General features: G+C 47.9%; 1 protein-coding gene and 1 non-coding gene across 7 annotated transcripts; both read right to left on the bottom strand.

Annotated features, from left to right (window-relative positions):
• Positions 1 to 24,731: 24,731 nt before the first annotated feature.
• NRP2 (neuropilin 2) lies at positions 24,732 to 140,418 on the bottom strand. Of its 6 annotated transcripts, none has more exons than XM_045868152.3 (17): positions 139,459 to 140,416; positions 125,332 to 125,509; positions 106,162 to 106,343; positions 99,520 to 99,750; positions 97,933 to 98,088; positions 96,089 to 96,258; positions 94,067 to 94,222; positions 81,343 to 81,487; positions 79,982 to 80,331; positions 77,823 to 77,967; positions 73,543 to 73,659; positions 70,509 to 70,649; positions 58,014 to 58,276; positions 56,385 to 56,481; positions 55,193 to 55,228; positions 30,225 to 30,275; positions 24,732 to 28,054 (listed from the first exon to the last, which is right to left on the bottom strand). In XM_045868152.3, exons 1-17 carry the CDS (start codon positions 139,529 to 139,531, stop codon positions 27,750 to 27,752), a joined length of 2,796 nt encoding a protein of 931 aa, XP_045724108.1. In that variant the 5' UTR covers positions 139,532 to 140,416; the 3' UTR covers positions 24,732 to 27,749. The 6 variants fall into 6 exon arrangements, with proteins under 6 accessions (XP_045724108.1, XP_045724110.1, XP_064443032.1 ...); XM_045868154.3 differs by having other exon boundaries at positions 55,208 to 55,228; positions 139,459 to 140,415; XM_064586962.1 differs by lacking the exons at positions 24,732 to 28,054; positions 30,225 to 30,275 and adding an exon at positions 35,869 to 36,193 and having other exon boundaries at positions 55,208 to 55,228; positions 139,459 to 140,414.
• Positions 92,452 to 92,599, bottom strand: LOC123839961 (U4 spliceosomal RNA). The gene has a single exon (XR_006789807.1). It is a non-coding gene; the product is annotated as a U4 spliceosomal RNA (small nuclear RNA).
• Positions 140,419 to 143,580: the final 3,162 nt, after the last annotated feature.

The following is a 143,580-nucleotide window of genomic DNA, read 5'->3' as shown; positions in this document are numbered from 1 at the left end:
TTTCACCGGTACTGAAGATACTGGAGTGTGCTTCCCTGCCCTTTGTCCTCGAGCTCAGCTGTGTGACTTGCTTTGGCCAATGAGATGTTAATAGGCATTATGCGGACCAAGGCTTTAGATACATTGGAGTATATTGGGTCTGCCCTCCTGTGCTTCTGCCATCACTATGGGAAGAAGATGCTCTGCCTAGCTTACCAGTGTGAGGGGGATGAGAGACACGGGAGCAGACTTGGCTCCAGCCTGTATCCCAGAACAAAGCTCAAACTAGCTCACACTAGGTCACCTTACCCATAGGTAACCTACAGATGAATGACTGAGTATAAATGATTTTTTGAATAGAGATTTTATTTTTTCTTTAAGTAGTCCTTACACATACCATGGGACTCAAACTTACAACCCCAAGATTAAGAGTTGCACACTCTACTGACTGAGCCAGCCAGGTGCCCCAGAAAGGTTCTGATTTCTTTACATCCTCACAAACACTTATCTTCTTTCTTTCTTTCTTCCTTCCCCCACCTCTTTTTCTTTTTTTAAAAAAGAATTTTTTATAAATAGTCACCCTAGTGGGTATAAAGTAGTATCTCATTTTGGTTTTGATTTGCATTTCCCTAATGACAATGATGTTGAACATCTTTTCATGTGCTTTTTGGTCATTTGTATATCTTCTGAGAAATGTCTATTTAAGTCCTCTGCCTATTTTAAAATTGAGTTGGTTGTTTTGTTTGTTGTTGAATTTTAAGTGTTCTTTGTATATTCTGGGTACTAGACCCCTATTAGATATGTGATTAGCAAATACTTTCATTCTGTGGGTTGCTTTTTCACTTTCTTGATAGTGTCCTTTGTTGCACAAAAGTTTTTAATTTTGATGAAGTCCAATTTATCCATTTTTTCTTCTGTCACTTGTACTTTTGGGGTGTCATACCTAAGAATCCATTGCCAAATCCAAGGTCATGAAGATTGACTCCTATGTTTTCTCTAAAAGCTTTATAGTTTTTGTTCATATAGGTGTGTCTTTGATCCATTTTGATTAATTTTTGTATATGGTATGAGGTAAGGGTCCAAATATTATTTTTCCATGCTGATATCCAGTTGTCTGAGAAAAAGCCATTAAGTCTTGGAGTTATTTGTACACAGCTTTGTTGTAGCAATAGCTAACTGATACAAAGTTTGTCTTTTCTACTTCACATTTTACACATCCTTACTCCTGCATATACCACATTCTGAGGTACTATGCTGAGTTCACATTTTGGGGGCTCCTTTCAGATGAGGAAGTGAGGTGTAGTTGTCTTGAGAATTCTCCCACATCCCTCCTCATACATGTTATTAATGGTGTTGGAGAAGAGCTGACTTGCAAATGTTTTTCACTGTGATTCTCAATTGGATGTGGGTGAGGTTTGAGAATGCTAAGATAAGTAAGCCCTATTAAAATTCCTTATATAATGATAATTATTAGGATGCAAAAGCAGCTCTGTTAACCTTTGGGCCAGTTTGCAATATATCTGTGGCCACTTGTATTCTCTTCCTTCCCCACATGCAGCCCAGAGCCCAGAACAGAACTGAAGATGGTGGTGCCAGCCCTTTGTAAAGCTGGTGACTAACTGAAACATCTTTGGGCATCCTTATGCACAGCTGAATAACATGGGGCGAATTTCTTAATGATTTTGCACTTTAATCTCTTCACCTGTAGAATGGAGAGCACAATAGAACCTACCTCAGGGGGACATTGTGAGGCTTTGAAGAGTTGGTATTTGAAGCATTTAGACCAGTGCCTGGCACAGAGCAAGACCCATGCAAATGTTTGTTAGCTGAGTTTTAAAAAACCTTGTGATAGGAGTCATCTGCATTGAAGTGGCTGGCTTGGCTTGAGCTTCATTTCCTGACTTCTTCCTTAAACTTCTTCCATAGCCTTTCTGGTTCTTCCTGACTCCAGGAGGCATTGGGGTAGTTCTTTTCCTTATGGCCTTTTGTGGTGTGGAATGAATTCTGTATTATTCTGTCCCTGAGCCTTCCCTTTCTCCTCCAACCGAGCTTGAAGCCAAGATGGCAGGTTCTTCTTTGTAGGTCTTTCACTGGAGTCGGGATGAGCCCATGCAGGTGCCTGAATCACATCAGAGGGTTGTCCTATGGCATTGTTGGAACCCATAAAGTGAGTCAGATACATCCTTTACCTGAGGGAAAAACAAAAGAAAGGTTTTCTTTAGAAATAGAATTAAGACACTGGTTTCTCCCCAGCTCATTCATTATGCAGTTTGTTTAGAGAACTACATGGAAAGAAAACAAATGGTTCATCCCCACTTTTTCCATTCCTTTTTTTTTTTAATTGTCAAAGTTTAATACAGCTGCTTTGCTTTCCTATTCCAGGGCTGGCATCTGATTATGGAAGAACTGATTTATGGTGGGAAAACCTGGAGGTGAATTATTTATTCTCCTCATGTAAAGGATTAGCTATTTCTACTTTTAATGGATTTTTGTTGTGGTGCGTTTATATATTTTTAGATGGATTAAGAAGTCCTCTGACCTCTCTTATCATATCATACAAAGCTATTTGCAAATCACATTAGAAGTCTGGATTTAAACTGATGAAAGCAAAGAAATAAAGAGTTATAATATTGAGTCCCTGACCCAAGAGATTTTTCTTAGTTTATCCTCCTGTGTCCCAGAAGGAATACATAGATATGAGAATAGACCATAGCCCAGCAGACTGTGTTAAGCTAGCTGATACAAGTGTCCAGCTTTCCAGGCACAGTGGCTCATCTCAAAGTCTGCATCATCCCCCAGTGGGTGAGGGAAGAGCCTGGAGGATAGGGTACCGACTGGGCAAAATGTTGAACTTTCAGGGCATCGACTTCCAGTATAGAGCACTGGCAGATGAACACGCTCTTTAGATTGTCAAAGACTAGGTTTTCTTTTTACTTGAAAGCAAGGTGGGTTTATCGATCTATCTTGAATAGATAATTTAAAGTTTCACAGTAAAAAGTTTTCCCTTCAGTCCTTACCTTCCCCCGAAGGTAAGAATTCTCCATTCCCTGCCATGGTAATTGTTCTTCTTAGTTTCCGTCATTTCCTTCCAGAGTTTCTTAATGTAGAACAGTTGCAACTACCTATTCTTATCCCCTCCCCATCACCACTTTTATACAAAATCTGGCATGTTTTATACACTGTTATTCTGTGCCTTTAAACAAACCCTTAGCAATACATCTTGGAGATCTTCACATAAAAGTACACAGAAAATGTCCTCATTGAAAATGTCTTCATTCCTGTATAGTATTCAAATGCTATGCTTCTACCAAGGTTTATTTAATGAGTTCCCCACTGATGGATGCTTAGCTTGTTTCCATTTTGCCATTTCAAGCAAATCTGCAATGAACAACCTTGTACTTATCCTATGCCACATGGTTGTGAGTTAATCTGTAGGAGAAATTCTCCAGTGTGACCTGCTGGGTTGAAAAGTATTTGTAATTTTGATAGATGTGTTCAAATTGCCCTCTGTAGGAGCTGTGCTGCTTACGCTCCCACCAGCGATTCTTGAGAGACCATACTGTGTGTGTGTGTGTGTGTGGGTGGGTGGGTGGGTGGGTGGGTGGTGGGGAGAGGTGTGGTTTAAATTTCTTTGAAAGTTGTGATAGTATTTAAATAAAGGGGTGGAGTGAGAGAAGGAAGTGGGAGAGGTTCTTCTGGGTTCCCAGAATGTGAACAAAGGGCAACTGGGACTCCAGATAATAATACTAATTGTTAATATTTATATGATGCTTGCTATGACACTCAGTGCCTTACTGCGTTCACTCATTAGATTAGGATGGCTCATTTTCATTTGATTTTCTTCTGATTTTTTTTTAAAACAAGTATTGAGTATTTACCATGTGTGAGACATTCTGCTAGGTGTTGGTTGATGTAATGTTTGTTGACAGAAGTCCTGCCTAATGTCAACAGAAAGGGAATTTGGGGGCAAGCTCTTACCATCGCTAACCAAGATTGTATGGAAAATACTAACAGCGATCTGGTTTTGGGTGCTGTGTAATGTCTCCCAAAGATGTTTGCCTTGGAAGCTGCAACACAGTGAGCTGTGTGGTTGACTCACCTGGTGTAGGCTGAGGCAGAGCAAATTCCAACAGCTGCTTTACCTCAACGTGCACTGATGGTCTGCTTTGTTTCATGCCTCTGTTTAATAATTAGGGTTTGGGGTTGGATGAGTAGGAAGGGGGAGGAAGAATTTGATTTTGTGTGAGTGAGTGAGTGAGTATTTGTGTGTGTTGTAATACTAAACTAAGAAATAAATCCAGTTCAACCACATATCAGATTTAGTCAATAGCTGGCAGTTATAATTAGTACACGCAATGTATTACTTCAGAGGAATACTGAGAATGAAAAAACAAAACAAAACAAAACAAAACAAAACTGAATGCATATAAATGGAAAATATCTTCCAGACCTGCAGGCAAATATACTGGTACTGATTGGCAAGAAAAAAAAATTGGAGACCAGATTTGATTAACATTGAGACCTAGTGCCTCTCATTATTTTCTAGTTTCTCTCACTTTCTTTTCTCAGCCCTAGGCCATCCTCAGGATTACTCCAGAACTCTGTTGTCTTCACTCCTGCCGCTGGCTCCCAGAGATTGTCCCTTCACCTCAGCTGGCCTAGCTTCCTGGTTCTTAACCCAAATTATTTTATAGTGCCAGGAGATGGTTTAGCCTCTGTTGGCGCACTGTGGGGCTTGAATGCCAGTGTTTCCCTTGTCTTCAGGGTGGATTCGAATAATAGAGGGGGTTTTAGGGTGGGCCAACTGTGGTTAGAGTGTTAGAGATTGGAAAATAGTTTTAGTGATAGTATTTATTTATTTATTTATTTATTTATTTATTTATTTATTTATGTTTAAAGATTTTATTTATTTGAGAGAGGGAGAGAACAAGTGGTGGGGAGGGGCAGAGGGAGAGGGAGAGAGAGAAGCAGACTCCCCACCAAGCAGGAAGCCCAAGGTGGGGCTCCATCCCAGGACCTGGAGACCATGACCCAAGCCGAAGGGAGATGCCCAACTGACTGAGCCACCCAAGCACCCCAGGGATAGTATTTATAGCTAGGGAAAGTGTTTGGGGTAGAAGAGTAGTCTTTTGGAGGTATTTGGAAATAGAAAAACAGGGGATTTAGTAGGAAAATGATTTACAGTAGTTGAAGATCGTTTCCAAGTCAGAAGCGGAGAATTGGGTTCTGACTCTAGAAATCTGGGTTAAATACCGTTTCAGTCAAGGTCCATTCAGGTTAATGTAAACCACAGTAGTTATTTCAAACAGTGGGAGACTTAATAGAGAGACATGGATACAAGTATCATATCTGGGAATAACTTGCCTGAGCTTGGAACCAACTACACCCTTTATTTTTTAATTTTTATTTATTTTTTAAAAGTAGGTTCTATGCCCAGCATGTAGCCCAACGTGGGGCGTGAACTCATGACCCTGAGATCAAGGCCTGAACTGAGATCAAGAGTCGGATGCTCAATTGACTGAGCCACCTAGGAGCCCCCACTACACCCTTTAGAGAGGACATGTACTTTGCTTCATACCATAGTCCCTGTTTCGCCCATTAACTGAGTATAGGCTGGCTAGACCCCTGAGTGTGTGATCCTGACCGTAGAGGAGTTTGTAGCAACAGAATCAAGATCTGTTTCTTGGATTAAAGCATTTTGCCTTGTTGATGTTTTACAGACAGACTATCATTACCTTTTGGTAGCTGTTGAGAGGTGGCTCCCTGATTTTTAGACCTATGCTTTACATGCCTTAAGAATAAGCCCAAGGCCTTCTTTTTCTTCTGAGGCTGTTTGTCCCTAAGAAATCCCATTCATATGATGGCTTCAGCTGTACAAGAACTAGTTTGTGCCTCTGGCATAGTCTTCTCTTCTGAGCTCCAGTCCTCATGGATGCTTCAAAGGCCACTCATTTAGCACATGTGAGACTGAGCTTACCATGTCCCTACAAAACTTGATTTTCTCCTGGTGTTTTCCCAGGGACAGGCATCACCATCTACCCAGTGCCTTAAGTCAGAAACCTGGGAGTCATCTATGACCTTACCTCATTTCCCTACACCTAATTCATCGTGAAGTCCTCTTGATTTTTTCTCCTAAATGTCTCCTGAGTCGGTCCTTTTCTCTCTATCTGCCCCTCCCTCCCTAGTCTAAGCTACCATCAACTCCCTCCTGAATAACTCAAATGGCCTCCTCGCTGGTCTGTCTCCATCTATTTTGATTTTCCTCCAGTTAATTTTCCAACTGACTCTCGTGTGCTCTTTTCAAAGGCATATCTCATGCTAACATATTTTTCCCTCAGGGATGCTTTCTCTGCCCTTCACATCACTAATCACAGTGGCAATTTTACAGTTCTGAGTGTGATTCCTCAATTACTGTCTGCCTTTCCCTGTGGATTGTCAGCTCTCGGAGGGTGGTGGCCATGTCTGTTTTTCCTCACGTTTCGGAGGCCCCAGCCCTCAGTGTGATACATAGCACATAGCTGGAACCCAGCACATATTTTCCATAATGCTTAGCCCGGAGTTTTGGACTTAGTGCTCAGTAGATACTAGATATTTATAAATACCAAATAAAAATTGAGCAAATTGACTTTCAGGTTCCAAAATGGATTGATATGCAGTTATCAGCCTATCTAAGACTATAAAAGTGAGTCTGTGAAGCTCTATTTTCCATGGGATGTAAAGGAATACTTGTCAGGAATTTTAGCTGCAAGTGACCGAAGCTGTGTCTGGCTGACTGGGCAGAGAAGGGTTTGTTCAAAGGGGACAGAGGAGTTCGTAAGGTCATTGAGAGAGCTGAAGAACCAGGCTAGAGGCTAAACCTATAGAAAGATGCCTACAACTATGCTGGTCTGATGGGGAAAGATGCCTACAACTATGCAAACTGGTCTGATGGGGAAGCCATTGCAGCCACCGCCATGGACTTAGCACTAGAATTTGCTCTGTTGCAGCCTCTGCACCAGGAACTAGACTTGCTGCTCCCTCGGTTGCATCTGATTGGAGGAGCCCGGGCCACATGTCTGCACTGCAGCTGCAAGGGAGATAGGGAAGTGAGATCCTCCCCAAACATAAGAAGCATATGTGGAGCACCTGGGTGGCTCAGTTGGTTAAGCATCTGCCTTCGGCTCAGGTCATGATCTCAGGGTCCTGGGATCCAGCCCCACCTGGGGCTCCCTGTGGGGAGTCTGCTTCTCCCTCTCCCTCTCTCTGCCCTTCCCCCAATTTGTGTGCTCGCTTTCTCTCTCTGAAATAAATAAATAAAATCTTAAAAAGAAGAAGTATATGTAAAAGATGTCAGGCAGCCACCAACATGACGAAGGTCCTCTACAAATGGACAGTCATAAAATAAATTCTTCACCTGCTCCTAGCTCATAATTGTGCATCTGGGTGTTGGCATGTACCAATAAACATAGTTACGTAGATAAGCGGTCAGAGCTTGACCCAGCGTATTCTAAACTCTTTTCCTACCTTTGCAACTGATTTTGCATTTTGCCATTAAATGCTTTAGCTTAACCATCTAGAAAACTAATGTAACACTAGCTACCAAATGCTAAGAATCAGCAGTAATAGTAATGCATTTTGAGGACCTTGGATAAAAAGCACTCCAAGGATTTGCTGTATCATTATTCAAAATAGATGATTTCTGATGAAAATGGTAAGTTCAAAGGGCTTGATAGCTTCTCAGGATGCAAAAGAGGCAATGCCTGGCACATACGCTTAATAAAACCAGTCCCGGAGATGTTTGCCTAACTCTCCTTCCTGCTCCTCCGTGGGCTTTCCAAGGCAGGAATATGCAGGAATTGTAATGGGCGTAATCAGTCACAACATGCGAGCTTATTATATTGGCTGCTTTCACAGATGGAGCCTTCCGAAACTAGTCACAGCTTTTTTGCAAAGTTCATTGGGTTGTACTTTCTAGCACATCCTCATCCCAGGTAGGCTAAGAGGCAGAGAAACTCCACATGAGGCCCCTGAGAGCACCATTTACTTATGTATGATGCAGCTTGCGAGAATCACACGTGATAAACACACATCTCTTTTCTTTCAGTTGTGGAATCCAAAATCTCTTCCAACAGGGTAGTGTCAGCAATTGATTTCCTTTTAAGGCTCTCCTTCCTTTTCTTTTCTAGTTCTTTTATTTTTTAAAGTCTGGTAGTCTTAGTTCTCTTCTTCCCTGGGGCTGCCAGCCAGTTCTTTGTCACTAACTCCTCTGCAAAAAATGGCTACTCTAGCTTCTTCATCCTTCTCAAACTCTTGCAGCCTATGCTGGTCTGGTGCATTGCTCTCCACCCCAGAAATGCCTTTATGGATGCTCACCCTTCCCCCTTAACACTCTTGCCTCCTTTTCCCATTTATTGGCGGAGTCTTCACGGATCTCCAAGATAAGGTCATGGTGCGCCTATGTATTTCTTCTCTGCCTGGTCTGTGGTGAGCCCTGGTCTTTTCCCCTTTACCCTTTTCTCTCATCAGCTGGAACACATACCCTATTCTTCCTGTAATGACCATGGCCTCCATGTTACGAGGTTCTTCATGCAGCAGGTTCTCTTTGCCTGTCAATAACATGGGGCACATAGCAGGATGGATGCATTAGGTTCCTGCATCCCAGTTACCAGATGAGCTGATCTCAGCCTAGGAATAATCTAGAGAGACTATCAACCCCAGGACACCCACGCTTACTTGGTAGCAAGCTTATTTGGAGGGAGAACAGCATTAAGAATTCCTTTTTTTGGAGCAATCACTAGATGCACGCACTCAAGAAAGGTTTTTTGAGCTGAATCTGGCCTCTGATCAGTTAGTGATTGACTATGACAAGAGAGGGAAAGGCACAAAGCTTTCCCAAATGGCATACAAATTATAGTGGGGTGGTCATAGACTGAGAGGATGTTGGAGAAAAATTGAGTATTTATTAAAATATCTTTTGTCAGCCAGATTTCTTTTCGTCTTTCTTCATAGGATGTGATAGTTTTGCGTCAGCGCATCTAAATGAAATAATTTGCTAAAGGTCAAATGCAATCCCCTCCAGCCAGCTTTCATTTACCTTCTAATTAATAACTAAATGTTCACACATACATTAGCCTGAGGCTCATGCATGAAATAATAACTACCATTTATTGAACACCTATTATATCCCAGGCATTTTGAATACATTATCTCACATTCTCACAAACCCAGAAGGTAGGAATAGCCCTTTGATAGAGGAGGAAAATGATGCCTGGAGAGGCTAAGTAATTTGTCGTTGGTCATGCAAATTAGTGTATGATGCCAAATGCTCGGTGCTTTTTCCTACCACACTGTAGGCCAGTGGCCTCCTGCACAGATTTGATGTCTCGTCCAAGCTGCTGTTACTGATGAAAGGGAAGATGAGAGATTGGTATGGAAGACTGTGACTTTGCGAGTCAAACACTTCCCACTGGAGGACGTCGCGTTGCCCAAACCTTGTAGTCCTTGATGGTTGTCATGGTGCTAATAACTGGGTAACTGAGGTAGGGACCTTGAGGAAAGGGCTGGAAGAGCCTCTGAAATGATGAAAGCTTTAGGAAATGTGCTCTCTGACAAATCTTTGGCTCTCCTGAGCCAGTATGGGCTGAACTTCTCTAAGAGAGGATGTGTCTTAGTATGTCTCAGCTCATATTTCTTCTCTGAGTGAATGAGTGCCACGATGGGTCGGTGAAAAACAGATCTTCCTCTGTAGGATCCAGGTAAGAAGTCATTCCTCTTACTTTTCTATTGACCTATGGTGGCCACAGGCTTTCCACAAAGGGAAATTACAAAAGTTCCTGGTATTAGGGCCACATTGCTCCATGGAACTCTCATAGTGATGGAAGGAGAGAGAGAAGGAGGTATGTGAATATTTGGGAGGGATCAAAATGCTGTTCTGGGCAGAGTTCTTTAACATTCAGTTCAGTTCACCCCCCCTCCCCCAATGCCCTCTCAGTTGAAGGAAAGGTTGCAATTAAATCAGAAGAACATGCTTTGTACTGGGAAGGCAGTTTTGGACATGCCTCACCTGGAGAGGTGGGTGAATAGGTCAAAATAGAGATTGGCCACCAAATGGTGACTTCATAATGCAGGTGTTAACAGTTTAGCTTGAAGTGTATTATCAGGTCATTACTTCCAGAGAGAGGCAGGTGGAACTGAAAAGTAGATAGAATTTATTTCTGTAGCTCTCCAACCATTCTCCCGACTCCTGTTTCCATGTGTCCTGGACTCCGAAACTCTACAATATATTAGCCATTTACAAATCTAGTACTTGCATTTCTTGCACATTACTTTTGGTAATGAACTTGTAAAAATCATCCGAACCTCTTATCATTCTCTTAATATTTGAAATTTGAACAAACCAAGTAAGCTTTGAAACATTTATTGAGTAGTTATTTGACTACATCACATTTAAATGACAAAATCACCACCTTCTGACCTCTCAGAGCTCTCCTTTCCATTATGCCTGTAATTGTGATAAATTTCCACCTGGTGGTGATTCTCTGCTCTAGCTGCATAGATCCAGGACATTACCTGGTACATAAATCATAAGAATAGCTTCTCAATAGTGAGATGTAAATCCTTGCATCAAATTACCTAGGACTTATTTCCTGTCCCTTGTTAAAACACAGATTCCTGTGCTCCAATGCTTCATGTACCCTAATTAGACTTTTTGGGGCCTTCGGTTCAGGAAATCATCATTTTTCAAGAGCTTCCTTGGTGACTCGGATGTAGATAAGTTTTGAGAGTCACTCGTTTTGAGAAAAATAAGAAAATCTCATTATAATTTTTTAAAATAGTAAGAATAGTATAAAAAGTGATACTCAAAAAGGCATATCAAGAATTAGTGTACAAGAATCTATGTGCAGCATACGTTCTTTGTCTCACTAGACTTTGATTATCAAACAGGGTTTATTTGTGACTCTACTTTTCCCTTCTTCCCTTTAAGTAAAACTGCCCAATTTTCAATTATTCGTAGAGTGTTAGACCAATTCCTTGATCTCTCCTCACAAGCTGCTGGGGGGTCTTCCTCATCCTACAGCTGTTACTGGATACCTTTAATACTTTGGCCTCATCACCTGGCTGAGAAGTTCAACTAGTATCCTTCCTGAGAAAGCCTGGCTTTGTTAGTCTTATAAAAGTCCCCAAACCACCTTCCTGCTTTCTGTGTTTCATTGCTCTGAATCTGAAAAAAAAAAAAAAAAGACTGCATGGCAATTTGCATAAAATTAAGATTTCTTTTTTTTTAATAAGGAAAATGTTCTGGCAACCAAGCCACACCTTCCCATCCATAACTGGTTCCTCCAGATGTGGCAGAGAGATTTTTTTTTTTTTTTTGCTTAGATGGATGATTATTCTTCAACTAAATTAGCAACTACACAAATTTCAGCTGTTTTTATTTCCTTCCACACTACCTTGGGTATTGAATTTGTAAAACTCAGCCAAACCTCTTTTCTCTCTTAATATTTTACATTTAAACAAGCCAGACAAGCTTTAAAGCATTTATCGAGTCGTTATTTGACAATATCGCACAAATACATTTAGGCACACTCAAGGGCAATATATTAAGCTGATCTGCAAAATGTTCCTCTTTTACTACATTCAAGACATTTTGTTCTCACTTTCCAGCTCTTGATGAAGAAATTTGACATTGGTTCTGTTTCATCTCCAGCTTCTGCCTACTGGGAATAGAATTTCTAGCAATTATCACCAAGTGTCAATGGAATAAAAATCATTTGAATATTTCATTGGTTGGCTGCAGAGAGGGGTTGGATTGTTATCATGAGATACTTCTTGTCTAACCCATTGTAGGGTGATGATAGTGTGTCAATTGACTGATGAGTCATTCATTCATTACCATTTCCACAAACATATCAAGAACCTATCTTCTGCCTTGTCGTGTTTCCGGTGCTGAAACGCTATCCGAAATTGGCTTTTCCATTCCAGTAGTCATGACAATTTAGTGGAGGAGAAATGCATGGCAATGTAGATGGCACCGATGTATGTACGATTTTCTCACATAGATACTTGTTCCTGGTGTCCCAGGCAGTTCAGAAGGGGTAACGTTCCCAAAGGAATGTTGTGGTTTGGTCCAACCTGTATAATATTTTTACAGCCTGTTTGAATTGAGTCCTAGAGTCTTCTTTTCCTCAGCTAAGGGATGCTAACATCTGCCTCTGATCTCCACCTTCTGTGACTCTTGATTATTTTACTGATTTATCTATACTCTTGGAAGTAATTCTTCCTCACTCTTTTTAACTGCCTTACTGCTTACGTCACCTGGAGAGCTTATGGGTAAGTCTTGAGAGAGTTGCTCCCAAGAGGTGTCAGGTTGTTAAAATTTAAGAACTGTTTCCCAAAAAAAGGGAATCCAGAGCCATACTAACAGTCAACGTGGGCCTCAAACAATGAATGGTGAGCCGTGTGTTCATTTGACTTGATGGCGCAAAAGAATTCATAGCCAAATCTACCCAAATGAAAGTTGGCAGCCCTTACTTCCAAATTAGCCCTATTGTGTCTGGATGGAAGAGCCTGTTAAGTGGAACAGTTGAGAAGTATTATTATATTTTAGTTCGACATCATATAGATCATTTACATTAACATGTGGTTCATGGTGAACAATGTGGGCTTTGGAGCCTGGGTGTCTTTGTTCCACCCTGGCTCTATCCTTCACTCATAGGGTAATATCAGGCAAGTTACTTTTCCTCTTCAGACTTCTGTTTCCTTATCCACAAAATGAGAAAAATAGTGGAATGTGCCTTGTGGGGAATCATGAGGATGAAATCAATAATTCATTTAGCGTGTGGTAGGACCTCGATATGTGTAAACTATGATGAGTATTTGTAGTTCAGGAGCATCTCAGGTTCTGCTTCCATTTCTTTGGGTTGTACCCTTCTGGAGACACATGGATGTGTCTTTTTAGTTAAACTTGAAACATCTTGTTATTAGGGATTATTACTGTTGTTACTGATACATTCATCCAACCCATGCATTTAATGAGATTTGGAGTCCCTCTGCTCACTTATTAGCCTGGAGGATGGCCTCGAAAGTAGACACTGGCCCCTGTGCCCAAGTTCAGGAGGCCAAGGAGATCCTCACAGAGATCACAGAGAGAGAGAGAAAGAGAGAGAGAACATTTTCTATTTTATCTGGCTTCTGGAAGTCCGAGTCCAATGGCAAGTGAGTGAGTGTTAAGAGAGGACAGTTGCGGCTTTTGTCATTTCGGTTAGATGCCGCTCTCTCTGAGCTTCTTCCCATTCCTAGGACTTCCATGGAGCAACATGGAATCACTGAGAAAAGTGAATGGAAACCTATGTATTGTTTATAGTCTCCGTGGACTTTTTTAGAGTCCTGAAAACTTTTTCTTAACTATTTTAATTTTTGACTAGGTAATTCATCCACATGGCTCAAACATTAAAAAATTGAAATAGGTGTATAGTGGACCTTCTTCTCCTTTCACCTAGTTCTCACCCACCCCTCTGTAGGTACAGCTTATTACTTATTACTTATTTAGTATTTCAGGTTCACTGCATGGTAGCCGACCAGCAGGACTGGCTCTGTGGGTGTGGAGAATGCATGTGCAGTCACACAGGGCCCTGCGTTCAGGAGGGCCCTGCCTTTGATTGAATGTTCTGCTATTGCTGTCTTGCAATTCTTAGTAATTGTTGACCCCCCTGCCCCTCTATTTCATTTTTGCACAGGGCCCTGCAATTTATATGGTCTGGTCTTCATGCTTTTTTTTTTTTTTAAGATTTAAAAAAAATTTTTTTATTAATTTATTTGAGAGAGAGAATGAGAGAGAGAGAGAGCATGAGATGGGGGCAGGGTCAGAGGGAGAAGCAGACTCCCCACTGAACAGGGAGCCCGCTGCGGGACTCGATCCTGGACTCCGGGATCATGACCTGAGCCGAAGGCAGCCACTTAACCAACTGAGCCACCCAGGCGCCCCTGGGCTGCATGCTTGACGTGGTCCTTCAGTTTGCTTTTTGGCTTAACTGTATGCCTTAAAGATCTTTTCATATTTATATAAAAAGAACTGTCTTGCTATTATGATTTTTTACAACTGCCCAATAGTCTGTCCCTGAGGATTAAAAACAAAACAAAACAACTATAGTGCGCCTGGGTGGCTCAGTCGTTAAGCGTCTGCCTTCAGCTCAGGTCATGATCCCAGGATCCTGGGATCGAGTCCCACATCGGGCTCCCTGCTCGGCGGGAAGCCTGCTTCTCCCTCCCCCACTCTGCCTGCTTGTGTTCCCTCTCTCACTGTGTCTCTCTCTGTCAAATAAATAAATAAAATCTTTAAAAAAAAAAACAAAAAACCAAAACAACTATATACATGGCTGCTTTAGAATCCCTGTATTCCAGTCCTTCGATGCTTCCAAACTTGGGAGAGAGCAAAAGATTGATTGAGAGACGTACCAGAAAATCTTCCCTCTGGCTGGATCCCTCGTTCCGCCCGCATGATTTTAGAAGCCCTCAGAAGCAACTCTCATTTCCTTCTGAGCTTCCTGAGCAGCAGTGTCCCCACTCCCCAGGGCGACTTCCCTGTCACCCCCCAACCCCGCTTTACCTTTCAATGCACAGTTTCTGAAATGCTTGACAGGGAATCGTCTGGGTTCCATCAGTCGCAGCAAACTACTTCTGTCTCTGCCTGGATCTGGAGACAAATACTTTGGGCTGAAGGACATAGTGGTCACCAGAGACACACTTTTAAAACTCGCCTTCCATTCCTTCTTTATTCTTCCTGATCATTATTTCTGGGTAAATCTATGGTCATGGCTCCACAATGTGGCTGCTTTTCAGAAGACAGTCCAAGCCCTCCCTCCTAAGGAGTCTCCCAACTGTTACAAGGCACCAGAGTCATGTCCTGAAGCCCATCACTCATTCTGAAACAGCCAATAGCCCTGACTCCATTGCAGACCCGCGTCCTTGAAGTCCTCTCTCGGAGTCAGATAGGACCCGGCGCTCATTCAGGAACAATCGCGGGTCGGAGGAAGCGTACTGCGCCCTAGCTGTCAGAGCAGCCGTCCCTCCGGGGAGAGCAGAGCTCTATGCGAAGACCACGTTCCCTGGGAGGCCAGTGCCAGGGCTTTGTGCTTGAGCACGTGTCCTGCCCGTCACCCCTCCTCTGGCCGTAGCTTGGGTTTGAGGACGTGGATTTGGATCGTTGTGCCGGACTGAGCTGTTCAGGTGCGCAACGGGGGTGGCCGCCCTCCCGCAGAGCGGCGGCGGTGCGGGCCTCCAAGGCAGGCGGCGGCCACGAGGCCTTGGCTAGCACAACGGCCGGCACGCATTCGCGCCGTGTAGACACGCCGCAGAAGTGAGCGGTGGAACGGGCGGGTGCGACAAAGCCCGCAGCCTCGCTGTGTCACCGCCTCTGTTCCTTACCACAAACCACCCGGTGGTTTACTGCTCCGTGTTTCCATCAAGCCATACCCTCGGCACCTGAAAGGAAGATTAACTAGATGCTAAAAATGCACTTTTGGAGTCCAACCCGGCTGCCAGGGAAGGCTTCCAGGTACCCCGAGACTCCACCGGGAGAAAACAAGGCTACAATTCCAATTAAACACCGTATTGAGCACTTCGGTCTCGGCACACTCTATTTGTTTAGTTTATTTGAATATTTGATAAGAGGAGTGCTGGGGTGCCAAAAAATTAATCAAAATAAGAAAGAATGATCTTAAGAGAGAAAGGGGGAAAATTGCTAAGAAGCCGTAGATGGCTTCTCCCTGCACCTGCCAGCAATTAATTAATCGCTAATCCGTTCATTATTTCCAACGTAGGAATCTCTGTCCCCTGGACAAAAAAAAAAAAAAAAAAAGATTATTTTTTAAATGTCTAATTAAAACAGGTTGAAAGAATCTCTGAAATGGGTTTGGCCAATGCTAATCTCATCTGCAATAGGGCTGGAAGTTGCTGAAGTGCAGTCTTGGGGCTTTCTGGAATTGGAGAAATCTTTTCTCATCAAAACGCTGAGCCTTGGAGGCCTCTTTTCCTTACAGTTCACCATGTGCTGTTTCTCACTCCAGGTATCAGCGGGCAAGGACAGGCTTGCACACCAACAACGATCTCCTCCGTCTTCCTGCGGTGGGGAGGAGGGGAGGGGAGGAGGGAGGCTTTCCACCGCAGTCGTCCTGGGCAGCTGGTTGGAGGATATGTATTTATAACAGCGTGCTGGAGACATCATTTACATACTCTAAAGTTCACCCTAGGTTGTATTTAACCCTCTGCCATTGACTCAGGAAAGTGCCGTACCTCTGCTTGGGCAGAGGAGGGGTGGACAGAGTTCTGAGGTTTGTGCATCTCTAGCTAGGCCGGGCCAAGTGTCTTTATCCCAGAGCCCCGGGCCCACGCAGGTGCTTGTCTCCCTGTTTTTCTATTACCTGCTCGCCCTTCTTCACTCTAGCAGCTGGGAATCTTTACCCAAGGTGATTTACCACCGTGTGTGTCAGGATGGGTCTGACACTGATTGAGTCCTTGATCGCCCCGCGGTCCTCCCTGCTGACAGCTTCCCCCTCAGGTATCAATCAGGGCATCAGCTCCCTCCTTGTGGGTGAGCCAGGGGCGGTCAGGGAAGCATTCGAACTGTCATCTTCGTCTGAACTGCCACCTGCCCTTCACGGCTTAAAGTCTGTTTGAGGCGTACACTCTTCCCAACCAACCGGCCACGGCTCGGGATGATTCCACGTGTTTTGGACAAATTTGGGGAATATGGTTTCTAAGAGGCAGTGCAGGGGACATTTACTTGCATCTGCTGTTCAACCTCCGAATCCCTGTCAGGGTGTTGATGGGGGTGGCGACAGCTTCACCGGGCAAGCCCCTTCCCCGACTAAAAATCAGCATCATGTCCCCTTAGCTGGGGCTGCAGTCAACAAGAGCTTTGTGAGTTCTAAGGCTGATGCTCTACAAGAATGCATGTGAGGAGCGAGCAACAGAGGGACACAAAACGACGCCAAGTGAACAGAGGAATGAAGGGGGTGGAGGGGCAGCCCCCGAAGTTTCCACGGGAGATAAAAACATGGGGGGGGGGTAGAATGAAACCGAACATCTGTCTAAGCCTGGCTTTTGAATTGGCCCCAAATGCAGTGACATTTTCTTTCTTGGCTGCTTTGAAAAAGGAAGTGAGGAGAAAATGTAGACTCTGACATTAAAGATGAATGGGGCTTAGACAAATTGAATGGTTTTGAAGGTTTCCCCAGGGCGGGGAAAGCTGAGGGCACGTGTCCACGGCGCGCTCCTGGGAGAGGTGCACTCTTCCTGCTTCAGCCCGGAGAAAGCTGCGTGATGAAACGGCCGCTTTCAGCCCAGGCCCCTGCAAGGGAGGTGGAATGCGCGGCATCCTGTTGGCTGGCGAGCGTGCTGGGGGTTTGCTCGGCCACTGGAGGGTGACATTTGCCACAGGAGCTTGACCTGGCCTCTTGGTAGTGAGGAGCTTGGCGCAGGGGTGAGACCAGAGTACTGTGCTTTCCGGGCTTCTGCAGAAGGCACCTGTGGAGAGCCCCCTCCCAGGCAGAGTCTGTCCGTTCTGGGCCTGGCTGTGCATTTGACTTTAAAAGCAGGTTCAGCTGGCTGGCCCCTGGGCATGTGAATGGCATCTTTTTTTTAAAGATTTTATTTATTTATTTGAGAGAGAGAGAATGAGAGACAGAGAGCACGAGAGGGAAGAGGGCAGAGGGAGAAGCAGATTCCCTGCCGAGCAGGGAGCCCGATGCGGGACTCGATCCCGGGACTCCAGGATCATGACCTGAGCCGAAGGCAGTGGGCTTAACCAACTGAGCCACGCAGGCGCCCGTGAATGGCATCTTGAAGGAGCAGAAATCCCATTATTGAAGAACTATTGACCCATCGGTCTGCATGCTGTTGACTCTCCGCTAACCTTCCATTTGTGGCCTGTGATTCTTTCATGTGGGGAGTGCTAATTGGAGAAGAGAGATTAGAAAGAGGAATTAGACAGTGACTGCATGTGACACTGGACAGCAAGGACTTGAAGGCCACTTGATCTGTCACGTCCTCCTGGCCACCACAAAATGGAGACTCCCTGTTCCCGTTGCCCCAGAACTTGTTGGTCCAGAGCGACTCCAAACCCAGCGTGTCTTATGCATCTTGGCCACTCAGCTTTCTCCAGCACGGGCTCTGTGCTAGTACCTGCTAGTCCTCCATCTGTCTGTGTCTATGTCAGGGAAGGTTAGACATGCAAGGGAACCTGGGGGCCAACAGGGACGATGGTGAGGCACATCTACAGGCACGCAGGTGCACCCAGGATGAAAAGCAAGATATAGGACCAACCCCCACCCCCCAAAAAAATCCTCATCCTGTTTTAATGGCATAGATAGGCGCTAGACTACAGCGGTCATAGCTGGTGCAAGCTGGACATAAATAATTTCATGGAGCGTGCATGAATCTGCTTCAATTGGCTTTGGCTGCCACTGTGGCCCCCTTTTTGATGAGGATAGCTGAATTAACTTCCCCGCCTTGGGGCTCTGCTCCCACCATGCAACACAAATTGAAATAGTGGGGTGGCAGGCAGTGGCAGTGGGGGCTGTGGTGGGGAGGAGACGCGGAGGGACCTTCCATCTTGTTAATGTAACGCTTCCTTATGTGATGGGAGCTGAGAGCAGCCTGTAATGAATTTCTCCTCTGGTAATCATTCACCAGTGCATTGTGACCCGTGTGTTTTTGCTGTGCTACACATTTCCAGACTTGCACAGTGACTTGTCAGCACCTAGTAAAAATGAATTGGACACGACCCATCTCTTCGTGAAATGCCCTCCCCAGCTGCCTTTCGTCTCGGTTGAGAGAAGGAGTAGGTGGGACCACCTGGAAAGGCAGCCGTGGACTCCAGGGCTGTGGTCTGCTTCCAGGCCCGGCTCGCAGGCAGATTAATGCAGGCGTGCCAAGTCTGTGGGCGCTCTTGTTATACTGAGCCATGTTCTCTGGTCCAAATGGTTCCAAAGTGGCCTTTGCCTTTTGCACCTGTTGTTTCTTGCGGCATGATGAGCTATGCAGGCAATTTCTTTCGTCGAGAAGACATGGGTGCAAGCGGTGGTACAATTAGGCATCTGGGCACCCCATGGGTTCTTACCAACTCTGGTGTGAAGACGCATTGATGGCAGGGGACAAGGCCATCGTCTGAGTCATCTGCATGAGCGTCGCCATCTGCAACTGTAATTCTAGCCACGTGGTCAATCATAAGAAGGGGTTTACAACCAGCTTTTACTGCATTTGTGGATCATGATGATTAAACAACAGATGGGAAACCCAACCAAGATTTTTAATCTCTACCTCTTCACTGATGGAGCGAGTGAGGGTTGAGGGAGTCACTTTGTGGCCTCTGTCTAGGGCTGAGTCTATAATTAGGGCAGGCACCCTCCTGATTTCCTATGCCTATCTTGTACACTCATTCTTATCAGACCACAAGCACTGAGTTTGGTTTTGAAACAATGGTCTCTGGATCCTGGGAAGATTCTAGGAAGCTTATGGTGAAGACGAAGCCCCTCATTTAGGGTTGCCAGATAAAATACAGGATACCCACTTATATTGAAATTTCAGATAAACGATCAGTAACTTTTCAGTTTAAGTATGTCCCAAGTATTAGACATTAAAAAAAAAAAAATGGGACTTCAAAAAAAAGACAAGTTGCTTTTTTAAATTGTGGTAAAATATACAGAACAAAAAATTGATGGTTTTAAACATCTTTAGGTATATAATTCAGTGGCATTAAATATATTCACAATGTTGTGCAACCATCTCTGCTATCCATCTCCAGAACTTTTTCATCATCCCAAATTCTGTACCCGTTAAGCAGTAATTCCCTATTCTTCTTTCCTCCAGCCTTTGGTAACTTCCAATCTACTTTCTGTCTCTTTGAATTTGCCTGTTCTAGGTACCTCATATTAGTGGAATCATATGATGTGTCTTCCTGTGTCTGATTTAGCATAATATTTTCAAATTTCACCCATGTTGTAACATGTATCAGAATGTCATTCTTTCCTAAGGCTGAATAATATTCCACTGTATGGCTATACCCAATTTGTTTATTTACTTATCTGTTGGTAGACATTGGGATTGTTTCCACCTTTTGACTGTAGTGAATAATGCTGCTGTGAATGTTGGTGCACAGGTATCTGTTTGATCCCTTGCTTTCAATTCTTTTGGTATATGTACTTAAAAGTGGAGTTGCTGGATCACACGGTAATTCTATGTATGACATTTTGAGGAACTGCCATACTGTTTTCCACAGTGGCTGCATGGGATATTTTAATTTGTTAACTCTGGCAAGCCTCCAACTTTTTCAACAGCATTTTAATCTGAATATACTTAACCTAAATCATTATATTTAAACAGAAACAGTGCCCATCTCCATGTTGGAACTTGTGGGCATAATTTCCCAGTGTGGACTCTAGGAAACCTACTTTCACGGTTTCCTCTATCGTGAAGGATGGGTAGCAATGAGGAAGAATAAAAAAGCTTCTCTAGTCTGCACAAACTGGGGAGCTTGATGCCTGTCAGAAAGGAGAATTTATACAAGTCATTCATTCATTCAATGAACATTTCTTGTGTTTGGATGGTAAATGCCAAGTATTCGAGGTCCTGATTCACAAAGGTGAATGAGACGCTTCTCCTTACCCTCCACTTTTGCTTCAGCCAGGTTTCCTTTGGGCTCCGAATCTCTGTACATGCTGGCCCTCTGTCAGACATGCTCTCCCCCTGCCCTTCCCATTCATCTGACTCACCCTGGGATTTCAGCCTCCATTGGCTGTGGTGCTCAGGCTTCTCTGACCCCTCACACACTCACAGCTCTCCACACGTCACTTCATAGCTCCTGCCACGGTTGTTATGATGGATTTGTGTGGTTATTTGATTCACTTATGTCTCTCTAGATTGTAAGCTCCCTGAAGGCTGGGACCATGTCCCCTACCTAGCACCTAGCAAGGCACATAGTAGGCATTTACTATAAAATGTGTTGACTATATGAATGAAGCCATGCATAAATTCTTTTCTCAAGAGCTAATGGGAGACAAGTAAGCACATCCATGTCTACATAAATTGCTATGAGTGAGGGGCTCTGGCAAAGAGAGAGAGCACTTCTGCTGAGACGAGCTTGGATTGGGGCCAGCTCCGGTAGAATCAAGCCCGAGGATATGCTCCTGGGGCCTCTGCGGAAGGGAACCGGCGAGTCGGTAGGGACGGGAGGCTCTGCAGAGCTTTGCCCTCACTGAGCTGTACAACACACAGTCAGACAAGCAAATGGAGCCATTCCATGCCAAGGATGTCTGAGCTCGGGGCTCAGTGTGTGTTTAGCCCAATGTCCTCTTCCCAGGTGGGAAAGCCAAAATGTGTGTGACCTCCCCGGGGTCACAGAGCTTGAGGTGGAACTGAGAACCCTGGTCTCCCAAGCTCGGGGACCAAATCTCTCCCACCATCTGGGTGTGGCCACGTTCAGGGGGAGAAGGGCACTGCCAAGTTCAAAATCCTCTAAAGGTTTCTTTGAACTCCCACAGGATTGAAACATGGTTGGCTGGGAATAGAAATGTGAGCGCTCAGGAGCTGTGAGGTGAGGGCAGGGGGTGGGAAAGATTGAGAAGAAGGGCACATCCAGAAATGCTGCCTGCCTGCCGAGGCAAGGCCCTGGCAGGGAGGTTATGCGGTTATGTGAGAAGCTTGGCAGGCGGTGGGGCAGCCAGCGGGGCGCTCGGAAAGGCTGCGCTTCAGTTCCCAGCGGAGGCAGTCAAGGGCTTCAGGATGGAGATTTATTGGCGGAGCTGTGCTCCAGAGCACGGCAACCTGGCCCCGCAGACGGTGCTGAGTGGGGGCTGTGGAGGCTGCCGCCTGCACTTTGCAAGCAGAACTACACGGGGCTCCAGGGGACTGGGTTTGAATGGGGGTGGAGGAGGGTCCACGCCTGACCACAGCTGCCCAGGCCTGCTGGTTTGGTGAGGGGCCCAGAGGAGAGCGCCCCAAATCCTCACATCCCAGGTCCTTGGCCCGGGGCCTTACCTCCCTGCTGGTCGAGGGCTTTTCTGGGCCCCTCTGTGTGGGGCCTCTGGCCCTCAAGACCTCAGGCTCTTTGCACCCTGTGTGGGACCTGCTTGGGCCGGGTCCTCCATGGAGAAGTGGCGGGGGGGCTGCTAACCTGGTGCCACAGGGCCAGAGGGGGGGATGAGGGAAGGCTCACAGGTGTGGGATGGGGTTTTCTGGCAGGGAAGAGAGAGGAAACAGGTGTTATTCTCTGGATAACCGGCTGAAACAACTGCAGAACCTCCCTCACAGGTCTCTCACCTCAGTCTTCAGGGAGAACACAGAAGGCATGCTCTTCCTCCAGGAGCTCCTCTGAGGGTCCAACGAAGGAATGAGGAGGCCCAGCCTTGCAGGCTGCAAGGCCTGGGACATTCTGAGAGGTGGAAATTCAGAAGCAAGCAGTGCCTCTGCCTCTCAGTTCTTAGGCTTCTCAGGGAGCGAGAGTTACAGTTCCTGTGAAGCCCACGGTGGACGGGAGGAGTCTCCGAGGCCCCACGCAGGTAGCGTTTCCTAGCCTGACCATCACCTCATCTCACACCCAGTCTCCTGGTGGGCTGGGGCGGGGGCCGGGGGTGGGGGGAGAGAAACACTTCCCCAGGAATTTGTTTAGCTCAGCCTGGGATTAGAGACGGAAGCCTGTAAGAACTGGAATGGAGTCATCTTTCCATTTCTTCTTCAGGCTCCCCTCCCTCCCCCATCGCTACCACCAACGTTGCAGAGACAAGGGCACCTCAGCATCCAGATGGGTCCTGTTTCCCTCAAGGATGGGCCTGTTCCAACTTCATTTCACTCCCTCCCCTGAGGATTGTATAAACATTTCCAGAAGGATGCAGATATGGAAAAAAGAAAAAAAAAAGACCTTATGTAAACACTAGATGGCTAGGGATCAGGAGATACTATTAGTTTATTAGGGCTTTAAAAATCCCCAAAAGCTCAACTAAAGGAAAGTAAAAATTTGCTTTCATTTTAACCTTTGTTATTGCTGCTAAGGTCAGTAATATGATAGAAGCAGGCATCTCAGGAGACACATGATATCATAAAGATCACAGAGGGGCAGAGAGGGAAATTGCAGCAATTTGACTGTGGTGACCTGACTGGTCAGTGAGGAGTGGGAAGAAAGTGGGGGTGGGGGTGAGGGGCCTGGTGGGGGGGGAGCTGTCTTTTCTATAAACTAAGGAAAGCCGAAAAGTGATATGGACCAGACAGTGCTCCGCCCCCCCACCGCCCCGTGACTGAAAGGGTCTTACTCTGCTCCCCAGCTTCTTCTCCACACTTTTCCCACTGCTTTGAGTTCCTAGGGGTGCAGCAAACTCTTTCTCACAGTGGGGATCTCTCAATGCTGTTCCTTCAATTTGGAAAGCATCTCTCAGGCACTTGGCTGAGCCAGCTCCTCCTTATCTCTTCAGGTTTTAGCTTAAATATTACCTCCTCAGAGAGGCCTTCCCTGGTCAACCATTTAGTGGGAGTAACCCTAGTAATTCTTTTTAAAAGGAGTTTTAAAGAACTATATTGTAGTAGATTTCAGATTCATTAGGTTTCATTATGGCAAGTGTTGTTGACTATAAAAGACCATTGTATTTAATTACAGCAAATCCTGTAACATCAGTATCAAAGCGACGTGTTTTGCAAATACAAACTCACGTAACACAAATATTACACTTTTACTGTCTAGTAATTTTCCATCAGAGCTACCTGTTTACTGCCTTCACCACATTTATGTAACCAATCCTTATTTTATGTGTTTGGCTATTTGCTCTCAGTCCCCTTCACTGGAGTGTAAGCTCCAAGAGTTTACAGAATCAGGAAGTGCTCAAAAACATTTCCTGAGTAAATGATTGAGCCAAATTTTCTTTCCAGGGGGAACAGAACCCCAGATGGGGGCAAATTTGGTTGTTGACTCCTATTCATGTGTGTATGTGTGGGAAGTTCATAATAAAGCTTCTCCTTCCTCCTCCCTTGGGAACTTGTACTACCTAGAAGTGAACGGCCTCCTTTAGCTTTCCTGGGCCAAAGTCTAGTTTTTTTCGAATCCAAACCCCACAGGTGAAAAGATCCCTATTGGTTTTGGGAGGCCAGGCTACTTTTCCTTTCTCCTAGACCAGAGGTTCTTAAACTTGAAAGTATACCAGAAGCCCCTAGAAAGCTGGTTAAAACACAGAGCCCTAGGCCCTCCTCCCAGAGTTTTTGATTCAGTAGATCTGGAGCAGAGCCCAAGAATGTACACCTCTGACAAGTTCCCAAGTGATGCTAATCCACTGGTCCAGGGACCACACGTTGAGAAGCACGGCCACAGACCTTAGAATCACCACAGATATTGACAAGCAAATGTTTGCACAGGAAGGAAGCAGCGAAGAGTCAAAAGTTGCAGGGCATTGGCGATGTCTTAGGAGGAAGAGGTTTTACAGGGATGACAGTCTCAGAAATCTACCAGCCAAGCCTTTGAGTTAAAGCAGCCCACCTGGCCAGGTAGCCCAACCCCCATCCCCATCATATTTTCATTTTATAAAAAGCCAGCCAGCCAATCAACCTACTAACTCCATAAGAAGGGTTAAGAAACACTGTCCCAGGAGAACGACTAAACATCCTGGTTTGGCTGGGATTGAGGGGTTTCCAGGGATTTTCAGAGCTAACACTCCAGAAAGTCTTGGGCAAACTGGGATGACTTGGTTACCCTAAACCCAAGTCTCTTTGTCTCCAACAAAAAACATGCAGAAAATATCTCTGGTATAATGTTTATTTAAATAGCAATCTTAAAAAGGCTTTATACAAATCATATAAACACAGTTTGACCTTGTTGTTTATTTTTTACATTGAAGAATCACAGTAAAAGCTCTCAAGTTCCCGTGATCTGGCTCAGCCAGCAAATGGTCGAATATCTTTAACTGCAAACCCTGGAAAAGTTAACCTTCTGTGTGACCGTTTAACTTTTCTCCTTGTTTTCTTGCATTCATGCTCATTCCTCGGACCCTCATCCCTGTTGACTCCCCATCCCCACCGGAGAGAGAAAGCAAGCCTGTGGCCCTGTTGACTGCCTAGTCCGGGAGAGCGTGGAGGTAATGTGTCATTCAATACAAGGCAAAATAGATCAATACTGTAAGTTGGGTTTCCCAAAGGGAATGACTCAAGGAGACGGGTCAGCTAGCCTACCTGCAGATAGAGACAACAAATGCACCAGGGTGCCCCCTGGCCGAGTTAGAACCAGGCCCCACTGTCTTTCTGTCTTACAATAGACCAGTCTCCAGTATTGGTGAGGTATCTACACGTAGCCCTGGGTGGCCTGCTTTTCTGTAGCAGGGCCCACCCAGGGCTTCAAACCAGCCAATGGTGAGTATGGATGGAGGACTGTCATGGGGATGCAGGTTGGCTTGTGCGTAACTTAGAGGTGAACTGCAGGCTGAAGACAGGGCTGGTCTTGGGTGGGGGGCACTGTATAAGGACCCACAGAGCGTGAGAGGGCCCGGACCCCCAGGGTAAGCTTTTGAACTTCTCTTCTTCTGCAGGCAACTTCTGGAAATCCCTAAGACTTGCTAGCTTCCTGAACACTGAGCTACGTGGGAAGGCGAAGAGGAGGGTGGGCTAATTAAAAACTTGTTTTCGATAAAGCGTTAAGAACTTGCTTCTGCTGCATGCCCAGCTTGGGGGGGGTGGGTCCTAAAGCTAAGCCCTTGGGCTTGACAGCTTTACTTTTCACCTCTAACTACCCCTGTGCCGACGAGTGCCGAGATCAGCAGTTATACTCGGGGCCCTAGGTCAAAGTCACAACAACATCACGGAGTCCCACATGACCATTCACATACACAGTAGATACAGAGAACTCAAAGGCTTGCAAAGACACACACACATATGAATAAATAGCTGTTGGTCTGGACTTGCCCTCTCCGCATACGAAACACTGTGACATTACCGTTTGAACTAGCATTTCCATAAGTTAACATTGAAAGGAACCAGCCAGTCCCATTCACCCTTTTCCTTTCACCTGGGTAGGAGACAAATGAAATTGTGGGTGACCATAGCAGCAAAAATGGTCTGACAGTTTACCACTGATAAGCAATGGGCTGGGCGTACTGGTTGGGTTTCAAATGTATTTCCAGCACACAGGCAATCTTTAGGCATTACTACGATATCAAGATTTGGATCTTGACGTGGACAATCTTATCCTTCACACAGTTCGATGCCTCCCGTCCTGGAGTAGTTGAGAGTCATCTAGGGCCATGCCTACCTCTCCGGCAGCAGGGCTCAATCCGTTAATAGGATCAGCGGTGAGCTAGGGGAACTGGCAGTGGAGTCACGGGGGTTTGGGAAGAAGGAATGCCTTACTTTTATGATATTCACTGATTTCTACATAGAGGGAAAATACAGTTTTTCTTCATTGTTTCAAGGCACTTAATAAAAAACACATAAATTGTGTGTGTGTATGTGTGTGTGTGTGTGTGTGTGTGTAAGAACATAGATCTCTCTGGGGTTGAAGCGGTGTTGTTAGTGTTTTGGTCCATAGTACTTGCACACTTCGGGTTAAAATCAGCTCGCAAACATCCTACCTGACTCTCCTGAAATGCTGAGGTGGGGGCTCTTACCCCAAGGAAAACTCAATGTTTACTAGCCTATCGAAGAGACTACTTCATCAAAATGTCTCTGTAGAGTCTGCTTAGCCTTTGCCATGACACAATCACAGAAGTTGGACTTCTTTTTCCCTCTCCACTGTTCTCCTTTTCGTCCAGTGGTCACCAGTTACATCTCACTGGTGGAGAAAACATACTAACAGCCAGTCTTTGCACCCTCCCTCCATCTCTGAAGATATCCAACAATGCTACGTCTTGGGGAGTAGACACCTGATGAATGTGTGTGTGTGCATGTGTATGTGTATGTATATGTTTTAGAAGAACCAGGAGGAGGCAAAAGAAAAAGCAAATCCACCACCAGAGGCCCCACGCAGTGGCCTCACAGCCACAAATTCTGGGTCTAGATTTAATGAATGGCTCCTAGTCACGAAGCATGTTAAGGCTTGTCCGCTTCTAACATGGAGGTGCTTCTATGGATTTTGACGTGTGAAGTTTCCTTTCTGGTTTTAAATCACATATAAGAAAGAGCTATTCATCCTGACCCAAAAATGGCAATTTTCCCCTGGATAAAAAAAGTTAAAGGCAACAACATCCTACTTAAATGCTAGGACTGGAAACGGCAGCTTGTAGGATTGGCTGGAAGGACCTACACCACAGCAAATCCCGGGAGTCATAAGACGATCAGAGGACAGGATAAGTCGGACGGTTTTTTTGTTTGTTTGTTTTTTTCTAAAAGATGAAAAGTCTGAAAAGACCTTTTGCTTTTCAAGTGTTGATTAGAATGAGAGAGCAGAGTACCACTGACCACTACTCTGCTTCCATCCTGGAAAAGTCATTCTTCTCTTCTGCCTCTTGGAGTTGCTCACAGACCAAAGAAATAAAATATATAATAATAACAAACTCACAAACAAAACAGAACTGTGACCCCAAGAGATAAGCTCCCGTCTTAGTCCCAGCAATGACTCAGCTGCGCCACTCCCAGGTGGGTCCTAGCCCCCTGTGTGGCTGCAATCTCCCCGCCTCCCTCGACTCGTCTGTCCATTCTGTCCACACCTTCGGTATTCTGGATCGGTTTGATTGAGATTATGGCATTCAATTTCCAAAGGGAAAAAAAAAATGTAATCTCCACTAGCCCCTCTTGCTGGAATGAAACGTCAGATGTGATTTGGATGCAATCTGTCATGCTTCAGAGCAGCACTTCTGGTGGTTCATCTTGACCTTGTGCTTGAGGCCGTCGTAGAGCTCAAAGTTGTAGTTCTCCAGGGTGGTGCAGCTGCGGGAGCTCAGCCCCGAGTAGGAGCAGGTACAGTAGAGCAGAAGCCCCGCACACGTGGCCCCCAGGAGGACGCCCAGGGAGCTCATGGCGATAATGGTGATGAGGATGGGATCCAGTGTGTAGAGCCAGCTCTTTTCTTTGTCGGCCGAAGGGGCCCCAGACCCTGAGGTTGGGGAAGAAGAGTTGCTCCAGTCCACCTCGTACTCATCTGTGACATCAAGCACACGAGAGATTGCGGGCGCTGCCCCTTTCAAGGTGAAGTAACTGAACCTCCCCAGCCCGGTTGACAGGGTCTCCAGAGCACCGGGACGATCGGGGGGACTCTGGAACTATGCTGGCTGGCGTCAAAGCCCACCCTCATCACATCCTGGCTGTGTAACTTTGGGCATGTTATTTAACCCCTCTTTGCCTCAGTCCCCTCCCCTATAAACCGGGGGTACTCTTATGTATCCCTCACTGGGTTGCTAGGAGAATTAAACGAATTAATATTTGTAAAGTTCTTGGTGTCCAGCACATACCTAGTATGGTCTAAGTATTTGATATTTAAATAACTTAATTCCTACTAGGGAAGTTAGGATTTTGACCGAAGCTTCGGGGTGCCTTTGGAGCACTGGGGTGGTCCTGTGTTCTGGGCACGCTTCTTTCTTTGCCCCCTCACCCCCCACTTCCATTTGCTCCAAGTTAAACCAAAGGACAGGCTGAGACTATTTTTTACATGGCAAGTTTCCCAATGTAGCATCCCTGGCCGTCCGAGCTGCAGACTTTTTTCCGAGCCACCACACCTCACTTGACATGCATCTTACCTAACTGTTATGGGTTGAATTACGTCCCCCAAGGCTCATATGTTGCAGTTCTAACCCCTAGTACCTCAGAATGTGACCTTATTTGGAGATAGGTCTTTATAGAAATAATCAACTTAACATGAGCTCATTAGGGTGGACCCTAATCCAATATGGATGGTGTCCATATTAAAAGGGAAAATTTGGAGACAGACACAGATGGGAGATTGCCTTGAAAACACGGAGATAACCATCTATAAGCCTCATGGTCCTCAGAAGGAACCAACCCTGCTGACACCTTATCTGGGACTTCTAGCCTCCAGAAAGGTGAGAAAATACATTTCTATTGTTTATGACGCCCAGTTTGTGGTACTTTGTTATGGCAGCCCTAGCAGACTAATATACTCAGGTTTCCATAGTGTGGCCAACGCATGACCATATCCACAGCTCATTTTGTGGGATTTCCTAATAATCCCATGAAGAAGACAGGGTGCTATTATAATTTTTTTTTTTTTAATAGATGAAGAAACTCAGGTTTTTCTTAAAAGAAAGTAGGTGGCTAGGTAACTCCCTCAAGGTCCTGGAATTAGCAAGCAGTGAAACTAGGAATAGGACTCAGGCTTTCTGCATCCTCACGCCCTGTTCTCTCTATGCCTCATAGAGCTTCAGCTGCTTGACGTACAGCAGCCTCTCCCTGTAGGCCAGTTCCCCAGCTTTGTCCATAAAAGGAGTGCTGGATGGGGTTTTGCGGGAGAGTCTGCACTGAGTTAACAAGGTGCTGTTTGGGTTAGTCACTCTGTTTCTATAACTGCACTTGAAGTGTTTGATTAAGGTCAGGTTAAAAGCAGCTGTTCTATAAACTGCTCTTCTTAAATGCATCAATCTTGGTCTAAAGTTGTTCTTTGAGGGAAACCTTGGTGATCTGTCTTGGAGATCAGTTCTGGCACTCAGAGAAGCCCAGAGAGACCTGTGCTGCCCTGAGTCAAGGGGAGAAATTATATCGACATGTTTGCTCGGTGGCCCTCCCTGCTTCAGCCCCCTGAAGTATGTGTATTTGAAGTGGGAGAATAGAGCTTCTAATAAGTATGAAAATACAAGATGGGCATTGTAGAAAGGAAACCTAAATCTTGCAGTGGGCCCCAACTTGGAGTCTTGGATAGTGTGAGAAAGGCTCCTCTCAAGCCAGGGAACAGGAAACCACAGAAAGCCTAGGAGAATATTCACATTTATACTCATTTTCTCAAGTCCTTTTTGGGGAAGAGGTCAATGGGTTCAAGCAGCGACACGTATAGGGGAACCTGGCTTTTACTTCTAAAGGGTTTATCCAGATTTGAAGTCCATCAATGTCAAAAGTTGCCTTACGTAGGGGACCTGTTTCAGATTAGGCAGAGGGAACTCAATAAACTTTCTAAATTTCTAAATTTGACCTTGACAAAGCAATGGATGGTTTCGTCATTCCTCTCTGGATTCTTTTCACTTATATTTCTGACTGGTAGTTCTAAATCCTGGCCTTCCAATACCCCGGGCATTACTTTTGTTGACGTCTTTATAACCAAACTTGAATTTCATGATTATCTGCTAAATCATACCAATACTCACCATCAATTTCATCTTCATAGCCTTCTCTCCCATGTATTTCTGGAATGTCCACTATAATGAAAAAGAAAACAAACAAATCAAGTTATAACGAGTTCTATCGCCATGGCTAACAGGCAGAGATGCAACCTTCCTCAGAGTGACTCTCTGGTACAGTAGGCAGCTAAAGAATCACATCTGCTTCTAGATCATTTAGTACGTACATTACTGGATTCTTTCCCCTTCAAACGATTTGTCTTTATTTCTAACAGCAACCAGAAGAAAAGAAACAAAAAAGGTTTTTCGCGTCAAGAAAATCCTCACTTGTGTTGTTGTAATGACTGTAGTTCATTGCCAATATAGGTTTGCATTTATCCAAGGCAACCTGGATGGCATGCCCATCATCAGTTGCCATTACTGTGATGTTTATATAGTATAACTGACCCTCCTCATATGCATGCATCTAAGCAGACATATACTACGAGGGTCTTTCTCCTGGATTTCAAATAAATGTATGGCAATTTAACAAAGTCACACTTCATCATCTTATGTTTTAATGTAGAAGTAGAACTGCAAAGAATGTCATAATGCCTGACCACTTCCACATATCTGTGCTAATCTCTCTTGTCTTTCCTCCTCAGTCTACTTTTCCTACTGGCTTTCTTTATGGCTTAGAATAGGTCAAACACGGGCATCCAATCTGACTAGCCCAGGCTTGAATAGAGCTAAGTTAATTTACTGTGAATTTTCTCCAGTGTTATCGCTGTCTATCTTTTCTTTTTTTATGATAATTTTTGGGGGGAGGTGGGAAAGATAGTCTCTCTATTCACTATGCTGTCCATCTTATAGAAATCAGAGCCAATGAAAATTACCTGTCTAAAATGGTAAAACATCAAAGAAGAGAATCAAAACGTGGTGATTTATCATTTCTTTCTTTCTCACAAGTTAATTATGCCTGCCCTGGCCGTCAGCTCAGGATGGCACCAGCGAGCATATGGGCCCTTTAGGAGTTTTATTGAACCCCAAGTCAGGTGAACAACCTTGAGGTCAGCATTATAAATTGATACCTAAAAACCCAGGCTTAAGCCAAGCCCAAATTCCAGACAGCTAAAACTATCAAACAAGAGGAAAAAAAAAAAAAAAGAAAGAACTTCAGACCGGCCTGAACTTTTCCCTCATCAGCACATCTCAGAGAAGATCTACTTGACCATGACCCGAACTGAGGATTGATCTATCACTACCACGCTCGAAATTCAGTCTTTTCCTGGAGGCCGTGTTTTTAATCATGTTAGATAGAAGTCTTCCTCATTCCTGACCAAAGTGCTAAAGCACATTCTGATCCCCCTGGTCACCAGCAAGGGATGCAACAAAACAACTTGCCAAGACCCCCACTTGAAAGGATCAATGCCATGTGGCACTGATTTGCCATAAATCCAGCCTGTTTCTGGCATGTTTATAGCCCAGCAATTGGCACCTGCAGGTCACGCCAGCTTCCCCACCTCAATGCCCATCCCTGCATTATTCTCCAGACCCCTACGATGCAGGCTGTTTCCTTGAAATGAAGATGTGAATATGAATCAACAAGAGGCAGGTGGTGTCCGTCATAGGGATCAAACCGAGCTTGTGAAAGTCAACCTGGAGACTTTTTTTTTTTTTTTTTTTAGATTTTATTTATTTATTCATGAGAGACAGAGAGAGAGAGAGAGAGGCAGAGGGAGAAGCAGGCTCCCAAGGAGCAGGGAGCCCGATGCGGGACTCGATCCCAGGACCCCGGGATCATGACCTGAGCCGAAGGCAGACGCTTAACCATCTGAGCCACCCAGGCGCCCCTGGAGACTTTTTTTTAACCGTATGAAACAAACAAACATGGACGAAAACCATCACATTCCCAACAATTAATTGTTTTGACGGGATGCTCATAAGCCTTAACACCTTCACGGTTAAAAGATGCAGAACACTGGATAAGAATATGGGAATCTGCCTAGCACAAAAACTGTGGGGCTCTTGCCAGTGAATTTTGGGCCAAATCCTGTTCTTGCTTTTAGGGATTTGGTTTCTGCCAAGGATGTGACAGATTCTTGGAGGCTAGAATGCCATTTTGCTCCATCTCATACCCTCAGGGAAGAACTCTTAGGACACTATTGATCACGGCTAGAAAGGGGTGTATGTGGCATTGATCTTGAAGGATAAAGGGTAAAAGGATGGTAATGAGTATGAGAACATTTCGCCCCAGGAGATCACGGCCTCTTGTCTCTGGAGATAGAGGACTGGATGAGATGACCTCGCAAGAACCGGTCCATTTCTAAGGTTCTCTGAAATTGATTGCCCAGATGTGGCTGAGATTTCTGCACCTGGAGAATGAAAGGCTACTCAAGGTGAAGAAGAACACTGTAGAGGCTTGACTTGGCTTTTTGTATAATCACTGCTCCCAGGAGTTTAGGTGAGTGGGAAGGGGTCGACAAAAGGATAAGTTAATCAACATTTTCAAAAGCGCATCTGTTCACCAAGCCTTAAAGAAAGAATGGCACACTGGGGAAAACCCAAATAAAGGGAACATTTGTACAAAAAGCAATTTACTTTGATAGCAATTTTCTCTAGTCCCCTTGCTAATATTCTTGATATCTGTGTTTGATAAAGAGCTTTTTTTCTTAAAAGCCCCTTTGCCCTTCACGGGCCACTTTCCTTTTCTGTTAAACCCAATAGGTAAACCTGAGCCTGTTTCCTCAGGATGTTGGCAGGAAAGGAGTGTGGCTCTCCCGCCAGGTCCCTGTAGTTCTAGCTAGAAAAGGCAAGGGTAGAGAGGAGGGAGAAATGGTGAGCTCAAGACACAGAGGGGAGGCAGCACCGCCCTGATAGCAAAAGACAGCAAAAGCATGTAGGGACCAGGGACTCGGAATTGAATTGAATTGTTCTTTTTTGTAAAGGACAAACTTGGAGAGGACCTTTTAGGACTCCGGTTCAGTGGGTGGGTGTATCTGTGAGTGGGAGATGGATGAGGGAGAGTGGAATGGGCCACACCTATAGGATAACACAGATCAGGAACAGATCTTACCACCCACACAACTTCCACTTTCAACCTTTGTGCTCCTATGACCCGATTTCCTCTGGGACCCTGTGCAGATTCAATCTCAGGCCAGTTTGACTCCAAAGCCTGAATTCTGACTCTTAGTACTGTGTTAGGGCCAGAGGAGGCCTCCCACCCTCAAGCAGCGAGTTCTTTGGATATAGACAGGACACCGCAATTACCACCATATCATCACTAACCTCTTCTAACAGGCTAGTAATGGATCCTAGTTGACTGGATATACACTCTCTGGCTGTTTGCCTGCATCGTCAGCTCACCACTTTGATGGGAACTCAGGAGGATTTCTCACGAATGCGAAAATCTGATTTGAAATTTGAGGCTCATGTTTTCTGTGATAGGCGTTACTCAGAGGGGGGAAGCCTGATTTACCTTGTTCTTCCAAGGGCCGTCTTCATTAACCAACCAATCAACCAACCATCACTTACAAAGGGGATTTACAAGGTGCCCGGGAACCACACTGAGGACTTTGAAAAATGAAGATGTATGGGATCAGGTATCTACAATCAAGGCCCTTCACCATGGTTGGGAAGCAAAGACCCGTCCATGCCAAAACAGCAGAAAAGAAAGCGGGGCATTGTAGAGGGGACTCCAAGTGCTGCTGGTGTCCAGGGTGGGGATTGGACACATGAGGCCGGGCCCCTGCCAGGAAGGGAAACATGCGAGTGGGGAGGAGGATGCTTTGGAACCGAGGCTGCTGCGAGGTAGGGGTTGGGGAGTTCTAGCTCCTTTATCTATGGAAAGGAATGGTTCCAAACATAGCACCTGAGTCGTTTCACTCATATACTGATCCCTTGGTGTTGGCTTGAATTCACTTCTACCTGATCCATTAAGGAATTCAAAGAGATTGCCATGCCTGACTACAGATCTTCCACCTGGATTTCCCTTTGCGAGAGTCAGGTCTCTGCTCCTCCCCCCGACTAGCTGCTGTGAGCCAGCAGGGTGAAAGGCAGAAGTGAACTCATGCAGGACTGGAAAGGACTTTCATAGAGTTCAAGTCATCAAGTGAGCAGAGTGGCCACCACTTAAAAAACAAACAACACAATTCAACAAAATCTGGTCGTTTTCATATTGTGATAGAAGCCTTGGCTGCAAAGTCCCGTTTCTCCAGGAGCCCCTCCCCTTAGCACCATCAAGAGGTGGGTTAGGTACACAGTGAAGAGTGATTCAAGTTCTTACCCATCCCCTCTAGTCCTGATTTTTCAGGGCAAGGGGCCTGTAGGGGCTAGTTACGAAAACATTCACTCACTGTTCCAGAAACTCCCTCCACACTAGAAGAGTCACAGACTGTCAAGTGTCCTTATCAGTAAACTGCAACACTATGGTACGAAAGTTGAAAGGCCATACCCGTTTACAAACCAAACCTACTCTAAGGAGATGTGTTTTTCCCTGTGGGGTCTGGAACGCTGCCTGGTCAGACCACACATGCTATGCAGGGGAAACACCCCCAACACTCCAACCTGCAGCCGGGAAATTCCCCACTGAGCATGCTTTAGGCTGCTAACAGGAATGCTCTCTCTCGGTCTTTCCTTCCCATTCTCTCCTTCCCCACCTTGTGTACGCACGCGCACATGCACACACGCTTTATCTTCCGCTGTCCCTCATTTTCTTCCATTTCCCCCCCCCATCTTACATGAAGATTCTTTGGGGTTAGACTGCTTTTCTGCAAGTACTCTTAGAAAACTTTCCACCTTCACTTTCCCAACTTCTGCTAGGCTGTGGTCTCCTGTGAGTGTATTGGCATTGACGTTGTTCTGTTTACTTTCTGCATTGTAAAAGGAGCTCTGCAAGATTGCTCGGGGAGTGAGAAGCCTGCCCCAAACCACTGGCTATTTTTAGATAAATTATTTAGGACAGCCCATTCCTGGGTCACTTGAATGTGGATCATTGCAGGATAACTAACATACTTTTCTATGAAGAGCCCCTTCCATGCCAACTCGGAGCAGTGGATTAAGTGACCTGGTTGCTGTGTATCTGAGGGGAAGCAGCATGGGCTATGGAGGAGCACTACACTGGGAACAGGCTGCCTACTTCTTGTCTGAGTTTGGCGATCCACCCCAGGTGTGAGAGCCTGGGTGAGACCCCCTGAGTCTCAGTTTGCTCCTCTGCCAAGTAACCACTGGCGTTCTTCCCTGCTCTAGAATTCTGTGTCTTACAGGAAGAAAATGAGAAGGGTCAGAGGGCCTTTCAGATGAGGACTCCCTCAAGAAGCTGCTGGTTGAGGCAGACAAGGTGACTCCCACAGAAAAGGGCCCCACACTACTCATTGCCTCAGTCTTCCTCCCAGGTCTGTCTTCTCCTGGGTCATTGCTCCCTGAAGGCAGCCATCTTAAGGTGTGTGTGGAAAGAGAAGACCACGAAAAGGACAGGTAAAGGGGAAGCCACGAGGTCCCCTGTTTTCAATACTTGCTCATTTGCCTTAGAAACCAGCCCTGCTAACTGGCAATCAAGGAAGTACGAGGGTAAATTATGCCCCAAGTGTTAAGCCTCCACCTCAACTGATAAAACCAGTGATAACATGGCCACTTAACCCACCAAACTGCAACCGGCCTTTAAAGCAAGGATTGAAGAGTCTCTTACACACAGGGGATCATCGAAATCATTCATTTTCACAGGTACAGGTGTCAACACTTCTAAAGAGGAAGAAATTGAGGAAGGAGGGTCAAAAAATGCAGTAAGTCATTGAACAGATCAGTGGTGAAGTGCGTAAGCCACGTTCTCGACACCTTGTTTGGGGCGGTGATTTATGTGGGATAAGCTCTTTGGCTACTTAGAACCCTTGCTGAATTTGATTCCAAGTTCTTGAAACCCCTGAGCCAGCTAAATCACTGGACTGTTCCGACGGGAGTAGTCTTCAGAAAATTCTCTCAGCCATTTTGTTTTGATCCCAGCAGGAGATATAACACCGAGACTGAAACAAATGAGAAATAATGAAGGACCAGGAGATATTTCTTGGCCTTTCGAAGTGTTTAGTTCAGTTTAACATTTAGTATTGGCTGAAGCTCCCCCTGCCCGACCACACTTAATTTCCCTAAGTCAGTTTGTTCATCCCCAGTTGTTACAAGGAGCCAAGAGTTCAGATGTTGATGAAAACTTTGCCAAAGCTCCTCCATTAGGGAGTCAGGGTACTTGAGAGCCATTTATCCCTTGCTGGGTTTGGCTTCAGTTTAGAAACACCATCAGAAGATCCTTTATCATGGGTTTTTATCTCTTGGGCTGATAGCCAAATATATGCAAAGTCATGGAAAAAATATCTTTTGGAGTTTTCAAATGGTTTCAAGCTGGAAAACATGGGGGCCTTGGTTTGAGATATCTGGAGTCTGAACTTGAATTTAGCCATTATTTTTTATTATTTTTAGTTGAATAACTAGGAGAAAACACTAAAAAGACCTGGAAATACCAACTGCAAATGAGAAGGCTTTGAAATGACCTACTAATATTTTCAAGTGTGGAGGCGGATGAGCAGCTGAGGCCAGAATGGCTCCACTGAGCCCCAACAATGGTGTGAAAATAAGAAAAATGCAGCCAGAGAAATATTTTGCTGTAAAGATGGGATTCACAGTTGTGCAGGCTGGAAAAACCCCGCTATGGTGATGGAGGAAAATTCTGGAATCTGTCCTCCACCCTAAGTCTTGGAAAAATCAGAGACATTCTTCATGACTATAAGTAGATATGTCAATAAGAAATAGGCTGTTCTTTTGTTGGCTACCTTCTTAGAGTAGGAAGGTGAGGAAACTATAAAATTTCAGGGTAGAGGGGTCTCTCCCCAATCTTATTTTTTCCTGAGATAAAAGTCTTACATTTTCACATTTCAGAGAGCTCCCCCGGTGGGCTTTGACATTTCTCCTCTCCTCCAATCCTGATGCTCAGGAAAGGTGCATACCGGGAACAGCACTCAGGTGGCATAGTTCCCTATGACCTGGGTGAGCAAAAGGATGGAGCTGAAGAAACAAAACTGCGTTCACTCCCCATGTGACCTAAGATGCCTTCTTAAAGCTTCCCCTCATATTTCATAAGTCCCTGAAGAAAACACCCTATGCATCTCACCAAGGGAGTTTGTTATACTTAAAAGCTAGGCTCTTCTTCAGAACATAAGAATCGACAACTCTGTGAGATGTTAAGGGCTCCATAAAGGTGCCTCTCTCTACCCATTCAGGAGGTGATTTCCCCCAGAAGCCTGCTGGTGACCAAGGACTGTAATTATCACATAAGAGAATAATTTAGTCTCCAGTAAGAATGCAACTCCTTGGAGGAAAGTAACCAACTGAGCTTTGAGGGAATCTGCCCCACACTTTTCTGGGAAAGGGTTTGGTGATGGTGTGACAATGACAGAGGAGAGGAGGAGGGGGGGCCCCAGGAGAGGGGGATGATGCAGAAAGGGGAGTCTGGAGGTTGAAGACGAGCAACATCTGGCACAAAGGCAGACGGGCGGAGACAGGTCCTGCTCGGGGAAAGAGGAGGGGATGGTGGCCCTATGAGGAGTTGCAAAGCCAGACAGCCATGACAGTGTGGTGGGCCTGGACTTCCCATGAACACTATTCCTGAGCTTACCCGCTTGGTCTACAGTTGGCCGAGGCTGATGAGGTTCCCTGGTCGGGGGGCTGCTTTTACAACCCACGTCAGCCCCTGTCTAGGTCCTAATGCTGCTCTCCGCATCTCAGTGCTTGCTGTCAGAACTGCCCACGCGGAGCAATGGGGAGTCCACACGGGCCCCTGAGGTCCTCATACCCCCTCTCCCAGCCCCTGGGTGGCAGTTAGGAAACACAAAGGGACAAAATGGTTCTTTAACAGTCTGCTGAAATGCAGCCTCAATAACTGGCGGGCTGGCTGAGAATAGGACGTTGGTCAAGGCCCCCTCTGGCTCAAAGCTTTCTCTGCACTCCCATCATCACTGGAGCCGGCTGCTCTCTAGCAAGTCAGAGGACTCCAGTCCAGGCGTCGTGTTAATGAGTCCCGCTACCTGACAAAGAAAGCGTGATTGCTGACAGCCAAGACATGGTATACTATCATTCCAGTTCTGGCTCGGAGCCCTTGCTTAGGGGGTATGTTGGTTAATGATCTTTAAAGAGTTCAATTTTGCACAATTAGAAGACAAAACAAGGCGTGTGTGTGTGTGTGTGCGTGTTTGCAGTAACATATCTCTAGCTCATCCATACCTCACGCTCATGCTGCTCTCTCTCCTGAGCCACCCCGAGTTATCTACTTGAACCCCATGCCCAAGAGGCAGAAGTCCTGGATTTTTTGGCAGGTCAGAGAAAAAAGCCCATAAAACCCATATATGACAGTAGACACTGTCCATTATGCTCAGAGTCAAAGTCCTATTATTTAAACCCTTTGTCTTAGCGCATAGTAGAAATCAGGGTGGTGCTCTTGGAAGAAACTGTTTTGAACAAACAGGCCCCTTGGCTTCTCTTCTACTTGCCATTCCTTGCTGGAGCCATTTGGGGCCAGCAGCTTGGCCTGCACATATAAACCTCCCACTAGAAAGCCACCTCACCCCCCCTGATGACTTTCCTTGGGTCACATCAGCCCCGAACCTCCTCGGAAGAAAGCTGGACGCCACCTTTTGGCCCGGAGAGCCTGCTCCGCTCAGGCCCAGTGTGGGGGCCTCGGTCCTAAGGCCACAAGGATTGGAGACTTTCTGTCGGCTCGTGGGCCTGCTTGTGGCTGCTGGAATATTTTAGTCTGCAGCACAATACTGTGCACTGACCTTAAAGGATGTTTTTTACATGAATTTTTTAGTAGAAAACATAAATAAATAAGAGCAAGGCACAGCACAATCCCTCTTTGAAGAAACCAAGTGGAACTCATTAATCATGGAGAATAGGGCTCTGCCTACAGAAGCCAGGCATGGAGTTAACTCCTGTGCCACGGCGGCCACAGCTCCAGTGAGCTGCCACATACCGCCAGGCCCACATCCTCCACCAATGGACAGTTTTTGAAAAAGTCCCCACAACTACAATTCCCTGCAGTTAAAACTATCTAAAGTCTCCTCTGGCAAGCACTCCACCCACTTTAGGGAAGAGAGATAGTCACAGAGATTACATGGCCTGTGCAGACGGGGCAGGGGACAGAACCCAGGATGTCCACTAGAGATCCACTATCCTGCATATGGGACAGACGCACTGTAAAAGGTAAGCCTCAGCCATTTGCAGCATCCCTTAAAGTGAAACTAGGCACACCGTTTGACCCAGAAATTCTGTCGGAGAGAAACGTGCACAAAGAGGCAACCTCAAAGATGTTCATCATGGTATTGTTTATCATAGGGAAAAAAGGGAACTAGACACAACCCAAATGCCCACAAGTAGGGGAGCAGTTAATAAAATACGGTACGTCGACACAATATGGGATGCTATGCAAGAGCTAAGAAGGATGGGGTAAGTCTGGAGGTGTGGACTGAAGTATTGTCAAGATTTTGTTAAAGGAAAGGGAAGAAGGTTGTCCAACAAAGGAGGAAATGCTGTGAAATCATTTATGCAGAATAAAACCAAACCACGATCCAACCAAACCACACTAACTGGACACAAACATACATGTTTGTCATGGTATAAATCAAAGCCTGGAAAGAGATACCTCAAACTGTTTCTCGTGATTACTCTCTTTGGAGAAGAGAGTGAGACTGGTTAGCAATGAAATGGACTTCTGCTTCTTCTGTGTTACTTGCATGTTTCCAGGATGTAGTTGTGTATAACTTGTAAGTTAAAGAGAGAGTGAGAAATCCAGGCAGTTATTATCCTAAAATTTCCCCAGCAACTTCTTTCAGGATCAATAACCACTCTGGTCGTAAGCCTCCAAAACAAGATGTTTCCCTACTCGACACTCAGACTGCTACTAGAATGTCCATTGCTGATTTTTCAAACAGCCTCTCCTATTTCTTGGTCCAATGCCCACGGGCCTTTAGGTTTTTTTGGCTCTTGGAGGTCAGTGACAGCAAAGCCCAAGAACAATCACTTTACCCAGAAGAGAGTAGAATGATTCTGGGTCTTCTGCCCACTGGGCTAGGGGCAAGAATGGTTTCTGCTGGTTGCCTGGAAGCGCCTAGATTCTCCACGGTGCCATACTCTGCTAAAAGGGGTTTTGTTTTTTGGAAATTTCATATCTCTTCAGTGCTTAGGTCTGGGGCCAAACGGAACTCCCCCACATAGCACAAGCGTACTCTAGCTGAGGCATGTGGCCTGACACCTTTTAAGGGTGCGGGTTTCTGATTAGATCTCACCTCTAGACATACTTCAGTGCAACTGATCTATGTCAGGCTTAATTAAATCCTACACTATTCTTAGCTTTTAATTTATTTATGTAAGGCGATTCTTTTCCCTGCCGATTGTAAGACCATCAGCTGGCATCCCCCTCTCCCCTCCTTCTGCTCTGGCTGGATTTGTTTTGTGTTTTCTTTGGGCCATCATTGAAGTGGATGAAAGGCAAATTACAGCTGTGAGGACCCCAGCGATGTGCACAATTAAAGAGAGAAAATAAGCCGCACCTACAGATCCGCAGTTTGGCTCAGATGGGTAGCCCACGACGCAGACAAATCAAAACTTAAAAATGAAGCTCTTTTCATCAAAGATTACGGAAAGGCCACAGTGTTTGTGCAAAGCAATCGCAAAGTCAGTGAACAGGGTTGAGGAAAATGAACGCAATGCTGCCGCAGACTGGCCGGGCTTGGGTGATCTGGGCTGGGGGTGGGGCGGGAGTGTCTTGCTTCAACAGTGAGAACACACACTTAAGCCGTCGTAAAGGGCCAGGCAGGAGCCAGAAAAAGACATACTGGGCCTCGACATCTGGTACTTATGATCCATGGAAACACAATGTCTGTAACATTTATGCTTGAGCTCGGTCTGAAAGGCCACACTGGTAACAGGGCTGTGTTCGACGCCTAAGATTCGAGTCCTAACAGTCTTCTGCCCTTTTGGGGAAGACAGAATACTTCTAGAATAAGCCTTGGGACTAGACCCAAAGCAGGAAGAGCAACGATGAAATGCTCAAAGGTGATTCCAAAAATGGTAATGCTAATGAAGCGTAAGGGATGGCTAGTTTAATTTAGTCTGGCAAATTTGGTCCTGGAGCTCAGGAAAATGTTGACTGAGCCTGGGTCTTTGCCTGACATAAGTACTTTTGAGATGCTTTCCGTTTCTCCTTTACTAATGGGAAGAAATGGCTTTAAGGAAAGCCAAGGGTTATTTAGACAAAAAGGGTAATTATGCTTTGTCATTAGAGTAACAAACAACGCTTGGGCATTCTACTCTATTCTCCTGCAGAGGACAGATCGCAACATTTATACTGAGCCATCTGTACGAACAGAGTTTCCTGTAAGATCTGAAAACCAAAAGCCTGCTTCCTTTCAGCACCACTTGGACAGGTTTACAGATGTAAAAAAAAAAAAAAAATACTCCTTCCTGAATCTAGGTTTTGAGGGGAAAAAGCAGGACTCTGCCGGAAAGAGGGTCTTCTGGACATGTCCCTTTCCTTAGGACCTTTAAGGATGGTTCTTCGACCCCTGAGGAAGGCTCCTGGGTTGATGGAATGCTCTTAATACACCCCATGAGTCGGCGGCGGTGGAAAATCCTTCTACGACTTCTTCTTGACCACCATTTAGAAGCATTAAACAGCCAGGAGGTGGTATTTCCTACATTTTCCCCCCAGCCCCCCACTGATAGAAATATTTTATATAACTAATCACTAACTACTCAGAAAGGAGAAGCGAAGAAAAATACATGTCAACACAATCTGGCTTTCTGCATAAGTTTCCCCAAGCCCCTCTCGAAGTTTTTATAGAAAGTTCCTCTTACAAACTGTTCCAGCCTGATGGTTCCAGGTTCATAGTCATCATATAATTATCTTCATTACTTGCTCCAAAATGAAGTCTGGAATATCTTGGAGCCTTGAACATGCGGTAAGTTCCCATTTTGTCTGGAGATCTCCATAAACTGGAGATCAATGTCCCCACGGAAGAAATAATTTGGTAGGCGAGGGGTATGATGTCACTGCTACCTCTCCAGGGGAAGCTATCTGTCTCCATAGGGCCGAGAACATGATTCAGCTCCACTGGTCCCATTCCCCCTGGGGCCCCTTGACAGGAGAGTCCAATCTCCAGGGATTTGCCGTCAAGAGAAATTTTGTGGAATCACACTGAGCAATTTAGCACTTAGCAACTTTTGCAAAATCCCACACCAATCATAAAAGTTGGCTCAGCTGCTCAAATTGAATAAAACTCCTAACAAGCAGTAATAAAAATAAAAGAAGAAAAAGCTGGCATTCAGCCTCAAGGAGAAAAACCCACCTACCTCCCACAGCAAAGCCCTGCAGCTCAGAAGGCGATATGCAAACTTTGGAAACATCAATTTGTTCAAAGCCTACATTTCAACTTTGTTCTCAGAGGCAAAAGTGGAAAAAAAAGCCCAGATGTTTGTATAAAAATATCATCATTTTATTACATTCCACACAATACATTTTCAAATAGTTTCCAATGTCCACAAGTTATTTTGACACACAGGCAACTGAGCAATGCAAGAGATGTCACAGTTATAGGAAGAGGGAATAAGAATAGAAAGTAAAAATCTTTAAGTTTTCTTGTTTTGTTGTTGTTCTTTGGTAATTTTCGATTACTTAGGTGTTTGCTTGCCTGCTAGTTTCATTTGAAAGACAGGGTCTTTTTAAAGATGGGGTATCAATGTTGGAAATATTACTGGATTTCCTATCCTATTCTGGCTTTAATCCCAAAAATGTGGGATAAGGGAAAAGACAATTTCACTTTATTTTCAGTGTCCTGTTTTGTCAACGACAATGCTATGATTTTTTTTTTTCTTTTTTCTGCCTTCACCAGCAATTAGGGGGATAGCAGTTGTTAGCATAATATCAAGGAAGGGATTTTTTTTTTTTTACCCCAGAGATAAGGGTTTCCCTCCTGGAGCTGTTGAGATGGAACCTCTACTAAGGCAAAAACATTACCAGCCCAAGTTAGAACTTCAATTCATTCATTCATTCATTTATATTTTAATAGTTGCTATCACCTCTTTGTCTTCTGAGAAGCAACTCTAAACACATGCATGCATGCATTCACCTGTCCAGTCTATTTTTCTTAGAAGAGAGTGATCCTTCCCCGCCCTCTATGAAATACAGAATTTTGCTTTCTAAAGCTGCGAAGCATGATTTTATAGAAGAGCTGCCCTTTGAGCATAGTACCTGGATAATACTATGAAAGTTGCTGGGCCACAGAGAGAGAGAGAGGGAGAGAGAGAGAGGAGATGTGACATCCCCAGCTGAACTGCATCATGGGATTCACAAAGATTTGAGCAGTCCCATATTTTCAACTATGGCATGTACATAAAGATGATGCCACATGGGGCATCAGATAAAGACACAGCAAATGCACAAAGTTGTTGTCATCTTCTTTTAAAGAAGGGAAATCCTCAAGGGTATATAGTAACTCAGACAGTTGCTACACTGGCTGGATTTTCCAGGTGTAATTTCCTGACACCATGCCCCTCCACAGGGTGCCTACAGGGATGTCAATCATTTCGAGGGAACGCCTGGCCCCAAATGCACAACTGGATGTGGACACCTGAGATAAAAAGCCCTTAGTGACTGGCATGGAATTCATCACACGGTATGCTGGGCCCTTGCCCCTCCCCCTCTCCTGGCTTCTTTTTCCATCTTCGGCTGGGGTAGGACACTTGAAATCTCAAGGTAGCTCATGCTCTGGCCTTTCATCTTTTCTTTTCTTGGCAGCACTGCTGTGGTTGAGACAGAGTAGCTCTTTGAAATAGAATAAGAGTGGGAGAGCACCTTTCTTTCAGAAGGATGAAAAAAGCCAGATGTGAAAGTGAGTGTGTGCTGGAGGGATCTACCAGTATATTCTGAAAGAATGCTAAAAGTCTCTCTCTCCCAAGCAGTCAAAAAAAATTAATATTTTGTTCTCAGAAGGTACCTGGAGGCTCTCAGCCCAGGCAACCATCTTTGGAGAGAATCTTATCCTTCCCCGGTGGATTCCGAGCAGGAGGGTGAGAAATCAACACCCCCAAGGCTGAGCCCCAGTTCGCTGAGCATCTCATTAAAATACACATTTCCTATCAATGAAATTGACTTCATTATTGAATCTATCCTTTGTGCAATATCATTAGGCAATTTATCTCCAACATCCCTCTCCCTGCGTTGCTTAGAGAAGACACATGGGCAGCAACAGATTTATTTTCATTATATCCTCTCCTGATGCAGCAACATCTGGAAATGCCAGGCCAGCCTATGAGGGTGTATTTGCCAGATGCTACGAATGCTTTAAGGGGTAGCATACTGACGCGTGAAAAAAAAATGATTACTTTTTTATATTCTCATAATATTTAAATAAGTCAGGTGGACAGTCTTATGTTTTAGTGGCTATAGATTCAGGCACACATTAACACCACGAAAGGAAAGCAAATGATCCCTTTCCCCCATATTTTACAAATGCTATTACAGTGACCAATAGAATACCAAAGAATATGATTTTTAACCTTCTTCCTCAATGCCATCCCAAATCGGGCACAATAAGCCCCCCAACCCCCCCGAGTAAGGAGACTTTTAAAAGACCACACTTCAGTCCTTCCTTCTCCTCCCTTCTCTCCTCCACCTCCTGCTCCCAACTTAAAACAGGCTACTGCTTTTCCTACGCCAGTCTCAGATTTGTTATTCTTTATGACTTATTCCAAGATTGGACTTAACTGATAAAAGCTAAACATTCATTATGAGCTTCTCTTTTATAAGGCAACATGAGACAGATTTGCTTCAGGGCTGGAAGTCGAGATGGTTCTGCACACACCCGAAGGCCTGCCATCTTGCTACTTCAAAGACTCCAGGAGACATGACAACGGGTCATGTCTGAGTGCGTTGGGGGGACTTTCCTCTTGGGTCAGATGGGTTGGGAATGGGACAGGGAGGGGAGGGGCCACATTTCATCTCATGTGGCCTCTAGATTTTTAGGTACCTGGAGATGATAATGGTAGCCAACAGAAACCCAGCCAGGGCTAGATAAGGCAACAAAAAGCTTCAATCTCTTCTCCAAGTAAACAAAACTAGTACAGTATATTATTTTCTTGTAACATGTACCCCCGGAGAAGTAACACAAGAATTAAAGGGGGTCCTCTCTGAACACACCCACACACACTACTCCCCACAATGAGTCAGTCTCTCTCTCACACCCACACCCCCCCCCACACACACAGAGCTATTCACACACAAATGTATACTATGTACAAACACACAGAGTCAGGTTTCCTCTCGAGTCTCCTGGCAGACTGCCCACCGAGAGGAGGTAGGGGATAAGGCAAGGGGAAGAAACAGGGAACCAGTCTCTGAAAGAAAACCAGCTGAGCCTTCAGTTGCGAAGTGCTGAGGGGTGTATCTCTTCTCATAGTCCAAGATGCAGCATTAGAGTTGGGGGTGGTTGGTTTGGAATCAACAAAAGGGGGGGAAAAAAAGGACCCAAGGACAATGGTCAGGATGAATAAAAGCACACAGGGTTTGGGCCGAGAGAGAGAGAGAGAGAGAGAGAGAGAGATGTCTGAGAGTTCACACAGAGACTAGGCGAGGAGAAAAAAGTGCAAAATCGAGGCAACGTGTTTGCAGTCTTTCTCGTTTGTTTTGGGTGCTGTCCTTTGCTTCGGCCCTCAGCAGTGCGAGCCGCGGTCTTGCTCTAGTTTAATGGTTAGGGTGGGCTCCACCGCCAGAGGGGCCCCGTTGGTGTAGTGGGAGGTTTTGTAGGTGATGGAGTGATCGGTCTTCTTGGCCGCATAGCGGAACCGATGGTTGTGGAGCACCAGGGCCAGGGCGACGGAGACCAGCACCAGCACGGCGCCCCCGGCGGCCATTACGTAATACCAGTAGGCTGGGATGGGCTGCGCGGGCACCGTGTCCACTGTGGGCTCGGTCCCTGGTAGGAGGGTGCCCCCTGGTGGAGAGACACAGAAGAGTGTTGCTAGGCTGAGAGCATGCAGACTGATCAAAAAACGAATTAAACAAAAAAAGAGAAACACATACATGCTTTGGAGTGGATAGGGAAGGGGACAGGGGAACAAGATGGTACTGAGTATCTCACTCGTGCCAAGCACTTTTAAATGATTGATATTATTTCCCACTCACAACCGTATGAGATAGGTACTGTCGGGCCCATTTCACAGATGCAGTTCTAAACAGAGGCTCAGCGAGGTTAAATGAACAGTGGTTATACAGCAAGTAAGTAGGTAAGTATGGGAGTCAACCAAGAGCTGTGTGATTACAAGGCTCTTTTCTTCTTTCTGTTAAACCACAGTTACTCTATCATAGATAGAAGTGTTATTAAGTCACACACATACATACACACATGAATGCACACAAGTAAATGATGCTGAAATGAGTTCCGGGATTCCGTAAGGCTGATTCTCTGAATGGGTGGAAATTTTTGGTCTGGTTGGCCAGCATTCTTAGACAGTGTATTAATTAGGCTGGCTAGACTTAAAGGTGAATTCCACTTTGGTTTGCCAAAGCTTCCATGCCCATTGAAATCAGCCTGGTCTTGTCTAAACAGGTCAGTTATCACTGTCAAGCCATGCCTAACACATCTTCGTTTTTGTTTTTGTTTTTTTAAATTGGATAGAGGATCTTAAAACCTGATTGGGAAGACGCTGCAACAAAAAAAATGTGGGCACAAATGACAGTGGGTATGAGAGAGAGAGAGAGAGAGTGAGTGAGTGAGAGCCAAGGCAGGGAGATCATTCTTAATCACGGAAAAGACAGAGGAGGGAAGAGAAGCTAGCAGAGGATTTCGAAGGCAACCACGTTCACTGGCCAGCCTCTGGTTGCCATGGAGATGATATAGCAGATGTAAGCCCAGGGTAACTCTGGGGAAAGACTGGCTAGAGTCCCACTTGATGCAAAACAGTGCTACAACTTGATTCTCCCAAAGATTTACATCAGATAAGAATCTGGCCCAGAACGGGACTAGGAGCTTTGGAGCTTGCCAAAACCAGACATGATCTTTACTTCTGAAAAATGATGAATGCTTAACCTATGAAAGCTTACATCCCTAGTTGCTTACATCAACTGGTGGTGGCCAGAAAGATGCATCCTCTCTATCCCTGGGATCCCCCCAGGGAGAGCCACGGCTGGGAGGGGCCGATGCCTTCTTCATCCATCCTTGGTCCTACGCTGTGGGTGGATCTCTCTGCTCAAGAGGCAGCCAGGGCGGATTTATATTTCCATGCCTCCCCCACGAGACCTGGAGCCCCTCAAGCAGAAGAACTCGCTCTCCCGTTGATTTCTACCTCAGGGTATGCACAAAGAAGGTGCTCATGACTAAAAGACCTTCTGAGGTGAAGACTCGTATGTGGGGGTCAGTGTTGGCCAAGTCCTCAGCCTGAACACCAGAATGCCTCTCTTTGATTGGGGATTGGCTGAGGGGTGGGTCAGACCTTCGGATGTTTTCTCAGAAGTGGGAGAAACAGGAGAACCTTTTTCTTGGAATATCTTTTGGAGTCTCCCCACCCCCCCAGGCTTTACTCACTGGCTCCCCCAGTGTGAGGGATCCTCTTCCGCTAAGGTGCAGGATCTGTCGGTGCCTCTTGGGCCCTCAGGAGTGCCGCGGTATTGGAAGAGCTTTGACAGGGATGTGTCACACCGCAGACATAGCGGCGGCCACATCAACAGCCCCACTCTCCCCTTTCTACCTTGTCTTCTTCATGACCACCTACTCTGTTTTTCTTTATTCCCACATCATTTCTGTCATTTAATAATTTCATTACTGTAGCTGAGGAAGCTCTTTATCTCCCTCCCTCCCCCTCCCTCTTTCTGTCAATCTTTGTGACCATGTTGAAAATTATGCACAGAAACAGAGAAAGCAAGGCGCTGAAAATGGCTCCTTGAAATGGCCAGCTTGCGAGCCACAGTGAACTGGCGTCAACGCATTATTCAGGTCACCAAGAGTATCTGCTGCCTGGCAACTGTCCTACTGTTGGATTTGCACGTGGGCTCAGGAGAAGGCACGAGAAACAGCAAAGTGTGTGGGGACGGGCTGACGTTCCCCGGGGCCACCCCCCTCTCCCCAAAGGGCGTCCTTGGGTTTGCCTCTGATTTCTGATTTCAGTTTGGTTCCACAGTGAGAGAGAAGGGAAGGGGATTCGCCCCCAGGGATTAACTCCCCACCTGAACAAAGCGCCTGACCAGACCCCAGAGGTAGGAGCACACATTTTCGTCGAGTGGAAAAGTCGTAACTGCCCACCTTCCCTCCAAATCACATTGTCTCAGGCTCAAAGGCTTGCTTTCCTTCAGTCGAGATGCTGCTTTTCAACATTAAATACACCGCCTCCCCCCCAGGCTCAGAGTGCCAGGGCTGGGCCTTAATGCTACTCCTAGAGTGTTTCTTGTGATAGCGACAATGTTGGGGCATGGTGGGGAGGATCTGGGGGCCCACCAGAGGGAGGGGAAATCGTAATACGTGGGTTACGTGTTCAGAGTCAGAGCTAGACCTCTGGCCTCAGAGTTCTGCTCTGCTTTGCAAGACACACCCCACATCTGGTAGAAGACCCGCTTCCCCTTTCCTGCCAATGCTCCTCTCCCCCCACATTATCAACACGAAGAAAATTTTCATGACAAAAGCCATTTTGTAGACAGCGATGGACAGTATATTAGCTCCTTAAATGTCTTCCTTGGACAATTGTTTTGAGAAATGAGAAAACATGCTACATGAGTTTGTGTTTATAATGTTAAGGGAGTTAGAAAAGAGAGGATCCATTTCACAATTCTCCCCTCATCCCTCGCAGGCAATTTTGGGGGACCCGTAGTTGGGGCCAGAGTTTCTCAGAACATTCTCCAGCTAAAGAGACTCAACTCCCACAGGCAGGCGGGTCGCTGGTGTGGAATCTGGCTCTGCGGCAGCCTTCGAGGGCTGCATACTAAGGCTCTGCTTTGCCAGATAGAGGAAAGGTGACAGACCGGTAGGGGCTAAATGTCCTGCCAAAGCAGCAATCCAATGAATGTCAGACGGACGGACGGACGGACGGACGGATGGATGGGGGAATGTATTTGAAACAACATCCAGATTCCCTGGAAAACATTAATGACCCACTGGTACTTCACGTAGCAGTTATCCTCGGAAAGTGCTAGTGATTTGGCTGGCTCATATTGTGGCTCTAGGTGAAGTTGCAAGAAAGGGGCCCCCTTCAGACAAATGTCACCTGTACCAGGCCCCTAGGTTGGTGATTGGCTCTATTTTGGCCCCACTTGTCCCCTCAGTCACGTGGGGTGACTGGGCCCTTGCTTTGCAACAAAGGAGCCTGGGCTGGTCCCCCAACATGGGAGAAAGAGTGTGGGGAAGACTCTAGCCTTGTCCAAAGCTGGCCACATGCTAACCTGAACGTTCCTTTGGATTGCACTAACTCTTACCACTTACTCACATCCCCTCCCCCACCCCGCCCCAGTTGGAACATGCTTTCAACTCTTGAACTATTTTTCATTAATTACCATCCTCTAATTCTCCACAAAGTCTTCTCATTGTGTGAGATAATGAGAAACAGATATTTAAACAGTCAATAACGCCAAGTGTATTTGCAAGGTTGAGCAGGCTTCCATCTGTAACAGTTCTAAGCTCCCTGGAGGAAAGGGGGCAATGCAAAGGCAAAGAATTTGAATTGTGACAAACAATACATTGTAAGAAGCCATGCATAGGAGGAGACCAAGGGGGAACAAGGACACAGTGGGTAGTGCTCCTTCCATTCCTATTGTGCAACTAGGGTTACTAATTAATAACCACTGGGAAACGTGGCCAGAACAGCAGCTAGAGTGAGCGGTCATTTCCTGAGTGCTGGGTGTGGGGCTTTGGGCCTCCCATGAATCACCTTGTTTATTCCTCGTGATCCTCAGATGGGAAACCTGAGGATCTGAGAGGACAAGCGATTTTCTCCTGGTTTGATCTGGAGGAAAATTGAGTAAGAGGGCAGAGGAGCACAAAGTAAAATGCTCAGAGGGAGCAGAGTCCTCGGAGGAAGTTCACAGCGCTGATAAGTAGCAGGGTCAGGACCAGAAGCACATGCACCGAATCTGCGACCAGCGCGGGAACCCAGGGCTCAGATAACCTCTCTGGCCCACTGCCTATTTCTGTCCATTCTAGAACAAAGCCGCCCTTATTACCTCGTGCTTATGCCCACTCCGGTGCTACAAGGGCAGAGTTGAGGACCTGTGACACAGAGTCTCCTAAAACCCAACACATTGACGGTCTCTCCTTTTACAGAATTATGCAGAGCCCCGTCCTAACCAAGCTGGGAAGGGACAGAAGTAGTCCTCTCCCTCGACTGTCTCAGTCAAGTTCCCGCTGAATCATGGTAAAGAGAAAGCATCTCCCACAGCTAAGCCCATCAAATGTCCTCAGGACCTGGAGGAGTCCCCCAGGTCTCCAAAAGAAATGTTTTGAAGGACACCAACAGTGAGGCATCTCTCTCAGAAGAAAGAAAAAAGGCTCAGGGCAAATAAGAACTGTTTAGGCCTGGCCTGTCTGCAGAGTCCTTTCTGCACAGGTTGAAAATGAGGTGCTAGGGAAGGAGTATTTCAGATAAAAGGCTTGTTTAGTTTGTGAGATTAAACACACAACAACAAAAAAATGGGTTGCCTCCTCTAGAAGAGTTTACAGAAGATAGTAGAAGAATGTGGTCACGCCTACTGATCTGTTTGGAAGAAGAATGTTAAAATACAAAATCTCCCTGAGAAATGGCTCTTCGATTTGCCTATGAGCAGTGTTTGGGGCGGGGTGGGTCCTCGGGAGGCTTCCACGAGGCTAGCAGACGCTGCACTGAGCTCCCCTATCTCTCCAAAATGCCCTAAATTCAGATTGGTGGCTGCCAGTTTCGGACCCTTCTCTTCGGTGGCACTCACTTCTTGGAGAGAGGGAAAGTCGGTAAAAAAACCTGTTCTTCTCCCCTTAGAGAAAGTGATGCTGGCAGCTGTTTAGATGAAGGCACGCTTGCGGGGAGGGGCGCGTCAGCCCCCTTTGTGACAGGAGAGGCAGTCTGCGCGAGCAAACCTCACAAAGAATGCCTCGGTGTCCCCTTAGGCAAGCAATGGCAGCCAAGCAGTGACGAGGTTTACACACATCTCATCTCCATGCTCCCTTGCTCAGCAACACCTAGCCTTAATCTGGCAGCTGGAGACGTCAGGGGCGGGGGGGTTGGGGATGAGGAGAAAGAATTGCACACCACAGCTGCCTATCGGGAACCCTGGCAGGCTTCAGGAATACTTCTCTGCCTTTCGTACCGCACCCCCTCTTGGAAGTGCTTCTAGGAGAGAAGAGCGGGGAAGCCAAGGAGAGAGGGAATCTGAGGCCAACCCCAGGTCCTGCGCCCTGGGGTGAGGGACACTACGTTGGTAGGCGATGCCTCTGGGGGGTGACCCGTGGGGGAATGAGGATGGGGGGAAAAGAGGAGAGATGGGCAGAGATGGACCAGTTGGCACCAAAGAAACAGAACTTAAACCCCGAGGCAAACCCCAGCCAGCTCTGTCGCTACCCCCGGACGGTCTCTCTCATGACTGAGATGTTCACTTTCTCCTGGTTTTACCTGGAGGAAAATGGAGCAGGACTGTGGAGCGTGAAACCCAGAGATGGGCCCTATAGCTCTCAGAACTGGTCTGACACATAAAACCCAGGCTCACAGCCATTAGTAAGAGATACTGATGTTCCTTTTAGCATCCACCAGTGGTAGACACAGAGGTTCTGAATCCTCTACTGTAACAACCACCCCTCCTGAGTGCACCCGTGCCTGGGATTTCCATGGGTCTCTAGCGGGGAAGGTACCAGACCCAGTCTCTCTGCTCCTGCGTTGTTCAAAGTCCCCAGCCTCTAACATGAACAAAACCTCTTGCTTCTACTGTGAGCTGCTAAAAATAACCACCTGGTCAACAACTACAGAGCTCTGATCATGGGCTTTCCATATTTTTACTGGCTTCTTTATTATTCTTTTGTCTTTTACTGAAAAAAGAAAGTATTGGTTAAGAGGAAATAATCCATCATCTTAATTATACCACTTTTTGGTTCTTTCTTTTTTTCTTTTCCTTTATACAATTTTTCATTTGTTAAAACTCAAATTCTAGAAAAAGATACATGACGGCACTATGGTTATAGCCGCTGCTTAAAAAAAAAAAAAAGAAAGGAAGAAAAAAAATGCACACCCAGGCTACATTGTTTAAAATGTGACTCATAACAACAACAACAAAAGTCTTCTTACAAATCACATGACAACGCAGCTTATTCATTCTCTCTCCTCCTTGTTCCTTCTCTACACATTCTCTTTTTCTCTATGGCTTGTTTCTCCTCATTACGGACTCACACCCTGGTTTTCAATCAAAGTATACACACTAAGCAGAACACACAGGTGACTGGAATAAAAAGAAAATGTTTCATGGCAAGAAATGAGTAAGAGGCAGAGAATAAAAGACACTTTCAAATATAAAAGATCAAGAATACCTCATAAGACCCAGCCCAGAGGCCACTTTTATTGCATTTCCTTAAAGATTTACCTAGTACACATCGGTCTCTCCTAAAGAATGAGATTGCTTCTGTCTCATGCTTAATTTATAATGGAAAAGAAAAACAACCGGGATTCCAAAAAAAAAGCCATACTAACAATGTAACCGCCTATTGTTATTAGCGTTACACCATCAACTTTCCACATCCTGCCTGCCCAAACCTGATTTCTCTTTGTTTGCCTTTCTGAGTGAAAAGGCTGATTTAATCCCAGGACACCCACGCCCCCACTGGGGCTGCCACTGACCAGGAGAGGTACGCTATGCCGGTCACTCACTAGGTTAGACAGAGCAAATGGCCATCCCCTTTCCTCTCCCCAGTAGAAGGCTCTCCTTGAGTCAAAACCCAGATTTGCATGCTGAGGTCAAAGGGGCCTCGGCCCAAAAGAAGACCGGCCCTGAGTTCACCTTGCTACGGCCTCCGAGTTCCGCGTACAACTTGCCAACGTGATAGAAGTTGTCCACTTTCAATTCCAATCCTGCCCTTGACTCTACGTTCCTTGGCCAAGTCTCTGCCCCTCAAGACTTAGTTTCCTTCTTCCAAAACACTTGCTCTCTCCAGAGACAACAGTCAGGGGCCAATCCATGCCTCCCATGCGCTGCTTTTGCTTAACCCCCGAATCAGCCCATCAGGAGCGTGCCGGAGATGCTTACCTTCAAGTCACTAAGCCCTGTGTTTATTTTGGCTAAGTGAGCACTGCAGCTCTGATGATATTTTATTTATATATTTTGTACAAGGGAACATGACCAGACTGTGAAGCCTCACGGTAAACAGAGCCTCAAGAACAGCACATGTGCCCTGCATCATTGAATCTCTTAAGAAGCAAAGCACTTAGCCCCTGTACCTGTCAGTCATGGACTCAGACATGCGGGCTCACACACAACACTGCGTGCCCGTTGTCAGTCTTTAGCCAGCCTTCCTGGGAGCTTGGAGTCTTAACGAGCAGGTTTGACTTGCCCCACAGAAACATTACCTTGGGTCCTGGAATTCCAAGAACTTGAATTCAACTGTGATCCAAGTGAGTCAGTTCGGATCTCAGCTTCCCTCCCCACACTTGGACCCGCATTAACATAAATCTCACACACCGAAGAGCATCAACACAGGCCCAGGTATACACTCCATACTTCACATGTGCCGTGGGGAGCGGGGATGGCGTTCGGGAGGCACGGACGGGGGAGAAAGAAAGAAACTGTATTCTGTGTCGGTCTGTCATTCTCTTTCCTGCCACTTTCTTCCTCCCGCCACCCCTCCCCTTGTCTTAGAGGATGATGAGTGGAAAATTGGGCCAGATGATTTGGAGTCAAAAGCACATCTAGGTGGCAAACCGGGAATTCATCTCTTTCTAGCCAGGAGCTGGACAGATTAATGAGAGCGAAGATAACGAGTCTAGACTTCGGATATAAAAATGACTTCCTTATCTCTGGAATGCTGTCACCCCTGGGGTGAAGGCCAGCTGGTACAAAGAGGGCACAACAAGCCTCGCTGCTGTTCGTATGAAAACCCTCAGGGGTCAGGTGAGAGGGAGTGTCGGTGTGTGCTCTGCCACCCGGGCAACAGAATGGAAGCCCTTCGAGGGCCTTCTAGACACTCAGCATTGGACAGCTGGGTGGAAACTTCATCGGTGTCAAGCACTGGAGCTCAAGGAGGGCAGGAGGCGAACCCCGCCGCCCCCCGCAGCACAGACCGTCACCACCACCCTCGCTCCGACCACGAGGCAGCATCCCAGATTTGTCTCTCTCTGCTCTGCTCTTTGTTAGGGAGCAAATGTCCTGTTCTGGTTTTCAGTCCTGTATTTAAATGCTCTAAGTCCAGGAGACAAACATGCCTCCTCGTCCCCTTCACCGGACACCAGCTCCAGAATTCTGCAACTCTTTCTCCTCAGGACCGTCACTCCTTGTGTCTTTTCCCTAACTTTCTACGCTCGCAAAACCGCCTGCCACTGCACCTCACTGGGGGCTCATTGCGACCCCTGTCTTGGTGCCCTGCAGCTGGAAAGAAACCATCTTCAGGCGAAAATAAATCATTGCCACCTCGTTTCACTTTTAATTTACTACTGATTTTTGTTGTTCAGTCTCCCCCACAGCCTCTCCTTTCTCACCATTCATGCATTTTTAGCCTCATTGTTCCCTGTTGGACAATGCAAGGCTGAAAGGTTTATCTGTAACCTATTTGTCTCTATTATAGGTTTCTAAACTTTAATTAAACAAGAGACAGTGAAGATCTCAATCCTCTTTCTGGGAATCTACAGGTGTTGTTGGTGCCATCTAGTGGCGGGAAGGTGTGGTGTCTGTTTTCTCTCGAGAGATCTGTCAAGTTTGGAGGTTCCTTCCCCACACCAAATTCACATCACATGGGTGGAAGAAAAAGACATGCAAAAAAAAAATTTTTTTTTTTTACCTTTAAAATTCTCACCTGCAAAAGCCGAGATGGGTTCTGGGGAAAAGAGAAGAAAAAATATTGAGTTAGATAAGGGGAAGAAATAATGGGGCAGGTGTAAGGTATGATGAAGATGACTTTTTGTAATACCCCATGGAAAATGTCCCCATGTCCACCTCATGCTCTAGACTGTCTAACACATCATCATCACAGGATGGGAGGGGGGTGAGAAAGTCTCAAAGTTGCTTTGGAACAAAAAGTTCTTTATAGAGCAATGGGTCTCTAAAGCATTGTAATCAGTCATTTACCACTGATTACTTTCTCAGAGCCTGGAGTACGTTTAGATGCCTGGGGCCTAAAGGGACTGGGATGGTCCCAGGTGCTTCTGACATCATCAGGCACACACACATCCAGGACCCATGTGCCAAGAAAAGCTCTCGGTGAGTGATTACAGTCACTCTGCCTAGTAAAAGCAGGTCCCGTTCCTTCTCAGGATTCCCTCTTGCTTTTGGAAATGTCCATGTCTCCCATGGGAGACGGTCAGGATGCCCTTGGGGGTGACCTGGGTAAAATGTGTGCATCTTCTGTGGGCTGGCTGCTCAGCACTTCTGTCCAAAGGGACAGCCATGCTGTCCTTCCTGTGCTGGTCACCTGGCATGCAATGCTGAATCTTACAGCTCTGGGATCTTGGGCATTGAAGCTGTTAGCTTCGGAGCAAACTCTAAAATCTTACCTCACCTGCCATAGTTTGCCCTGCAGTTCATTCATGTAAAGGAACAACCTGGGTAGTTGTGTTATCAGTCAGATATAACATATGTACTATTTTTGCTCACCAGTGAAGGCTTCCATTAAAAACATCAAAGCTTTGCAGCATGTAATTCTGACTGGCAGCTGTGCTCATCTTCTAGCATTTTCTTTGCTAAAAGCTGGAGTCTGATGATGGGGTCTTGCCACCCTGAGTTTCCATATACTTAGTGCATGTCTATTTCTGAATGGGAACAGGAGATAGAAGACTTCACCTCATTTCACACCCCTCCCATCCTGAATGCAGCCTAAGCTACAACTACATTCATTCCTCACCTCCTGCATAGACCATTGCTGTTCTACCCACTGGGTACAACCGGGTTTGAAAATGGCGTGCTGCCTCCTCTTGTATATCCCAGCCCCCGGTGTCTTGTTTGGAAGAGCCACAAAGAGACAGGTGTTCACGTACCCATACAGTTCTCCAGTGGGACATCAGTGCTTATCCGAATGTCGTCAATGGCAATTTCTCCTGAATGTCCTTTTCCTATGACTCCCTCAAACACAATCTAGAAGCCAGAAGAACAAGGGCCATGTTAACCGAGCTCCCTGGTTCAAAGAGTGCAAAGATTTCCAGTTTTCTGTTAACTGCAGCTTAAAGAGTGTGTGTGTGTGTGTGTGTGACTGTACCTGGTACACATCTGTTGACCACAGGGCTATGGTACTTGAAATCTTAATTTAAAAAGAGTTGGTTCAAATCAAATGCATATCTGAAGGGATTAAAAATACATATAACAAGGTGATGGACAGTGTTGTCCAGTAACTGGAACATACTGATTAAAAGGACCGGAATCAGGCCATGTTTAAAGGAGGGTTGAAATGTCCCTAGCCATTTTTGAAGTTCCTTTCTCGTAAATCTTTCAAATGCCCAATCCAGGTATTTGGTAACTCAGAGGACATGACAGGTGGGGTAAGGTGAGAAATACAGTACGCTGGGTTTGGATTGCCTCGGGCATAGCATTGTCTTATGGTTCCATTATTACAACTAGGAGGGAAAGGATTTTTTCCTTCACTGTAGTTGACGGAACACCTACTATGTGCCAGGCACACGGACGGTTACAAAATCTCGTAAGTCCAACCTCTGCCCAGAGATCCTCACCATCTGACGGGTGAGACGAAAATGCAAACAGGTCCTTACAATACAGTGCATTAAGGTTTATAAATGGGAACGCAGGCCAGGGTGGGGCAGAACTCAGGACACCTTACAAGCTCCAGAGCAACTGCCGGCTGCATGCAGAAGCCCCTCTGCTCTGTGGTCTTCAATCATTCCTCGTGCTCACCCTCCCTAGGTTCTCTCTGCAAACGAGCACATGTCCTCTGGCAAGCTGAGCGAGCAGTTGGCTGCCTCACCAGCCGTCTGTTGCTGCTTCTCGTCTGGGGAGGAGCAGGTTAATGCCTTGGCTGGTTCTCAGTCACCTCTTCCACAGTGTGTCTACTCCTACCCAAGCCTCAGCCACAGCTGTGCATACCCATCTGTGCCTCAGTCTTTCGCTCTGTGGGGCAGAGATAATAAACCTCAACTCCTGGAGCGGTGGGGAGAGGAACCGTTCATTTAGGAGTCTTTCTGGTTTGCTGGCCACTGAGTGCAAACAGCCACCCTCCCCTTCCCTCGCCCACGTGCCCCGGGACAGGTCTGGCGGGATTCTCCCCTCTTCTTGGAGTGCAAGGGGGCTCGGCAGCCTTCCTCCCCCGTGTGTGGAGGCTGGTTTGGGTTTATTTCCCTGGCTTCTGTGTCCCTTTGTCAGCCTACCTGATAGCAATCTAAACTACAATGGAGAGAAGAAACATTTGTTGGGAAGATTTCAGCAATATAAAAGGCAATAGGAGGAACAAAGAACCAAGTCTGGGTGTAGAGATAGGCACATTTTGAATAACAAATAAGAGTGTCATTTAGTTGCCATGGCAATGTGAGAAACACAATGAAAACAGCGGCGCTTAACCACGTTCCCTAATGATGAATGGGCAGGGCCCTTTGCAATATTGAAATATGGATCACAAAGATCCCCGGGATCTCTGCACCCACCTCCCGTCACCACCCTACCTGATACTCCGTGTCATAGCTGGGCAAGATGATCCGCCCGTGTTTCCACTCATTGCCCTGGTCCTCGCGGATGACCCAGAGGAGCTTGCTCTCCTGGCTGGCCTCGCGCACCACCTGCAGCGCCACCCCGCGGCCGCCTGTGGCCTGGTACTGGAACTCCATGCACACGGGGCTTCGGGGCAGGTGCACGGGAGGGCTGATGAGCCGGGCATACTGGCCCTCTCTCCGCCCATCGCTCTGCAGCCGCAAGAAATTCCTGTCATCTGTGGGAAAGAAACCCAGAGGTTCCCATTACCCTGGGGAAAGAGACCAGTTTGCGGCTGTGGCCCCCCCTCCCCGCCCGGAGAAAGCCGGAACCAGAGTTTGGGGGTCTTGCTTATTCATGTCCTTGTTCTCCAGGCCCTGTGTTTTCTTCTCAAGCTTAAGAGCTGGGCTCCAAAGCTGCTCCCTTTTGAAGGCTTTTTGGGAGCCTTGAGGTCAGGTTGTCTTTCCTGCCTATTTCTCCGTATCACTTTCTCAGTGTCTTTGTGTACAGACGGTACTTGGTGCCTTTGGCCTTACGTCTTGGCTGGTGGTGTCTGTGCCTGTCTTCCCCCCCTAGAACCGAAGATGCCAGACCCATGTCTTATTCACCATTGGCTTACCCAAAGGGCCAATGCATCCTGATGAACTAAATTCTAAGGGGGCGAGGTGGCTGCTAGACTGGAAGATGATTCTAGCCAGTGGCTTATGCTTCAGGCCTTTGTCATCTTGGCTGGGCACTGGCCAAATGGAAGACATTTAACACCGTCTGTCTCCACCCATGCTCCTAGGTGGTACCTGGACTCTAGCTACTGTCAGAAGCCAGCGTCGACCTCAAGCGGAAGAAGGGATGGTGGCTGTGGAGGGGTGGGGGTGAGCCAGGGGGGCCGGACACCCTACTCCCTTCCCTGTCCAGCCCGGGGAGGCTAGAATTGGCCTTTTTCAGAAAGCCAGGCAAACAGCTCCACCGAGAACAGGCACAGTCATCATCACTAATGAAGGCTACGTGTTTAATAGAGAATATACACTGGATGGGAAATGAAGGTTTCACCCATCCAAATGTTTGGAGGATGGGCCTTTTGGCTGATTAGTTTGCAAATACATCAGACACCGTGCAGAAGACGGAGGTCTTGCTGCCATTTGCAGACCCCATGCCCTGCAGACGCGGGTATGGGGGCCTGCGCCTGCAAACCCAACGTACACAGGAGCATTCTGGCCACTTGTACAGAAAACAGGGTGGCATTTGAGAAGACAATCTCACCGCCTCCTTTTGGCCCCGAAACATCCTATGCCCAACACTTCCGCAAGGTGGCGGGGGATGTTCACACCACACAGCCAGCACATCAGACCCTTGTGGATCATGTTAATCTGAGACACACGCACCCAGCTTTCTTATTCACCAGGGACCGTGAACATCCTGGGCTTGTCAGGGGAGAACAGGCAAGAACTCAGAGCCCTGAATCAACAGGTTACCATTGCTACCCCTGCTCACATCGTTGTTCTAGCAATGAGCGTGTCACTGGCCCCAAAACAGCACCTTCCTTCTTTCCCACAGCCATCTCTCTCCCTCCTTCCTGGCCGCCCCCCACAAGCCCCTCCAGTTAGATTCGCTAGGATTACTGCTCCAGAAGCTACCCTCCCCTGAAGTCAAATCAGACCAGTTCAGGATGCATAGTTGGGATTCCAGTTTGTCTCCTTAACCATCCAGAACCACATGTCTAATAGCCCCACAACAGGAGACCCCTTCAAGGCCAGAGGCAGCACAGATAACCGGGCAGCTGTCCACAGCACACATTTCAAAGGTGGTGATCTGCCAAGGGAGGAGACACGGGTCTGCAACCAGACACTCCAAGGTCTTCCAAACCTACGCTTCTCCTATCAGATCCCATTACTACCACTGTTAATGATAATAATTATAAGTCATATTTGCAGAATGCTTTGCAGGTTTCCAAAGCACATTCACATGCATTGTTTCGTCTAATCCTTCCTAAATGCTTGTGAGAGCTCTATCTTCTGAATCTTACTTGTACAGGACGAAGACATGGAGGTCAGAAAGGTTCAAAGGACTTGTCCAAAGTAGAGAGGGTGGTAAGGAGTACAGCTGGACCTGACGTCAGGTTTTCCACCTCTGCAGTGGGTTCTTCGCTTCAGCTGTGCCCCAGGTACCTGCCCCACATCCGGGCAATCGTCACACTCTATTCAAGGTAAACTGGGCTCCCCCCCCCCCACACCCCCGCCCCTGCTCCCGCTTCTCCTTCCTGCCACCCCTCCCTCCCCTACCACTCTACCTCTCCCACCTCTTTCGCTAGTTCTTCTCCTACCCATTCTGGCACATTCTAGCTAATGCCTCTTTAGTCTCCACAACTCGAACATTTTACTGACTGTACCACTGATCTTGTTTTTAGAAAGACTCGAGGCCATTTCTCATGCATTTCAGCAGGTAACCACCCACTGCCTCACGCTGTAATTTAACTGGTTCGCGTGGGTCTTTCCCCTTGCTACAGTGAGATGACAGAGTCCCAGGCTTACACATATAAGGGTTAATACTCTGCTGCTTCTCCCTGCCCCTCAACGGTGATATATAGATGCTGCTACTCAAGAAAACTTTGTTCCCACAGATGAATGAATGACAAACACACAGATAAAGGAACGATAGGAGGCTCTATATTCTCACGAGACACAAGAACCGAGTAAGAATCAGCTAGCCTTTGCTAATCCCACAGATTCAGATAATCTCTTCACAATTCCCTCCCACTCTCCTGAGCCAACGCCCCTTTCAAAGGAGAGGAGAGCTGATGATAACAGGGTGACCTGGGGACACACCGTGGAGCCACCAGTGAGACCCTCCCCGCCCCCACCCTCCGATGCTCCCGTGCTCCAATAATTTCCAAGCCCTGACTGCTTCCACCTCAGATAGAAAGGAAACCAGATTTCAGAGATTTATTATTCAGCCTCCTTCCTTCACAGTTTCACAAATAAGACCCACTTGCTGCTTGAAAATTGCTTGGCAGAAATACTGTCACTTGTGTGAATTTACATTCTTAAGCGGCAGGGGATTCATAGCATAATGGTTAGAATTTAGTAAGTGAAATGTGTGTGGAGGTGGATTTTATCTGGGTCTGTTCTGTTTACCCATCCTGGTACTAAAACTTCAGGCACCATCAGGCCAAAGGTCTCCCAGGCTACTGTGCCCCGGACCCCAGCTAGCCCCCTCCTCCCCTCCTTCCCCCTCCTCTGCTCTCTCTCTCACAGTAAGACGATAATCACACCGCATGATTTAAAGGACCACTGGAAGACCGGGGAGTTAATGCTGGTGGTGTGCTAAGCACGAGCAGCTGAAGGATCATAATTCAGTGCTGACATCTAAGCTAATCCACTAGTTTGCAGAATCTCAAGACAAGCAGGCCTCTGGATTTCACTTAGTTAAATCATTTGTGCCCCACTTGTCTGTTAAGTGCTATGAGCTCGAGGGAAGAGAGATGATATGTAAATTTAAGGAATTAGCAGTAGACATCAGTCAGAGGGACGCTGAGCCGCAAAACGTCCCTGCCTGTCGCTGAGGGGGCCTGATTAGAAGCAGGACGTCATGAAGGGAAGGCTAAGACCGGGCAGGGTCCAGGGAGGGGACGGGACAGGCAGGGGCAAGGGAACTGGTGTTCACTGAGCACCTACTGTGTGCCAGAAGTCGTGCAGGAAGCGCCGTCTGCCTTTTCTTATATAATCTTCCCTGTGAAATCTAGGTCTGTGAAGCAAGTACCATTTTCTCCATTTTTACCAGAGAGGAAGCAGAGGCTCGGAGAACTGAAGGCCTGTGTCTGAGACAGCTGCTAGCCGAAAGCACCGCACAAAGGAGCAGAATCGCCGGAGCGTGGCCGCTCATCTGGGCTGGAGCCCTTGTCTAACACTCACCCATCATTTAAAGCCTCAGTCTCCCCGTCTGTAAAATGGGTCTAATAAGAACATTACTGGAGAGGGCTGTGAGGAGAAGGAAATGGAACAGGCCATGGGAAATGCTTTGCACGCCAACAGGGACACAGTAACACTCAGTAGTAACAGGGACATAGTAACACTCAGTAGTAACAGGGACATAGTAACACTCAGTAGTAACAGGGACATAGTAACACTCAGTAGTAACAGGGACATAGTAAGCACTCAATAAAAGCTCTGATCTTTATCACTATATACTGACCCCTATGTCTTGCCTTTTTTTTTTTTTTTAGAAAGAAAAAGGGCCAAAAGAGCACCAATAACCTGGGAAGACCAGTCCTAGACTCACAAGGAAGTATGGTTTGGCCGGAGGGCAGTGAAGGTGCTCCAACCCCAGCAATCAGCCGGCCCTTACTTGTGCATAATGCACTGCTTACCACATGTCTTTCCTGTCACTGTATAGGAGATGAAATAAAATACTACATGATTCTGGAATGAGAGTGGGACCTCAAGAGACAGCTTAGATCAGGTCAGCCCGGCTGCCCAGAGGAACCACGCTGAAAACATCCCCAGAACAGCTGTCTACCCTCTGCTTTAAATTCTCCAGAGCAGGAGTTTCCATAGGCCACAGCGGCAATGTGTTTTCTGGGTCACAACCCTAACTGTCAGGAACTTCTTAAATTCAGTTTTAAGTTTTCCTGCTGTCACTGAGACACATGTCCTCCTTCTATCCCTGATGGAGCACTGCCAATTTCTGTCCTCTGACTCAGAAACCTTTTCACTCGTGAAGAATTCAGACCCTGAGTCTTCGCTTTCTCGGAAAACTCAGCCCTTGCCTCTTCAAATGTCCACTTTGGGGGGCCTTAGTCATGGGGGTAGGTCTACACTAATGCTCCTCTAAGCTAAGTGCTTCAGTTCTTTGAAGTCATGGCACCCATGTATGTGCTGTGAGTGAAGTCTGTTCGCGTAGAACGCTCTAATTTATGGCCTACCGCTGCCAAACACAGAGGAAAGTTGTAAGCACGCAGTGGGCTGGCATGACGCGGGGGGCGGAGGGCTTTAGCTATTGACTTGGACCTCAAGGAAAAGCCCTTTGGATTGTTAAGAGGTCCCCAGACATGACGACTGACCAGCTCAAAACCAGCTCTGCCTGACTATCTTCTTGTTCTTGTAGCCCAGGGCAGTGATGCCGGCCATGGAGAGCTTCCAACAAAAAGACAATAGAAAGGAAATACATTCAGTTGCTGAAAGAGAAGGAAGAAATAATGTCCCAGAGATACAATCCCTCTCCTCCTGGACGTGACATATTTGGGAGGCATTTTGCGACTAGGTCCTTGACTCGAAACATCTGTTGTTGCCCATGACACAGGGAAAATAATCACATGGGAACCAACCACAGGAGTTCAAAAGGGCAGGGAGGACATGCAGAGGACAGGGTCATTCAGGCATTTTAACCTGCCACTGTCTCTAGAAAGGATCTCCTGATACTTCACCTGGCGATTTGTGGCCGCATCTGGCTTCAGCCGCAGGAGTGCTATGTGAGCACGTGACTGTGGCTGGCCCAAAAGCAATGGAATTGGTTGTGTCCACACCTTACCAAACCCTGAAGTACATCACAGTCTGATCGTCCTGGCTACCGCAAAGCCAAACGCACCATCTGTCCGACACACACATCTCCTGGCTCGCATCTTGCCCTCCTACTAGAACAACCATCTGAAAGAATATTTAGTGCTGCAGGAGATGTAATCTCTTTGTATAGGTCATGCTTAAACCATGAGTCAGCCCCTCAGCTGGCCTCCCAAGGTCAGTCTATCTCTGCTAAGGTCCTCAAATTAACAACTGGTTAAGGGAAACATTGACTTTGGATGAACTCAGCAGGATGTTCTCAAGGTTTACAATTGACCATTTTGTGGACATTTGAGGCCTCAGGTCTGGTCTTCCTAGAGCTGGCTCTTTTTTTTTTTTTAATTTATTTTTTAATTTTTGTATGTCAGCTTTCATGAAGGTTTTACAATTGAGGCAGTCTTGTCATCGTTCTGCCCTTTCATAATCAATCTGCACACTGCTGGGGAACTCGGCCAATCATGACTTTCAGAAAAAAAGGAAACGAAACAGATGAACAGAGAGGAAGGAAGGAAAAATAAAATAAGAGGAAAACAGAGAGGGAGGCAAACCATAAGCGACTCTTAAGTACAGGGAACAAACTGAGGGGAGGTGGGGGAGAATGGGGCAACTGGGTGACAGGCATTAAGGAGGGCGCTTGAGGTAAAGAGCACTGGGTGTTATATACAACTGATGAATCACGGACTTCCACCTCGGAAACTAATAACACACTATATGTTAATTAAATTGAATTTAAATAAAAAAATTTAAAAAAAGGAACAATAGCTTCTCTTCACTGCTGTCTTTTCTATAAAGTCAGAGATGTTTTTTTCCTTCCTGTTTTCCTTAAAGAAGAGCCTCTATGCTTTCCTTTTCCAGTTGAAGGTATTCTTTGAATATTGGCTTTCTTTTAGCCAAGTTGCTCCTGGTCTTTAATTGTCCCCCATAGGGCGCCTGGGTGGCTCAGTCGGTTAAGCGACTGCCTTTGGCTCAGGTCATGATCCTGGAGTCCCGGGATCAAGTCCCGCATCGGGCTCCCTGCTCCGCGGGAAGCCTGCTTCTCCCTCTCCCACCCCACCTGCTGTGTTCCCTCTCTCTGTCTCTCTCTCTCTGTCAAATAAATAAATAAAATCTTTTAAAAAAATGAAATAATTTTATAGTAATAGGATCCCATTATGCATGCTTTTAAAAATAATTTAGGGCGCCTGGGTGGCTCAGTTGGTTAAGCGACTGCCTTCAGCTCAGGTCGTGATCCTGGAGTCCCGGGATCGAGTCCCGCATCGGGCTCCCTGCTCCGCGGGAAGCCTGCTTCTCCCTCTCCCACCCCACCTGCTGTGTTCCCTCTCTCTGTCTCTCTCTCTCTCTGTCAAATAAATAAATAAAATCTTTTAAAAAAATGAAATAATTTTATAGTAATAGGATCCCATTATGCATGCTTTTAAAAATAATTTAGGGCGCCTGGGTGGCTCAGTTGGTTAAGCGACTGCCTTCAGCTCAGATCATGATCCTGGAGTCCCGGGATCGAGTCCCGCATCGGGCTCCCTGCTCGGCGGGGAGCCTGCTTCTCCCTCTGACCCTCCCCCATCTCGTGCTCTCTCTCTCTGTCTCATTCTCTCTTTCAAAAAAAAAAATAATAATAATAATAATTGTCCCCCATAGTCTGAGCCCGAGAAGCTCTCGTCTGGCTGTGAGCCGTGGCTGTGTCCCGCCACATCGTCCTCTTTCCAACGGCAACTCAAGCTAATGCCAATGCAGAGTCTGGACCCTCTGATGCCCTGGTCCCACCTACAGGGGAGGCCTTTGAGTTCTGAGGGAGCTGCTTTTTCATTCCCAGGGTCACTACTAGCTCCCGGTCAAATACCAAACCCATCATGAGCAAGTCCACTCATCATTCTTTTCTGCAATGTATTTGCAACCACCTACCTCCCCCCGCCCACAACCCCCACCAACACCCCAGCTCTCGCAGCTGAGCCCCAGTGAATCACAGTTCTGGTCCTCTGCTCCCATGGAGTTTATAAATGGCCCAACCTGCATCAAAACAGCCCCACGATATGTTAATAGCTCTACCACTGACATGTGATGGAATAGCTACACTAACAGTATTCAAACATTTCAGAACATCGTATTCTCAGTCTGTCTTGAGCTTGTTTTTGAATCCAGAGTAAACATACAAGCGCTAGGCAGCCAAAGCTCGGTCTTTTCATGATGGTGTACTGTTACAAGTAGGCATTGCCTGTTTTCTTTATTTTGTTTTATTTTTTGTTATTTACTTATTTAATTTAATTTTATTTATTATTTTTTTTTTATTTGTGAGAGAGAGAGAATGAGAGACAGAGAGCATGAGAGGGGGAGGGTCAGAGGGAGAAGCAGACTCCTGCCGAGCAGGGAGCCCGACGCGGGACTCGATCCCGGGACTCCAGGATCATGACCTGAGCCGAAGGCAGTCGCTTAACCAACTGAGCCACCCAGGCACCCCTACTTATTTAATTTTAAGTAGGCTCCATGCCCAACGTGGGGCCTGAACCCACAACTCCGAGACCAGGAGTCGCATGCTCTACCAGCTGAGCCAGGCAGCACCCTGCCTGTTTCCTTTATATCACTTCCATGATTTGGAGGGACTGGAATGAAGTACTACCGTCACCATAGTTCACGAGGCCAACAAACGTACAAGAACACACGTGTAGGGAGCCCACACACTTGAGGATTCTGCAGCTGACCTGCCAAGGTCCGTTCTTTCGCTAGTCTTCTTGTCTCATTCCTGATAACAATGATAATAATAATAACCATAACTATTATTATTATCATTACCACTATTATTACCATTATTGGTATTACTTAGTATTTACTTCTTTTTGGTCAAATGAAATAGTTCCTACCCTATCTAATGCTATGCTACTCGCTTACCTTACCGTGGTTGCTCACTGAGGTTGAACTACACAATGACGAAAGTACCTGCCACTGGACACTCCCACCAAGGGACCGCAGAGAAGGCACGTCCACCTAAGTACTCACTTCTTGGTTCACACGGCCCTCGGTCCCCTCTGTGCAGAAGCAGCATCAGCAAGGACCCCAGAGATCACGCACACGTCAATACCAAAAGATGCCTACACAGTCTGACCAAGACAGTCCTGTGATGATAGCCACGGTCTACATCTGTGCCGTCCGATATATCCTGGCTACCAAGCCCCTGAGACGAGGAGCTAAAATTATAGCTGTATTTAACTGTAATTAACTAAAATTAAGATAGCTAGTGGCTACCATATTAAACGGTGCAGCTCTGGACACGTGGACTCACCACGGCATCTCAGAGTTTTTACCTTGTCCCTGAAACACAAGAATCTGATCATCCTCAAAACTGGGTTTACGATCATCGCACTCGAGAATGTCTCTAGAAAATACTACGGCTCCCACAAGGGAAGACATTTCTGTGAGGCTGTAGCTGCAGAGAAAAGGCAGAAGTGGCTTCTCAGAGGACATGGGGCCGGCTCCTCTGCAACCACCAGGGGTCACTGGATTCGGGACAGGGTCCCCAGGGGCTGGTGTGAGCACACACTCCAGGCTTATAAGCCACAAGCAAAGAGCTAAAAGAAGGGGTTCTGAGCGGCTGGAAAGACTATCTTGAAAAACAAAAACAGTGGCATGAAACCAGTGGGTGTCTTGTCAGCCTTAAGCAACTATTACCACTGGCCAAAAGAACAGAACTAATTGCTGACTTGAAAGGAAAAGAAAAAAAAAAAAAAGACAAAACAAAACATGAGAAAAGAACTAAATCAGAAAATATCTAAGGAATGTAAGTTGTTTCCACAGACACTTCTGAGCAAATAGGCTGTGTATGATATTTCAACATGGCTATTCTGTTGTCCTTTTCCTCCCCCCTCGGCTCTCCCGACACCCCCCATGCTCGATGAAGACACCTCCTTTCCTACACGCAATTACTTTTGCTTAGCTCTCCCATAAGGGGATAAAACATATGGCACACTTCTCTTAAAGAGTGTCTCCTCTTTGTGGAGTGGCGAAGTGTGGGGGACACAGGGCTTTTGGGTTTGACTGGAAGGTCCACCATCTGCCCTGCCCTTGATCAGGCACAGCTGTTTCCCCTCTCCCAACTGCTCCCCTCAGGCACCCCCCCTTTTTTTAAAGAAAGGACCACCCTGAACAGAAAGGGCTTTCTATCCTCCCCTGCTTAAAGCCCCATATCGAGCCTTGTAAGGAGAAGGAAAGTGGCAAATACAGCAAGTGATTTTTAAAATCAGAGGATAGAAGGAAGGGTTCTGAAACCAACAGTATGATTTTGTTTTCTGGGGGCAGGTTACAAGAGCCACCTTTTCAAACTTCAGGGATTCCTCCGGAAGAGGAAAATAATTATTTTCCTTCTCAATATCTTCAGGGAGAAATAACATTAGATCGAGGAGTTCCTTATGGCCCTAATTTTCTTTCTGTCCCCATCCATCCAGCCAACGGTTGGAATTCTGCCTGCTTTGCGAGCTTGCTCTGAAAAGCCCTCCCAAACCGCAGGGTGTAATGAATCAACTGGAATGAGGATAAGAGCTAGAATTTCCAACCGGTAGCCAGGGTGGCAGAAGGGGCACTCAAGGTGAGGGCGAGGCCTGAACCAGGGGGCGGTGGAGGTGAACGGGCAGAGGGACAGAGGTGAAGGCCAGGCTCAGATGGAGAGTAACGGAAGCTCTCTGGGAAGTGTCACTTGCTAATTGGTGGCCCTGTAGCCTGGACGGGGCTGGCCTCCAAGAGAAAATCTGCTCAGAAGAGTGCAAGGGAGAAGGCCGAATTCTTAGGGAGAACCTCAAGACAGTTGCTGAGTAAGAGCCAGTAAACCTCCCCATGCTGTGTCATCTATGTCCCTTCATTCAAAGTGCCTCCGCCAAGCTGCCCCCTCATACCCACCTCACGCAATGCGCATGCACGCGCACGACACGCATACACACCGCAATCACAATCAACCATGCGCACGCACACAGAGGTTCACATGTAAGACATGCATACAAACGCATGCACACACATATTCAGAGACACACCAACATCTACACATAAAACGCATGACATGTGCACACACACACACACACACAACCCACAAAGACCTTGAGAAAGAAACACATATGCTGACGCATAAAGACACCCATAACCCACAAGTACACACTGGGCCTACACACGCTGACTCATACCCCACAAACCTTCTTTATGTTCGGATACAAAGTGGAGGTTGGGAAAAACAACCAATTAATTGGGCCAGGTCTCAAAGGAGAGGAAATGAAATGAAAAATCCGGGCTGGGTTATAAAAATAAGTTGTTTTTTTTTTTTCCAACGTGCAGGAGGCTCATTATATTAATTAAACATTATTGCAGTGAACGAGAGGGGGGAGGGTGATTAAGGCTGGGACGAGGGTAAGTGTTCTCTCCTGTTGCCCGAGGCCACGGTGATCTTCAGATATTAATCTCTCCGAGCACTCAAACGCTGAAGAGATAAACACTTGAAATATGAAAATGTTTTTCTCCAGAGCAGACGCTGTGACCCTCCAGGAAAGCAAGTGCAGTCTGTGTCAGGAGGCCGGCCCGCAAAACTCTCCTGGCATCTCCCCCACTGCCGTCCCCTGGGGGCAGGGGACACCGCCAGTCCCTGGGGTTGAGGGGCAGCAGAGCTGCTCTGGGGAACCCTGCAGAAGGAGGGGGGGCCTCATCCCCCTTTAATTCTCCAGTCAGGCAACATTTGATCTACCAATTTCCAGAACGGACCCCTTTGCTCTCAAAAGCTTATGGGGCTCCGAGGTCCAGGCCTGGGGTGCAGAACAGTGAAAACCTAACGCGTGGTGGGCTAGAGCCAACGTGTGCTGGCTTGCGAGGGCCGGCTGTTAAATTTTCTGGAATTTTGCGAGGCAGTTGTTAAGCGCGGTCATTATTAAAAATTAAATGACAAAGTTACCATTAAATAAGTTACATTAAAAACGAAAGGTCATAAATTCTCAGAACTCAACACCTGCTCAGTATTTGGATCCATCTTGCCAGTCTCTATGCTCCTGAAGTCATTCCTATCTATCCGAGCTGTCTGATGGCAGAAACGATCTAAGGCTGTTTGCATTTCCCACCTCTGCCTCTGGTGACGTGTCGGCAGCGTAACCATGGGGGGGGGGGTGGCTTGACACCACTGAAAGCGGCAAACATTACAAGGCAGGGTTTCTCTCTTTCCCCATCCCCGGGGAGGTGGTGGTTCAACGCTGGCCAGAACCCCGCTGTGAAAGCACGCTGCGGTGGACAGAGGAGACCCCTCCTGCTCCTGCAGGCTGAGGAGGGCTCAAGGCAAGCCCTCTCCATCCACGGTGCCCCAGGAGGCTGCCCAAAGCCGGCACTCAGAAAGGGCAGCTGAACAGTGTGTCGGGGACTGTCTTCCAGCAACACTCTTCCAGAAGCCAAGTGCCAGGCAGCTCTGCGAGACCCCATGGGCACGGCAGCATTTTGGCCCCTCAGCTTGGTTTGCTACCGCCGTGAGGATACTCTCAGAGAAGTATCCATTGGGCTGGAGGCCAGTGGTTTCCTAAGGAGGCATTTTAGGAGGTTTTAGGAGTGGACAAAAGGCTCTGTGATGTCGGCCGGGAACGCTACAGCTATGGTGACAAGGGGGCACTGCCTCATCCCGCCTCCCGAAACCTCCCAACTACTCTTCCTTTCGTCTTTTTCTTTCTTTCCTCTTGGCCTCTCTTGCTCCCTCCCGGCTTCCGGGCTGCACTGTTAATCACAAGACAGGGCTAGGAACCACGACCCAGCTCTTCTGCAGGGTAGATGCTGTGAGCAAAGACTGTGGTGGTTTGTGGGCGCAGAGCAGAGGATTGCTCCGTGGTGGGAAGTTACGACGCTTGTCAGGGCATCTGGGGCTGCGAGACGGGCAGCAGGCTAGCCGTCGTAACTCTTTCCTCTCCGAATCTGCCGCCGGCTTACCTGGAAATGTCCGGTCGTTTGGGCTGGAGCCGCCGGTCCAGGTGCTCCTGAGCCACTTGGCATGGTCGTACATCCAACCACAGGGCTCCTCGGCGAAGTCAAAGTTGCAGTTGAATCCTGAAGGGAGCTGCAGATCTTTGTCTGAAAGGGGGGGAGGATAACCCAAAGAAGGCAAATGAAGTGGGTTGGGACAACAGCCACAGCGGTGCTATTCAAAACGCTGGCAAGGCCTCAGTGGAGGGCAGAGAAAGAAGTGGCTCCCTTTGCTGATTCATTTAACTCATCTTGGCGATCGTTGGCTTTCAGGTCAGCCTTTGGTCTCATCCTTCCCAGGCACGAAAGCCAAGTCTGCCAGTGGTTCCCATAGTAAGCAATTATAAATGAGGCCACCAAATGGCTTCAGGCTCTAATCAGGCTCTTCTGTCCACCTCAGAGAGCAGACAAATGTGAAAATTGCTGTTCCCTAAGTGCCAGAGAAGAATGTCTCCCCAGTGCCTCAGTGGAAGGCTGGCTCCTGACAACCTGGCTCTCACAAGTGATGGGGCAGCCCATTAGCATCCAGGGAGGCTGGCGTGCTGGGGAGGTACTGGCCAGGGAGGAGAGAGTGAGCTCCAAAACAAGGAAGGCTTGTTTGTCCCCCCTCACCTCCTGTGATAGGTCTTCCATGCCAGGACACAGGGTCAGCTCGGCCTCCCCGTGGGGCGGCACGGCCAGGTGGGCGACTTGGCACAGTAGGGCAAAGCGAGGGGCCAGAGCAGCCGGCCGCCTCGCTCAGCATTGGCCAGGAGCAAAAATAATCTCGCACGGCACCGAGTGTCTGCGGGCCAAGATCTCAGGGGCAGCAGGGAGTGCCTTCCTCATGGAAATGTCAGAAGTGACTGCACAATGGCTCGTCCCTGTCTGCTCGGTGGTCCCATGTCTAAGCCGGAAGACTGAACCCAAAGACTTTCTTTGGAGGCTCCAGTCAGCTCTAAAAATCCACTATGAGCTGGTGCCAAAGATGTGATGAAGCGGGGGCGGGCGTGTGGAGGTGGGAGAAAGGAAACGGGAAGCCAAATCTGGATGCTTGCCGGCAGCGGCTGTGGAGACAGCGGAAAAGTGCTGGCTAACGCTAGTAGCCGGGAGGAAGTGGGGTCTTTGGCCTTCTCACTTCCCTTCCCAGGGTTCCCAGAGAGGAATTTCCGTGGGGAAGGCCTAGAATGCAGGTTAGGAAGTCTACAGGGAACAACGGCCTGGTGGAGACAAATTGCTCACACCACGGGGGCGAGGGGAAGGGCGCTCCTGGCAGCAGAGGCAGACTGCCACCAGGCCCTGGGCCCTGGCTGTGCCTCCCCGTCCCAAGAGGGAGTATTTCATGTTTGCCCACCCTTGGCCAAAGTCAGCCCAAGGCGAGGAGAAACACATGGAATTGATTACAGAAGCCGCAACCTGTGGCTTGGAAAAGTCAGCCCTTAGCCCTCACCCCCCTGCTCCCGACAATTTCTCAATTTCTATTTTTCCATTAAAAAATATGGAGTAATTCAATATACCATAATTCCTCTCTCATGTTTACACGCATACTCTGTCTCAGGAACCAAATTCCACAAAGAAACCTTTTGCAAAAAAGAAAAAAAATAGGGAGGAGCCACCAAAGAAAGCTCAAATGAAACAAACCACTATAAACGGGGAAATGACATTAAACTTCTGAAAGTTTACAGCAGAACTCTTACGTTTTCCTCTGGATCACCATTTGGATAGAACCCCCTCCTCCTGCCCTCCACCAAGCTAGCTCTGCTAATCCGATGCCATATATTTACTCCCTACGCATTCCACCGTGAGCTTGCAGACCATCTTAAACGGGTCTTGGAAGATTCTCCAAGTCTCTTTCTCCTCTTCATAAAACAAAAACAAGTTCATTAAAATGTCAGAATCTTGTATTCAGCTCACCCTGACCAACAGTGTTGCCCCGCCCACACAATATACAAAAGCACATTCCTGAAAGCATATGCATTAAATTATCATTTTTCAGTCACACAACTTCAGCGTTTCTGTCTGGCTTCCCTCCCATTCTCCTCTGTAGCCACTTTCTGGAGGCAGCCACTCCATCAGTGGAGTGGTGTTGGTGCATGCGTGGGGCGCAGGACCTCACAGACTGTGCCATCTACCTACTGAGTCGGTGCTACGCTGTGTCTCCACCAAGTCTCTCCAAGTCTCCCCAAGTCTCTCCACCAATCTCCCCTCATTTTGTCTAATGAACGTCTAATAGGGATCAGTCATTTACTGTAAGTGGAGACTGTCGAGCCTTAAATTCCAGCCCCAAATGCCAGGTGTTCCAAAATTTGTGGCTTGTTAGGAATGTCCTCATACTTGGTAAGGTGACGTCCTTTTGGGCTCTGCCAATTATTGTTTTTATCTAACCCGGATGCGTTCAGAAGATGAAAGGAAGGTGATACAGAGCTCCCATGTGAAGAGGCTGATCTGGAACGAAGAGCCCCTGGGATCTGAAGGAAGACTTGACGTGCCTTTGTCACTGACCTGTGCTCCCGCCCCATGGAGGATGGAAAGCGTCATTTTCTGGAGCCATGATTATTACACTTTCTCAATCAGCAGTGGGCAAAGACACAGGGCAATGCGGTCACGGAACGGTTAACTGCTGAGTTAACCTGACCGCCGCGCTCCATGGGCCAAGTCACCCCGATGACCACCAGATCTTCACCTGACTTTATGGTGGAGACACAGCTCGGTACAAAGAGGCTGAGGATTCTAATGATTTGAAGTGAGGGCAAAAAGGGAGACTTCTCAAATGAGGGGTCCTCTCTGGATGGACCCTTATCTCAGCTGATGACCAGTAGGTTCATGCCTGTAGGCTGTCCCTGGTTGGTTGTTCCAATATGTGAATATTTCTAGATTGGCTGTAAATGGCCACTGCCCCAAGCTCCTGACTACCCACACCTCCCTGACCTCTGATCAGGGGACGTCCAGGTCCCCGCCCGAGCCACAGGCCAACCGCCTCTGATTGTCAGCACTGTGCCATCCCAGATGAACCATGACTCACCATCCTCAAAGTTGCAGTTCTCCCCACACTCCGTGGCCTCCTCATCAATGGGATATGGGGTGGTGGTCTCTTCACTCTTCACCGTGGGTCCCAGTGTCTCTACTGTGGGCTTCGAGTCTGCATAAGGGCAAAGAGAGGGGGGAGTGAATGCTGCACGCGGCAGCCTGCATTGAAACCCAGCAGGAAGATGCCCCACACTCAGTTTCCTTTCTAAGTGTGGGCTTTTAAAGGAGGAAGAAAAGATAATGAATGAAGATGGATACATACACATACACGCACACACACAGCCCTGGGGTCACCTCTGTGTGCTGTCAGTGAAGTCAGAAGCACGGCCTGAGTTGAACAAGAATAGTCCCTAAGCTGCAGGAACGGCCACAACACAGGCAGGGACACAAACCCATGTCCCTGCCGCAGACTCCACAGCAAAGGCCCTGGGGCCAGCACAAAAGGCCAGGTGGGACCGTGAGGGATGTGGGCGAAGCGGACCCTAAGGCAGGCTAACACACACACACACAGTGAGTGGTGCCCATCTGAAACAGTAAAGAGTCTCAGTGCCTAATGACGGGAGCTTCCTGTATACTGTCCCTTAGGCGGCTGCTGACGTGCCTTCTCAGCCGGCTCACCCCGTGCTCTTAGGTGGAAGAGACGTTCTCTTTTCAGCCTTCTCTGTCTCAGAACTTTTTTGAACCAAAGCTAACTGACCTAGGAGGCCCGTCTCTAACAAGATCATCAGAAGCACAAGAGCCAAAGCTCTGAGTGAAGGCAGACAACCACAGCCGTTGTTGTTTGCGTTTGCACAAAACTGGACAGAAAGGGACTCAAAGGGACTCAGACTCCACTTGCCAGAAGTAATTTCGGCTGTGCCTTTAGGTCAGGGTGTGGCAAATTCAAATGCTTCCTGGATGCACGCAGCTCCCATAAGCCAGACAGCTGACTGGGGGCTGGGGAGAGTTCAGTGCGGGACGGAAGGTGGCAGAGGGCAACTCGCGTGCCCTGATTCAAGGGAGGCCACCAAACGGGCTCCAGCACACTGAAGGCCTGAAGGGAAGGGGCCCAACGTGGCCAGATCTTGCAAAAAAAAATTTCTTTTCCAACATGAAGCCAATTCCATTCCCATGGAAGATCTCTAGACTTGTCCATGTTGGCAACTTATTCAAAGTATTGTAACAAGGAGCATGCAACAGAGCTTGGCCAGGCCAAATCTGGCTGCAGGCAGTCAGTTCTGACCTAGGCTCTAGGTGATTCATTCCCCCATCCATTCACTTGTCTATTTGCTCACGCCAGTCATTCATTCAGCAACTATTTATGAAATGAATGAAACAGTGAGTCACGCCCTGGGTGGGGCGAAGAGGGGTTCTGGTAACTGGCATTCAAGTCCGTGCCTCATGGGGTGGGGTCTTCAGCCCCCAGTTGCCCTCCAACGAGAGACTCGCCGAATAAGCTGGTGCATTGTTCCTCCCATTTCTATACATGTTCCTATGATTAGGTGCCTTTGTCAGGCACACTTTAGGATACCATTTAATAAAGCCAGGAGCTGAAGGAAATTGCTAAATACGCTGAATAGCTTTTTCACGGTCGACTTCCCATCTTTCTGCTATTAAATACGATGCACATAACCTTTCATACTTCCCTTTGCCGTGTCTGCCTCTTGCTCACAGTAAATAGCAAATAACCTCAAAGCGTCTTAATTTGTAAGTTCAAATTTGTCACTGTGTCATAGAATCTCAAACTCAATTGTAAAGCAAACTATGGGCAGCAAAGCAAGAAGTAATCATTTGGAACACAAACTAACAAGTGAAGCAGCCCTGTCAAATTATTTAGCTGCAGTGACTCAGGCCAGCCCTGTTATTTTTTCCTGCTCTCCTTTTGGGGTAGGAACGAAGTGAACCAGGGACGCGTCACAGAAAGGAATGGGAATTTGAAAAGCAAAAAAGCTATGTGGCCCACAAGAGCAGTTTCTGAGGAGGTTAGGTAGCTGGTTGGTAAAGATCACGTTAAATCCGGGGGCACAGGGGTCTGAGGAGGCAAGGAGAGGACAGGGTGTGTGAAGGATAGTGAGAAGGCAGGCCATGTCCGCTGCGCTTTCCTGGGAGCTCAGGGGTAACTGCCCATCAAACTGCAACGCTCCCCTTACAATTGAAACCAGATGTCAGCAACTTCAAAGGGAAGGAGGCTGGGCGGAGGCTAAGAAGCCCCAATTCTGATCTTCCAAGGAATGGCCAGGCAGGACTTTGAAATGAGAAACCTGTTGCTGACCATCGCCAGGGTAATTTGGACCAGGTTGGGGCGGGGGAGCAATAAGAGGAAAAGGACATTAGCAACTGTCCAGCCGGTCATAAAGCAGGGCCAGCCCAGGAGAGGCGTGGCACAGAAGGGCAGACCTCTGACAAGTAGCTTCCTCTCTCTGGGACTCAGTTTCCCCATCTGTGATAGCGACGTTGGCCTAGATCTGTGATTTTTTTTTTCCAAAGTGTATGCCACACTCGTTTGTAGGTTGTGGGATCAATGTGATGGGTCATGATCAGAATTTTTGAATGTGGACTGTAATATGTCAGAGTGTGCTCACATGGGGAAAATGAGCACTGATCTGGGGACCGTTCGTTCCAGTTGCGTTTACCTATTATTGCAGGTTTATTAGGTGCCAGGCAGCAGTCTAAGTACTTTATATCCGTTATTTCACTGAATCCTCATAACAACCTAGGGGGTGTAGATATGCTATTATCATCCCGATTTTTCAGCTGAGATAACCAAGATGCCGAGAGTCTAAGGAACTTGTCTGAGGTCATGTAGCCAGCGATCAGCAGAAGCAGGGCTTGTACTTGGCAATCTGTCCCCAGGGTCCAGCACTTAACAATACACCGTAACCCGTATGCACACACCGTGTGAGTGTGTGCTTGCGAGCCAACTGGATTGTGATATAAATTTATTTTAAATTGTGGATCATGGTCAAAAATGTTTGAAAGCCACTGGCTTTTAGAAGCTCCTGGGTCCCCTGCAGCTCTAACCCTTTGATTTCGAAGAGGCCATAAACGAAGCCAGCTTGTATCACTCTGGAGGGGCAGTTTTCCGCACCTGCAAGCAGACAGGTGACTCACATTCAGCAGGCTGCAGGGAAACTTGGCCTTTCCCCTACGTGAGGGGGAGTAAAGTATCTTCCCTCTAAAATGTGTTCGCTGGGGCTGCCTTCAATCCAAAGGTGAGAGGCTAATTTGGGCCCGATTTCCAGCCTGCGTGCCTCAACGGGGCTCCTCCTCTGAGCCATCGGACGCAGCCTGCAACCCCCTGGGCGCCAGAGGCACTTCTCCGACATGCCCTTATTATCCTTCCCGATGCCCTGTGGGGGGAGCTGGAGACGGTAGGGCACCGACAGGAAAATGGAGATACCTGGGGGCCTGGTGGCCAGAGGCGGGGCAGCTCGGCCTGTCTGCCGCTCCTGCTGGCACTGGGTTCAGGTGGCTCCCCTGAGCTCCTTTTGGAGGGCAGGGAGCCAGCTTCAGGTGAGATCTCGCGCCAGCTCTGCCCAAGGAGGTGCCCAGAAGAAGGGGGGGGCCTGATTCAGAAGAAAAGGGTGCTTCCTGGAAACAGGGAGGGTGGGCATGCGCAGTGGGCCTTACCTGCAATAAGGAGAGTTAGAGGTCTTCCCTGGGCCTGGGCCGCCGAGGATGGCGAGGTGAGGTGTGGTGGGGGGGTAGGTGGAGGCGGGGAAGGAATGAGCAAGACTCCCCCTTGCGCACGGGGAAGAAGTCCTACTCCCGGCAGCTCCCCTACAACAGGGTCCCTCCTGAGCTAATAAATGCCTTTTACAGATGTGGCTTCGCAACGAAAATGAAGTCTCTTAGCCACTGACATCTGGAGGCCAGATTCAGACATAAACCGATTACTTTATTATCATGAGGGGTTTTTTTCTTCCCTAAATCAACAGCCACAGCCTCCTGGCCCGAAGAGTCAGGGTCTAATTGAATTTGGGTGGGTGGTGTGTGGTTATGATTTGTTTTTGAGAGACTGGGGTTGGGGAACTGAAATGATCCTTTAAAAAAGACAAAGCACATCCCTCGAGAAATTATCCCCTGTCCAGAGGCTGGAGTGCCCAGGGTTTGAGGGCAGGAGAACATGACAGGGCCTAGGGTGGGTGGGGTTTCGAGCTGACAGAGCTTCACCGGGGAAGGCTGCCCCCTCTGCCCATCCACAATGTCATGGTCTGACCTCCTCCCAGGGCATCCCAGGAAGCCAGGGTCACACGACCATGTGAGTGAGACCTGGAGTGGGAAAGCAGGCCTTACCTGTCCAGTCACAGCCCAGCACCTCCAGCCGCATCCCAATCCCTGCTGGAGACCACCTCTCGGGGTACACCCGCACGTACTGTGCCGGAACGGGGTCGAATCTTCGGATGTCAGGGGTGTCATAGTGCATGTTCCCTTCAAACAGCTGCAGGGGAGACAGGCCACTCAGCCCCTCTTCTGTGGGATCCCATCCCCACCCCTCCCCTTCTTCCCTATCCTTCCCCTTCTCCTCCCTGCTCTGCACATCTATCCAGAAGGTAGCTTCATAGTTGACTCACTGGACATTACAACCCATAGGAACTCCATCCTCAGACCAAAGTTTTGGTTCATTTGGAAGATGGTTAGGGTCCCAGAAACACAGAAAAGAGGGAGCAAATGGAAGTGGCAATTGCTAGGTTCTGTCTTCTACCATTGGACTGGAGACTGTGGACTCGGGAAAGAATTAGTCTCTGAATGGACTTGGCTGGAGAGAAGACAAGTGAATTTCAGGCTGCTTTGCCCATTGTCTTCGAAGTTCTTGTTGTAGGGGCGCCTGGGTGGCTCAGGTGGTTAAGGGTCTGCCTTCGGCTCACGTCATGATGGAGCCCCATGTCAGGCCTCCCCCCGCTCAGCAGGGAGTCTGCTTGTCCCTTTCCCTCTGCCCCTCACCCCACTCATGCTCTCTCTCAAATAAATAAAACCTTAAAAAAAAAAAAAAGAAGTTCTTGTAATGCTTAAAAGTCTATGTAGAAAGCCCCAGCTGACTGACAGGTCACCAAAAGGCTGAAGGTAGAGTGACCATCCTCTTCTCCAGGCTAATAACAACATCTTCTCATCATACATTGATAGTCTGAGACCGTGCCCCCCAAAGCTTTGTTTAGCAGAGCCAATTCTGTCAAAACAAAGCTCACTTAGAGCCCCAGGACATAAATTGAGGACAGTGCGGCTCTCCTGGTCTAAGCCACGTGGGGGACGCAACCCAGAGCACATGTGGGAGCCACTGATTAGGGCGATGTTGGTGCGGAGACGTGCCAGGGGCTATGGCTGATCAGCACCTAGGGATGCTGCAGGGCTACCTCCTTTGCAGGATGCCCACAATTCCAAAAGGGGGCACTGTCATGGGGAGGGTAGGCCTTGATACTGGCTAAGATCATCTCCTCTCCCAGGCTCCCAGAATGGGTCAAGAAGAGCCAGGGTCAGCTCTCCCCGGGAAAACCCATGGTCCAACTTCTGCTCTGTCCACTGAGGTTTCCAGTTACCAAGTCCTGAGTCTTTCCAGGCCCCTAAAGTGTGAACTGGGTGTTCACATCAGCATTGCCAAGCCTCCAACCCAGCCTGTGCCTCTACATTAAGAATGGAAACATTTGCTGAGCAAAAGGGACCAAACAGAGACATGAAATTCCCCCTTCCTTGGTAAAAGAGGCCTGCTTTTAAACGAGGGTAACTCAGCAGTTAGGATCAGAATGCCTGACTCCCCCTGAGATTGACCTGGAGAGGGACAGGCATGATGTCTTTTCCCCTTGCTGGGGGCTCCTCCATACCCAGCATTGAGGGCTGACCCTTACTCCTTGATGGCGGGAGGGGTGGGCTGTGCTGGCCTGGGAAGTTTCTCCTGCCTCTCCCAGATTCAGTATGAGAGGTGGGAAAGATCTAAGCAGAGTCCAGACTGGGAAAACACAAAGGAGTGCAGCGACATTCAAAAATACAGTTGTTTTTGGAAGTAATCCCCAAGTTTCTATACTTAGGCCTCCAAAACCTACATCCCCTTTTGGACGTCTGGTCAATTCCAAGGAAACATCATCTGCAAGAGGGTGTAAAGGGTGTCAAACTTGACAGAAAGGCAGTGCAGGGTGGGAGGTAGGTGTCTGGGCTCTGGAGTCAGACTGTGTCTGTGTCTGAATCGTGGCTCTCCACGATATACACCGTGACCCCGGGGATGACACCAAGCCTCAGTTTTGTCATCTCTAACATGGGAGCGACAAAAGGATCCTCCTTCTAGAGATGTTGGAAGGATTAAAATATGGCATTTAGCAGGGTGTCTGGCACAAAGTAATCTCTCAGCTAATGTTTATTAGAATACAGGGGGTCTGGTGACGCCTGTCTAGTTAGGAAGTGAGCACCCCCAAACTAAACTTCCCCGTTTGCGGTTGGGTTAGAGAGGTCTTCCAGGAATGGCCTACCTTCGGCTGCTGGGTCCTGGGGTCCTGGATGTGTTCCCAGTCTCTGCCATTTAGGCTATAGGAGACTTTGAACTTGCGCACAAACGCCCTGGCTTCCACAGCAGTGATGCTATCTCCCCCGCGGGCCCCCTGGATGATGATGCCCTTCACCGTCTTGGGCACTCCCAGGTCCACCTGAAGCCACTCCTCGCCCGGCTGGGCCTGAGGGATCCGGGGAAACCAGCCCGAGCGGCTGCTGACCAGGCGGGCGGCGCTGGGGCTCCACAGGTACTCCCGAGTGGAGGAGGCCGAGATCTGAGAATCAGGGATGAGGCCCGAGAGCATCCCCAGCATGTTGGAGCAGGGGGCATCTGTGGAGGGGAGGGAGACGCAAGAGCTCATGGCCGCACCCAGCTTACCGGACAGCACCTCCCATTGCAGTGAGCTGTGAAAGAACCCGACTACCACACGCTGGAAGTCAGCACTGGTTTCTTTGCGTTTCAAGCACCGTGGTTAAGAGCCCAGACTGGGAGCCAGACTGCCTGGGTCCATGTCTGCTTTGTCCCTTACTAGCTGTCTGACCTTAGGCAAATGATTCCACTGCTGTCTCCAGGTCTGAAAGAGGGCTAGCGGCAGAACTTACCTCTTAGGGGTTATTGCAAGGACTCCTTCGGCTACTCCACAGACGGTCATGGCACAGGGCCTGGCACATCTGAGCATCCCACCCTGTTGGCCAAGGACTCGCAAATCCTTGTGGGTGACACCTGGGCCCCCGGAGCCTCCCAGGGCTATGAGCGCAGCAAAGCTCAGCTGAGCCCTGAGTTGTTTCCTAGATGATTGTTTTCCCAAGCATGGAAACTCTGCTGGGGTCTTTGCTTGCACATGTGTTATCATAGCTTTTTACGACCTTGTGCCCTTTGCACATGCTGTTCCTGCTGCTCAAAATGCTGTTCCCCTCTATCGTCATCAGACAAACCTTTACTTAAGTATCACATCCTCAGAAAGGCCATCCCCAAACTTCCAAACAACAGTCAGTTAGGTCCCCCACTCTTTCTCTGAGCACTCTGTCCTTTTCCTTCATACACGCATCTTAGTTTAAACTATCCAGTACTTGATCTGGTTATGATCCATGCTGCCCACCAGCCTGAAAGTTTCATGTGGTTAGAGACCCCATCTGCTTGTCACTTCCCCTGTCCACTTCCATTCCCAGTGTGGGGCCTGTTGCACAGCAGGCCTCCAAGATTACTTGTGTAGCCAATGAGCAGATGCACAGATAAATGGTATCCGGCAAGACGGGGTCTGCAGCCAGGGTGCATTAGCTACTGCTAAACAGAGCTCCAGGTGAAAGTGAGCCTTCTGGAAAGGTCACCCCCCCCCCTCACCTGTGACCCGGCAGCCGAAGAGCTCCAGCCGCAGGGCAATGCCCGAGTGCCAGGTCTGGGGCCGGATCCTGACGAACCTGGTCAGCAGGGGCGTGTGCAGCTTGTTGAGAACCACCTCCGTTGCGTCGTTGTTGGCTTGGAAGACCTGTAGGGTCAGATGAGAAACCACCGTCAAAATCCCGGCTTGTAGTGCGGCCGCTCACCCAGCCTTTGAAGGGGGTGCAAAAGTTCTGTTGAACCTTATTTCCCCTCAAGCTTGTAATAATCAGTGTGTTTGTTGTTTGGGGCTTTTTTAGAAGTACCATGAAAAAAAAATTAAATTTCTCACACTGCTCTAACTTGAAAACAATAACTGGTCTTCACAAAAACTTTTAGAGGAAAGAAAAATCTTGCCTCTGGGCTGAGAGCAAGCAGAAGAAGGCGCCTTAAATCTGGAGCAGAAGGGTCATCTTTTAGGGCTAGTGGACCTCATTAGCTTGAACTTGATTCTCCCCCTCCCTCACGGTGCAGGCATATAGGAATATTTGCCAGGTATTTTTATAAAGTGCTTCACAGTTGTTTTGTTAGTTACTTAGAGACCTCCCTGCTCCGTGAATGGGTGAGAGCATGGAGTGGAGGGGGGGGGGTTGGCAGCACCATCTACTCCTCGGGGCCCTGTGTCAATCAACACTTTCTTGGTTCCCTCTGGTCTTTGTTGGATGTTCAGGGTTGCAGACAGTCTCTCAGAGTCCTGCCCTGGTTTCCTCTCACTGTGGTCCCACCCTGTAATGAAATCCATCCCTGTCCCCATCTGACCAGTGCATCTCTTAGGGGAGGAAAGGCTTTTCGGAGTAGCTTCTAAGCCAACATGGTAGGAGCAAGTCCTAGTTTACCAGATGGCCCAAATCAATAACTGCCATATGGACCTTATGCTTTCCTGTGCTCTCCATTAAATTAAAAAAAAAAAAAAAAAAGTAGCTGGCGCAAGTATATGTGAGTTTCTCTTGGTTTCCTTGCTAAGGGCTGGGGGAAAGACCCACTAACCAAGCATCACTTCTAAATCATACCTGTCATAGCTATAACAACCAAGAGACTCTGCAAATCGACTCGAGGGACTAGACACTTCAGCTCATGATACCTAGAATAGGCCAGGTGTGTGGACACTGACAGGGCTGCGACCAGAGGATGGGGAAACTGGTCTGTTCCAGTACCCCTGAGATAGACACCATGTAAACACAATTACATCTATAATGCCTTGGCAAGTAAGTATTATTATTTCTGCTTTTTTGATGAGAAAACGGAGGCTCAGGGATGTCCGTCTGGATCCAAAGCCCCTGTGGAGATGGATCGTAGGTTTATGGTTTCCTACGTTGGCTCTCACCTCTTTTAACAAATTCGCAGTGTTTATATTGGTGGCGAGGAGTCTTGGAGTCCTTAAGGTCTCTGAGCCTGGGCTGAATGGAGGTGGGGTTACTCTTCAGGGATGTGTGTTTATAATCCTGACTTGAAAGCTCTGGATAACAGCAATGAGCTGCAAGCCGCTTAGAGCTAATTAACAACGTGGTCCTTTCTTTCCCATGAACTGTAACTAGGAACTCTGCCATTTGGCAACCTTGAACCCTCCATATTTCCCACTTGCTGAGGTCAAAAGTTAGAGCCCTTAAATAGCACACCACTGATGGTGGGGGTGAAGGGTAAGAGACATTACACCTTTGCAATCAGATCAGGGGAAGTGGCTTGCTTAAGACAGATGGAGCAAAGGAGAGGAGGAAACAGGTTTTCACTGGCCCACCATATTCAGTTTAAACCCCTTATGCCTGGTGCTAAGCGCACCGAAGCCAGGGGAGCTTCCACCCAGCCTGCCCCACTTGCTGCTCCCTGTCCTCACTAGGGAGCCTCCCGCCCATCCTAAGGCCAAGTTCCTTCCTTTGCTGCCTTGCTAACTGCAGGGGGCAAGGGGCAGAACTGCTTGACCACCCATCACTCCCAGGTCTGATTTGGCTCCTTCCTTTCTAGTGACTGGGGACAAAGAGGGGCTAGAAGACAAAACAAGGGAAGAAAGACCAGGCAAACAGGAGGAAAGAGGGTTAGAGTCAGGCACCTGGGGGGAGGCTGATGGAGAGAGGGGCCCAAGCCTCTGTGATCTTCATCTTGGAGAAGGACGACCGAGGGAGGGGACAGGGCCCAGGAAGGCCCCGGCCTGGCCATGCCCGTTCCACGGCTTCTCGGGAGCTTATAAAGAGCTCCTCAGCTCTGAGGCAAGGAATGAAGGCACTGAATCCAAGGGAAAGAGATTAATCAATTCTCTTAGAATTCAGCACGAGGCAGAGGCTTTTGTTTGTTTTTTGTTTTGTTTTGGCAAGGAAGAAGCCAATGCAGCACTTTGCTTATTTGGGGAGGTGCTGTGAGCCATGGGGGGCCGCCACCGGCCGCGCCCTGAGGATGGTGAGGCTGACTGTGTGGGTGCCATCAGGAGATGCGAAGGAGTTCATCTGGGGCGGGGAGCTGGACTGGTCACGTGAATACATAATTGGAGCGCTGAGTGGATGTGAACTTTAACACAGCCGCTAATCCACAGCATATACGCCACGCTGGTACCGTTTAGAAACACAGCACGTCTTATGTGTTTTTAATTTCCAATTTTATCTTATCTGACCCCTTCATTTCTCAGCCTTGGCAGACAACACTAAGAAACCTTTCTTCCCCCTCCCCACCCCCCCCAGTAAGGAAATGACTATGTCTTTGGACTCCCTTTGGGAGGCTGGCAGGGGCGTGAGTGTGGCTGTGCGTGGGCATGTGCACGTGCACGCACACACGTGTGTACCTGTCCGGTGAGGGGGCTGGTCTTCCCACAGAGGCACACGGTCACAGGCTTTGGGTGAGCCCCCTGATCACAGTGACCCCTGCCAGAAAGGGAGGCGAGGACACGGTCTCTCTGCTTAGACCACCTACCTGGCTGCCCGCCCCCGCCCCCCCCAAGCTTCATTCTGCCATCCCGTTTTGCTCACTCTGCTCCTACCCTTGCTCGGAACCAAATGAATGCTCGTTTAACATGGCCTCAAATTGTCCTTTGGGTTTCTGAGCCTGCTTCCTTCTTGGTTTCTTGTGTGCTCTCGACTTTGCACTCATATCTGCCCCTGCTCTCTGGACCCTTTCCTGACGGAGTACCAGCTTATTTCATTAAACTCTTTATACACTTCTCACCAGAGTGGGGAAAAAAGCCCCCAAACACCACTGAACCAGGCACCTGGGGAGACAGGCTGCTGCTGAGCTCATCAGTGTGGGCAAATGTCTCCACCTCCCCCAGGCCCCAATTTCTCCCTCTATTAAATGAGTTGATTTGTCAGGTCCTTTCTGGCCCCCAGATTCTAAGGCTTTCCGCGTAAGAGTTTCCAACTAGAACTGCCCCAGCAGCGCTCATTTTGTAAAGGGTATTTTAATTGTCCAGGGTCCCTTAAAGACTAAGTGCTTTGGTGGACGAGGGCTGTGGGTTTTAATACACTTCAAAGAGTGCCCGGGACACACAGTGAGTGCCCCACTCAGAGGGAGAGTACACCTTGTTGATGTTTTCGCTCAGTAACAGTCCCAATTATTAATAATGAAAAGTAATGAATAACAACACCCTAGTCCTTACATACTGTCTTTCACCCAATGATATCAAAGTGCAATTTATGAAAATCCATTTTTAATGAAATATTAAGCAGTTTCTATTTCTCCTGACCCAATGGATTTACAAGGTCTCTATTTTTCTCCCTGCATCTTCCTATTTATAGCTGGGAAATGCTATCATATATTATACATCTTTATGACTTTCTCAATGCTTCTGTGGTTTCAGAATCACCCTTCATATGTTTTCTGATCAAATTCTCAGAGATGGATTCTTGGCTTCTAGTCTAGGCATTGCAAGGTAAGGGGTTGTGTGCATGGGAAATGATGCCAGGAAATTGGTTTTATTCCCTATTCCCTGCCGACTCACTGAATCACTATAGGCAAATCAATAATCCTTAGATACCTTGGTTTCTCCTGCAGGAAAATGAAGTCGATAGCAGGCTTGCAGATAGACACTAAGCCCTCCCTGTTGGCTCCAGTGCCTGCAGAGCACCCAGGACCGATGTTAGAGTGGAAGCCAGTAACACATGGGTCTCTGTTCAATGGGGACGCTTCAAATTGTGAAAGCCGTTGACTCCCAAGCCCCAGATTTTCAGGCCATAACTTGACCTGAAAGTTATCAGTGAGGTGTCCCTGATGCTAAGAAAACTCAGCGGGTCGTCAGCGTATGGTACACCCCGAGAAGCATACACCAAATGTGATGATTCACATTATAACATCTGCTTTAAAAGCTGGATTGTTAATTTTTAAAAGCAAAATGCTAATATGGTTGCTTTATCACCCCAAAAAAACCCAGAAGTGTGTTCAAGGTGTCTCTAGCTTTCTTTCTTTTTTTTTTTTTTTAAGATTTTATTTATTTATTTGAGAGAGAGAATGAGAGAGAGAGAGCACATGAGAGGGGGGAGGGTCAGAGGCAGAAGCAGGCTCCCTGCCGAGCAGGGAGCCCGATGCGGGACTCGATCCCAGGACTCCAGGATCATGACCTGAGCCGAAGGCAGTCGCTTAACCAACTGAGCCACCCAGGTGCCCTGTCTCTAGCTTTCTTAAGAGGTAAGGATAGTGTTGATCGATGTAATTATTAAATTGTGTGTGTGTGTGTGTGTGTGTTTGTTTATGTTGAACACAGATTTCTTCAAATGCATCTCTGCAAACCAAGTTTAAAAAGCAGTTCAGGGCACAAAGTGGTTTGGATAATCCATTTGGTGCCTTGCTGAATTCTGAACATAATCCAACACTTTCCAATTGATTCTTGAGACCTTTGGTTTATTTTCAGAAAGACAGAATCTGAAACCGGCAGCACTTCAAAGATTTTCTGATTTGCACCTCTGGGGGGGAGGGGACATCTGCCAATTAACTTGGCTGCTATCCAACATCCCAGTGTGGTGACTATCTATGTACCCCACCCAGGAAAAGAAAAAAAATCAACATGTTTTGACCATACCTATGAGCTCCTCTAGTACTATGTAAAATAAAAGAAGACAAAACATGTGATCTAATAGGAAACATCTAGGCCGAAAGCATCCCTGATGGCTTTGGGGTCATCTTTTCTCTATTTTTCCACCCCATTTCTTGTCACAGCCACCCGTCCCTGTCGCCCTGTCCTTAAGTCTTCTTGGAAGAATATGCAGTGACTCGGGCGCCTGGGTGGCTCAGTCGTTAAGCATCTGCCTTCGGCTCAGGTCATGATCCCAGGGTCCTGGGATCAAGTCCCACTTCGGGCTCCCTGCTCCACGGGAGGCCTGCTTCTCCCTCTCCCACTCCCCCTGCTTGTGTTCCCTCTCTCGCTATCTCTCTCTCTGTCAAATAAATAAATAAAATCTTTAAAAAAAAAAAAAAGAATATGCAGTGACTCTAGCACTGAGTGTTGGCCTGCCTATCTCGGAGGCCTCTGGGCAGGGGGGATTTGCCGCCAAGCCCAAGTTCCTCTCCTGTACACCAGTAATCCCTGCCATCAGCATCTAGGTGCCCAGGATGGTGTGGACGCTCCATGTCCGTCACAGTCTTTGAGCTCCTCGGCACAGAGCTGCGGTGCAGGCTCGTGGTGGGAGTTGGCTATATGTAACCTTCCTCCACCAGGCGGGCCCTTCACCCGACAGATGCAGGCTCTCATTATGTGCACCGCCTCCCATTTGAGTAGGGCTTTGGTATGCAGTCTGCACACGCCTGTCTCTTCATTACCTACGGTGTGACCTATGGTTTATTCCTATTTTGCTGTAAATATCTGAACGTGGCCAGCTCCAGGGACTGCAAAGAAAGCAGGAAATTTTTCAAAGACAATATAGTGCTGGAGCCCTGAGGTAGAAATTGTGCAGGAGACGGTCTTCTTCCTTTTCTTTTTTTTTTTTAAATAAATATTTCTCTCCACTAATAAATGTTTCATTGCATCCAAAGTTCTCCTTTTCGATCTACTTGGCACAGACATTCAAGGAGGAGGAGAACAAAGCAGGTAGAAAAGAGATGTAGCAGAACAGAGGGCAGAAACTGGGGAAACCAATAGCACATTTTAAAAATTTCTCTCAGAAACAATTGAACTGACTCATCCTTATTGCAGAACCAAATGCCTGTCCTCTCTCCCCCACCCCCTTCCCCGGCATTTTCTCTAAAACCAGCTATTGCGTCCATACATAAAACTAAATTATTAATCAATGGACGCCATCCTGTTTAATTAATTTGTTGCACCAAACAGGCAAGGGGTGGGGGGCAGGGTAGGGGTGCGTTGCACACGGGGAAAATGATGTTAAGGTAATGGACATTTTTTTTTTCTTTTTTGTAAATCATGGCCCTGACATTTCTCCCTTAAAACTCCTCCTTAAAGACTATAAAAAAATTTTTTTAAAGCTGCTTTCATTCTAGTGGATGTGGGAACTTAGCCAGACACAGAGTCAGAAGGGCTGTGTCTCATATATATGTGTATACATATACATATATGAGAGAGAGCAGTGGGGGGGAACTTAAGGGAGGGTGAGAATGGGGGTAGGGCAGAGAAAGTTCCCTAACCACCAAATGCTCATTTCTGACCATGATGCCCTCCTGTCTCCTGCCCCTTTACTGAGGGCTGTTTTTGTCATCAAGCAGTTCTGCTGATGCGGAGGAGACAGGAGCAGGAACGTGTCATGGGGTGTAGGGCGGGGGAGGCCGGTGGAGATGGGTGGGATGTGCACATCCCATCTGTGTGTGCCTTGTGGGACCTGTTAGATTTACTGCGGGATTATGTTACCCCCATTGAGACGTAGAGCCCTGGAACATAGCATACTAACAGGATTAGGGTTTCGGGACTGGAGACAGGAAAGCACCAGGGAGGAGAGCAGAGGAGGAGAGGGGAGGGAAGCTCAGGGATTCGGGGCTGGAGGAGAGATGGGACATCAGAGCACTGGAAGGGAATGGCCAATGTCCTTCTGTAAAGGTCGGGGGAGAAACACAGATGTTCTCACCGGGTCGGCAGGGTTCTCCATACTGAAAACCTCTTGTGACATTGTCACATTTTTTGAGAAGGTACCTCTAACTTGCAGGTGGGCAGAAGGGGGAGCAGAAGGGTACGGGGAGTAAGGTTCCTGAGCCTATCTGCCATCTGCATTCCTCTTTGGTGCAATCTCAGCCAATCACAGAGCAGGGAAATGGTGATGTGTTCACCCCAGGGCTCATCTAGGAATGCTGGAGTAAGGGCAAAGAGAGTGTTTGCAGCCCAAGCAAGATCACTGTGCCCTTCGACATCCCCTGCTCACTTGCCCTGTCCTACTAGCCTCAGTGCACAGCCGTGAGATGGAAAGCACTGGGAACTTGGCATCGAGGCCGTAGCGCCAGGGAGGCTGGCCTCAGCTCCCAGAGACGATTTGGCACCCATGGGAGTTGGGTGAAGCCAGCCATGGGAGCCTGAGAGAGAAAAGGTTCCAAGCTTATGTATAATGACATTTTCCCTTGGGCTTCCTAAGTGGAGAGGCTAAAGGTCTGAGCTCATCCCATGGCAAATGGATAAGGGACAAACTTAATTACCTAGGGCCCTGGATTCTTCTTAGTTATAACTGAGGGGGGCAGAAAAACTGGGGGATATGAATTTCAAAAGGGCATTGGCTCTCTTTGGAATATATAGAACCCCAGTTCGATGATGCAATCAGATGTATGACTTCTGAAGTCTGATGCCCATTCCCAGCTGACAGCTTGAGTCACTGTTGTAATCTTATATACAGTCAACTAAACTGCAGTGAAAAGGATAGGGGAAAACCAGTCATCCACCAGGAGGTAAAACAAAAACAAAAACACAGTACTTTTTGGAAACTCTAAGTTATTAATTGGAGGAATAATTGCATCCCTAACAGAAGAATGAAACTGAGAAGGGTAATGTTTATCTGAGGCAGCTTGAGTGCAGGACCCATCAGATGCAGAGAGAGGTCTGGATGACTTATCAGGTCCCTTCCAGACCTATGATTTTAAAAGAGGCAGATAAATATCCCATGGGGCCTTGTTACTTTTTAAATTGATAACTTGCTTCTGCTCAAGAAGAGCTTTGTGGGTCTAATACATTAATTATATCTGCAGAGAGCCTTCCATCTACAGATCCCAAGGTGCCCTGCCAACACAAGCTAGAGCACCATTCTGTTTGGGCAGAGGCGGAAACACTGAGGCACGGAGCTATTAAGAGAAATTTCCAGGGTCACACGATGCATCCTCTAAGAAGATCTGAAAATAGACGCCACATGGTTCTGTTAGCTGACTGACTTGGGGGGTTTGGTTTTCTGACACTGCTCTCTCTCCTCCTAAGTCTCTGATAATTTCAAGGAGGGTTCTAAATTCTCCAATGGCTTTCAAAGTGATTTGTTTTAATTTAGAAAATAAATATAGGACAGAGAATGTTTTGAAGTGGGGTGTGTATGTGTTTTGAAGGGATGTGGCCAAATCAAACGCGAAGCAACTTCTCTCAGCTCTACATCCTCGGGATTCTAGGAATCCGAACTCCAAACTGATGAGCCAGGCACGCTAATCCATGCTGTCCGAGCACAGCTTTGCCCTTGGGTCTCCACAATGATGGAGGCTCTCCAGGAAAATGCATGCCTCTAGACCCCTAGACTGAAGATCTAGGAAGCCGGCTTCCCTCTGGATGTGAGATGACAGCAAGGCCTGGATCAGATTTTGGGAACATCTTCCTGGAGATCAAAGCCCTGTGACCAGGTGCCTTTCAAGGGGACTCCACAGTTCCCCGTGTCCCCGGGGCAAATTACTCTGTCTCTAAGAGCTTCAATTCCAGTCTTTGAAACTGTTCCATTCTGAAGCCAATGAGGTGGTACCTGGAGGTTCTCTGATCCCCTTGGAGGCCATCACTGCCTTAATGGGATGAGCTTATTTAGCACATTTCTGCCACTCATTACAGGGTAATTCTGAAAACTCTTGGACCTCATCCCTGTCCTCACCCTCCCATCCTCAATCTGGCCATTAAGATATATTTAGCACCTCCACAGACTCTCTCTTTGAGCCCAAATTTCTTCCAAATACATCAGAACAGCCAACAGCACTGTGACTAACAGCAAGGTAACCAGGGCTATGTCAACAAGGAGATGCCCACGTTTACCAAATAAGGGAGAAATGAAGACAAGGCCTTTTGCCTAGACATCCTGACACTAGTCTTGGCCATGTCCCATCCAGTGTACACCCACAGAACTAGTCTTCAGAGGTGAGCGGGGTCCTGGCCAAGGCCTCGAGCCTCCAGCTACTGCCATTTTTCTCCCTGCCCTTCCTGTGGCTTGTGTGTACATAACTGTGCCCATAATTATAGACACATACGTGAACCTTCTAATACTGTATTTACAACACCATGTCTATGCTAGGGGTGTTATTAATATGGCTGGTGAAACCAAAAGCAATAGTTTTCTGCTTGTGGTTTCTGAAGAAATAGATGTGAAGCAATTTGTATAATCTAAGGGAGCACATGGGCTGGCTATGGGCTCCATCAGCCAGACAAGTGCTCTGCCTTGTGGTTATGCCATAAATATGCATAAGGAGGGCCCACCCTATAGGAAAATCATAGGTTCCATATTTATGGCATGTGTAATTGGATAAGGGTTTGGGGATGTGTGGCCTGTGTAAATGGGCCGTGTTTTGCCAGGAGGATGCTTGCAATACCCCCCACGATAGTCAAATGCCTCCGTCAGAGGCAACCTCACCATGACCTGTTAGGTAGAAAGAGACGAAGAAGAGGCTGCTCACAGGCTGGGGGAAGCTGGAAAAGAGCTCCTTAGTCTTCCTCACTTCCTGGCCACAAGAAGTCATTCCCCCGTAGGCCCAGGCTTTGCCTCGGCCCAGCCTGGGTCCACCGCGTAAATCCTGTATTGCAAGGAAACAGCATAGCCATCGCCCACCACCTTCAGCACTCATTAATCTTGTTTTTCTCCGATTTCCCCAATTCCCTGGTCTTTGGTACATAGCACTGGTGTTGACAGTGACCAGGGAATTGAAATCAAGTTCCCACATTTCTGCCCCAAACATTACCATCCCCTCTTCACACCCTGTGCGCGGATTTGCGTCTGCAAACCCTCCCCCTGCACCGCAGAGCGGAGCGCGCGGCCGCCTCTACCTCTGCTCTGCTTTGCTCACAGGTCCTGCTGTCTGAATGGTGCTTGCAAGCCCACCACCTAGCCCCAGTTAGCTTGGCACGGCGCCCACCCACCGGTGGCTACAGAGAGCAGCTCAGCGGCGGCCGTTATAGACGCGGCACAGACGAAGCCTCTCCCCGCCCCTCCCCTGCCCCCAACTCCCCTCCTCAGCCACCTCCCCTTCGTGGCAGCAAATCAAACTGCAGCAGACCTGACAAATCTATTCCACACGGTTCACTCAACTATTTCCACCGGAGCGGAGATCAACCCCGGAGGGGAGGGGCGGAAGGGCAGGTCTCCCTCGTCGCCCACCGCACCCGCAGTGGGGCAAGGCAGCGAGGGGAGGGGCCAACGCCTAATTGGCAGGCCTTACGTTCTCCTGCCGCCTTCTAGGTAGTCAGAGAATGAATATCTAATGGGGGAGAGAAAGGGTTTTTTCCTCTGCCCAGTGCTTTTTATGCGGGCAGGACTGATTCACTAAAAAGCCAAAAACAACAACAAAACAAAAATGAAATTACCCTTTGGCTCCTGCGGAAAGAAATCTAGCCAAGGGTGAGAAGGGGAGGTGAAAGAGAGGGAGAGAGAGAGAATGATATACCCAATATGAAAAAGTTGAGAATGATTCCAAAGGAGCCCAGCAAGCTAAATTCAGTTCCCAGGAATATCTTCCCTGCAGAACGAATACCAGGGATAAAGCCAGGGAGGACAGCATTCTGTCAAAATGTGCAGTGCTAAGGTATTTCCAAAAGCAGATTTCCTACAAATAGTGTTTTAAATAGCATCCCAGTCCATCTGCGTGCTTTTAAAATCAGCTTATGCTACAGGATCCCTCTGGCCAGCGCTGCTTAGTCATTGAGCCTGCACAGGGAGGCAGTCAGGTGAGCCTCCTCCTTCTCCCCCAGGACCCACTCCTACTCAGCACTGGCCCTCGCCTGCCTGGCTGAGCTGTCAGCTTCTACCAGTTTCGTACTGACAAGGGTGGGTGAGGAGAGAAGGCATGGGAAAGTGTCAGGGGGATGAGTTTTCAATTAGCAATAATCGCGCCTCGGATAAACCTCATCGGCTACGATACTGCCATGCGCCAAGCTCGTCAGGGGCGTGAGGACTCAGTCCCTTGCCCAGAGCATCCAGGGCCAACTCAGCCTTGCCCTTTCCGAGCGATATTTGCAACTGAAACAAAAGAAGTCAAGGAGAAGCCAGACCTGGTTGACCATGTCAAGGTGGGGAGGTCTTTTAACTGCTAAATACCTCACTTTCTTGGTCTGTGAAATGAAGACATTGTGTGTGTGTGTGTGTGTGTGTGTGTGTGTGTGTGTGTGTGAAAGAGGGAGAGAGAGAGAGAGATACCTGGTAATATCCAGAAGCTGTGATTTCCAGATGAATGGTGCCATGTTACTATGGCGATTTTAGTAATAATAATAAAAAAAAATCCACTGCTTTAAAAACTCACACTTCCTGAGTGAATCATTGCCGACATCACAGTTCTGCATCTTCTCCGTCCAACATTTCCAGTCTCGGCAGCGAGGGCAAGCAACCTCGGGGCAGTGGCAGAAGCCGAGGAGGCCGTGTTTGGAAAAGATCTCTGGCCTCTCTTGGGTTGGTCACATGCGTCCCGTTTTGACAACTCGCAGCTCGACAGGCCAGGGGCCCCGGCAGAAAGAGGAGAGTCCCTTTGCCTGTCCCCGCTTCCATTCAGGGAAGGATGGGCACTGTCCTCCCAGAGCGGAGAGCCAGCGCATGACAGAGATCGTCCCCTGCCCGGGCGAGACCACCAGCCGTTCCCAATGAGCCCCCCATGTGCCGGGCGCACCCCATAACCAGGATTGGCGGAGCCGGCCGCAGGCCTGCTCACCGCCAGGATGCCGCGTGTCCTACGAAAGCCAAGCGCCCCACATTCATCCATGTGTACAACAGAAGCCCCACGTCACCCACACGGACACACCTCCGAGGACCACAGACACTGAGGGCACCAGCGGGGAGAGTTCAATGCCTTGCTGCCAAGCATGATTGCCAGTTCAGATCCCATCCCCGACAAACTGAATTTCTCCTCATTATTTATTGTCCTCTTTCTTCTTCAGGACATTGTGATTTCCTCCCAGGATTTGTGCCCTTTCATTTCTAGACCTCGGTAACTCCTGAACCACAGTTTCATGTGGTTTTGTGATTGTTAACCCAGCATGTGGAAGGGACTCAGGCCATAAATGCTCAATGAATCCTGTACCGGGAGGCGCGGACTGGGGACACATTTTCTCCCTCATTTGCAGTCAGAGAGCACTCTGCAAGCTCGCGCTCGCTCGCTCGCTCGCTCACTCTCTCTGCAATGCCACACGCCACAGAAGCCAGGCTGTCAGAGAAACTGTGTTTTCCAATCGCTTTAGTGTAAGAGAGAATATTTTCAGGGCCACCGCCTCCTATGCCTCCATCAATTATTTGAGCCTCACCGAACAAGGCCTCCTCCCCTCTGTGGGGTCGCCTGGCAGCTCCTCTCGTCCCCAGACTCCTGCACACCCGAACACCCCAACGTGCCTGCGAGGCGGGGAGGGAAATGGGATTACCTTGTGGTTTTTGCCATGCCGGTAGACCATCCAGTCTTCCCCGTTAGTGCTGACCTCCAGCTTGTAGGATTTGACATAGTAGCCATTCTGCGTTTCCCTGGAAATCGCTCCCTGTGTTGCAATGGCCGTGAGCATGGTTAGAAAGCGCAGGTCCACCTGAGGAAGAGGGGAGGAGGAATAAGGGACCCACGGCTCCTGACAGGAGGGCAGCAACCTCTTGCTTTTCCTTCCAAGGACAGAACTGTCGTACTTAGCTTACGACTCATGTCTGTGATCCACCAGAATCAGAGGGATTAGTACCAGTCTGCAATTCCAGATTGGATGGTCAAACTCAACTTATCTGGCCCTAAATTGGACACCTTTCAAATTGTACCTGGATGATTGTTCTTTTTTTCTCTTTTTTTGCAAATTTGAACGGACAGTATTCAGTTTATCTTAAAGGGATCCTCGAACATCTAGAACTGTGACCTCTTCTTTTTGAACTACAGCCTGCCCTGCATAGTAAAAGCAGATGCTGTTTAAAGAAACAATGGCTAAATCCACTCCACCCCACTCCAGTCCAGTCCAAGCCAATTCACTTATGATGCCCTAGTTGCAATGTCTCAGCTCGGGGCTGCCTCCCTCGCCTCGCCTCCCCTCCGCTCGGTCCCTCACTCCATTGTGTATTTAGTCCCTCAGGTCACTAAAGGGTCAAAGGGCATCCAGAGTCTACCCAAGCAATTAGGCTTATGCACCAAATCCCAACCTTTGGCTCGATGAGGAAGATGACCCACATTTTAAGGCACCTCTCTTCCCACAACACCAAACCCATTTGGAAATTGCTGGATGTCATTCCTTTGCTGGCCGCAGTGTTTCTTAACGGCAACCTCCGTGTGATCAAAATTTAGCCAGCGCTCACTGGCCAAATTTGATTCAGGAAGCATTTATTGGTACTTGATATGTGCTCGGCGTATTACGCAATTCAAAAGAAGCATGCAGTACTGTATATGCACACGATAAACAGCTGGAGGCCATACGAGAAAGCTTAGGGTTGAGGACCAAAAATAAGAAGTAGAATCTGTGGAACACTGATTATAAAAGAGAACGTTCTGGAAGCTTTGCAGGAAGGATGAGAAGGGTTTTGGGAGCAGCAGAGAAGAGATAGTGACAAATGGCCTTAGGGTTGTGCTGTTAGGACCTCTGTGGACTCCCGGGAAGTTTCCACGTGGTACTTGTCCCTGTCCTGTTGTCTGCTCTACCATGTCCTTCTCGGAGCAGAGGTCATCGGGTCACATCAGAACTAGGACCGGCTTGTCAATGGGTCACAAGGCTGTCCGGTGTGTGTCATAAAAGCAGTCACTGCCCTAGCGTGGACCTAGCAGCTCGCTCCTCCCCGGAGATGAGAACCGGACCAGTCTATAGTTTTAGGGGGGGTTATTCAACATACACTGCAAGTCTTATTCAGAAGGAAAGCAAACAATAGTCTGAATAGACGCTGCAGAGCATCTGGGCAACTAGAGCTTCGTTCCCGGTAGTGACATTTTCCCATGTGTTCTTCTGATAGCTATGTGAAAAACCTTCCTGGCAGGGCTCCCTCCAAACAGCAAAGATCATGAGAAGCTGCCATGCTCAGCTAGCAACTCAACAAGTCTGCCCTCAGGAAAAAGCCCTCCCCCGACCAAGTCTCTGATGCCTCCCTGTGCCAAAAATGAGGAAGATCTGGAACTGTTTATAGAATGTTCCTTGGATATCTATACTAAGAGGCAAACAGCACCCAGGCCAAACAACTTCTCCAAGGCCTGGTAATCTTCACAAGGGGTGGCAGTATCTGTCTTATCATCATTTTATCCCAGCAGTTAGCACGGCGCCTGGCTGAGTCTATTTGTGCCTGGTACATGTGGGTGTTTGGATGGATGAATGAATGGAGCTCTCGAGTATGCTGTGTTTATTTTCTTTGTGTCCTCTGTCCACTCCAGCCGAGCCACCTCCCTCGCCCACCGGTACACTCACACTCGGCACACCCTCTGGTATTGGAGTAAGTACCTGGAGGTACTCCTTGCTGGAATCCAAGTTGGGGGTCCAGCCATTGTCATCGCCATGCAGCCGGCTTTGTTGAGGTGTCCACCTTTCATCAGAGTAGGTAGATGAGGCACTAATCTGTTCATTAGCAATCCGGCCAGATTCCATTCCCAGAGGCACATTGCACTGGAAGTCTGGGGACGGGAGAGGGTCAAGGGCAGAGTTATGTCTCTTAACCTCAAACTCCTGGTACCCCCAAAATGTTGCTGCCTTCTAGGGACAAGTCCTTGCAGAACTCCCTCATCTTAAAGACCTAATTATACACTCACATTTTGAAAACAACTCTGCCAAGTCATAGAGCTTGATAACCCCTCTGGGTCTGAAAGAAACTAAATTGGACCTAAAAGAAGTCAGGCTGTGGGTAAATAAGAATCATCATACAAATTAAAAATACAATCTAAAGCATAGAATTGTTGGTGCTGCAGGCTACGGATGCTGACGCACGCCAGATGCACCGTTATTGAAATACAGGTAAATGTATGATAGACTCGTGGCAATCTGGGTGGGCTGATACATCGTGGGAAGCCTGCTTTCTTCTTCATAAACACCCAGGAGGCACTTCTGCTTCTCTCTTTCACTCAACTGTCTCGAGTTCTGGCACAGAAGACTGACATTACAGAGCAGTGAATACCCGTCTTTGGGACATCTCTCCCTGAGCACGGGCACATCACTCTCTTCCCCTGTGCCACCTGCCTCGGCAAATGGACCCGGAAGTCACTGACTCTGGCTACGCACCATTAGTTCAACTGCTGTCCTTCCCATGGATACTGCAGACACACTGGTCAGTACCTGCGTGTGCAGGTGTCTGACAGAGACTAGCAATTTTTTCGGGTATCAAACCCATTCTTGAGCTCCGTGACTGCGCTGGCCATTTGCAGCACTTGGTGCAAATGTGCAATACTGTTTTCCTGTCACCCAATCTTCATGAGCTCTTTGAAGAAGAACAAAAGCAAAACCCAGAACAAGACCCATCGCCTTTCCAGTAGGCCAGGCTGCCATGTCTGTGGGTATGCACATGGTAAGCTGTCTATAACCATGGCAAGATTTCCCCAGCTCCAATCCTCCCTAAAGTATTTCTTTGGGACTTAAAGTTTTCACTAGGGTCTCTAAGTATAAATGGCAGCACATCTGAAGCATGTGTCCTGGAGGAGCTGATCTGAAGATGTAGTTCAGAGTAGATGTGGATGGAAGCAGGAGACTCAAGGTCTAGATGGGCATTTCCAGGACAGCTGGGGTCGGAGCTACACTTTAGGCTTTGCACAGCACCTGGCACATGGTAGAAGCTTGGAAACTATGTATACTGAAGCATGACGTGGGAGTCCAAGCATATACCAGTCTAGTGAGAGAAACTCTATCCAGGGCCAGAGATGTTTAATGTAAAATACATATATGAAGGAGGTTTACAAATTGCTCAGTTTTCTGACAATGGCCGCTGAGGCTTAGAGAGGGAGAGAAGACTCAAAAAATGTTAGCCCAGGGTGGGGACTCTATGTAGATATCCTAACTCACCTCTCTTTCATTCACAGATGAGAAAACTGAAGTGGGAGATGGTCCTGTGACTTACCCGGGGAATAACTAATTCTTGGTGCACATACTTACTTTCTAGAGAAATGAGTACTTGGCCCACATGGGTTCGACTCTTATTAATCTCTGCCTAGCAAGAGGATATAGCCCCCATTCCCGGAATTCAGAGGTTACTAAGAATTCTGGAGAATTTCCCTCTCCTCCCAAAGGCCAGCCTCTTTCCACCGTACATCTCACAGCCCTGATGGAAGGACACGACAGAGGTTCCCAACTCGCCAACTCACTCTCTGGTGGCTCTTGGTGAACCAGGTAGTAGCGTGCAGAGAAGCCATCCTTGGCCACCGCCATGTCCGTGTGAAAGGTCAGGGAGAGGATCCCTGTCGACGAGCGGAGTTCAGAGGGTGTTTTGGTCCCACAGTACTTGCCAATGAGAGGGCCAACTGGACAGGCAGGACAAAGGCAGGTCAGTAGAAATGGAAATGTCAAACACCATTTTCAATACATTCACCCTTTGCCACAATCACCAAGTTGCTCCACAGAGCACCCTTCGGGTATGCCTTGGCATAAAAGAACGACCAAAGGTAGGTTTTAAGAACAATGTCTAACATTTTTCCTGTACATTAAAAAGTACAGTTGACCCCTGAACAACACAGGTTTGAAGTGCATGGACCTACTTACACATGGATTTTTTTTTTTTGACAAATACAGTACTGTAAATGTATTTTCTCTTCCTTATGATTTTCTTAATACCATTTTCTTTTCTTGAGGTTATTTTATTGTAAGAATACAGTATATAATACATATAACATACGGAATATGTGTTCATGGACTATTTATACTATTGGTCAGGCTTCCGGTCAACAGTAGGCTATTAGTAGTTAAGTTTTGGGGAGTCAGAAATCACGTGTGGATTTTCGACTGCATGGGCAACTGGCCCTCTTAATCCCCGCGTTGTTGAAGGGGCAACTGTACTTTTTTCCCTGTTCAAGGGGCAACTGTGTTTTCCCTGACCTGGCCTCATTTTCTTCTCTCGCTCTGTTCTGGGGACGGGCGGGAAAGCTATCATGATAATGCCCGTCTTACAGAAGAATGAACTGAGGTTCGGGAGGGTCACATGACTGTTCCACGTTCATACGGCTAGGAAATAACAGAGCTGAGACTCACACCCAAGTTTTCGGACTTAGTCTTATGCTCTTCTCAGGAAATGAAACTGCTTAGTCATCAAGCCTCCCTCACAGAGCAAAACGCTGAGGCTGACTACAAAAGTGAACGATTGGTTTTCTCACCAATACTGACTATAAAGACCTACGCTGGTCTCCACCTGAGAAGTACCAGTTCCACTGGGCCTTGGGTGATACACCTTTTTGACATCTATGATTGTTCTAATAATAGTAAAGTCAGAGTAATAATAATGATGATGAAAGCAGCTTATTTATACGGATAGGACACAGGGTTTAAGTGAGCTGCCCAGGATTGCAGAGCTGCCTTATAGCAGACCCAGGAACCAGACTTAGTCTGGCTCTAGCATCCTATTTGGGCGGAGACGGCGGTCACGGAGTCACTTTCCATGGAAATCCTGACAACCTGGGGCAGAAAAGAACATTACCCATAGGCTTTCTCATCTTCACCCAAGTATCTACTCAGTCTCCTCCTATCCTTCTCCAAAGAAATATTTCCAAGAAAGGAAACTGCCTTTCTGCAATTTCTCTGAAATCATCCTTGGTGAAGAATAAGAAAGAAAGTCATCATGGGTCATACACAAACCCTAAGGAGCTTTGAAGTCTTTGTTCTCTCTTTTTATCGTTACCAAAGCAATCCATAGGCAAAGATGAAGCTACTGAGAAGGGCCTCGTGACTGCGACATCACTCACCATGCGGAATGCCGTCCCAGATGTCCAGCCAATCGTATTTGCAGTCTCCTTCTCCCACCTGCAAAGGGTCGTGCTCCAGGTCAAAGGTCAGGAACTGCAGGATGATCTCCATCTTGGGTTTGGCCAGGATGGTAAAGGTGCAGTCCAAGTTGTGTGGGTACTTCTCGGGAAATCCAGGGGACTCAATGGTCCCATTGGGGCTTGTGAAGTTTTTGGAACAATCTTCGGAGCCTGTGTGTAAAAGAGAACTGTAGCATTACGGAAAGAGAAGAAGATGCCTTTCTTTGCTGCCTCTGTCACACGGGTTAGTTAAGTGTTTGAGCCCCGATCCCCCTCCTCATAAGGTTTTTGTTTCCACTGGAGTGGCCCTTGAAGCAATATACTCTTCACATCCACATCTCAAGCCTTTAAGCCAGACTCCCTTTAGGAGAGAAATTAGGGGAGGAGAGATGGCGTGCTCTACATAACAGAGGATGAGCAGCAATGGAGGAGTTGGGGAGTAGAGGGGGGTCAGAAAGAAGTGTGTGTGTGAGATTCAGAGAGAGAGAGAAAGGGAGAAAGAGAGAGATTCTCTTGAAAAGAGGAACAGAGTCTTCTTTCTCAATTACTCAGCTGCTTGCTCCAGAAATGTAAGTTATTTCAATCCTTAAGGAAGGCTTGCTGATTGCCAGCAGGGAAAACAATGTTACCCCTTATTTATTGCTGACCTCAACACTAGCCCCTATTGTACCAGAGCCAACTAAGTGCCCCCTTCTCCCTCCAAGATCCAAGGTGCCTCAGGGGAGGGGCAAAGGGGAGCTTGGGTCTCATTCATGTCATGACTATATTAAAACGAGCTGCTCTGTAGTGGCCAGACAATTAACAATCAACTTTTGTAGCTGGTGGATCACAGCAGGGCGTTGGGGATGTTAAAGGCCGCTCCAGCAGCAAGTTTGAAAAAAATGCGGCAGTATATTAACATTTGGAAGGCTTCTGGTCCCTTTGTGGTGGGGATGGCCTTGTTTCTCTCCAAAGCTCTTGTGGCTGCTTTCTTGGGACTCGGGGAGGCGTTCCTATTAAATGCGGCACACATTCGCATCCCTGTGCGGGCTTGGACGGCAGTGGGAGCTCTAAGAGGATTATAGCCACCAGATCTGCGAATGCCTCTAGGTGGAGTCACATTAAAAGGGCCCTCATGGGTTTTCACCCAGGGCGGGCCTCAGGCCAGTCCAGGGACACTGCAGCCCAGGCCACGGGCCCACGGAGCAGCCCCGGGCCAGAGGTGATACCAGTCAATGCTGCGGATGTGAAGGCCAGACAACCACAACTGATTTCACTACGTTCTGATTTTAAAATTAAAAAAAGGTAGCAGGATTCATGAGGAGGATAATAGGCACTCTAAGCATGAAGAAAAAATACAGAAATACTCGATAGGGCGCCTGGGTGGCTCAGATGGTTAAGCATCTGCCTTCGGCTCAGGTCATGATCTCAGGGTCCTGGGATCGAGTCCCGCATCGGGCTCCCTGCTCCTTGGGAGCCTGTTTCTCCCTCTGCCTTTCTCTCTCGCTCTGTCTCTCATGAATTAAAAAAAAAAAAAAGAAAGAAAAGAAATACTCGATAAACCAGGTGTTTACTGGCAGGAAGTGTCCTCTGGGGATCCCGCTGAAATAGAACTGTGTGATGTCAATACACAGATCTTTGCCTGCAGCGATGTGTTCATCGGCGGCTCCTGGAGCAGGTCCCTCCATGGGGCTCTTTATTGACGATGGCTCTCTGGGAAGTGCACAGGTCTGACTTGGAAAAGGTGCCATGCAAATAAGTGGGACAAGGGGGCCTGCAACTTCCTTTAGCATCAGACGGGAAATTCCAACATCCCTACCTGCCCATCCGTCCCCTCTGCCCTTCCCACCAGCAACCAGCGCTCTGCCCTGGCAGCGTGGGGACCCGCGACAGCTGGGGTGAGAACTAACCTTTTCAGGATTCTGAACACTCCCTAAGCACATCTGCATCCTGGAGGCTCTGCACTCCGGCAGGGGCAGGGCAGCCCCGTGGGCAGCCAGGGCCAGAGGGCTGAGCGGGGACGGCCTTTCCCCAGTTTGTTTACCACCGAGCCCCCAGCTTTGTTTACTGTCTAACCCCACACTCTGGAGGGCCTCCTCGAGGGTCCAGGATGAGGCGCTTGGGTAAAGCCAAGCCAGCTGGCAGGTGTCTGGGGGGCTGAGAGGAATCTTGAAAAGGTTAGTGTGTACTGCCTTTGTGCGGCCTCCTCCATGTGGGTCACTTAGCCAGAGGAAATTAACTCTCTCTCCACGACTTGCTTTCAGAGCTAGAAAAGGCATCCTGACATTCCCTCCTCGGGTTTGCTCTCTTGTCATTCCCTTTCAAGGCCAGCGGAATCCCCATCCCCCCGGGGGTGGGGAATTTTTGGTGGAATCTTTCTTTGGTTCCTCCCGTCCACGGGGGACAAAGTTTTCCACCATGGACACCCAGTAAGCCCGAGAGACGTCTGAAGCCTGTGCGATTTTTCCACAGTTTCCAGGGTTCTGAGGTCCTGCACTTGAGTGGTCAGAGATTTTCAGTATGATATTCTTTTTTTTTTTTTTTAAAGATTTTATTTATTTATTTGACAGAGAGAGAGATAGCGAGAGCAAGAACACAAGCAGGGGGAATGGGAGAGGGAGAAGCAGGCTTCCCGTTGAGCAGGGAGCCCGATGCGGGGCTCGACCCCAGGACCCTGGGACCATGACCCGAGCCGAAGGCAGACGCTTAACGACTGAGCCACCCAGGTGCCCCTCAATATGATATTCTTAAGGCAAATCAAACAAACAGAAGCCACCAAAAAGAGTGTGTATCCCTCTCTGCCACATGGTTATACGTGGGTATATCCTCTGGCTTATTTTAAACAAGGAAGAAAACCAGTTTTATCCTTTCTGTGCCGAATAATCAAACTTGTCCATTACAGTGGTGCCTTCATCTGTAATCATGCCACTCACAGTTTGGACTGTGGGCAAAGTGTCAGAAAGCAGGAAGCCGAATAGTAACTGTGGAGAGGAGAGCTCAGAAGAGGGGACCCTCTTGGGACAAAAGTGGAGTCTTGTAGACTTCTAGCTCATCCAAGATCCTTTTCTGCCATGTGTTAAAAGAATTGAAGGTTAAAAAAAAAAAAGCTCAGTCAACAAATACTCCAGTTCACTCAATGCTAAGACTGTCCACGCAAGCTGGGGGATTTGGGCTGCAGTGAATGATTTTGTACCAAAGGACTCTGGTGTGAAAAATGCCCACTCCATGTTTTTCCACCGTCAATGTTACAATAACTCTGCAAGCGAAAGAAGAATCTGCATGCATAAAGCTATTTAAAACATGGTGGATTTATCCCAATGGAGCTTGGCCTGACCTTGAAAAGTGAATTCAGTTCAGGGAGGAGTAAGGGGCCCTCTCTAAGCTTTCTCTATCTGTGAATGACCCCAGGGCTTTCAGTTTCTGAAATGTCACTGGATACCGGAAAAGAAAACTTGATCTTGAACTTTGGTCAAAAGAGTATCAGAAAATGAACAAACAAAAAAAAACACGTTTTCCACTGATTCAGCATCCAGTGTTACTTTTAAAGTTATTTTAAAATTCCTTTCTCTATTATGCTCATGATTGGACAATCTGAGATCCTTTAAGTGTGAGAGCTGTTTTGGTTTGCTCTTTTATATGTGGACAGTCTGGTATTACATCGACTCTTTTATAAACCACTTCATTCAGGGCAGACAGGAACCTCCCACTCTAGCCACATGCCCCCTGTCTGTACCTGAGCTGCGGGTTTGCATCTGTCAGTAGAATTCTGCAGCTGAGCCTGGCCAGGGCAATGTGCAGTCGCAGGCTTCCACGGTCCTCGGTATGGTTATTTTGTGTGTCTATGTTTACAGCCCCCCCTTCTTTCTCTTCATGAATCTGACTAGCAAACATAGCTGTGTTTGTTTGGATTTCTTCAGCATGTTCACGCATTTCTTTCATGTTCTGTGGATGATGTAAACTTTGTGTATTTTCTTTCAGGACTCCGACAGTGAAAATGTGGGGGCAGGGAGGGCATGGCACCTGGAGGAATGCTCATCCTCCTAGACTTCTCAGCTTTGAATTTTGTAGCCCGCACACGTATGTGTTGTATACAGGGTTGATTTTCATGCCAAGAGCTGTTCTCTCAGGCAGGCATGATGGGAGGAGACAGTGGCCCCCAAGAAGACCACTGGGTTCTCATTTTCTCTCTTATGGTCCCCCAGAGATTTGACTGTTGTCGGTGGGGCTATCTCCCACTGCAGGAATCTCTCTCCTCCTTCTTTAGGCCATCCTGGTCCTTGAAGTGGGCTGCCCCATTGCTCCACGCCCAAGCCACCTGCCATGGGCTGGCGTTCTTGCGTCTAGGCATCCACAGACTAGCGGTCTCAAAATAGTAGTGCTCTGTTCTGCTACCCTCCTGGGCGTCTTAACTTTTAACCTCATCCCTTCCAATGTGCATCATGGATAGGGTTCACATTCACTCCTAGTGCGGCTTTCTGGAGAATATGGCACCATCCTTTGGGAAATACTAAGTCCAGAAGCCTGAAACAGAGATGAGCTTTAATGGTCCTGCTCACCCTTGCTGAGACTTCGCTGGGCCAGCTCCCCGGAAGACCTTGCTTAGAGCTGCTTTCCTTTTCCTGTCAGCATAGGGTTGCTGAGTGATGGCGTTAGCACTGGGGACCTGGCTATCGAATTGACCTCCCAGATGCCCCGCTTGCCAAGCCACTCAATGGAGCCCTCGTTTTCATAAGCAGAGCACGTTAATCGCACTCTTACTCAGTGCTGACTCCTACTGCCTCATATTATCGTTTTCCTCTCAATTTACGTAGCTATTTACCTATGTTCATCCAACGACATCCACTGCGCGTCTGTTACGTGTGAGGGTTTACATACCTGTTTGCTCACTAGAAGAGAGCAAACATCCTGTTTTATTCCTTTCTATCTTCTTTCTCCTCATTGCTCCCCAGCCGAAGAGGGTATGATGAATGTTCCAGCTAAGCTGGTGGACTGACTGATTGGAATCTTGCGCAGGACTCTAGGGACTATGGATCGAGGCATTCAGGAGCCTCACAACAGCCCCTGGGACACTGGACACACAGATTGTCGGTCCCTATGATCTCATGTGGCTGGGAGCGTGATGACCCATGACAGACAGACCTTCTTGGGACTTGTGCCCCGGGACAGTCTGTGCTCCCACTCTGGCTCGATGATGGCTTGACACAGTTCCCCCGGCCCGCCCCTTCATTGGATTCTACATTCTTGCTCTCAGGCAGACAAATCTGACAAATATTTAGACAGAGTGGATATAAAAAGTGCTTTCAGCAGCTACCACTTCCTTTCAAGAACTGTTTAGTGAAAAGAAAATATATATGAATAGGTCCCCTTACACTGAACTCAACAGGCGCCGGACTTGGGCCTCTCGATGACAAGGCGGACAGCCTCCCCTTGCGCCAGACTCCGTCCACGAGTTGTAAAACACAGGCTCGGAGGGGCTGCACTGGTAGATGGGGTGGGAGCCTGTGAGGTGGGGGAGCAGGCTGGGGGTGAGGGGAGACCTGGAGGGTGTACCTCGCTTAGCCTCAAGATAATGAGCTCTCACCCTGGAGGGAAGGGCATGCTGCTTGGAGCATGTCAGTGCAGATACTGAACCAGCAATTTGTGAATAAAAGTTAGATCAATCCAGTTATGGAAATAAGGATGGGGCCATGTTCTCAGAGCCTAAAGTAATCAAAGGGGGGCCTAACGGAAAGCGGGCAATCACCTTAAAAGAAGTGCAGTGTTCTCTGTCTCTTTTTCTATCTTTTTGATTGCTTCTCAGGAGGCGGTTATCCTGGCATTTAGGAAGTAGGGGGTCAACAGGTGGAAAAGGTAAAATGGGTCAGTGAGGGGAATTCTGACAAGCCACATGTGAATTTAAAAGCTACTATATGACCCCACTGGTAAGATCTTTTAGAGACTCTAAACACTGAAAAGATTATGTCCTTCTGCCCATGAAATTCCAGATAAAGGCAACATTAAACCATGAAGTAATTAGGAGGAAGTTCGACCAAGTTTTGCTTTTTTTCCCATGAAGATTATTGTGATTTTTAAAAACACACAAAAATCGAATTCTTTTCAAAAGTGTTGCTCTAGGGGGCTCGAACCCTGCCTCGGGCTCCCTGCTCTGCGGGAAGCCTGCTTCTCCCTCTCCCACTCCCCCTGCTTGTGTTCCCTCTCTCGCTGTCTCTCTCTCTGTCAAATAAATAAATAAAATCTTAAAAAAAAAACAAAAAGAATTGTTGCTCTATTTAATTGGTGCTCCTTCCTCTTTCAGTGCCACAAACAATGCCTGTCTGCCTGGCGGGCAGCACCCAGCACTAACCATGCAAGGCGCCCTCTCAAGTTGGATCATAAGTTAAACCGGCTTTTTCATCTCAGGCTGTGTCCAGGGTCACCGTGAGTCTCTCTTCCAACTCCAACAACTTTTGTAACCCTTCCCGTCTGTCTCACTGGGCTCCATCTACGCACATATAACCATCACACAGTTCCCTTGGACAGCGCCCCACGGCGACACACCGATGGCAGCGGTGGGTCTCCTTGGGGGCACCCAGCACCCTGCTCTCCACCCATCACCCCACTGACCTGTCTTGAAGATCTCATAGCGCAGGGAGAAGCCTGCCCCCTGCCGGGCGTAGTCGGAGGTGAACTTGATGTAGAGCACGGAGCCCGAGGAGATGATGGTGGGTGGGGCGATGTTCCCACAGTGCTTTCCCAGGAGGTCTGCGGATTCACTGTCCCCATCCCGAATCTCGATGAAGTCATACCTACGTGAGGATGGCACAAAGGGGCACGTATCAGCAAAGATCACTCTCGGGAGAGCAAAGGACCAGTGTCTCACCTCAGCTCCTGCGCTCGCCCTTCCTAGACGTTCAGGTGTTTTAGATTGATAAACAAAGGGCTCTTAGGTTTGCTTGTATAGACTGGCCCACCTAGATGTAGGAAGCTGCATTGCCCTATTGAAGCCAAAGAGAGATTGGGCACCTTAGTGGATGGCTAGATTTTAAGGCCTTCTTTCTTTCTTTCTTTTCTTTTTTAATAATCCGGTTTTTTTAAAGATTTTATTTATTTATTTATTTGACAGAGAGAGCGAGAGAGCACAAGCAGGGGGAACAGTAGAGGGAGAAGCAGGCTTCCCGCCAAGCAAGGAGCCCGGTGTGGGACTGATCCCAGGAGCCCGGGATCATGACCTGAGCTGAAGGCAGATGTTTAACCATCTGAGCCACCCAGGCGCCCCTTAAGCCCTAATTTCTTGCCCACATAAGAGCAGTAGCATCCTTCTATCAAATATCTCCAAACAAGCATTTTTCCTTCCTTCCATAGCACCATTTTTATTTCCACCATGATCTCTCTGGATCTTCATCTTTTCTTCTTAGCTCTGCGTCACTGCAAGTTACTTAACCCCTCTGAGATCAATTTCTTCATCTGTAAGATGAAGATAAAAATATCCAGTTCAGAGGGCTGGGTTGGAGATGAAATGAAAGATATAAGGAAGGTGCCAGGCACCGAGCTAGGCACACTGGGGACGTTCCTGAGAGATCTGCTTACTTTCCCACCCTCTCCCCCATGTTTCAGTTTCCTCCTGGGTCACCCCCTCTTCCCTTCTCTTTAATCGCTGGTGACAAAGATTCCCATGCATGGGCCCCCTCCCTCTTGACAGGACTCTGCCTAGTTCACCTCTGCAGCATCTAGTCAACAGCATGTTTTTAAAAGGAATCAGCATCATATTAGATAAGGCAATAAAAACCTTTCTCCAAAAGCAGGGGGTGAACCCCCGGGGACCCAGTGTCTATGAGCACATAACTATTAGCTTCGGCAAGAGGCAGAGCAGGTTGCCGTCCGTCCCGGCACTGAGGCCTGAGCTCATTTCAAATGGAATCAACCTGGCCCCAGGTCGGGGAAGACTCATCAAAGACAGACATCCTTGGCTTGGTTCTTGGGATGGCGTACACACCGCGGGACGCCGTTTTATCTGTACAGGCAACATTCTGGGCCTTGCTGTGTGCTCTGGCGGTCTTCACTGTGCTGACTCCGTGCTCCTTCCCTGGGCTCCCAGTGAATACCGCGGTCTTAGCTGCTGAGGTGGGAAAGTCCTTCCCCACCAGCTCCCTGCAAACTGCTGGTCACTGTACCACTATTTACCGACAACCATCCATTTCCTTCTCCCTCCCTGTTGTTTATTTTGCAGCAACCTGTTAAGACAACATGTAAGAAATTTCTTTTTTTGGGTAAAGAGAGGGAAAAGCTACCCTCCCTGGGATGTGCCTGCAGGCTCCTGGCACACACACAGGGTCTGTGGGAGCTGGCTGCCAGCAGAAGCGGCTTATTTGAGCCGCAGTGGCCTGAGGCCTCACTGCAGCCCCCAGGAGCCATATTTCAGATTGCACAGCCACTTAAATAGGACTGCGAAGGAAGTGTAAGGAGTGGACCAGGATTAGTTCAATCTTAGACCCCAGAGGGCTGGAATCTTACGGTCAAAAGAATCACAGAAGCTGGTTAGTCTGGAGAACCCAAGATGGCAAGATCTCCCCCACCCCAGGAGCTCTGGAGAGATAGCCACAGATTGAGAAAGGCAGTGGGGGTGGGGGGAATCTGAGATTTCGGTTTGGGAGATGACGTTGATTTTGAAAATGTGCTTCCTCACTTCCAAAACAAAAGTGGAAAGACAGTTAGTTTGTTCTCAAAGGAAATTCCCCAAACCTTCTGGAAAATCCCTCCTTAGTATTTCCACACTGAGGTAAGCAGTGTTGGGCAGTCAGTCACTCTCAGCTGAGTAATGGTGATGTCCCATCAGGGTGCACAACTGTTGAGAAGCCAGCTGTGTTCAGTGAGCTGATATTACCCAGTTCACCTGGAGTCGTGAATGTATGAACCTGGATGGAAGAGTCCCATCCACCCCTCCCAACCCCCGCCCCCTGCCAGGCTGTGGCCAATCCCAGAAGCAGACAGAACTAGGTTTGGATCCCAGTTTAGCCTTATTAGCTGGGTGACCTCAGGCAAGTTACTTAACCTTTCTGATCCTTAGCAATGGGGAAAATGACAGCAAAATAGGGATATTAGAACTTTTTCCTAGGGTTGTTGTGAGATTTAAACGACGAACGTAATCTATATGAAGTGTCAGTACTCAGCCTGGTCGTTAGTGTTTGCTTAATAAACGTTAGCCATGATTTGCCGTATCCTCACACCCATTTCTGAGGTGAAGATACACAGCAAGTGAGTAGAGGTGCAGTGTAAGTGGAATGAACATCTGGTAAAACATTTTGGAGTGCATTTTGGCAGAAATGTGACAAACCCTTTAATCCAGCAATTCCACTGCTAGGAATTTTTCCTAAGAAAATAATCAGACAACTGCACAAAGATGTATATGCATCTTTGTGAGTGTAGATATAATAAAAAAAAAAAAAAGCATAAGAAAAGTGAACAGATGCTTTGTTTATAAAAAACAGCATCATATCTAAATGTCCAACAACAGAGGGTGGGTGAATCAATTTTGGTATATTTATAAAATGGAATACTCCACTGCTATAGTAGATGGATAGTGCTGTAGGTCTAGATATTTTGTTTTTATGGGAAAATAGCCATGCTACCTTGTTAGTTTAAAAAACAGATTTTTAAAAAGGAATGTGTTAAAATACCTATATTCTTGCCATATACAAAGAGAAAAAAGTCTGAAAGACTACATAAACTAAAATATTAACAGTAGTGAGATATATGGGTGGTGGAAATTGGTAATTTCTACTTCGTTCTTTGTTCTTTTCTATTATCTGAATCGCTTACAATGAACTTGCATTTCTTAAGAAGCCACAAATATATAAAATAAAGCTGCTTCCATTAAGAATTTTTTTTTTTCACAGTGACAGATGGTAACTGCACCATCGTGGTGAGCACTGCAGAATGTATCCAGTTGTCAAATCATTATGTCCTATACCTGAAACTAATATAACATTATATGTCAACCGTACTTCAATAACAAATAAAACAATACACAGTAGAATAAAAGAAAAAATAAGAGAAAAAAGGATTTTTTTCAAAGCAGGAGAGCAGAGAAGAAGAACCCAGCTCTCATAATGTAGCAGATGAAAATGTAATTACCATCATCATCATCATCACCATCCGTCTCACAGAAGTGTAGTGAGGACTAAATAAGTCACAGCGTTGGGTCACCTAGAACAGTGCCAGGGACGTGGCCCACACCCAGGAAATACTTAAAGGTATTTTTAAAAAAGATAACCAGGTATCTCCAATCTTTGTGTTGCCAATTTCTCCGAAAAGGACAAAGAGAGGCCCAGACATCTCACTGGCTGGATCATCAGAAGGGGAGGGTTCTGTCTAGTTGCCTAATCACACGTGCAGTAATTTAGGGGATTAACACAATCATCGATGAAGCTGGGCTCCCTAGCAAATGCCATAGCTGTACACTTGCCTCCATTTACTCAGTGGATATACCACCCCAAATCCTTTTTTTGTAATGCTGGCAGCTACAAATACATCCTTACGTATTTATGTACACACACAGTGAAGGGATACATTTTTGAAAAAGGTCCATATACATCAATCGTATTATAAATTTTCTTTCTGGGCTTGTTATTTAAAGGACCCCTCTGGTGAATCCTTTTGTGAAGCAAATAACCGGCCCTTACTTAAACTTCTTAGAAGGACTGGATTTTTCCTATCAGGTTTGCTTGAGGGGAAAGCGACCCCAAGTTACAATTTGGTGGCTAACCCCTCCCTCTCTCCCACCCCCTCCCCCGGGACTGCCTGGGCTCTGCCCTGGGGACAAGCAGGTCTTCTGGCTGGGTTTTTTGTATAAAGGGCACACACCGAATGACATGCTGACTTCACAGAGAACGGCTCATTTACGTCCTGTGTGACTGACTCATTTGGGGAAATTTTTTATTATTAGGGATTTGCTACAGCTGGAGTAAATCTCCTTAGAAATTTCAGTGTTGTCAGGTTCATTTGGAAGAGCTCGTGGGGGATTAGGAAGTTTGTGGCCTTGAAATAAATACAGCTCCGCATCTAGCATCTGATGGCCAGCATTTGTTTGGTAAAGGAATCTGGGGTCCAAACTCGGGACTCACCCAAGGACAGTCAAGGAGAATAATCTGAAAGGCCGTTCCTCTTAGAACACATTATTCATTTTCCAGAAGAAAACATGAACCAGCCAACGGACATATTAACTACTGTTTGCATTTCATTATTCATAATCTCCCTCAAATGAAAAAAATTCCTTCCAAAGCTTTAACACTACCTTTTATTATTTTATTCATCTACTTACTTTCCTAAGCTGAAGTAGCCATTTCCACTCCTACCTTTTTCCTTTCTCTCCAAAATGGCTCCCGGGTGCCTTTTTACTTTTCTCCTCACAGATTCCGACATCTGCATGTCGAGCATTTGTCTAGAGAACATTTTCTGTACATTCTTCCTCAACTTCAAAGTCTTAATTTCTCTCCCCAAACCCCCATTTGGGGCGTGGGAATCTTGACGGTGGAATTAATTTTCAGAGTCCACGGGAGAGGTATGAAAAAGCAACAGTCTCATCTCTTCTGCCCATCACTAGGCAAACATGAAAAGAGGCTTTCTAGTTTCCCTAACTCTACCCACGCTTGACACTTCCCAGCAGGCCCCCAAAGGCTGGGTTAGCCCAGGCTCTTCTCAAATGGCCAGATCGTGTCCAGCCTGCCAGAGTACCCCCGGAGGACTGCCACCGAGAACTGCTTGTGAGGAGATTTCTCTGTCACAGGTGGAGTACTTAGGTGCTCTGGGGAAGAGTGCTGTGCCCATTCTATGATACTTGGGTCTACACGTCACAGCACCCGTGCCCGCCCAAGTCCAGAAGCCATAACCTTTGCCAACCAGTCAATGTCTCCTTTTATGCTACTGGTATCATAAATTTTTAAGACCTCACACCTTGCACATGGCAAGCTCTTTCCAGCCTCTGGGCCTTTGCACTGGCTCTTCCCTCTGCCTGTGACACTCTGTGACCTTCTTCTGTGGCTGGTGCCATCTCCTTCTTCTAAGTGCAAAGGTCGCCTCCTCTGAGAAGCCTGTCCTGACCACCTGATTTCAGACGGCATGCCCTTATTCTCTGCCTTGCCATCGTCTTATTGCTTTTATAGTTATTATAATCTGCAAAGGTCTTGTCAATATACTTGTTTATTGTTAATCTGTGTCCTCACTACATGGCACCAGGAGGGCAAGGACCTTGCCTTTTTACTGCTGTATATTTCTACTGCTTGCATGGTGCCTGGCATAGAGCAGGGCTCACTATTTTGTGTGGTGTGAGTAAATGAATGAGGGGCCTACAGTTGGTGAGTTCAGGAAGAATTCACTCTGTGACGACGTTTCCCAAGGGGTTGGATACATTTGGTCCGTTTTATACTCTTTGCCTTTGTGCTCCAACACATTCACTGAGCTATTCTGGTTTTATCTGGAAACCAAAATGTTGCCTCATGACTCGAAAACACGAAATATAACATTTTGAGTGGAAGAAACATCTCAAATCATGCTGACAGCATTTTCACTATTAGCGGCAAACAAATCAACTATAATTAAAATGCTGTCAAAGTGATTTGAGATTTTTCTCACACTTTCAAAGTTCCATATTTCATGAGTAGATTATGGAGGCCAGAGAATTTACCACCTCCTGGAGTGCCTTTCTTCTGGGAAGCTCAAAGACATCTACAAACACTGTCTTATTAATCCTTACATTAAAACCTGCAGAGAAAAGAGGAGGAAAACACAACACTGTCACGTATAAGTTCCCAGTGAAGAAGCTGCCTGAGACACAAAGAGGCTCTGGGCAGGTCTGCACGAGGCCCAAGTCTCTGGTCCAGTCAGGCCCACGGCCAGGTCACCTGGTCTCTGCCTCAATAGTGAAATCCAGCCTTTATGGAGAAATCAGTTCACGGTCAGTTCAGATTTTTTAAAGCAAATTTCATTTCCTTGAATTTCTTCCTTTCATCGGGGCCACCCATTTAAGAAGAAGCTGGAACATCGATGGGAATATCAGTGGGAAGAAATATCAATCATCTACTGAGCGTTTATTATGGGCCAGACCCCTGTTTAGATATTACTTCATTTAATCCTCATTGAATACACACCATGTTCTGTTACGGTTCCCACCCATTTACAGATGCAGAAACTGGGGTTCAGAGAGTCTAAATGACCAGCTCAAAGTCCCATGAGAAGGATAGGTCAGAGGCAGACTTGAGACCCAGGTAGTCTCACTCCTGGGCATACAGACCTCACCTCTATCCCGTGAAAATAACAGTTTGCCACGGTACAATAGCAGTAGAAGGTATGGGGTATAAAGAAACCGCTTGGTTTCCATTAGAGACTTAGCAGAATCTTGCTCTTTTTATTTAGCTGTTTCGTTTAAACAAAGCCTATAGGACGTGCCAAAATTATTAGACAAATCACCGATAGAAGCAGTGAGCGGATTTGGAATTCAGGGTTTCAAGATTCACCCAGTTGAAATCCAGCTTTTAAGTGTTCAGATGGGGTAACATATTAATTTTTGCAAGTGAAGTATTTTTATAAGCACATATATACCCATATGTGAACATATGGTCCATCGAGTGAGAAAACAGTATCCTGTGTATTTATAAGCTCTTAAAGTATCATCTAGAGCACATATTCTTAAACCCATGGATTTCCAGTAGGGTCCACAGATGAGTTTCAGTAGGTGAGGGAACCCCTATAGTCAAATGCAGAAATTTTGTGCATTTGTGTGTATGCACATTTTCCTAGGTCTGTGACAAAAAGAATCTTAAATTACTGTGATACAGAAACATATCTGTCGATGAGTGTGTGTATACTCTGAGAAGCGTGGTTCACGGGCTTTGTAGGCAGACCCAGCTGTTTCCAGCACTCATGAGTGCAGGCAAGGCATTGAACCTCTCTGAGTCTCAGTTTCTTCATCTATAAAGTGGAAATAATCACGGTCCTCACCTTGTTGGGCACTGCTGGAAGGACTGCAAAGGTATATACGAGCCCAGAAGAGTGCTAGATGCCTGCAAAAGTCCCTGGGAGACACTGGCTATTTTTACCATTACTCGTGTTTTTACCAAGCAGGGTGGCAGACGTGGAGGAGAGAAGGGTTACATACACGTGAACCGAACACATGAGGAAGGGATGAAAAGTCACAAAGTAAGAGATGGTCTCGATGCCCCCCCCAACCTCAATGCTAGGGATGGCGGTTTCTAAAAATCTTCTTCCTGTACAAATCCATCAATAGCGCTTCAGTCACCTGAGTTTTTGAGATTTCCTTTCAATCTCGTGTTTCTGAGCTCCGGAACAAGCCTGTCGTGCCGGATTCAGAACAGCCCATGCCTTCCCCACCCCACCCCCCAGCCCCTGCCACCCCGCACTCCCACCGGTTGGTGGGTCTTGAACAACTGGGGACTCGACCTCCTTCACTGTGGTGAGTTAACACGTGTCAAGAGCTTAGCACAGTGCCTGGCGCGTAGTAAGTCCTCAATAAATAAATGTTAGGCATTATTACTATTATTATTGTTGTTGTTATTGTTTTTCTTTGCTAAATAGCTGCAAGGACTCGAAGGGACCCAAGACTCACCATCTGTTTGCCTCTCTGGGCTGGTGCCTCTGCCCTTTTAATGGCGACTTCTGGCAGTTGCCCTTTCTCCCCTCATTTCTTCCCACCACCCATCTCTGATATTTGGAGCTTATCCGCAATCCCCACACAGCCAGGGTCTTCACAGCGCCTCAGAAAGGAGGAAATCTGACCACCCGGCAAAGGAAGTATGCGAAGAAAATAACCCTAAACAAACCGAAGGAATTATTCCAGAAAACCTTGAAGGCAAGAAAATGGAAATACAAATAACATCTATTTATAATTGCTGGTTGTTTTCCGCAGAAGCCCCGGGATGATGGAGAGGGCCCTGCCGATCTCATTGTTTCTGATGGAGCAGGCTGCCAAGAACGTCTCGCAACGTGAGGAAGGAGGTCGCTGCAGACAGGGTGTCTGATAAGTCTCACTGTGGATGAACTTTCAGAGAATGAAGGGCACACAACAAAGCCTCCAGCACCTGTCCCCTGGCCCCCTCGCTGAACACCGCTTCCCCCACTGACCTGGCTCCCCAGCAAGGCGCATTCCTGAGGCTGTATGGCCACAGATCTGTTCCACTCCTGGACCAGCGAGCACTCTGCAGGCCGGCTTGGATGGAACGTGTTTGCTTATGTAAGGAAGGGTTTTCTCGGCAACCAGAGCCAATGGGAAGTTTAAGGCTGTTGGGCAGGCAGTTTTCAGCATGACGGTTGGGCCTTTTTTCCGTCAGCCATACACATCTATAAAAAATCCTCACCCTCTGCAGTTAGCTCAAAGGGCCCCTGGTTAGCAGAGTAGGAAGTAGGTAAGAGTAGCCCATAATTCATGTCTGTTCACCAGCAGGCTGGCACTTGGATGTGAAGGGGAACCCCACCCAGCAAGGCCAGATGGGCCTATACTGGCCTGGGTGAATCAAGCTTGCATGCCTCGGTGTGCCTCATCTCATGAATGGGAACAGGGATCATGCCTCTGTGCCTCCTAGGACTGGTTGGAAAGGGCAGGGAGTGACTGGCACCCACTAAGGGGAAATCAGAGTATACCATCCCAGGGCCTGGGTGCGCTGGCAGCCACAGCCCTGCACTTGGCCAGGCAAATGGTTCCCTCTGAAACGGGCACTCACTAACCCTGGCTCCCAGAGGGTCTAATTGTGAGAGCAAATCATAACCTTCCCATCTGTCCGAAAAATGGGAGCCTGCTGGGAATGAGGCGTACCGGGCACCAGGGAATCAATCACTGCATCGGAAAAACGTTTTTCTAGGGGTGTAGGCTCCCAGTCGTGTTTCTGTCCCTCTTTGCTGGCATCTGGCCCCCATAACAAAACTTAGAAAATACAAAGCTTGCCTGAAAAATGTACCATGCAGAAATCTAAGCAGGGGACCACTGGAGAGTACGTGGCTGGTGTGCTGGGCCTTGTCCTTGGATTGCATTCACTGCAAGCCTCAGGTTACAAGGGCTCAGGGCTTCTCCTGGCGCCAGGGGCAGACTTCTCACGGTCGTGCAAAAAGCACCTTGGTGTGGAAATGATGGGCCTGCATTACTGTCCAAGCAGGAAGGCTGCTGCCACACCAGGGTGGAGATTCTGAATATGGCACTCAGTGGCCAGTCAGCTAGAACAGCTTCCGCCTCTCCAACCAGCACTGGGTGAACGGTGCACTCCCTGATGGCTGCGCTGGGAGCATTTTAAAGCACTTGCCCCTCCTCATCACAGAAATGGCCCTGTATTTTGCAAGAACTGGCCAGCATCTGGCTGGGGTGGGGGTGGGGGGGGTTGGTGCTGGGAGGGGGCGGTGGAAGCAGCAAAAGTTCAGGAATATTGGGTTCTCTTGGCTGGAGGTTCCCTAAGACTAGGAAGAAATATGTCTAGAAAGGACAGCAGCTTCTACAAGAAAGGGAACCAGATTGCAGGAAGTCTCCTAGCAGGATGGGAGCAGTGTGAGTCAGACCTTGAAGGACCTTTATCTATCCCACAGCATCGCAGACAGTTCGCTTTGTGCACAGAACTGCTGGCTGCCTGGCTGCACAGCTACCGACTGGGGGGGGGGATAGCTGGGGGGGGGCCGCATGGGGGGAGGGAGCACTAGTGGCAGGGGTGAGCTGTGAGGGCCGCACAAGTGTAAGGGCCCTGGTGGGCAGGAGGGCAGCAGAGACCCCCCAGGTCAGCACCCCAGCATGTAACCCAGCTGCCTGCCCCGAGGCTTAGACGGAATCCTGTATCTGCTTGGACCTCAGTTTCCCAGCGGATAAGACCAAAAAAAAAAAAAAAAGAAAGTACTTTCTTACCCTCCTACCACTCTCAAAGGGATGACACATAGATAAATCACTTTGAACTTTTAGATGAAAGGTGCTCTATAAACTCGAGGTCTCATCAACTGTAATTGTTACGGTAATTATTTTAATGATAATAATGATGATAATGGGAGGGGGGGTGGGGTGAGGACGAAACCTCCTACCTTGAGACAAAGAAAAACTCTTCCATTAAAACCTGTGTCGTGATTCCTTCTGCTTCTCGCTCTCTCCAACCATCTCTTTCAAACTGCCAATTCTTGGGCTGAAATATTATTTACTCCTTTTCTTCCCAATAAAACAATTATTTGTTCCATCGTTCTCCCTCTCGCTTGCTCTTCGGTGTGTCTAGCTTCACCCTGACAGCTCAGCCATGGACTGTTTACATGTCTCGCTCACCTCCAAGACTCTGGTTCAGCTCCATTGACACTGAAGGCAGGAGAATTCTCTGTGTGTGAGGAATCAATTACTTCCGCTGACACTCTATTACTAGCCCTCACATCTTTGGATTCCAGCTGCAGAGGGAGGCGATGGGATGGCAGGGAATTTGAAGAGGATGGCGAGGGGGGCTGGAGGGGACCCGGGGAGTAGGAGGTAGATGACAGGGAGGCAGACAGAGACCATCGACAGAGCGTCACAGAAAGACCTCTCTCTCCTTGACTGCCCTGCCGGCATCCGGAGATGACCCCATGGCAGGAAGAGGCAAAGAAAAGGAATAAGAGACGGAAGGGGAAAAGAAAAGACTTGTCAAGGATATCTAAAGAAATCAGAGAGGTCTCAAATACCTAAGCCTGGGGACAGTGGGTGAGAGCTCTAGGTACAAGGATACAGGCATATAAAGGCAGCTTTCGGTGGTGGGCTTCCAATTCCAGCCCTACCATTACTATCTGTGAGATCACTCTCACAGTGTACCCATCTGTTAAATGGGAATAACAGTAGTACCCAGTCCCGTGAGTCCCATGTGTGTATATGTATGTATGTATATATACATATATATATATGTATATATATATAGAAAGAGAGAGAATGCCAAGATGCTTGGCTACAAAGGTAGGAAAAAAAGCATAAAAAAATCATGTGGATTTCTTTCATCATGTGAAGTCCTTTGATAGCTTTCCAAACGTAAGCCCAGTTCACATGTTTTTCTTTCTTCTTCTTTTTAAAAATTTTATTCTGACCCAGCTAACATTTTTCAGGGATTTTCCTTCCAGGGAAAAAAATTCTGATTATGTAAATTAAATACAACCATCTACTCTGCAATCACTGAGATGAGTTGTGAGGCCCTAGGTTTTATAATGAAGGTCGATTATGGAAGCTCTTTTCTAGAAGGAAAGACAAGGGCAGCTAATATGTATATATTTTTTTCCGGGATGATTTATCCAGGCAGATGTAGAAGAATGGAATTAAATTATCTATTGAGTTGCTCTTAATCCTAAGGTTTCAATCCGCCTGCCATTAAACAGGACAAAACAAAGAGAACATCTTATTTTCCATAGGACACATGACTATAGGAAAATACACAAATCGCTTTTTAAGAAAAATCTGATTTCTTTACTTGGTCTCTTTCCTTCTCTTCTTTATCCCCTCCCCACCCTGAGCTCCCACTGAATTTCTGAAGACAGACTCTCACCCGGTGTAATTAGCTGGGAGAATTACATGCAGTTACATGGGGTAAGATGCTGGCCCTCTGGGACCTCTGGGTTCAGAGAAGGTGCCAGGGTTGAGAGGCAGAACAAGTGGGATTGTGTATTAGAAAACCTCAAGTGATTTTCTCAATCCGGAGATAAAATGCAATGTTAAGAAGGACATCCACGGCGAAGCTTCCCTTTGGAGCATTGCGATTGCAACATCGTGTATTTAAAAACAAACTGCCAAAAATAACTGTTTTCCCAACTGCTCTTTAACCTGGGTGGGAGGAGGAGAACAATCTGTGATGTTTTTGCCCCACTTCTTCAGCAAGTGAAGTTGCTGGGTGGAGGCCTTGGTCAAGGTTGGTGAGCCGGGGTCGGCTGCCAGCTAAGCTAGAGTCAGCAGGGCTGTCCCATTTTATGGCACCATGTACCTGCAGGGGGATCTGTTTCTGTCATTAGCAGGGTTGTTGCAATACAGAAAAATATTGCCGCTCATTGGCTCCTTGGGGGAATCAGAATATTTCTGTGGTTGGGCAGGCAGTAAACCTATAACCATGTCATGAGTAATCAACCTGAGGCTCTCTCCTGAGTGCAAGACACTCTCTTGAACCAGAGAACTTATACTCTGTTTCAGTTTCCAGAGACTCAGGTGGACACCAGGGGAAGCCACACCTCCATTTGGGCAATGGGGCCTCCTGCTCTCTGTTCTTAGGAAAGAGACATGTGTTCAGAGAGAGCCCTGTGTAGGAATATACTGACAGGTGGAGCTTAATCCAGTGTTACCTGGTTTTTTCCAGGCCAAACCCCAGGTTCAGGCATTAAACTGGGGGCCTCTGAGAGGGGGGTTGTCCCTGGACATAGGGTATGAAACTGTAGAGAGCCTGGTCAGGGAGGGTGGGAGCAGCAAAGAGTCCTTAAAATCTTAGTCTTTCCTGCTTCCTGACCACAGCCCCTCTCTAAGATGGTGGAAGTCACCGGGCCAGGACACAAAATTCAATAGCATTGCTCAGGCACCTCTTCACTGAAAAGGAGTTTTGCTGATCAGCAAGTCACAAGGATGGCCCTTCATTTACTGTGGTTCCCTAAGGCATCAGATTATTTCCCCGTCTTGTCTTTGACGTGATGCTTTCTACATGGACCACCAGAGATGTACACCTCCACTCTGCCTGGCTAACTTCTTTGGGATCACTTCTTCCAGGGAGTCCTCCCTGATCTCCCCAGCCTAGGCTGGATCTCAGTGCTGTGAGCTCACATATCATGCCCGGAGCATATGCGCAGTGGACATACACAGTGCGGGGGGAGGCGAAGAGCATAAGAGTAAAGAGCACAGGTTGCAGAGCAGGGCATTCCGGCTTCAAATCCCTTCTCTGCCATTTCCACGCGTGGGACCTGGGGCCAGAAGTTATTCTTTAAGTCCAAGTTTCTTCATCTGTAAAATGGGAAGAGTAACAATGACTTCGCATTGTTTTGATTCAAGGATCAATGAGATGATATATGTGAAGCACTTAGCAAAGTGCTGGTCTCAGAGGTGATGCTCTAGATGTGGTAGCTTTATCATCAATAACCATATTTTAAATTTTTTATTTTATTTTATTTGTTTAGAGAGAGAGAGAGTGTGTGTGCCCAAATGCAGGGGGGGAGGGGCAGAGGGAGAGAGAAAGAATCTTAAGCAGGCTCTATACTCAGTCCGACATGGGACTTGATCTTGAGCCAAAATCAAGAGTCAGATGCTTAACTGACTGAACCACCCAGGCGCCCCAAACTTGCTCCTAAACTCTCAGTTCCATGAAGACAAAGAATAGGATTTACTCACCACTGCATTCCCAATGCTATCATTATGTGTGGTACATAGTAGGTGTTTAGTAACTACGAATGAATGCATGGACCATTGCCATCTTGTTGGTGAAAGGCCAAGTCACAGAGCGCTTAGTGAGCTCCATAAGCCCGTGTCTCATCCTCCTGCTCTCATTATATCACATCACAAGATGGACGCATGGGGAAGACAGCTCCGTCTGCTTCCAGTGCAGGTTCATGCCATGCTGACCTATGTCCTGGTAACTCAAATGTAAAAATACCACCGAAACAATCATATGCATGCACCTGCTTAATACTCCAAGACCAGGTGTCCTGGGGGTATAGAAATGAAATATGTAGTCCATGCCCTTAGAGAATGTACATGCTCAGAATACAACATTGACCACCCATGAACTAAAGGCAAGCCAGCAAATCAAGGCAATACACAATGCTCTGGGAGTTCGGCATTGGGACCCATAACTGGAAGAATCAAGGAAACAGAGGGGAGGAGGAGGGGAGTGTTCAGTTGGTCCCTATGGAGGGGAGAGGGAGGCAGGTCCAAGCACTGGGCACTCACAGGGTTTCATGCAGATATAAGGTTGTCTTTGGCTGTTTGACTGGAATGGAGGGTGCTCACTGAGCTTAGGAAGTCACTACTGACTGGGTGGGGAGGGGCTAGATTATTGAGGTCTGGTCTGTTCCCTATGTTGACTGGAGTCAGTTTATCAACCTGGGAAGCTGCTACCTCTCTAAGATATTATCCCCTACTTTGGGGGAAATAGACACAACTACGATTTAGAGAGCTCCTCTGGCCATAAATACAAGAGTACCTTGTTTATCCAGGACACTTAGCTAGAGGCCAAATATCCCTAAAGCTCCAATATCTAGAACATGGGTGGGCTTTGGGGGGAGGGTTTCAGAAGAAAAGACCTTGAGCACCTCAATTGATGCAGGGGACTCTGTGCACTGATGCTCTTCACACTCTGTCCCTGAGGGTGTGTCGCAGAGCCTGCTCGGCCATGAGCTTGGCCGACTGAAGCCGAGCAGACATGCTGGCCCTGGGGTTACGCTGGCTTGGGGCAGAGCCGAGAGCCCAGAACCAGCACTTCCCATGGACAGTAAGACCTCCAGAAGCAAAATCCGTACAACACAATAAAAGAGTAAAACAAGTCGGAAGCGGAAGGCTCCAGGAAGCAGGCATACACCTAACAGGAAGTGACAGCAAGAGTATTGATAGAAAAAAGTCGCAGAATTTCCCGTGACAAAGGACAAAGATGCTAATGCGGTTGCTAATTCATTGTGAATCCATATAGACAAGACAAAGCAATCTTGCAAAGTACTTATCAGTGTTGCAGGTGAGGAAACTGAGGCCTGGGAAGTTTAAAAGGTCAACAAAAACTCAACTCTCAACCTCCCTGATCCAAATTGGACATTACTCGGCCTCGGTCTCAAAAACTGAAGTTTAAAATTAGAGGCCTGAATCATCAAGGAAAAGTTGACTCCCCTTACTATTGGTTTTGTTTAAGAAGACAGGGAAGTGTGGCACGGGATTTAGAATGTTCTTTATCAGAAATCCTTTCAAAAAAGACCTTTGGAACTCTGAATAGGAGTAGGTTTGAGTATCTAAACATTTCCCTTGGATGGAGCGCGGTTCTCCCATGGTAAATGAGATGAAGCTGCACTAAATGCACGCATAAAATCATTCCTATAAACTTCGTGTGGGTTCTTTAGCCCAAGAAATGTTCTTTCAGGTCTTCCTAGTGGTTTGTGCACTTTGTGAAGCACGTTTTCCAAGACACCCATCTGGAAATGACCAATTCTTAACAGGGCCCAGACTCTTGGTTTTGGTTTTACTTGGGCCTCTGGGATGGGGAGGGATGCCATGCCGGTCTGAGGACTCATGAATAAGCTGTGTATCATATGCAGGTGGGTGTTCTTAAAAAACGCATATATCTTAGATTTTAGAAATGGAAAAAGATTCAAGTCTGTGTACATATGTTTCTAAAGCCCTAGTGTCCCGCCTACTGCCGGATGACTCAGGTGAAAAGCAGCAGTACCCTCTTCCTCACCACAGGGAGTGAGTGGCTTCTCCCTGTTCGCTCAGAGGGCCTTGAGTCCTGCCCTTTGGTCCCTCGGCCACGTCTGTGTGGCCAGGCCACGGGGGCCTCTGGTTTCTGCCCACAGAGCAGCCTGCGGGTGCTGGGGGTTTGGATTCCTGCTCACAGCCCGAGGGAGGAGTCGGAGAGCTCCCCACAGATGGTGGTGGCCTGAGATGGCTGACTCAGGCAAAGCTGGGGCTGTGAGTGAAAGTTTCCAAGCAAAATTAACAAGCGGCCGTTAAAGGGAAAAGGTCTGTCTGGGGTTTATTCTTCAACGGGCTCAACCCTTGAGTTGTGGATTTCAAGGCACAGAGAGCCAAGGGCCCAGGGGCCACCAGGCCGGGCCTGCTCCTGGATCTCGGGGCAACCTCTGCAGTTACTCCTGCACATGGGAGGACGGGGAGGTGTTGACCGCGGCCCTTCCTCCACGGTGGGGCTGGCTTTTTCCTGCTGCTCTTACTCACTTTCCCTTTTTTTTTTTTACTTTTTTATTGTTATGTTAATCACCACACATTACATCATCAGTTTTTGATGTAGTGTTCCACGATTCATTGTTTGCGTATAACACCCAGTGCTCCATGCAGAACGTGCCCTCTTTAATACCCATCACCAGGCTAACCCATCCTCCCACCCCCCTCCCCTCTAGAACCCTCAGTTTGTTTCTCAGAGTCCATCATCTCTCATGGTTCGTCTCCCCCTCTGATTTCCCCCACTTCATTCTTCCCCTCCTGCTATCTTCTTCCTTTTTTTTTTTTTTCCTTTTTGCAGGGGTGTTGCTGCTATGCCCTGTCAAGGGGAGAGGACAGTGCAGGAGGCATTCTCTTGGTAAGCGTCCATCCACGCTTTGGGCCCGGAGAGTCAAGGCCAATTCAAAACATGCACCGGAAATGAAAAGAGAAAGGAGTCTAATTTCCTTTGGTAGTAAGTGCTTTCCAAACCCAGGATCTCCCTTGGACAGAGTGGGAGAGACGGGGAACCAGACAGAACTTCGAACCCTTCAGTTAGGTAAATTGTTCCTCTCACCAGTTAGTGGAACAAGGCAGTGGGGGAGGAGAAGCTCATTTATTCTGAATGCAAATAGCCGGGGAAGAATGTTAAAAATACCTTGCAGGGTGAGAGATTGAGAGAACCGGATGTGTCTTTCTAAATAAAAAAAATCAACAAGAATGACAGAGAAATGGGGAATGGAGGGGAAATGGGGGGGGGGGGCGAGGGAGAGAGAATTAAGGACGAGGTTAAGCAGTGGAGGCTTGACCCCAGCCGAGCCTTTCTGACAACTTGGCACTGGGGAAAAGAGACCCCAGAAAGATTTTTTTTTCTGACCTTCCTGATCTTTTCAGTTCAAGCTAGAAGCATCCATGGGGGAGTGGGGAGAAAAACAGGAAGCTACTTAGTAAGGATGATAAGCCAGAAGATAACCTGTAACTTGTCTGCTTCCCCTACTTCAAGTCCAGCAAGAGGCAACATTCTTGTCCTCTTTTGCTGCCAGAGACTCCAGCAACCTGAGTTCTCCCCACCCCTGGGGCTGAGTCCTGCGGGGGGAAGGCGGCCCCCGTGGCCCCAAACAGGGCAGGAGCATGTTTTCCTGGCCTTGCATACTTCCCAACATGGCTCCCTGAGTTTTTCCTTCCAAAAGCCATGCCTTGCTCTACTTCCAATATGAATATACATAAGATGACCCCTTAGCAATTTCCCTGGGAGATTTGCTGGCATAAGCATAACAGAATTTGGCCCTCAGTCGACAGAGGTGCTTAGTTGAATTTCTCGGAGCTCAGACGCAAGCTCTCTGTGCATTACGTTGCTGTCTGTGCCAACCGTCTACAGCCCAGCCAAAGGCACTGGGAGCAAAAACATCCAATATAGGAGCTCTTCGAACAGAAACTCTTGCTAAAGTCCACTGCAGGGACTCAGCAGACCTGAGATGCTGTACGAGTGTATCAGGCTGTGCATTTAACTCAGACAAAGAGGAACTGATGAGTTACCCTATGTCATCCACTGATCAAGAGTAGATCTGGGATTAGAAAATCCGTCTTATGACTCTTCGTCACATGAGGCAGCCATCCCAGAAACCCTCTGGTTTTCAGTGCAGACTACCTCTTGCTAGGAGAAAACCATTACGTAGGTGTGAAGTAGTCCTAGGAGGATAACAGTGACATCAATGCACCGCCTCACAGTCTAGCCCTGGTTCAAGGGGGGCCTTGTCTCCTCCATGAGGATGCACTGGCCTGGAGGTAGGCCTGCTCCCTTGCACCTTTCTCACCAGCTGGCCCCTTTATTAATTTTTCCGTACTTGCAACGCCTTGGTCACAAGGAATGTCCAGACTGTTTAGGAATCATAAGGGGACACTGAACACCCAGTGGTAGGGCACATCATAGGGGCACATTTGGAACAGGACATGATCACTGGTACATTCTTTTCTGCACAGAAAACTTGCACTATTGTTTCAATGACCAAAGACTTTCAGATAGAGTCCACTAGATGGTACAAAGCACATTCACGAATTCTTGACATTACAAAGCTACCTGCTCCTTCACCTTAATTTAAGGGACTCTGGTGTCAAGAAGGCATTTCTAAAGCACCCAGGGCTGTCTAAATGCCCACTTGGTATCTCCTAAGCTGCACATTTCCAAGGTGGCAGGACTGATGTTATGAGACCAACTGAGCCTCCTCGGGTGACTGACAAGCTCTCTGGGCTTCGGTTTTCTCATCTGCAAAATGCTAGTCCTGACACCACCGACTTCCCAGGGCCACTGTGAGGACTGGATAGAGTGATATTTGTAAAGCAGTTAGAAGGGTGTCGGTGAAATAAATCTGTAACATCAGCTTTGAGACAGCACAGGTAACAAGAACCATTGCGAATCTTAGACCTACCAGTGTAGACTCAGATTTTTAACTCTCTTTCTGTAAGGAAACCAGCTGCTGCTTCATAAAATAACAGGCTGATCCTCTAGGGCTGGATGCAGAGGAAGTCTCCACGTGGGGATCTGGCTACTAGTTCATTAAGGAAGCTGGTGGGGTTTCTACATGTGGTGGTGGCGGTGCAAATGGGGAGATCTCCAGGGGGAAAGGAAATTCCAAAGTCAAGAGCTGGTATATTGCAGTCCACCCCCAGCCCCTAGATGGAATTCTCCTCCACTGCCCGCTTTGAAGATAGGGCGCTATTCTCTACACTCTTCACTCAAGAAGGCTCTTTCCTCCATACTATGGGATCCCCTAGGCCTTTATTTCCCCCGAAAGAGAACGTCATCTTGAGGTTTCCCTCTGGGGGCCACTGTTCAGCAGGTGGGTTAGGGGTGCTGCCAATAGGTGGCAGAAGAGGCAGGAGCCAGGGCAGTGGGTAGGAGTGTGTGGCTCACGGATGTACAATCAGGCGCTTACTTGCAGTCGTGCTTCTCGATTTCGAAGTGAGGGTTGAAGTTGAGGACAATCTTCTGGTTGGGTTCAGGGGCATAAACAATCCACTCGCAGTTCTGGTGGGATGGGTAATCCTGGGGGTAACCTGGGGAGGTGATATAGCCAGCATCTTTGGAATTCAAACGACCTCCACAGGGTGAGTCTGAAAGAGAAGGCAAAGAACCCAAAGAACTTCAAATATGCTACAGCCTCTTTTTTTTTCCCCTCTCCGTTTCTCTTCCCTACCAGTGGCTGATTAAAACTGTTTTACAGACCTTTTATGGCAGTCCAGAAGACTAACCTACTTACTCATTCAGTGGAAGAGATTATTTCAGCTCATCCCCCCGCACTCACCCAACTGAACACACACACACACACGTGCACAATCACACACACTCCCCAAATCAAAATATTCCAGAAAATGATCATAAACATTCCCAATTACATGGCCTGAGATGAAACAAACAAGAGAGCGGCAAACGTAACCTGCCCCCTGCCTTTTCTTGTCTCCTCTTCTTGGCCCATCTTCTTGTTCGAACCTCTCATCTCCATCTTTATCTCATAAATCCTTCATTTCATTGGGTGTCTCCCAGCCCAGCCCAGGCCGCCAGAAGTAAGGGCTCCGGGAACTGACAATAGTGGTTTTGTGGTGCCGACCCACAAGCGAGCCTGGTAACAATTACATGTGATGTGGAGGAAACATTTTCAGCTTTGGGCCAGAATAGGCCCTGGAGGGTGATTTTAGCTGCTGTTTCTTCTTCTTTCTTTCTTTCTTTTTTTTTTTTTTTGAGAAAGAAAAAGCAAAAACCCCAAACATTTAATTCTACATACACCACAAATTTGATTTATTATTTCATTATACACCGAGTGGAAAAAATCTGCATTGGAGAATTCACCGGCTCCGACCTCAGAGCTTCGACAAAAGTGCTTTGTGTTTTTCCCTTGCTTTCTACCCGCCGTCCCTCCTGCCTCGTCACCACCACCAGAGTGTGCTGCTTTGTCCAGCAGCAACCGGGACCCGGCCATTTGAAAGGCCACTGCAGGGGGGGTAGCTGTCCCCTCCTTCCCAGCAGGGCCTGGCTGGAGGTAAACAGCTTCCTGTGGGCCAGGAGGCAAGGGGGCGACTTCAAAGGCAGAAAAGGTGGGTGATGACATTTGAAGAATCTCATATATTTGGGAGCAAAGTTCTGGAATCCCCAGGAGGGGTTCCTGGGAAATGGGGGGGGGTTGCTTAATACCGCAGTAGAACAGAGGACGGGAAGGCACGAGAGACCTGGAAATATTCAGAAGCCTCCCAGAGACCTTCCTGAGATGTGCGCCTTTCTTAGCATCAATCACAATTTAATATCGCCATCTGCATGGAGCAGCACGGGCCTGTGAATTATGCATTACGGCTCAGCAGCCACCCTACAGGACGGGGTCTTTCTCCTGTGTTCGCTCTTTGAGGGAAAGGGTCATGCATTTTTTAACTCTACAGGTGCACTTTACTATTCCCCATGTCTGTTGGCATTACTGTCTTCCAGACCTCTGCTTTAGATTACCAGCCTGACAGGCTTTAAATGCATAAAAGATGGGCATGCCGCACAATGGTGGTTGGGACACACAAATCCACACAAGTAGCTTTTTAGGCATCGTGCCTCCAAGTGCTCAAACTGTGCCGTGTTGAACTGCCCAGAATCTAATGGATTCAGGTTCCATTTCCTACCGGGTAGAAAACAAAAGCAGGCCATTTCCTCTGGCTAGCAGAGCCCACATCATCCTCTAACTAATGACCCTGCACCCTCCCCAGTCCAGCAGGACAATGGGCCCAGCCCTCCCGCAGACAGAGAGGAGGCCGGAGAGGAGGCGCAGGACGAGGCCCGGGACCGCCCATCCCTCCGCAGCCAATCCCCGCAGCCTTGCCCACGCCACTGCCATGCCAGGTACCCAGCACCTTCCAGCAAGTCGAACTGTGGCCCGCTGGTGCTGGCTCAGGCACATGCGATCGGGCTGAGAAGGACGCTCTGAGAAAGCAGAGGTGTGGGGACTTAGCTCACCAGCGGCTCTTACCAGGCTAGCAGGGGAGGGGATTTTCTGCCCGCTCTTTTGCTGAAAATTGCAGCCCTGACTCACACTCACCCCCAAACCACACTGTTCGCCTTGTAACTCACCAGAGGGACCCCGAGCAGAGCTCCTGTTCAGTAATTGTGATGGTTTCTACATCATCCACGCTCTCTCCCTCCTCCCACCCCTGCTCTGCTTCTCTCCAGCCACTCCCAAAAGGAGAACTTCTCCTCCTCAACTCCCCCCACCCCACCATGTTCAAGCTTTTAGGAATCAGACCAGGCACACACAATCAGCAATAAAGACAGGAAACTTCCTCATAGGAAGGTTTCATTTCCCATCCACACCAAGAGAAATCACTTCCCCACTCAAAAAAAATTGAAACTATATATAATCCATAGCTGATAGTCTGTATTTTCCATGGTAAAAATTTAACGGAAAGAAAAAAGAGTAACTCATTTCTTTTTTTCTGTCCTTTCTTTATCTGAAGAAAATTAAGGCACTTTATTAAAATTTTTGAAAACTCATTAGAACCTCTGCCTTTGCTTTGGTGTAGTTAACCCCTTCAATACCAAAGCATGTATAAATTCACCTTCTTGTTTGCATGGCACTCACACTTATATAGATACTGAGCAGACGTTGGATACATACACATATTACAAAGTCACACTTCAGCCCCGCACACACTTTCACACCCACTCGTAAAATATCACACATCGTTTGCACAGACACATGGCCACCAAGATAAATACTATAATTTCTGCCTCTATTTTTCTTGGAGAGGACTGAATCCTGGAAAGATATCAGTAAAACTTGTAAAGAAAACACACTTAATCCTTCTACACCTCTTCTTGATCATTGAGGTTTCAGTTCCAGGTTTGGGGACCCTTCGTTTCTTGAACACAAACACGCCCCCAGGAGAAATGAACTAGACTTTCTTCTGAAGAGCTCTACCATCCATTACTCGGGAGGCCTGGCTTGTGTCCCAGAAGGAACAGCATAAATGCCCTGTCCTGTGTCAGAGGAGTCCAGCCCAGCCAAAAGAGAGTTGAACTCAAGGGCAAACCCCTTTAGGCCAATCTCCACATACAGAAGGGAAGTTGACCCTGCCGAAGTTGGAGCTACTGACCCTGTTCGGTGAGTTGACAAGGGACTTCTTTCTCCAGCTATTTTGTGAATACCTTTCACCTGGGGCAAATTCATTTCCCAAAGAGAAGCAGGCACACCCTGCCCCAGGCTGTTCAGAGCCGGTTTTCTCTTACATCTGGGAGAGCAGCCTGAGGGATGAGCCAGCTCCAGCCAGATATAGACCTCAGAGGCCCAAGAATAAAAGGATTAAAGTGACACCTTTAGACCTAATTGGAAAGAAAGGGAATAATAAGTCCTAAAGTCAAGAAGGTCTGATTTTTTCCCCCCATGATGAGTATTTCGGTGTTTTTATTGGACATGGTCAATGTCAGATTATTTCTGACATTTATATCGTTCTGTCTCTCTCTCTCTCTTTTTTTTCCCCTCCTCCTCAGGAGCCCTCCTTTTGCTGGAGGCCTAAGCACCATCTGATGTGGCCTAGAGGTAACCCGGCTCTGGATAAGGTAAAGCAATTTTGTATCCACCCACTCACAATTCTGAGGCTCTTTGCCAGCTTCAGAAGGAACTCACCCTTCTACAGAACCCAACTGAAGACAAACCACCAGTTCCTTGGTAATAGCTGATTTTCAGGAAGTAATGAGAAGAAGTAAAAGAAAACCTAAAAATCTGGTCCGCCTTCCAAGGAAATTCAACCGGAGTTGTTTTACAGGAACACTGTATGGCCTGCACTTGACACTAACATTCACTAAAAGGAAGCCCTGACTGCTGTGAATACTTTTAAATAATTAGAATGACAATGGCTCACTCCCGGCCAGGCGAGGGCACCAGGTGACGCTGGGCAACAGCCTGCTGGCAGTCCCTCAGCAAAACAACAGTCCCATCACTGCGCTTAGCTGAACGGAAGGAAAATGGCCTTGGCCCAAACAGGGAAGTTTAGGACTGGCTGAACGTGGGACTGGAGAGTTAGGTTGTTGTCAGAGGTGGGTCTGGGATGACGGGACCGAGTTGCTAGAAAGGGAAGGTGGGGGGGGGGGGTCCCAGAGTAACAAGAAGAGGGCAGTGGATTCTTCGCTCGATGACCTTCCTCGGTCTCAGCTTCCTACACTGTAATTCAATGGGTGGATTAAATCAAGTATGGAGTTTTCAAACTTCTTCTTAGAAGTGTTTGTTTTCTCTTCGAACAAAACTCTACCCAGAACTCCGATGTCCAAAGCAGGTAGAAAGAAGTGGAGCTCTCTTGGGTGCAGGAGGTAGGGCGGCGAGAAGGGGTGTAGATTCTGGGCCCCTTAGTTCCCCTGTCAACTCTGCTGGGCTTTGGGGAGCACAGTTGGAAACCCACTGAACTAGACCTCTGTTCCCTTGTTACTTTAAAATGCTTCGTGAAAGAGAAGGGGTAGAAGGATTAGTAGACATCTATTTCTTGTATATCCCTGAGGGTCCTGTGGAGAGCAGTCGGTCTCATTTTCCCTGAAAATAAGAGACTTTATTTCCTCTATAAGTTATCCTTTATCCACAGCACAATCCCATCCTGCTCCTATTTCCAGGGCATTGCTTTCATTTCATTATTAGCAGCAAGGTAAAGAAGCAGCTCTTTCTCCTGCTTAAAAAGAGAGACGGTTGTCACTTTGCCACTTCATTAGCAAGAAGAAGCCTTGTCTTCAACATGGTCTCACCACTGGCAAGCTGTGCGGCCTTGGGTAAGTCAGGAAACATCTCTGAGACTGTGTTTTCTCATCCATAAAACGAGAGGAGTGATCCTAAAGGTCAGTTCCAGTTCTTAAGTTCAAGGCCTATATAATGAGGTAGGGAAAAGATCCTATACCTATAACCCATAGATTCTCTCCCCTCCTAGAGAACAAGATGTTTATTCAAGGTGTTACTCCTGTTTCATCTGTTTGTTAAGCCTTGAAACAACCTCTAGGATTTTTCCGATGAGCATGCCTGTCTTGCATGACGGAGAGTTCAAATGTCGTTTAATCACATTAGCCCTACTGACGTGAGTTTCTTTCCTTAACCGAGTCTGTAGCTGCATATTTATAAATATTGTGGATATGTAGTTCTGTGTGTGAGCATGTGAGCAACACTGATGCATAGAAAGGAAAACCAAAAAGTTTCTTGAAATCCCTTGCCTGAATCATCTAAGTCCCCTGCTCGGGGTTTGAACCAAAGTTTGCTCACTAACCCCGGATAAGCTGCTTTTAAAGAGTTATTTCTGTGAGCTGAGGCTGGATTTTGTTTTATTCAAAGCGACTTCAGTCTGTCACAAGACAGTCTCATAAAATCTGTATCTTGGCTTAAGCTGGGAAGAAATGAGCCAATCCATCAGCCCAGGAATGCGGCTGTTTGACCACTTCCTAAGGCAACCGGGAAGGGATGCAATCTATTCAATTTATGGGTCCGGGTGGCAGTGAAGGATGCACTCCTGAACGCACAGCAAATGGAAATCCCTGTGAACTTTTGCAGTGATAAAGTTCAAAATCTGAATAAAAGAACCTCTGGGAGGGCAGGAAGGAGGGGAAGAGAGGGCGAGAGAGGAGGGCAGCACATCAGCATGGAGAAAGGAGTAGGAACCAGGCAAGCTCCCTCTTCCAAAACACCTCCAGTGCATTCACCGAGGACAGAACTGGGAATTGGGTCTGGAAAGGGGACCTTTGGAAAATCACTTCCCTTTAATCTGGATTCTAAAAATGAACCTTCATTTAATCGTTAAGACGTAAGTTTGATGTGATTACCTCCTCTGACCTCGAATCATGCCACCTGTGGTAACCTTGTTATTTGTCATCTTATATCATAAACAAATGCAATTCCAATAGGGCAGCCAATATAATATCATTAGCTTATATTTATGTCCACTCTTTTCCAGCCCTCATTGCAAATGCAATTTTGATGCCATTGATGAGAGATCTGGGATTACAATTCCTGCCCATTTCAACAGACATTTGGGGAAGGAAATAGAGGAAGAATAATTTTGAGGTCTCTCCAAAAACCAAAGGAGAAAAAAAGGTAATATAATTTTTTTTTCATTTATTTTGATTAACTGAACCGAAGGCTTATGGTGAAACGTCAGGGGCTCCCCATTGGTTAGTGAATGAAATCCAAACCCCTTGGCCTAGCAATGGGGCCTTGCATTTAGCCTAATGAATCATTTCTGACCTTATTTGCAATTATTTCCCTCCACACATTCTAAACTGCAGCTTCTGAGTATTCCCCAAATAAACCCAGTGTCCATTTCTCTGCTCTCATCTTCCCCTGATACCCCTTTCCAGCTTTAAAGCCCATCTATACTCTCAGTCAAGGCTCACATACCACCTCCACCCTCCCTGGTCTCCCACACCAAGGGTACTCTCCCAGCCTCCGTATCTCAAACCTCCAAGACAGAAGCTCTTTAACGTCTTCTAAGGTGTGCGAGGGCTCCGGACAGCCTTAACCATTCCGCTGGACCACTGCAACTTGAAAGCATGACTCGTTCCTCATTCATCTTTGGTGAACTTTATAGGATCAAACCCAGAGCCTTGCCCAAGTCAGACTCATTGAGGTTTGATGAATTCATCAATTACTAGTCGACTAACATAACACCAAAAGTATTACTAGCTAGCACAAACTCTGAGGAAGCCTTATTCAAACTGTTCTGCTTCTCTAGTACTACCCTTCCGTCCCAACCCATAGCTGCTATTAAATGTGAAGATTTTTTAGTGGCGAACTGAGAGTTTCAGTTAACGTGTTTGGGATCATGATACCTGGTCATAAGTCAAGGTTCAGTTATGTGAACCAGGTCTCCAAAGACATTCTAAACCTCGGATAATAATGATGCAGTTCAATGGATATTTACATTTTAATCCTAGTGATGGTAAAAATAATTTATCTGAGGGTTTCTTCACCCCCTCCCTCTCTCACCCTCCCAAAGGTGAGTTCTAGATATTTGTTATCAGCAGCACCAGGAAGGTGCACATTACTACTTCATCACTGAACTGTTTGCTGATAATGGATGATCTCTTCCTTCTACCTTTCCCTCCCCATCTCCCTTCCCCTGGCCCCCAGTATGCCTTTGGGGCACATCTGTTTTATTTTTCCCCTTTATCAAAAACAATTATTACTACTACTGCCCGGCCCAGTAGGTTGCAATTCCCTTTATCTTCTTTGCTGAAAGACTGGCCAGAGCCCAGATCATTGGTTATTGGGACCTTTGGAGGCGGTGAGCAGGAATTCACTGGATATGTGCATTAGGCTGGCCGGCAGCCCCATCCACTGTGTGCTACTGGGGAGAGCTTTCCTTTTGTTATTCCCAGCCCCCTCCCTTTTTCCTGGATTAGATCATGACTCTTTTATGAAGACCCAGAGGAAAATGGGATTATTAAGAGTCTTGCTGGGTAAAAGCTGTTTTGTCTTTATGATGACTTTCTTGAGTTCAGCTGCTGAGGGGCCTTGATGCCAGAGGAGAATAACTTTCGGGGGAGCACCTTCTGCACAGTGCTTCCTGCTGAGCACACTTGCAGTGATGAAGGATGGAAGAGGAGATAAGGAAAGGAAAGGGGGAGAGATTTAAAAAAAAGTAAGTAGAGACAAGAACACCGAGAGCAAAAGAACAAGGAGGGAGAGAGAGAAAAAAATGCAAGGAGGAGACGTAAATCTAAGATGAAAATCCAGCAAAGAATATTGCTCTCTGAAGAACAGTGTCCTGAGAGATCATCTGAAGCTTATAAAACACAGACAAACGTTCAGTGGGGTAAGAGCTGAGAATGATAATTATTTACTTATTACAAAAACTCATAAAAATAGCATAAACTTATCACAATGGTTATAATGTACTTTCTATGATCACGAGATACAGTTAACCTCACTGAAGCTCTTCTGAAGATAAATGCTTTCAGAATTGGACCAAACAGTACTCTGTGTAATCTGCCAAAGCACAGAAAACCCCGATGGGGTAGGTATTACTATCAAACATACTTTACAGATAAAGAAATTGAGGTACAGAGAGATGGAATGTTCTGGACTGCCAAGCTGACCAATGGCTGAGCTGGATTTTCAACCTAGGCAGACTGGCTTCAGTGCTTCAGAAGCTGGGAAGCCCAAGGCAGGGCCCCCCAAAACTCCTACGTGACAAACTTATTTAGTGGCATTTAGGGAAAGACAAACGTTTTGCCTGTGTAGAAAACTCCCTTTGCTCTTCCCGCGTGCCAGTAATCTGTCCGTGTGAACAATGAGAGGTGTGTTCAAGGCTGGGGTGTGGGGAGGGCTGGAAGCACTTAGCATCTTCTCCCCTCCCTGCACACTGGCACCGTGCTCCTTGTCATCCTGGCCCTCTTTCCTGTGTACCGGAAACCAAGGTGTGTCTTTGGGGGAGGGAGGGTGGTGTGGATAGGATGTCCAAGTCTGAAACCATGTGTCACAACATGGACGGTTTTTTGCTGGCCAACTCCCATTTCTCTCCTGTCACCTCAACCTCACTCATCCCTATCCTAAATGCCACATTGTTATTGTTCTACTGGATAGGAGCAGCATTTTCAGAAATGGGGGATTTATTTTTATAGCACAGCTGGTCTGCCAAAGGTCACATAATTTGGCAACGTTCCCAGTGGTTAAAAATTAATTTCTTCTTATTAATACAACCAAGGTCCCACAGGATCGGAGCTCAGCCTTATCTAAACTTGACAGCTTCCTAAACCTTCAGAAGATGCTTTCTCCTGGAGGGCCAGCCATGCTACAAGGCCACTGTGTCCAGGAATCCAGCCTCACTGAATCCTGTTAAGTAATGAAACCATTAAGCCCCGAGGCCATTTCTCATCAAGGCAGATAAAGCTTTGAAAAACGCTGTAGGCTCTCTAGGACAAACTTACACAGTATCTTCCAGGAATGGGTTAATTAAAAAAAAAAAAGTGAATTCCTTACCTGGAAGGAAAGGTACAAAGACTAACTTCTGGGATCAAATTCATGTTTGCCACTCAAGGAGGGTGCCGCAAAGATCACAGAGTGGCAGATAACGGTCAGATGATAAATTACTTCAAATATGTTAATGACAACATAAACTACTGCCCAGATGTCACGTTTCAAGTCCTTTCTCAACAGCGCTAGAAATTGAAAGGTATCATGCTTCTGCTCCAACTTCTAAAAAAGGAAAATCTCATCTCTATTTCCTCGTCTTTCCCAGCTGGACTTTTGGGGAACACATTCTGAAAACCCTTACCAATAAACCTGGCTCTGAATTCTATCAACCAAGAATTGTCCCACACTCTGATCACCCAAAGTCAGCTCATTCTCTTGATTACTTTAATGAGCAGTGGAATGAAATGAACACCAGGCAAGGGCCTCACGATCACTGAGCCCCCGGTGTTTCTCCCCACAGATGCCCCCAGACCCCTCCCAGCCCTTGTTTACATTCATGCCTTACTGCATGTGAATTGGCATTTGGACTCCTCTAACTTTTTCTATACTAAGGAAGATAGGAGCTGACCTCTCTTGTTGCAGAATGTGGACTTTACATTCAACAGCAGGGGATGAGAGCCATTTGGTAGACAGCAGGAGTCCTGTCTAGATAGCCTGGGGTTCCAGTCACTGCAGCCTTCCAACCTTACATTTTGCCAGTTGGGTGCTCTGTGACTTAATCTGAGGGCAGATTGACATAAAAGTCCAACCCCGCAGTGCTGCCCGGGCACTCGCAATTCTACCAGGCACATCTTGGACAAGAAGGTGCTTGCCTGGAGCACTCATGGGGAGCTCTCCTCTTTCCACTGTTTTGCACTGTGTGCTCTGTTGGCAACTGGTAACAGCTTCACTACTTCGGGTGGCTGCTTATGGGGTAAAGTTTACTGGGCACGCATTGAATGCGGGCATGAGACCAGTCCCCAGAGCCTAGAGCAGGCCGTCTGTGTACAATCTAGGAGTTCATAGTTTTGCTTGCAAATCATTACACCTGCCCATAGTCATCCTGCATTTTGGGGAGAGGGGCTAAAAAGGAAACCCTTATCAGGCGCCTAGAACGTCATTGCTTCTCTTTTAGGATTTGTTTGAACGCAGACCTGTCTCCCACAGACAATTTACATCTCTTATCTGATCATCCACTCCAGACGCAAGGTTGATTGACCGCGTCTGCCCGTGTCCATGGCAATGGTGTTTAAACCCAAGCATAGATCAAAGCTCTGGAGGCGGGGGGGGGGGGGGGGGGGGGGGAGAAGGTTGTTGGTTATAGGGTCCGGGTTCTTTTGGCCCCAAGCGGCGTGTCCCAGAGGTGGAGACGGTGGGGCTGGGAGTTGCCACCATCTTTAGAAACCCATTGTCAGGGCCAGAATAATTTCCTGAGCAAACCCTAGACACCACCACCCCCCGCTCCCTCCCCCCCCCCCCCCACCACGATTAACTCGAGCAAAGGGGAGATTCGTGACCAGGCGCTGATGAGGAGTGGATAGCGCCAGGGGGCTCTCCTCTCTGTCTGAAGCCGAAAGGAAGGGGGGCGGAGGGAGGGCGGCGAGCGGTGAGCACAAGCCAGTAAACCGGAGCGTGGATCCCCTCCCCTTCAAGAGAAATTCAACCGGAGCCGCAGAAGCTGCGACACGGATGAGCCGGATCCCCTAAGCCTGCCAGGAAAGCTGATTCCCACCCCACCCCCACGGCTCCCAGAGGAGAGACCGGTTCATTCCACCACCCCCGGCCCCCGGCCCCGCCAGCCCCTGGACGTTGGCTCTGCTCTGCGGGTGCCCCCCACCCAGCCGCCGGGCGCCTGGGACCCGGTAGGAAAAACTGCGGTGCAGTGAGCCCGAGGCAAAGGGTGGGGGCAGCCGTTTAATCACAGCTCGCCTCGCCTCCATTAACTTGTGTTGATATTAAAAAGAAATCAATCAGTGAAAATGAAGCATTGGCCGTGAATATTTCTCTTTCTCACGTGTAAAAGCAAGGAGCGAGGCGGCGGGGGAGGGGAGGCGGACCGCGCCGGCGACTGCAGAGGTTCCTCCCAAGCGGAGAACCGCAGCGGCGACTTAACTTTCTGGCACTGGATGGCGTGGAGGAAATGCCGCAAGCCTCTCCCTGGGGGTGTCCTTAGTCAGGAGGAGGAGGGGACAAGGCTGGAGTTGTTGGAAGCGGCCAACTTCTCCCAGGCTTGAGCCTCGGTTTTGCTTTCGCTGGGCATATTTGTGCCTAATAGAATGTTTATGGATCGTTCGGCTCTGTTTCTGCTGCGTAGCCCAAACAAATCGATGCGGTGTTAGAGACCGCGCTGAGGGGTGGGGCAGCCTTGGGGGCCACCACGTCCCCACCACGTGGATGCCCGCGCGCCGCGTGCTCTTCACCTGCTCAGGCGCACGGGCGGGCGCTGGGCGCTGCTAGAGGCGGTGCAAGTTGCGCGCATTCCCGAGGGTAGAGCTGGCTCCTTTCCGCCCCCTCCGCCCTCGGTTCTGAAGTCCCACCCCGACTTCCTGCCCCCCAGTTCGGCCAGCGCTCGGATCCCCAGCTCCGCCGGCCCCGGGCCTCAGCCCCTCGGCGCCGGCCCTTCAGGGGCGGCGGGGGGAATTCAGCGCACAGCGCGGGAGACAGGAGGGGGCGCTCAGGGCAGGGCCGGCTGGGCGGCCCCGAGTCCCCGAGCCCAGGCAGGAGGGAGGCAGGCAGGCGGCGGGGCAGAGAGTGGGGGAGCCTGGTGCGCGCAGCCCAGGCGGCCTCCCTGCCGCCCGTTAGTGCGAGAGGCTGCCGCCGAGGCCGCGGAGTTATTTGCTCAGTCGCTCCCCCTCCTGCACCTTCCGCCCTCCCTTTCCCCTGACTCCTTCTCGGAACGGGTTCCCGCCACCGCTGCGGCCGGCTGGGCTCGGCCCCCTCCCGGCAGGCGCGCACCGGGTGAGTCAGAGGTCTAGTAGGGCCTCGCCCTTTGCCACCCGCTGCCAGTTCCCCGGGTGCCAGTCCGGGGCTCCGACGGGAAGCCGGAGTTCCCCGCGGTTTGCGATCGCCTCTTCGAGGGCCTGGAGGATATCCACCCAGGGCGGGTCCCAGCTCCGCGTCTCACAAGGAGGTCCCACCCCGGGTGCCAGGCTGCCTGCGGCGTCGTAGTGGGTGACCGGCCCCGCGCTCCGCGCCTCGGGGCTTCTCTAGAAGTGACGCAGCGCGGCCCGGGGCTGGGGTGGGAGGGGGCTCTGCGGAGAGCGCGAAAGGCAGGTGGCAGAGCGGGAGTGGGTTCGAGCGGGTGTCGCACACACGCGTACACTCCGCGTAGCGCTCGGGGACAGATGTGCGAACATCTGGGGTAGGAGATAGCCCCTGAGTCTTCACGACCCCTCCCGCTCGCAAAGCACACGGAACCTGAAGTTCGGTGTGTGTGTGTGTGTGTGTGTGCGCGCGCGTGTGTGTATGTGAGCGCGCGCGCGCGGGCCGGTGTGTGCCCCAGTGTGCGCGCGCTCGCCGGGGCCTACTAGAGTCCGTGCCTGAATACATAATATACCGTGGGCATCTTCATCGCGCGCGCGCGCACACATACACACACACACACGCACACAGCGAATCACACAAACATATATAATTTATGTAGCATCTAGGTCTGTGGGAGGTAATTTAATTTCGCTTCAAGCTGGGAACTTAGAATAAGGCAAGAGGGGATGGGGACACAAGTGAGACCTGCGCCCATCTCTCCGACACGATTTGCAGCGGCCCTGAAGACCAGTTCTGGCAGAGGAGGAGGGGCAGCAAACGTGTGGATTTGGATAGGAAAGGAATTCCTCAGTCTTCCTTTCCCTCAAATAAACACTCAAGCTTAAATGGGGAGTGTTGGCGGTGAGGGCCAGAGCACCAGACGCACAGCTTCCCCTTGGGGCTCCCACAGGACCCCCGAGGCCGCAGTGATGGAGGGGAGGTGCCCGGTAAGCCGCAAGGGGTTAGCCCTACCACTGCCGCAGGCCAGCCTTAGCCTTGTAAGTGCCTTCCGGTAAGGGCACTTCACGAAGGCTTTATCTCTCCTCTTTCTCTTTTCCCTGTTTCCTCCAGAGATGGTTTCCCCATTCCCAATCACCTGTAGCAGCTTCCAAGAGTTTTGTCGGATTCCCGACACTGTTCTCAGAGGGAGAGAGGCTCACTCTGGGGAGAGTGGTGTGGGGAAGGAAGGACAAGCCCCACTGGATTCCCTGCATCCAGAAATCCCTTCTCAGGCCGTGTGCCCCTTGCCAGCCCTCCTCCCCGCTGCCAAATACCGGCCCTAGACTGCTCTGGGCCTTGCAGTCCTTATCTCTGCAGTATGTCCACACACCCTTTTTGGCAGTGGTCGAGAACAAATTCCACTCAAAAGTTTCTAACCACTTCACAAGAGTAAGAGACCTTCGAAGGCCATGCAGTCTGTTTTATCTAATAATAATTTTTAAAAGAATATGATTTACTTTCCCAGAAAACACATGGATGCAAGAAAGAGAGCGGGGACGACCAGCCGCCTCCGTGGCCAGCAGCGCCCAGCCCCAAGCCCCTAGCTCAGCTGCAGGCCAACTTGTTCCATCAGCCTGCACCCTAGGATTCTGAGGCGTATCCACGCATTCTGCAAAGAATCCACAGCATTGGAAAACCAAAACTAGACTCTTGGGTTTCCCAAGCTCTTCAGTTAACATTGCTCAATGTAGCTAAGTGGAGAGAATGCAAATGATTTATATTTCACTGGCTAGGTTGAAGAAACTCAAGGGAGATGTGTTCTGCTTCAAGACAGGGGGAAAAAAATCCCAAAAACTGTAATGCAAAAGCTTTGTAGTATTTTTAAACCTTTGATTCAGTCCATATGTGACATCTGAACACCGCCAAATTCTGTTTCAAAACACACACACACACACACACACACACTCCTAGCAGGAGAGAAAAGTTGGGTTTTAGGAGCGGTGGTGGTGTAGGGCCGGCCGGCTGGGATCTCTCTTTAAATTATTTAGTATAGAGAGAGCCTCCTTCTATGCTATTCCGTGGGGCCCGTATAAGCCGTTGCTTTTAAAGGGAAAAGCATGTTGAGATGAACAGAAAAAACTTTCAGGGGCTTACCTGGTTGGCCTCTCACTTCGTGTCCTGAAAAGTAGAGAGCTAAGAAAACCCAGGTGAGAAGAAACATATCCATTTTGGAGAAGGAGGCTTTCTCCAGAACTGGGTTTGTAGATTTCTTGTATAATTTTAAGTCTTTGTGTTTCTCTCCCTTGCGTTCTTCCTTACAGTGTCTTCTGCAAAGGTTTCTAATGGTCAGTGTTTCCCTCCTGGGTCCTGGCGGCCCGTCTTCACCTTTATTCCTGCTGGATTCGCACCTCACTAAGAGGAGGGTGGCTCCTGAAATCAGCAAAGCGGGAGCAAGCTGGGAAGAGGGGACGGGTTTCCTCTCTTAAAAAACAAAACGCTTCTGTGTCCTCTCCAGTTCCTCAAAGTATCATTTCCTTTATCCTACAACATCACGAAGATTTCCCGAAAGCCAAGCGTAAAAAATAATAAGAATAATAAAAAGAAAAGCCCAGACTTGCCTTGGGCATCACACGTCCCCAGGCAGCTGTGTGATCTCAGAGGCGTAAACGGACACACATCCCCCGGCACCCGGGACCGACACGCGGGCGGAGGCACCCAACGCCGCCGGACGGCCGGAGTGCGAGGCGGCCGCCCAGCTCCTGCCCTCGCCGGGTTCCCCTAGCGGGAGCCTCCCCAACGACTACCCCCGCTCGGCCAGCCTGACGAGGGGAGTCAGGGGAAAGAAGCGGCGGCGGCGGCGGCTGTTGCTGCGGCGGCTGCTGCTGGCGGGGCGGCGGCGGCGGCTGGGATTGCCTGGGAGCGAGCGAGCCCCTCTCCGAGTTCGCTCGCGCCCGCCCTCACCTCCACCTCGCCCCGCGCCTCGCCGAGGTCTGCGCGTCTGAGGAGGTGCCGGGGGCGGGCTGCGGGCTGGTGCCTCGCTCGCCTTCTCTGCTTCCCCTCCGGCTCCCCCCAGCCTTTTCAGGCCGAGCAGCATGTGGATGTCAGAGCCGCGGCAGAGCTATCCGATTACGCGCCGGCTCAGGGCCCGCCCCTTCTGTGTTCCTGATTAAAGAGGCAGCCGCGGAGCCGCGCGGCGCACAGCTCAGCGCCACGGCACCCGGCTCGGGCGGGGCGGCGGCGGCGGCTTTCCCCCCCGGCCCCCCCCCAGCCGCGGCCCGATCAAAGTTGAGGCGGCTCCCGTCCAGCCGCTCCTCGCCCACCCGCACCTCCCGCCCACCCCGGGCTCCTCCGCGCCTGGCTGCGCCCGGCCGCCCGTGCGCAATGCCCGGGAGAGGCAGCGCCCCGGGGCACCTCCGGGGCGCACTGCCCTTGGCCGCGTCGTCCCCGCCCGCGGGAGACTCCGCAGGAAATGGGGGGGGAATCCCTGTTTCCCCCCCAAATTCCCGGGCTCCGAGGCCACACACGTAGAAGCCAGCACAATGCCACGCGCAAGGGCGTTACAAGAGGGTGGCGTACGGTGTTCGGTGTAGGGAACCAGGCGGCAGCTCAGCCATGCGTTCGCACAGGCAGCAGTGCGTGGCGGCGACACACGCGGTCAGCCCCGGCTGAATAAAACCCCAAACACTCGTGCGTTTACTCCTCAGGGCCTTTGTTGTGTCCCAAACAGACTCCTCTCCTCGCTGGGTAAGGATTTCGTTCTCCCGGCGCACCTAACTTGTAACTACCAGAAGAAGAGAGAGTCTCTCTGCAAAGAATTTCTTCAGGTAATTAAATTGGATACCCCCCAACCGTCCCCAAAAGTACGGGTACGTGAAGGCTTCTCCTCAAAATGCTACTGTAACTACTTCTATTCACCTTTTCCCCATGGAGATGTGGTCACAGCGCGCAGAGAAAGAAAACAGCATTATGCCAACTATTTTTAAATGGAGGTGTGAAAACTGTTTAGAGGGAGTTGTAAGCTAACAGCTGGGGAAACACTTGTATCTTTGTTTCTGAGGATGGCTTTGTGGATTCCAAACTGTCTTGCTTCACTAAGCACCTATTACTACATTATCATAAAGGCTCTAACAACAACAGTCTAAATAACACTGCATATACCTTCTCTGCCACTCTGCAGATTAAGAAAAATAAAGTTTTGGTGACAAGAAGCACACACACATCTGACTATCCCATTTATTTCTTTGCTTGTACTTGTGGATTCTTCTGGGTGGTTTTCCTCCTTATCTGGACTTGCCATTAGCTTTGTTTATCACTTTTAGTGTTTGAAAAATCTGTAACTCCCACTTAACTGTTATTTACACTGAGATAACCAAAACAAAATTGAATCAGAAGTGATTTGCAAATAGTTGAGCCAAGCCATGGAGGGATTTTACAGTGCTGTGTAAATCCACGGGCAGCATATCACACTGTTAATCTTAGATGCCTGGTTTGAAAGGGCATTTAACAGAGGCCTAGTGAGTTCTTCCAGGGAGCATATCCCCTGGCTGGCCTAAAGGCTACCTTTCATTCCTTTCATCCCCACCCCCTCTCTCTTTCTTCTCGCCCTCCTTCTTTCCTTGGCTTGAGAGCACATCCACATTATTAAAAACTCCAGATTTACTCCCCCCCCCCCCGTTTAAACATCAACCATAAAGAAAGACCGCCCCTCCCCAGTATTTAATGGGACTTCAGCAGAGATCCCGGCTTCTATCATTGCCAAGATGCTAACCTAAGGACAACTAACATTACTATCTCTAGTGACACAGCCCAGATGAAGAAAATCATTTAGTATCACCTCCTCCCACGACTCACCAGACGTGCCAAGCCATTCATGCTAGCAAGTGCCCCACATGAAAGAATCCTGTTTCTGAAAGCATTACAGCCAGAGTTCAGGTGAATGGCATAGGGAAGAGGAGAGAGAGAGAGAGAAAGTTACACCGAAACCCATTGGGAAACCATAAGAATGTCAACTCTGGGCTCCTGCTCTTGGCATCTTAGGATTGGGGGGCCCCCTCAGGCAGCTTCAAGCGTCCTCAGTTTGGTAGGGAGAAGGGTCGGTTTCAGTGTTCTGTTCCTGGACCTGATTCCCAGCATTATGGATTTTAATTTTTTCAGAGGTGTCCTAAAGAGGGAGCTAACTTACTTCCTGGCAGTCCTCAGTACAACTTCTGCAAGACTTCTCATCAATCCCCTTGAGTGAAGTCCTGATTTCCGGCAGTTGGGTAGCAGGTGAGTCTGGTTCAGAGCCCTGGGGACTCCAAGCTGCCGGACCATTTGTAACCCTCTAGGGGGCAGCACTCAATAAATAATGCAAATCCTACCTGCAGGAGCACTTCGGGCTGTGGTGCTTTTACTCCCCGGAGCTCAAAACCCTTTATCAGACCAGGGAAGAGTCAGAGTGAGACCAGATCTCCCCAGCCCACTCTGAACAAGAGCCCACGGGCCCAGGGAGCACTTAGAATTTCTTTAACCCAGGACTAACCAGGAACTAAACACAAATCCCACATGTGCCTGATGGAAAATAAACCTCTGGGGAAATTCTCCAGACTGGGACGGGCTCAGACCTGCCAGCCCATTTTTGTCTAGACTTAGAATCTCAGGGGTTTGGCAGCAGTTGGTTCAGTTTCTACCAGAGGTTCAGGGGTGAGGAGCCAGGCTCCATACTGTTCATTATTTTGTGAGTCCATAAACACTGTCTACTAAAGGACAAGTAGCATGGATAGAGACGATGGGCTTGTTAACAGAAACATGGAACCAACCAGAAAACAGCTGACTAGTGAGGTTGAGATTCCTGTCAGCGTCACTGACTCACCTGGGACATTGCACATCATTATCCTTAATTGTGAAATAATAATAGATAATCCCATCCTACATTCCATTCCTTTGACAGGAAGGGATGTGGGGAACATAAAACAAATTTGTAAAAGATGCTAAGAGAAAGCTGTAACCTGGCCACACCCCAGTGGAAAGATGGGTGTTCCCAGCTAGACAGCCCCATACCCAAGGGCGAGGGCGCATCAGAATCACCCAGAGCAAGTGTTAAAAATTCAGATCTCTGGGCACCATCTTCCTGCCAATCAGGTTCCTTGGATCTAGGGTGGTGTCTGGGAAGCTCTACTTTTTTTTTTTTTTAAGATTTTATTTATTTATTTGAGACAGAGAGAATGAGAGACAGAGAGCATGAGAGGGAGGAAGGTCAGAGGGAGAAGCAGACTCCCCGCTGAGCAGGGAGCCCGA

This window comes from Mirounga angustirostris, unplaced genomic scaffold (assembly GCF_029215605.1).
Source record: "Mirounga angustirostris isolate CCGP_5_RB_7025 unplaced genomic scaffold, mMirAng1.0.hap1 SCAF_3, whole genome shotgun sequence".
NCBI lineage: Eukaryota > Metazoa > Chordata > Mammalia > Carnivora > Phocidae > Mirounga > Mirounga angustirostris.
The sequence above is the reverse complement of the archived record's forward strand: the minus strand, read 5'-3'. Positions and strand labels throughout refer to the sequence as shown.

Excerpts from the sequence above, each read along its gene's own strand:
- NRP2 (XM_045868152.3), bottom strand. The coding sequence starts at position 139,531 with ATGGATATGTTTCTTCTCACCTGGGTTTTCTTAGCTCTCTACTTTTCA. Across the intron at positions 94,223-96,088 it reads CCAGCAAGGAGTACCTCCAG|GTGGACCTGCGCTTTCTAAC; the intron begins GTACTTACTCCA and ends CCTCTTCCTCAG. Across the intron at positions 73,660-77,822 it reads GCTGGGCTGTGACTGGACAG|ACTCGAAGCCCACAGTAGAG; the intron begins GTAAGGCCTGCT and ends GCCCTTATGCAG.